The 112799-nt window shown below is 41.5% G+C and overlaps 4 protein-coding genes and 1 non-coding gene across 12 annotated transcripts; 2 read left to right on the top strand and 3 right to left on the bottom strand.

Moving 5' to 3' along the window:
- GBAS (glioblastoma amplified sequence) lies at positions 1576–28995 on the bottom strand. 2 transcript variants are annotated; one of them, XM_018040517.1, is made up of 10 exons: positions 28822–28992; positions 19381–19520; positions 19253–19298; positions 16322–16416; positions 15917–15987; positions 14977–15117; positions 13819–13850; positions 7945–8039; positions 3872–3955; positions 1576–2727 (listed from the first exon to the last, which is right to left on the bottom strand). In XM_018040517.1, the coding sequence occupies exons 1-10, from the start codon at positions 28911–28913 to the stop codon at positions 2663–2665; spliced, it is 861 nt and encodes a 286-aa protein (XP_017896006.1). In that variant the 5' UTR covers positions 28914–28992; the 3' UTR covers positions 1576–2662. The 2 variants fall into 2 exon arrangements, with proteins under 2 accessions (XP_017896006.1, XP_017896007.1); XM_018040518.1 differs by lacking the exons at positions 15917–15987; positions 19253–19298 and having other exon boundaries at positions 28822–28995.
- Positions 31131–31203, top strand: TRNAA-AGC. Its single transcript has one exon. It is a non-coding gene; the product is annotated as a tRNA-Ala (tRNA).
- LOC102183030 (28S ribosomal protein S17, mitochondrial) lies at positions 33347–70027 on the bottom strand. Of its 7 annotated transcripts, XM_018040515.1 has the most exons (7): positions 69841–70008; positions 66110–66555; positions 64354–64439; positions 57297–57423; positions 56601–56693; positions 36807–36946; positions 33365–33791 (listed from the first exon to the last, which is right to left on the bottom strand). In XM_018040515.1, exons 3-7 carry the CDS (start codon positions 64435–64437, stop codon positions 33522–33524), a joined length of 714 nt encoding a protein of 237 aa, XP_017896004.1. In that variant the 5' UTR covers positions 64438–64439; positions 66110–66555; positions 69841–70008; the 3' UTR covers positions 33365–33521. The 7 variants fall into 7 exon arrangements, with proteins under 7 accessions (XP_005697806.1, XP_005697807.1, XP_017896004.1 ...); XM_018040513.1 differs by lacking the exons at positions 33365–33791; positions 36807–36946 and adding an exon at positions 49034–52855 and having other exon boundaries at positions 69841–70027; XM_018040514.1 differs by lacking the exons at positions 33365–33791; positions 36807–36946; positions 66110–66555 and adding an exon at positions 49034–52855 and having other exon boundaries at positions 69841–70027.
- SEPT14 (septin 14) lies at positions 76060–103812 on the top strand. The gene is made up of 10 exons (XM_005697744.2): positions 76060–76118; positions 77545–77610; positions 87999–88119; positions 88474–88669; positions 92176–92362; positions 93523–93684; positions 97685–97781; positions 100326–100494; positions 101841–101973; positions 103145–103812. Exons 2-10 carry the CDS (start codon positions 77560–77562, stop codon positions 103322–103324), a joined length of 1296 nt encoding a protein of 431 aa, XP_005697801.2. The 5' UTR covers positions 76060–76118; positions 77545–77559; the 3' UTR covers positions 103325–103812.
- Positions 104526–105464, bottom strand: LOC102172961 (olfactory receptor 7A10-like). The gene has a single exon (XM_005698027.1). It carries the CDS (start codon positions 105462–105464, stop codon positions 104526–104528), a length of 939 nt encoding a protein of 312 aa, XP_005698084.1.

Raw genomic sequence — 112799 nt, 5'->3', positions numbered from 1 at the left:
GCAAGACAAAAAGAGAGTAGCAAACTATTTCTAAAAGATCATTTTTTCATAGGCTATTGATATTTAGCACCTAGACATCCAGGTTCTCACTCCGAATGGCCTGTGGACGAGCAGTCAGCTCATGGATGAGGCAGTTTAGGGAGGTTCTCAAGCCCAGTTAGTTTTATATATCAACTTGTCTGGCCTAAGGGATGTCCAGACAAGTGGTAAAACTTTCTTTCTAGGTGTGTCTGTCAGGGTTTTCTTGGAAAGGATTAGCAGGAGATCCCATAGACGGTAAAGCGCACTGCCCTCCCCAGTGTGGGTGGATATCACCCCATCCACTGGGGGCCCAACTGGAACAAAAAGGTGAAAGAAGGGCGAATTCACTCTCTTTGTGAGCTGGATGCCCACCTTCTGCTCTGATACTACAGCTTCTGGTTCTTGGGCCTTTGACCTCGGACTGGGACTTACATCATCCGCTCCCCTTGATTCTCAGGCCTTTGGACTTGGACAGAATCCTACCACTGGGACTCTTGGTTTGCCAGCTGGCACACAGCAAACTATGGAACTTCTTGATTTCCATAATGGCACAAGCCAATTCCTATAATAAGTCTCCTTTTAAATCTTTCAAAAAATTTTTATTGAAGCACAGTTGATTTATAATGTTAATTTCTGCTTACAGCAAAGTGTCTCAGTTATGCACACACACACACACACACACACACACTCTTTTTCATATTCTTTTCCATTATGGTTTGTCACAGGACATTGAATATAGTTCCCTGTGCTATACAGTAGGACCTTGATCTTTGTCCATCCTATACATAACAGTTTGCCCGTACTAATCCCAAACTCCCCATCCTTCTCTCCCCCAAATGCATATATATCTAGATAGCCTATTGGTTCTGTTTCTCTGGAGAAACTGGTGTCATACACCAGTGAATGACAGAAGATTCTTAACTTCTACAGGGTTTGCTTCATTTACAAGTCCACATAATTTTGTAAGTGAAAATCCCCTCTGTCCAGAGCATTTCTTTCAGTTCTGAATAGCTACATTACCTTTACTAGTAAATGTCATTCTACCAGTTTTCATTAAGTAGTTTAGAAAGCAGTTCCATATCAATGATTCTTTCATTCACATCCTGCAAACATGCTCTGAGCATCTAATCAGTAGTGTAGCTGCTGAACTTCAGGTTTGCTATGGCAGAGTTCACTACACCCACTCTCCCCCACTGCTTCCTGTGCCAGCAAGAAGAGCCAGTTACAGAAATTCAGAGCTGAAGAGACCTTAGATGCTATTGAATTCCACCTCCAGATTTCATAGGCTAAGGACCCAAACAAAGAGGGCAAGTACCCCATCAAGGAGCAGAGCCTGTTCTTCCGTCAGCGCCCCAACTCCCAAACACCAGACCATTATGCACTAGTATACAGACACCCACTCCCCAAAATATCTACCACGTGGCCTAAGAAGCAGCTGATGAGTTTATTTTACCCTGTAGACTCACACATGCCCACTGAACTGGGACAAGCCATCTTTCAAGAGTGATGGGCTCACTCTCAGCATCAGTTCATTAAAAAAAGACTGCATACATGTAATATGTGAAAATTAAGAGGATTTTTATTAACTTTTATATGTTCTTGGAGAAAACCATTCACATGTAAAAGCTTGACATTTGATATGAGATTTATTCACACTTTAACATAAATTCTTTGATCTGAGGGTCAGACATAATTTTTCATTTCAACAGGACTTTCACATGATTACAGTCATAAAATTGGCACTATTAAAAAATGAAATCAGAGCTAGACAAAGTATGCAGTTTTATGTCAATTTAAATCTCAACATGCACACCCCCCTCCCCCCATTCATGATCTTGGAAGAATCTGCTGTGAGCTTACTAAAATGCAGGTCACAGATGACTGTTTACAAAATAAAACCTCTTTTCCTAGTGCTACTCGTTTTGTTGTAGAAAAATATTACAAATAAAAATTAGTGCTATTCAAGGTGTTCATTTCAAAGTCACATATGATACACAGGTTCAAGCCATCTTTTCCTCACGTATAAAGACATCACAATACACCAAGTGGAGACTGAATTACTGATCAACCACTTCCCCCTCAGTAACGACAGAGTTTACTATGCTGACATTAAAAATGAGAGTGAAGTAAAACATTTCCAGGTATTGAGTATACTTATAATTTGTTCCTAGTCTGAAACTCAGAAAAAAATGCTACAGAAACATGATGAAATTTATTTCTTCCTGATACAAGAAATTTGTCTAAAAAATCTGTAATTATAAAACAGATTTGCTCTTTATAAAGAAATGGCTAACTTTTTTTTTTTTCCCCATGGTTAAATTCTTACTCAGAGATGACTCCAATTTTCAACTGGGCTCTTTTCCTAGGGGGTAGGGAGAGGTGGCTTGGTGTTAATATTATACGGTACATTCAACAAACTTAGGGATGTTTCAGAGGACTACAGCGCACTGTTACAATCAGCCAAACTGTAATAGTTTCCTGTCTTGTGATTATGTAAATTTTAAAGAAAAGAGGTCTCTTACAAGCTATGTACAGCAGTTTACACTTCAGTGTTTCTCTCTCACTTGTAATACAGTTCAAGTTGATTGATGACAAGCACTTGTCACATAAACTTCTGTAGGCACGTCTCCATTCCATCGCTTCACTGGAGGGGCGAGGTCTTCTGTGGGATCATGATTCTGGATTCCATTTCCTGAATAAGTGGGACTGAAAACAAGGGCCGTAATCACTGGGGCTCACTGTTTTCTAAACAGATGGCAACAAATACATGCTAACAAGTAGGCTGCTGAGGATATTCATTCAGAAGACATGCTGCCTGAAATCAGAGTACTGGAATAATCAGGACTGGTCTCGGGCAGAAATATACAAGCTACTGATAGATCAGCTGACAGCCTATAATGTGTCATTAAAACATTCTGTCACGAGGTGTATTTCATGTGTTGGAAATCAGGAAAGTCTATATTGTGAGAAAAATGGTGCTTTCTTAAAAGGTCCTTTGAACTGAATTAAAATGTATGTAGAACCAAATAATCTGACTGTATCCTGTCTACAGCAACAACACACTGTACCTGTAACCCTGTCAGTGCTGAGGAAACGTCTTTGGGACCTGGTGAAAGTGTAAGAATAAGCAGCAAAGCCACATACAGTTACAGGATTTATGACATATGAACTAGCAGACAAGATAATAGTTATTTGCAAAAACAAATTACTCTTCAATCTTCCTGGCAGGGTACAGGCTTAAGTGCCTGACGTGCAACATGGGTGGTACTTATTACCTGCACTGGTGTCACTGGGTGGTATTCAGTCTGGCTGTTCTAAAAATCAAGCAACTAGGATTTCATAGTGTATGTATTATATATACACATATGAGTATACACAGATGTATAGGCTTACATGTATGTACACAGGCACACACACGTACATATGGAAAGTTTAAATATCAAAGTAATTTCCAAAATTATTTTAATTGCTGTATTAAATTGCAATGCTTTAGGGAATAAACAATTCTGATGAGAAAGCTTAGGAAAAAATTTATTTGTATGATAAATTTTCAGAGAATACAGAAATGTACAAAAATACGTAATGATATAAAATTTACAACACACAAAGATCTGAAAACTGTACTAGACAACATGTATACTTGAAAGAATGAATATTCTCTATTGAAAAAGTCATGCAACTATCAAAGAAAAATATGACTTTCTCTATTCCCTCAACCTTACAATTCACCATCTGACAGCAACACATTTTTATTATTATTTTTTCAAATACACCATGAGCTTCAGGGTGAAAGAACATCAAAACAATGAAATGAGAAGAATGAAAGGCTTTATGCCTATCAAGATATTACCTGTATAATATACTAGTTCTTCCCAGCCATGTTTATGCCATGCTGCATTCCGTATATCTTCCCTGGTCTGAAGATCCTTGTAAGCTTAAAAACAGCCACACAGAAGAATTAACCGGACATAATGCCCTACATTCCACTAGTACAGGGGGGGAATGACTCCAGGACCTGCCACCAACACCAAAACCGGCAGGTGCTCAAGTCCCACCGCTGGCCCTATGTATCCAGGGTTCTGCACCCTCGGATTCAGCCAGCTGTGGGTTGCATAGTACTGTGTGTATCAACTGAAAAAGATCCATGCGGTTCAAACCTGTGCTGTTCAAGGGTCAACTGGATGTCCAGGCAGTGCTGATTCAGCTGCTCATCTTGTTTTCTCAAACAGCCTACATATCTTCCTCGACTTATGATGGGGTTACGTCCCAATAAACCCATCATAAGCTGAAAATATTGTAAATCGAAAATGCATTCAACACATCTAATCCACTAGAACATCCCAGCTGGGTCTTCCTTACCTTGTGTGTGTGACGTGTGTTAGTCGTTCAGTCATGTCCGACTCTCTGTGACCCCGTAGACTGTAGCCCGCCAGGCTTCTTTGTCCATGGGATTCTCCAGGCAAGAATACTGGAGTGATTGCCATTCCCTTTACCAGAGGATGTTCCCAACCCAGGGATCAAACCCCAGTCTCTTGCATTGCAGGCAGATTCTTTACCGTTTGAGCTACAGGGAAGTCCTTCCCTACCTTTAACGTGCTCAGAACACTCATGTTACCCTACAGCTGGGCAAAATCACCTGATGCCAAGCCTATTTCATATCAAGTGTTTAGTGTCTCATGTAACGGAATACTGCACAGAAAGTGAAAACCACAATAGTTCTAAGTGTACTGGCTGTTCACCCTTGTGACTGTGCAGCTGACCGCTGCCACCGCCCAGCATCACGAGAGACCGTACCAAAAGCCTGGGGGAAGAGCACAGTTCACACTTCATGTTTCTCCTGAACATGGATCACTTTGGCACTGTTGTAAAGTTGAACAATTCTAAGCTGAACCATCATAAGCCAGGGCCCATCTGCATTCCGTGAACTTAGTACTCAGCTGGGCTAACTGTGAGCGGGTTATTCTGAGTAGAACTGTCAGGCCATGTGGGAGAAGCAAAACAATCTGCTCTCAAGATTTACAGTCTAGTGGATTCAAGATGTGCCTTTACCAACCAAGTGAACTTCCTCATCAATGGGTTAAATCAATAACCAGAAACTGTCAGGCCACAGACAAGCAATAGGAGATTCAATTTTACTCAGTATTTATAAGGCCCTGCAACGACCTGGGTGAGAGACTGTGTTCATGACAGTGGAGAACAAGGACACTCCACAGGGAGAACACAGCTGACCAGGGAAAGCTCCCTGGAAGGTACGATGTGACCAAGTGGGGTTTCAAGGTTGAAACCGACATTTCATTGTCCACACGCAGGACACACACCAGAGAGAAAAGCCCTCCAGCGGAGGGAAGGGCATGGGCCAAGGGTCAGGGTCCCGGGGATGCAATTCAGATACCTCACTGACTGCTCTGGTTTCTGCTTCCCAGCCCGGCAAGATCCTTCTAACCACTGACCCGGGAGGGCTCCCCACTCAGTTCTAGTCTCTGTTTAGGGCTTCCTTCTCCCTATGAGAAGACCTAACCAGGCAGGCTGAGTAATTTGACCAAAAGTTCCCCACTAGTAAGGGAGTGTAAACTGATTACATAAAATTTTGAAGATACTGAAGAATAGAAGGAAAAGGAAGTCCTCTGCCTCTCACGACCTGGGTGAAAATGGCTAACATCCCTGGGACAAGCAGCAGTCTTCTTCCCAGGGTCAGGTGGGGACACCCCCTTGCAGGGAACACAGGTGGGAGAGGCCTGTGTTCTTTAAAAAAAATTTCTTAATTAAAACCAATTTTGGGGGGTAAAATATACATAACAAAATTTACTATTTTCTTTTTCTAAAATTTTTGGCCACACCATGTGGCATGTAGGATATTAGTTCCCTGACCAGGGGTCAAACCCGTTCCCTCTGCAGTGGAAGTGCAGAGTCTTGACCACTAGGCCACCAGGGAAGTCCCTACTGTAACTGTTTTTAAATGTATAATTCAGAGACAATAAGTTCATTACATTGTGCCACTACCATTATCATCCAGCTCCAAAACTTTTTTATCAGCCCCAGTTAAAACTTTATCCATTATAAACCATCTCTTCCCATTTCCCCTCTCCCCTCAACCCCTGGTACCCTCCATTCTACGTTCAGTTTCTGTGAATTTGCACAAACCACATTTTGTTTATCTGTTAATGGACTTCTGAGTTTGGGGAGGCTTTTAAAGATGGGAGGCACTGAGACTGGTCACATACCGAGAGGAGGAGCCCACAGGTGGGGCGGTGGAGCAGCTGCGGCCGCAGCAAGGCCTCGAGGGAGGAGGGCTGCTGGTGGAGGGGGGCGGAAGGACAGCATCATGTGCGAGGGTAACAGGAAGGGGAGCTCTGCTGGGGGAAGACCTGCTTTGAAGCCAGACCGGCTGACGTCCAAGGCTGGCCCAGCTCCTGCTCAGCTGTGCCTGGGGTGACTTCTTTACCACATGTGAGTCATGGTATCTCATTCATGGTGTGTGGCTATCAGGGTCAAGGGGAATGGTGCATAAATAACCAACACACGGAGGTGCTTGGTTAAGTGTTGGTTCTTTCTCTAAAAAAGATGGATAAGCGAGGCTAAGTTGTAGCCAACTGAGAATGCATCTCTGCACATCTCAGTACCTTTTCCCTATGAGGTAGGAAGTGGGCAGTGGACATTTGGGACACTGGCTGGAGACACAAAGGAAGGTGGAGATGGGCACTGCCTGAAAGTAGACACGTGTCTGACCTTGGCCTGTGCCAGAGTATGGGGTTTGGACCCTCCGGTCCCCATGCTCACTCACCACAGAGGCTGCTCTCAGAGGACCCTCCAGGCTGAGGAAGGAGGGGGTCTGTCTTTTCAGTTCAAATCCTCTGGACAGATTACACACTAAAAAATCACAATAAAAACGACCTCATCCCTACCTCGAGCCTGTAAAGGTTAGTTAAGTTATACTTAATAGGTCTGCTTGCCAGACATCACCCTGTCCCTGAGCCTCCAGCTGCCCCAGCAGGCGCATGCCCCTGCAGCACTCGGTGGGACCAGCGAGGGCAAATCCACACCTCAGTGAATTAATACGGTTTAGGGTTTGGAAATGTCAGGCTTTTCATCTTTTTAACGTTAATAACCATTTACAAGTGTTCCCTGGTAGCTCAGATGGTAAAGGATCTGCCTCCAATGCCAGAGACCTGGGTTGGATCCCTGGGTCGGGAAGGTCCCCTGGAGAAGGGAATGGCTACCCACTCCAGTATCTCTTGCCCAGAGAATTCCATGGTGGGCTACAGTCCACGGGGTCCACAGGGTCACACATGACTGAGTGACACACAGCTATTTACAAATGTGCCCAGAATAAGCCAAGCTGCCACTGCGACCTGCTTCCTGCTCAGCCAGGGAGACGGACACACACAGCCACAACCATGAACACACGTGTGGCACCAGGCTCTGGGGGCTCAAGGACAGTGACATTCCCTGGGGGATGAGGAGGAACATCCGAGTCAGGCCCAGAAAGACACCAAAGGAGGCGTCAAACCAAAGTGGGTAGGGACGGCCAAGGCAAGAGAAGATGCCTCAGGGGACAGCGGATCCAGACCCGAGGGGGGCAGTGGGCCCTCTTCGAGGACACCTCTCCGCGTAGAGTGTGGCACTGTCCCCAAGGGAGCTGGGGGATGTTCAGAGAGGGAGGCCGGGACCACCTTGTGAAAGGCCGCAGCACCTCTCTCAGCCCAGCTCTCACTCTCACCAGCTCACGATGAGCTGCGCTTCTGGGGACCCTTCACTGTGGACCTCTTGTGCTGGGGGCCTAACACCCACCTTCCATCTGGGGCATCTGGTCAGCTGCAGCGTTCCAGGTTCCTGACTTGAGGTATGATTTACAGGCTAGGACAACTTATTTAGAAATGAATTCTGAAATCCCAGGAACGTAAAAATGAAAGGAAAAAAACATACCCCAAAGATGGTGCACCATATAGAGCTGCCCAATCTGGGAGAAGAACCCTCCAACTGCTTCATTACCGTCCTGTCTGAAGCGAATGGCTCGAGCCCTATGAGAAAAGAACAACGTTCAGACACCGCATCAGGCGTGTTAAAAAAGTGTTTCCTCCATTCTCAGCGCAAGTTGTTCAGAACAAAGAATATTTTTAAAATTATTGAGTGTATTCGAAAGCTATTTTAATGTACATCAGATGTCAATCTACCTTTCTGTAGCAATATTAGTCATTTTTGTAAAATGTGTAGAGTAATTCCTAACTATTAAAATAAAAACAGCATGTGATATGTGGTTGCAGTCCTGATTGTTTTTTAAAAAATGGAGATGTCTTTATTTTGTGTGGCATGTTGGATCTTAATCCCCCGACCAGGGATCGAACCTGCACCCTGTGCCTTGGAAGCTCGGAGTCTTTTAATCATGGACGACCAGGAAGTCCCTGATGCTAACTTCTTTAACCTTGCATTTAGGGTTATATGATCATAATCATCACCCAAAATTACAAACCTGATTAGTAAATTATTAAAATTAGGCAAATCACTATAGTGTGCATTTTAACCCAAAGAGGGGAAAACCCTCCATATTCATCAATAGTGATAAATGTTCAGGATTGTTCACTTCATTCGGAATTTTTCTCATCCATTTTCTCAGTAGGCAAAGAAAACATACTTGCCTTGGCCTGGAAATAATCAGAAGCATGTACTGAAGAGGAGATCACCATCTTAAATAGTTACCTATGTGCCAAAATATAAATTGCATGCGGAACTGGGCTTTGTAAATAATCTTTTTAAAATAACTGAAGAATAAACTCAGTACTTCTCTGTGGATTCCACACTGGATATGTCTCAATTAGTAACATGGAAAAATAGAAATGAGTGATTCTATCCTGTGGGCAACTAAATTAGTACACTTTGGGGGATCACTCACCAATTCCTTAATGAAATCATGTCTATAATCAAAGTGTTAGGTAGTTAGAACAGGAAAAAGGAATCCAAAATGATGGTGGTTGAAGGACAAAGAAAGGAAAAGCCCATGCAAATGAAACAAAAGAAAATCTGAAGACTGCAGTGAGAATGTCAGGTCAAACAAACAGCCCTCCTCTCTAGCCCAATTTGCATAGGGCAGGCTCAGGGGGGAAGAGACAAAACGTATAAATGGAGGAAGCCAAGACAGACTGGGGCCTCTCCTTTGGCGGGGGCAGATACCTATTCAGGACTACAAATGAGTGCCATTCTAATGAACACCCCCCAAATTAAGTTTCTGGGGATAAGATTTCTCAGGATAGCTCTGAAGAGCCAACACAGCTTGAAGGAGTCTTTTGGGCCTAGAAAAAAACCCAACAGTTTCAAAGGCCCTTGCTGAATCATCTAACTTTGGAGAAAACAAAACAGAACTTTAGGTCCCACCCTGATGCTCCAGGCCAGTTGCATCTATCTTGGACTTATCACCCCCTGTCCAGAAACCTTCCACCCCCTACACCTGCACAGAAGACTTATCACCCCCTGCCCAACTACAAATGCCATCTCAACTAAAGAATACCCAAAACATCCCGCCAGATTAATGTTTCCCTTATCGCTTCCACAAACCTCTCTATAAATATGGAGCCTCCCTGATCCCTCTCCACGCTCAGCCTGGTCTATAGGCCGACTGTTGCCCCGCCTTGCCTGAATAAAGGTAAGCTACTTCTGTTGAGGTTGTCTTTCCTCTCTCTGCCTCGGCCGAACTATACCTTATGGTGCTAGGAAGGGGCGAGGCACTCATTTCACTCTCTCTCACTCTCCCTTCTTCTCATTGTTTTCCCTTTTCCCAGAGTCTGGGAGCATGAACATCCTCCTAGCTCACTTTTCTGCCAGGGCTCAAGTTCCCCTCGGTGCGGGGGGGGGGCCCAGTGCCTTCGTGAGCGGTGCAAGCCTTGGGCTAAGGTTTTATTGATGCTTTGCGTACCCCCAGGCCTCGGCTCTACCCCCTTTCCCTTTCTCTGACGACCTCCGGAATGGGGAACTCTTGCCATTCGACTGCTCTACGTGCAACACTCCACTCAAGCCGGCCCCTAGATTAAGGCAAAATCCGGACGGTGTTCTAGAGGCGCCCTAGAGCTCAGTCCTCTCCGGGTCCCAGGGACCCCCGGCCCAGGGCCACTCTGTAGGCGACGGTGGGGGACGCTCTACCTCGACACAGAGCTCTCTTCTCATAACTCCTATTGCGACTCCGGGTGACGACCCGAGCTCTCAATAGGAGCCTCTGCTTGCCTTTCAATTATGGGGTCTGGCCAATCTGTCCCAAAAGACTCCTTCACAGCTTGTCAGGAATTGTACTCCAAATAGACAGGAGACAGATCACCTGATCCCTGAACAAGGAGGGACTTGAGCCATCATGAATGAGGCGTGTTTTTTCTGGGAAATACCTCCAGCTAAGCTGAAGAAAGTTTCACAGTCCTCAAGAAAAATATTCATATCCTATAGGATCTCAAAGAATGAGCTGGAGAGTTCTCAGGGTGGCTACAATCTCTCTTTGGGGGAGCCTTCTCCTGGCCAGGGGGGATTTGGTTGGCTAATGCCCCTACTAATCCCTGTTATCACCATCTTGATGCTGCACACTATTTCTCCATGGATTATCAACTGTCTAACCTGTTTTCTCTCTGCCCAGGTCAACAAGCTACAACATGCAGTGCCAGTTCAACAAAGACTTTATAGTCTTTTTAGTTTTATATAAAACTACACCTGACCATGGAAAATATCACTCACTCTTAGATAGATGCCGCTATAAGGACTCTGAGGCTTAGATTACCAAGAGGGGGAGACCCAATGCCCCTCACCATCCCAGCTCAGCAGGAAGTAGCCAGAGAAACCTCAACACCCCTATTCCCAAAGAATTGGGTCTCCCATCTCTGGAGGGGGGAATGTTAGGCAGCTGGAATAGGAAAAAGGAGTCCAAAATAGCAGCGGCTAAAAGACAAAGAAAGGAAAAGCTCACAAAAAGAAAACCTACAGACGGGAATGAGAACATCAGGTGAAACAAACACGCCCCCTTCTTGGCTAGCCCAGTTTGCATAGGGCAGGCTCAGCGGGGAGGAGACAAACGGATAAAAGGAGGAAGCCAAGAGAAAGCCAAACGAGGAAGGCCTCTCCTTTGGGGTTGGCCCGCCCTCACACCTTGAGGGTGTATTATCCTTTGCTTGCCAAATAAAACTGAGTTGTAACCAAGCTGTAACACTGGTCCACCATTTCAAATCTTTGCTGCGGCAAGACAAAACAGAGGAAATTACATACTCCCCCAACAATAACATACAATCAAATATGTTTTTCTTAGTTTTCAAATGAAAGGGAATTCTCTCTTGTATTAGTTAGCCTTGATGACCTAAGAAGAAAAGACTCACTAGAAAGAAAGGTCCCAGAACTGTTTTCTGGAGGTAAAAAGATCTTAGAAATTATCAAGCCCAAAACAATAAATTTCAAAACTGAAGTAAAGAGAACATATATAAACTGAAAATAAAAAGTCACAGCTCTCCTGTTCCAAAGCGGCTGTGCCATTTTACATTCTCACCAAGAATGTATAAAGGCATCAATTCATTAACAACCTCATCAACACTTGTTATCCTTTTTTAATTACAGCCATCCTAGGAGGTATGAACTGCTATCTCAATGCGGTTTACTTTGCATTTCCCCAATGACTAAGGACATTGAGCAGCTTTCCACATGTTTATCAGGCATTCATAGAGCTCCTTTGAGGAAATGTCTATTTAAATGCTTTGCCTATTAACTTTTTTTTCAAATTTATTTTACAGTTTTATTTTTTATTGTGGTAGAAAGCACCTGACATTAAATTGACCTCAACCGTTTCCTACTGTACAGGCCAGTGGGGCCAAGTCTATTCACACATTGTTGTGCAACACATCTCTCCAACTTTTCATCTTGCAAAACTGAAACTACCCACTAAGCACCAGCTCCCCTCTGCTCACCCAGACCCTGGCAGCCACCATTCTGTTTTCTGTTTCTTTGGTGTTGACCACTTTAGAAACTTTGTATTAGTACTTGTCATTTTATAATGGGCTTACTTTGCTTAACACAATGTTCTCAAGGTTAACCGTGCATGTGGCAAGATTTCCTTCTTTTTAAAGGCTGTATAAAATTCCACTATATGTACATGCCACATATGTATCCATTCATCTGTTGATGGAAATTTACCCTCCTTCCACCTCTTACCTCTGTGAATGCTGTGATGAACAGCGCTGTGCAAATATCTCTCTGAGATGCTGCTTTGAATTCTTTTGAAGTAGCACTGTTACATCAGATATAATGCTATTTTTAATGTTTTTAAGAAGCACTGTATGAAAAAACATTTTCCATAATGGCTGCCCCATTTTATATTCCTATCTACATTACGCAAGGGTCCCAACCTCTCTGTATCTTTGCTAACACTTGATATTTTCTGTTATTTTGATAATGGCCCTTCTAAAGGGTATGAGATGGTTGGCATATATTTGTGGTTTTGAATTGAGTTTCTCTTATGATCAGTGATGCTGACCATCTTTTCATCTCCTTTTTGGCTATTTGTCTATCTTGGGAGAACTGTTTTTACAAGTCTATTGCCCATTTTTAAATTGGGTCATCTTCTCATTATTGAGTTGTATGATTTCCTTATACATTTGGGATATAAGTCTTTTATCAGATATGTGATTTGTAAAATTTTCACTCAGTCTGTGACCTCTCTTTTAATTTTTAAAACTGTATCCTTTGAATTACACACAAGTTTTTAGTTTTGGTGAATTATAATCAATTTTTTTCTTTTGTAGATTGTGATTTTGGTGTTTATCTAAGAACTCTTTGCCTAATCTTATGTTACAAAGATTTTCCCTTATGTTTTCTTCTGAAAATGTTATATTTTAGCTGTTACATCTAGGTCTACAATTCATTTTCAGTTAATTTTTATATATAATATGAGATAGGGATCTAAATTCATATTTTTGCAAGGATATCCAACGTCTCAGAACCCTTTGATGAAAAGTCTATCTGTCCCCATTGAATTGCCTTTGTATATTTGTCAAAAACTAATTGTTCACATACGTGAAAATTTGTTTCTTGTCCTTCAGTTCTATTCCATTGATCTAAATGCCTGTCTGTATGTCAGTACCATACTGTCTTGATTACTCTAGCTTTGTAGTCAGTTTTGAAGTTGAGCAGTGAGTCCCCCAGCTTTGTTCCTCTTTTTCAAGACTGTTTTAGCTAGTTTGGGGTCCTCTGCATTTTTAGAGTCTGCTGAGATTTTGACTGGGATTCTGTTGAACCTGTAGATCTACAGGGTAGAAAAACTGGTATTTCGCTAATTAAATGAAGAAGAAGAAATGGAAGCAGTTATATCATTGTGGTGTTCTGTTTATGTGACAAAAGCAACATTTCAGAAAAGATAATGTCCAAGAAGAATAGGAAATAACCTCATGTACCACTGGGGTTTTGTTTTTATAAAAAGTCCTTATCTCTTGGGAGATATATGCCCACTCAAATACCCAGAGATGCAGTGTTATGTTGTTTGGGATTTACTTTCAGATACTCTGGGTAGGGGCATTTAGACTTCAACAAGACTGGCCATGTGTTGATAATTACTGAAGCTAAGCAATGGGGGGAAGGAAAGGGGGGACTGGTGGTATTATTCTCTCTAGTTTTGTACTTGTTTGAAAAATCTCATAATACAAATATGTCAAACAAAACAACAGTCTAATATCAAACTGTGACATGAATCCCAGATTTTATTTCTAGAATTAATGCTCCGGTGTAAAAGACTCTAAGACTTAGAAATCTAAGTCTAAGACTTACAAACTCATCATTTGGTAATATACTCACCAGTAATTGCCCCATTCAATCATAGTTCCTGGCTGAAAAGAGATTTGGATTTTGTTAGTCCTTCTGTGAAGAAATACGGAAATAGCAGCATGAAAAATACCAAATGACAAGACTAACTAAGAAATTAACTTTTAATAATGGGAGATCTAACAAGTAAAAAAATGCAACAAAACAACATTATGCACTCTGTTCATACCTAGCCTATGGTGGGAGTAATAATTCTACAGCTTCATCTAAGGAGACAACATATACACAAGGTTAAGAGTTAAGGTCATCCAGTTATAGCTATGAAAATCACAGTTAAGCCATTTGTGATTAAATTGTTGGTACCTACTCAGGCTTTATTGAGAAACTTCAGTTTTTTATGTATTAATTTTTTTGCTGTGCAGCATGTGGGATCTTGCTTCCCCCACCAGGCATTGAACCCATGCCTTGTGTAGTGGAAACACAGAGTCCTAACCAGGGAAGTCCCTACTGTGAAATTTTAAAATAATTCAATTTAAGTAAACCTGACAAAGACATTCCTTGATTCTTCTCCCCCAAGTATAATACTGAATGTTAGACCACTGAGATCTACTGATATGTTTTCACTTTAACTATGCTGTTATCTGGGCTTTTTTTTCCAGTCGTGTCCTAGCAGGGAAACATCTAGAAAGTCGTAGAAATATTATTCCCCTTTTCTCTTACAGTGCTGTATAATGTATTCAGTAATCACACGCTTATTAGTTGCTCTAGTTCAATGACAACAGATGTATATAATGTACCTGGGCCTGCATTTTAGGTCTTTTCTCTTATGTCTAAGGCTATAAAACACAAATATCCTTAAAAGAAGAGAAAGAATGAGAAAGAAAGAAGATTAAAAAAAGAAAAGAAACAAGGGACTTCCCTGGTGGTCCAGTGGAACCTGCTTCCAATGAAGAGGGGCAGGGGTTTGATCCCTGGTCAGGGAACTAAGATCCAACATGCTGCACAGCAAAAAACAAAAAAAGACAAAAACAAACCAAAAAAAGGAAATGAGGAGAAGAACTGGACGGGGAGAAAATGAGCCAAGCACACATCACAGAACATATGCCCAGCGACTGCTCTCGACACCAGGGGTGTGCGTCCAGCTGCACAGAAGAACGAGGGGACATGGTGAACTCCTATTCCAGGACTTACTCGGAGCTGGTAGGATCTGAGTTCATATATGTTCGGTCCTGACCGTGGGATGGGTTCGTTCCAGAAACTGAACTCCAACAGCAGCTGATTCTTTCTTGAGAGAAGCATGTTGCTTCTTGCCTTACGGAATTCCGAAAATTCCTTTGAGTGAAAAAGGTGCTCATGAGACTTGCTAATATTTACAAACAATATAAACCCACTTGAGTAACATGTACATTCCCCCTCTAGTAGAATACTATATAAACAGGGTCCCTTGGCCTGAGACAGTCCCAGCTCACATCTTGTTGAGTCAGCATAATGGCTGTTAGCATTCTCTTTCGCTTTCAAAAGTGTCCAGGTTTAGATAATAAACTTCACTGTCATCTTGATTATTTAAATGACAATGGAAACGAATTTAATTTCCTATGCTTTTAGGTCCTCCTGACAGTGTTTGACAGTACTGCAAGACAGATGACATGGACACCTCAAAATATCAGATAATCCAAAAGCCATTTATACAGGGACAGGGAAGCTACACAAAACATTTTCTTCTCTAATAATGTTAAGCTGGTAGAATTTTTCCAGGAACACTTTTCTGTTAGTGAAGGGAGGGGAGGACAGCAAAGTCAGCCCAAGGTGAACAGTGTGGTTGGCAGTTCCTAAAGCAGGTATGCGTTAGGTAACTCAGGCTGACTGTGGTGACTAGGCTGACTTACTGGCTGCAAAGTACCAGCTTATCAGTCTCAAAGTACAAGTGACTTTTCCAATAAGAATTGTTATTTTAATAGTATTACTGATGACTATTCAAATACAACCTCAGGAAACCAAATAATTAAATCTTTACTACTGAAAACTAATAGTTTGCTTACAAAAACTGGTATTAGAAAAGAGTCATTTAATTCTGTACTAACATCTACTGTATCAATAGTTTGAATAAGCAAACATTTGTCAAAATCATTACCTGATTTTCTCTGAGTTTATTCATCACTTCTGTGAGGGCTGGATAGCCTCCTTCATACCTCCATAGGTGAACTGAAACATATTTTAAAAGATAACATACATTTAGACCTTTATGATACTCTGACCTTGAAAATATTCCAGATATGCTTAGTGTTGACACAGTATAAAACTGTAATGCGTGTTGGCCTGAGTTACACCGTAAAGTTTCAATAACAGATTCAAATGTGAAAAATGGTCAAAAAGGAGTTTTTGCAGTGATTTACTGAGAAACTACTTCAACCCTAAGACTAGATCAAGATTCGGAAAGCTTTGATTATAAAAACAAGCACTAAGTTGAAAATCATTTAAGTGATGACAGTAAAGGCTTAAGGAACAAGTGTTTATTCCAAAGACTTCTGCTTCCTACCAGCTTGATCCTGTTCGCCATACCACGTGTTCCAAGTCCCCACCAAAGTACAAGGGTAATGTTTATCTTCATGAATCCTTGGCAACACCTCTTGACTTAAAGAGAAGAAAGAGCAACACTAATTAAACAAGCAACAAAATTACATCAGGTGATAACACATGATCAATAATAGGAAAAGGTCACCTACTCTTGTCTTCTGACAACTGACCTCAGAATACGTTTATGATGAAACAAACTACAGAATTAGCCTTTTAGCTGAATTCTGTTTTAAAACTCTAATGGCCCAGTTATCAAATGCTTAGGTGACTGATAACCCAGCTATCTAGAACAGTGGTTAAGTAACTCAAGTATATTGATAAAAATGATAAAGAAGAGTCAAAGGCCCCCAAATTCCACAACTATGAGTTTATTATTCACCATTTCAGGGGAAAAAAAGCACTTAGGAATGGTGATATGTATAAAAGCTAAGTTCTGGTGGTTCCAAAGATAGGACGGATGAGAGTAATGGGAAAAGAATGTGCGAGAAGAGAAAGAGAAGAAAGGAATGTTGAGGATGGGGGATATGACAGAAGCAGCCCGAGAGGCAGAGGAAGCAGGGTCAGAGAGGGTGGCCTTTAAGGAAGACGACGAAGTTGAAACACAACAAAGTCTGGAAGCAACCTCCACCCCACTGATCCCAAAGGGCATCCATGGTGCAGGAGAATCCAAATGAAAGACACAACATGAAGTATAAATTGGTTTCTACCCAATTCAACCAGCTAAGGGGATGTGAAAGGTATCGCAGAATCCCACCCTGGACCCAGCGCCCGGGTTGTTGCTGTCCATCAAACGTGGTCATGGCAGGGCCTCGTTCCACAGAAACCCTCCTACAGTACAGATTCTAATGGACAGGGAAAGACAAAGGGAAGAGGCATAGCTGAATCACACCGAGAGGAAAGCTAAAACCTGCACGCTTTTTTGAGTAGAAAAATTATGACGAAAAAGTACAATACAGATCCAACAACGGGTGCAAAAAGATATCAAGGGTCAGAAATGGAACCTGTTCAGATTACTTGCTGACATCAGGTGATATTAAGTAGTGATCATCACCCAATGTTGGGGCCCTAAGACAGGGTGGATATGACTAGTTAATGGAGAAAAGCTCTGAATGGTCTTATGTCTAACTAACTGAAAACTCAAATGTCTTTCTGACCAAGTACAGTGAGCAAACCACGTATTATTTTTTGAAGGGTAGCATTTACTTTTAAAATTAAGATCAGACATTAAATCTATTTGATATATGACACATGAATGTTCAGAAGTAACATGGGGTTGATGGAAATTGGGAAAGATGGATTGTGTTAGGGAAATGGAAGTGGGTTTTCTTTTTGCCACATGACATGAGCAGAAAGTAAAGAACCCAGGGCTGGAGCAAGTGCGGCTGATGGAAGCCTGCACAGATGACCGAGGTGAATCGGGGCTATTAGGTAGGTCAGTCACCCTAGTACCCAGAACTGGATGGGTTGGGCAGAACCTCATTACTGCAGCCCCTAAAAACCAGGCAGGTGTTAAGTCTCTATGTACTGGAAATAGGTTGCTGCTGAAAGTTCCAGAGAAAAGGAAAACAAACAGGATGAAGGAGAAAATAGAACTCAAGCAGACCAACTTGACAAACTTTCAGGTAATGGATTGCAGTGGGTTGGGGGTGGGGGTGCAGCTTCAAGCCCAGGAAGGCAGTCAGAAGGGCTACTTGGAAATGGGCCTCAACCAGCCTGGAGAGGGAAACAAGCAAAGAGAAGCAAAATGCACGTCAAATGAAGATGCCCAGCCCTTAGTGACGGACTGGCCACAGAAAGCTAAGGCAAGAGTCAAATAAAACCGCGGCGAGTGTCACACATGAGGAGGCGGGAGGAGCAGAGCGATTCTACATTTTGAGTTTGAAGTGAGAACAAGACTTTCAAATAGAAACATGAGTAGATGGCCAGGAATCTGAGACAGACAGGAGATGAACTGATAAAAAAACAGGACAGGGAAGATAATCCAGGGAAATAGAAGCATAAAGAAAATTTTCATCTTATGAAGAGAGGTTTAGAGAAAAACTACCTGATTTGCTTTAGGTCATTTTTTAATAAAGAGAAGGGTGCCGAGGTGAGCAAGAAACTACGCTACTAATGTTACCTTTTGCGACCCACCTCCAAAAATAAAACAACAAAAGATTTTTTCGCTTCTGAAAGTTAGGCTGATTCAGGTAACAAAATCATTTGCTTTCTCACGAAAGCAGTAGATATGCACGGTTTTTAAAAAGTGCTTTTAAATCATGTTTGCAGACAACTGATCATTGAACTGCTATTTCTATTAACTTAAGAACTGGTGCACTTAATTCTCTTTGGTCTTAAAGTTTACAAATTCTGTAAGAGTATACGGATTTCACATCACTCTAAGAATCTGCTGAATGGATTTGAACCCAGGCAGATGGAAGACTTCGAAAGAAACGGCAGCTCTACTGAAATCATACAGGGCTCTTACATTGCAGGGGTACTCAGGTGTAATACTGGAAATAGGGGCAGTCCCCGGGACGTGCACTCTAACTCTTAATGTTCAGAGCTGTCCAGAGATGGAGCATATGAATGTATTTAAGAACAGTGTCAGGAAGGGCTCCAGAAAGGACTCAAGCACTGGATGAGTGGCTGGACTGACAGACTGGCAAGGCTCCTTCCAACCTGAAAGGCTGGTAACATTCCAAAGTCTGGCAGTCTACGCAGACTTCGGTGAATAAGTGCTTAAAATCAGAATGCCCCGGTAACCCCACACAGAGCTCAACTTAAGAGCCTCTCAATGTTCGGCTTTAAGAAGAGGCATGAAAGATCTCGTTCTGCTATCAAGGGTTAGCGCAACCAACAAATATTAAAATCATTACTTTTCCCCAAGTAAAGGATAGTTTGGTATACACACCAAATTTTGTTGTATGCTTCTAGGCATTCCGGTTTAACATTGTGAACTGAAACAAAAGAAAATTCAACGATAAACTTATGAACCAAGGGAAAAACGTTAACTATGAAGATAGCAAACCTAGGACTCACACTGTAATTTGTACAGACTGCTGGTTTCCTTTTTGGCTAGGAGGTTAGAGTGAGCATCTTTCCTTGGGTCAACTTTCCGCACAAACAAGGATTTTAACCAGCTGTCCTCTCGAGGTCTGTTATCGGAAGATGTCAATTTCCTACGGGATCACAAACGCAAAAATTTGAGTTTAATCAGAGGTACAAAGATGTCAGGGTCTTTGGGTGGTAGCGCGTGGCCCACTGTTTTCATAAACTCATCAATCCGTTCAGCAAACACTCCTTGGGCACACATTCAAAGCACTGTTCTAGAACTTGAGATGTCATGTGTCCACTTTCCAAGCCAACAGTGTGCACTCTGAACGTAGCAGCAAAGTGTGAGAGAAGGAGCTTCGGCAACCTTCGGAGAGTCCTCACGTGCGTCTCCGTGAGTCCTGCTGCGCTCTTCCCGTCTCCAAGGAAAAATTTCAACATAGGAGAAACATACACGGAAACCGAGAAGAGTCAAATTCACAGAGAGAGAAAGTACACCAGTACGTTCCAGGGGCAGAGAAGAGAACGGGGAGATATTATTGATGGGTGAGGAAGATGACAAGGTTCTGCAGGTACACAGTGGGGATGATTATACAACAATGTGAATATACTTCATGCCCCTGAACTGTACTCTTAAAAATGGCAAAAGTTTTATGCACTTTACCACAATAAAAAATGTAAAAAGGACTATACGGAGAAAGTGACATGAATTCCTTCCTTAAAAAATTATTTTATCCCTAGAGTCAAGATTTTTAACTCACAAAAACCTAAGAATATAAACCTCATTAACATATAAATGACCTGCTAATTCTCATCTTGTAACTGAACTTCTACTGTACACACTGTCAGAGCGATGATAAATCTGACTGAACTAGCAAGCAACACTTTACCAGTGCAATTTTAGCTGAGTGTTTACCTCCCATATGCTTGCTAGTGGGATCACAAATTTGTGTGAATTCCCTAGAGGGCAGTGTGGCATTTATCCACAGCAAAATGCAAACTGCGTAGGCCTTTTGACCTAAGGGCTGCACTTGTAGTTCTGTCCGAAGGGCAGCTATATTTAGACAAGCGCACACAGTTGAATGCAGGAGAGCATTCCTTACTGCCTTCCAGTTTGGTCCTGGTAACGGCAATCTGGACTCCATTAATGGGGACTGGGCAGATAAAACAAGGCAGATCCAAAATCAGGACAGAATGCAGTCATTAAAAAGAGGGAGTAGACCTACACGCACTGACATGTTGATATCTGAGATGAGTTCCATGAGAAAGCAGGCCCAGAACAGTGCCATAAATACACGTACAAAGTGAAATGCTAACAGTGAGGACATCCGGGCTATGTGACTGGGCTTGGGGTGTGAGGAGTGAGTTTTCCTTTTCACTGTATAACCTTCTGCACTCTGTGAATTTTCCATATACATATATTATTTTTATACTTAACATTAGCTAAAATACCTAAAAGTGCACGTTTAAAAACTCCTTTATGGGTAAGCTAGATAGCTATATATAACCTGAGAAAAGATTTTAAAAATTAAAGCCTGGTAGGGACTTCCCTTGTGGTCCAGTGGTTAAGACTCTGTTGCACCTCAAATGCAGGGGCTGCAGGTTCAATCCCTGGTCAGGGAACTAAGACCCCACATGTTGCATGGCATGACAAAAAAAAAAAGAATGAATGAATTACAATTCACACACCACATAGATGATTCTCACAAACGTTGAGTGGAAGAGCCAGACACATAAGCTCAAAACCAGACAAAATTAACCTAAGGTGTTAGAAGTCAGGGCAGTGTTACCCTTGACGGAGCTCACTGAAAGGGACACAAGAACGGCTCTGAGGGCTTGTGATGTCCTGCATCTTGATGTGGGTGCTGCTTACACGGTTGTATTTATATTGGAAAAATTCATCAAGCTATAAATCTAGAATTTGTGTACTTTCTAAAATGTATGCTATACTTCAGTAACAATTTTTAAGTTAAAAGGGCTGCTGCTGCTGCTAAGTCACTTCAGTCGTGTCCAACTCTGTGCGACCCCATAGACGGCAGCCCATCACGATCCCCCGTCCCTCGGATTCTCCAGGCAAGAACACTGGAGTTAAAAGGGCAAGTATTTTAAGTAAAATAATGCATGTAGGATCTTAGTTCCCTCACCAGGAATTGAACCCGCGCCCCCTGCGCTGGGAGGGGAAGTCTCAACCACTGAGCCAGGGAAGTAGCTTTCTCGTTTATTTTTAAGTACACGTTTAACCCCGAGTAAACACACTTAAAACATGTAGGACAGCACCTGATTAATGGTGAGAGATTTAAAAATTATTTTTTAAATGACTTTAAAAAACTAAAAAAAAAAAGTTATATATAAAAACTATTAGATCTTTGAAAGTCGCTCAGTCGTGTGACTCCTTGCAACCCCATGGGCTCCAGCCCGTGGAATTCTCCTGGCCAGAACAGTGCAGTGGGTAGCCTTTCCCTTCTCCAGAGGATCTTTCCAACCCAGGGATCGAACCCAGGTCTCCCATGTTGCGGGTGGATTCTTTACCAGCTGAGCCACAACGGAAGCCCAAGAATACTGAGTGGGTAGCCTATCCCTTCTCCAGCAGATCTTCCCGACCTAGGAATTGAACCCGGGTCTCCAGCACTTCGGATTCTCAACCAATTGAGCTATCAGGGAAGCCCTTAAGTATTAGCCCTTCAGCAAAAATCAAAATCACACGGTATTTATCTCTGTTTTCAATTCACTCTTTAATTATATAAACTAATTCTGAAGATGGCAGTTCTCCAAATGAATCATGGTAAAATTCATTTCAATAAAAATAAAAACATTTTGTCAATTTGTTTCAAGTATTTTCCTTTTTTTTTTGGTCCTACCCCATGGCTTGTGGGATCTTAGTTCCCCAACCAGGGAGTGAGGCCAGGTCCTCTGCAGTGATAGCGCCAAGTCCTAACCACTATTCTACCAGAGAAGTCCCGTGTTTAAAGTATTTTAAACACACCACATTTTTGGATACTGGGTTAAATAATATCACGAGGCAAAATGGCAAGCATATAAAATTAGTGATATGCAAAGCAGAAAGTTTTAAGATTTGTGAGCAGGACTTTGTATAGTTCCTAGAGTTTTTAGATTTCAAATTTACTAAACAGAAATTGTGTTTAAAAATATGTGTTGGTTAAATAAATTTTAAGACTTTAGGAATAACAATTATGAACAACTAGGAAAGAGATACAATGGAAGTTTCTAAAAATATCAGTACTAAGGAACTTCATTAAGAAGTAACTCACCAAGGTAAGCACTACGCACAGTTCTTAATGAATCCTTCCAGAAGTACATAGACAAGCATATGACATGCGCAAACATATAGCTATTTAACTCTTAGTGTATTTAATGCTTTATGAAATAAGAGCATAACAAAGAATTATTGACAGGCTAAATCTGGAGGGAAAAAAATTCTGAAGTAATTCTTTCCTTCCTCTTTAGAATTTAAGGGGATTACAAGTTAATAACCACATACTTCCTGTCAAGCTCTGGACAATTTGTCTATGTCTTCTCATTTAATTCCCAGAACAATCTAGCAAGGCAGGTTACTATTGCATTTTAAGGACTGGACCCCAGAAGTCCAACCTGAGCTAAGAAGCGGCAAGATAAAAAATATGAACCCAGATCTAACTATAAAGTTCAAACTATTTTCACTGATAAGGGACACCTCACCCACACGGATCTCCCCAAGTAAGCATTTGTTCCAGATTTTTAACACCAAAGGGGTTTACTTTAGGATGGGTAAGATGAAGTAAGGGTTATGACAACACTTTGTAAACTAAGATTAACGTAAGAAACAGTCAACATCACGGGACACACATAAGAAACCACGTGCTGTTTACTTGTCAAAGTTGGGTAGCAATTGTCTTGACGAATGAAAGGCAGTGTGACTCAGCATCAGCGCCAAGTGACTCTTGACCTCTGAAATCTTTCGAGTGGCAGGTGACTGAAGCTGCCCCATGTGCCCAGTCCACCTCACTGAACCATGGCAGTGGGCTGAAGTAGCCATGCCAACAGCCAGCAGGATTCTAAGGCCTGGGTTGGGCTGGGTCTTTACTGAGAGCAACAAACACAGGGATCGGCTGTTTTTACATCATCATATGCACGTCAGGTGGTACCTCACGGGGTGCCACCTACGGGGCAGCATATTCAACAAAACACGCTTCTTTTATTAATTCACCATTATTACTTCTTTTGGCTAAGTCACAGGACTTGTGGAATTTTTTTGACCCCGGACCAGAGATTGGAACCTGGGCCCTTGGCAGTGCGAGATCAGAGTCCTAACCACTGGATTGCTAGGGAATTCCCCCAAACACTAGATTTTAAACAGAACAAGCATTGAGTGCCTGATTCAGCGGGTACAAAGATGACCAGATGCTGCGTCTGCCCAGTCTCAGGGAAAAACCTATCAGTGAACAGCCAGAGCGGTCACGGACACTGTGGACTCGCAGGCACTGTGGGAACTCGAGGGAGTGAACTGTCTTGGCCTTGGCCGGCAAGGAGCCAGAGGAACTTCAGGGCAGAGACTCCTGCTCCGTCTTGGAGGACAGGCAAGACAGGTGCACGAAGCCTGTGATAATTCCAGTCACAGGAACAACGTGTCCAGGGGTATGGAGTCGTGAAGCTACGTGGCTTATTTCTGGAACAGCAAAGTGTTCAGGAAAGCAAGAGAACACGGCGTGGGAGGACACGGAGGGGGACAATGGGAGGGCAAAGCGGGGGGCGGAGAGGGCTGCACTCTATCCTATACGTGGGGCAATGCCAGCAAGTTTCAGAAAAGATCTAGGTGTAAAAAGCAGCCTGGCAGTGGTGAGCCAGGTGGACAGTAGTAAGAAAGGCACGGGGCATGGCTCCTGGCTGGGTATGCAGCCCCGCAGTACCAGGCACAGCTGAGGCATTCGATACTCGCTGGACAGACCAAGGGATGATCCTGGGTTCAGACGATGACAGGAGGGATGAAGGGGAAAGAATACATTCAAAAGATACTCCTAGGAATTCCCTGGCGGGCTGGTGGTTTGGATTCTGTTCACTGCTAAGGGCCTGGGTTCAATCCCTTTTCAGGAACTAAGATCCCACAAGCTGCATGGCATGGCAAATTTTTTTTAAAAAAACCCAACCAAACAAAAGGAAAAACTCCTGAAGTGAAGGGGAGGAGACTCGGGTCCTGATTAGGTATGGAAGATGGTTTGGGGTTCAGTTGGAGCAAATTACAGAAGGGAAATATATTTAACGTGGAGACCCTGGGACGAGACAGTAGTAGTGCAAAGGGCTTTGGTCGCCTCATCACCAGATATATCTACTGATTGTGCACTGCACGTGCCAGACTGAGGAATAAACCCGGCCCTGACTTCACAGAGCTTGCTGTGCTGTGGAAGCAGGCGGGCAGAAGTAATCACAGTGCAAAGCAGTAGGAAGGAGCCCCTACTGGACATGGAGGTGGTGGGTGTAGCGGGGGTGGGGCAGAGGACACGGAGGCCAGCCTCACAGAGACATGGGCCAACTCTCCGGGGAGACACTTGTTGAGCTTCGGACTTGAAAGATGGGGGGCAGTCTGTCAGGTTGCTGCTGGTGGGAGGAAGGACATTCTCAGAAGCAGAACTCTACCTGCCCGCAAAGCCAGGAGTGTGTGACTATGGCAGGGGTGAGGGGCAGAGGGGAGGCCGAAGGACTGGATCCAGAGAAGAGTCCTGCCTTAAAGCAGGAGTTGTCGGACTCCCCTGCCCACCACCCAACACCCCCAGAATCCCAGTGAATCTGTCTTCACCATGGCTGCTAGAGACAGCAGTCCCCAACATTTCATTTTGAAAAACTTCAAACACAGAAATGAAAGAACAGTATAATAAAGACCTCTATTTTCTCATCTAGATGGAAAAATGATGACTATTTTATCCTGAGTCTTTATATGTATTTTGTTTTGTTTATTTTTACCAAACCATACGAAACCAGACTGAAGACATTATGCTACTCCATCCTTCAATACTTGGGCACACAGCTCCTGAGATCAAAGACAAACTGAATCTCTAATAATATTACATTTAAGGAAAACAGTAATCCTATAACATCTAATACCTACTTCATATTAAAATATCCCCAATGGTTCCTAAAATGTTGTCTACAGCTTTTCTTGGTGGAGGTGGGGTGGAAGGGAAGAGGGATGAAGACCTGGTCAAGCTTCACGCCATAGAGGCCTTTCTAGCAAGAGACGGTCCTGCTCAGAGTTCTCCAGTTGCCCCCTCACCAATGGCTTCAAGTCCACACTCTTCACAGGAACCTAGCCAAGAGCTGCCCAGAACTGAGCTAGGGGAGTGTTCCTGCACAGGCAGAGTCAAGACATGCTGGAGGCTGAATGAACAGGTCTAGCACCTGACCAGATGGGCAGGAGCAGGGGGGAATGGTCTTCTGGTTCCTAGCCTGGGGCACTCAGTGGAAGATGTTCCCTTAGTAGGGAGAGCGAGCCCAGGAGGAGCAGGCAGGCTTAGCAGGAGGAAGATGAGTTACGTTTCCATACATGGTCATTTCCAGGGCCTGGGGGAAAGTTCAGTAAGCAGCTGAGCGGGGCGCCTGGCACTGGGCAGAGCTAAGATGTGTGCGGCAAATAGGCCTCCCAGGAACACTTCTGCCTTCCCCTGCAACCACTCTTGCAAGGTCAACCACAACACCCCTGCTGGTAAGTGGTTTTCTTCTGTCATCTTAACCTTTTACCAGCATCTGGCACAGCTGACCCACTCTCTCTTTGAAATACCTCCTGCCCGGGCACTGACCCATAACAGTGACCTCACAGCTGCCCCTTCTGGCTCCCTCGCTGCCTCTCCTTCCTGTGTCCGGCCTGTAAATGACCAGATGTCCCAGGGTCTGTTTCTCAGCTCTTTTCTGTCCACACTCCTCAAGCAATTGCACCCATTCCCATAGTTTAAAAAAGCACTTTATTATGAAAAATGTCAATCAAATAGACTACACTGAAACCCATGGATCTATTAACATTTTGGATTCCTACATGCTCACAACTCTCAAATGCGGTTCAGACATCTCGTGGAGGAGTCATACAGCTCCAGAAGGCCAATTGCCTACTGGGCCTTTCTGTCTGAATAGCTCACAGCCATCTCTAGCTTCACCAGGTTCAGAACTGCCCTGGATCCACCCCCTCCCCTCCCTGTACCTGTTCCTCCTTCTCTGAATGACCAGCAGTCTCCCAGATGGCAAGTACCTGTGTGCCTTATTCACTGATGTCTCCCTGGCATGCAGTGGGCACGCTCACCTTTGGAACAGCTGACTCTTGGTGAATGGCACCAAGATCTGCCCAGTTGACCATCCTGATGTGGTCCCCTTTTCAAAGTCAGACTGATCTTCTAAACACATAGATCAGATGAAGTCACACTCGAGTGTACACCTTTAAGTGTTTTCCATGGCTTTCAGGATAAAATCCAAGCTTTCAAAATGGCTTGTAAGGCCTGGAATTATTCAACACCGCTCCTGGCCACCTGTTCTCTGTCTTCACTTCTGTTTCTAGATTTTTCTGGGGTTTCCTAGCATGCCTGACTGTTTCCACTTGGGACCTTCATGGCCCCTGATCCTTCAGGTCTCAGCCTAATGTCACCTTCTCAAAGAGGCCTTCCATGACCTTGGGTGGGAGGCTCCCTGAGTTTCCCCCATGGCACCTACCTCATTCTCTAAGTCTACGAGGGTTTTCACTATGGCTTCCTGGGGAAAGCGACCTGCGCTATTATGTTCAAGTCAACAGAGCCTCAGTGACATTGTATCCATTCAGTATTTCAGAGAATCAATGAGTTCACTGGGTCTAGGCTGAGTCCTTTCCAATGAAGGAAAAAGTCCTGATGCTGGGAAAGACTAAAGGCCAAAACAGAAGGGGCAGCAAAGGATGAGATGGTTATATAGCATCACCAACTCAATGGACATGAATCTGAGCAAACCCCAGGAGACACTGAAGGAGGGGTGTGTGGTGTGCCACGGCATTGCAAAGAGCTGGATGGAACTGAACAAGACTGAGTCCTAAAGAACACCTACAGTTAAGGCAGACTAGAGCCCAGGAAAGAGTCAGAAGGTACTGGGGACCCTGGATAAAGAAAGACTCCAGTGTCAAGAGCACTGGTCCCACCAGGAAGTGGGGGTACCAGGCACACCAACTGCAGTTCTCGTTTACAAGCTTCAAGCGATCTTGGGCACTTTAGGTGAACACTGTCATGTCAGCTGTCTTTTTTTGTCAAGAATAAAATATCAATTTCATGGGCTTTTATCACTTGTGTGAAAAAAAGCAACAGGAGATACTAAATAACAGAATCAAGATAAAAGGAGGCTGACTTGGTGATCAACTTGGAAACAATATCAAATTGTGAAACATAACTTGAACATGAGTCCCAGGAAGGGTACTGGGCCTGAAGCCTGCCAAACTTGGGTTCAAATGCCTTTTCCAGCAATGTGTCTCAAGTTCTCCGAGGTGCCTTCTCTCTAAAATGCAGATCCTATTACTTCTTAAGATTGTTACACGATAACGTTAAATAAACCATATCGGAATCAAGCTGGCCCGCATTAACATTTAACAGGTAGTTCCGTCCCTCCTTCACTTTTAAGTGTCAACTGTATTTTCTCCGGGCTCATTGTTTAATTAACAAACAAAAACATAAACGTTCAAAGTACCTAACAGACACCAATTCAACAAACTGACGCGCAACTTAGTGTGGGCTTTGCTTTTTCGATTTGGGAAAAAGGGGAATGGTAACGTCAGGGATGGATTCAGAAAACGGAACATTTAATCCAATAAGATTAGAAAAAAAAAAGTTTACATGAACCCTATGCCGACTCAGTGCTGATCACTGTCCATACTTTTTGGTCAGCTACCTACTTTTAAATACACCTCTTCACTACCACTCCCCTGACCTCCACGGAGGGCTCAGCCGGGACGATGCGTTATTTTATTTTCTTCCTCCCAACAACCCAGGACCTGAGGGTGTCTCTACTGCCATGTGCGGATGCTGACGCTGAGGCTTCGCGCGGGCGAGCAGCGTTCTCGGCGGGTCCGGCCGGAGCCCCGCGGGCCAAGTTCAAGGCCTGCGGCCTCAGCCACGCGCCCGCCGCTCGGCCACCGCTCTGGGTCGTGGCGGGTCAAGGTCCCGCAGGCCGGGCCGGCTCGGCGCGCGGACGTGGCTTCGGCGCCGAGCGTCGTTCTCGCCATGACCTTGAGCCCGGCCGACCGGACAGGCGCTCGGACCCGCCGAGGCTCCAGCTCGCCCCGCCGCGCCGACCGCGGCCCCGGTCCCGCCGCCCCGCAACCCGGGCGGCCCGGCCCCGTGGGGAACGCGGCCGGGGCGGGGACCCGCGCCGGGGACCCCGCGCCCTCCGCCCTGCAGCGGCCCCTCCCCGGCCGCTCCCGGAAAGGGCGGCGCTGCTCACCGGAGCCCGGGCAGGAGGCTGCCGGGGCTGGCCCGCCGCAGAAAGCCGCTGGCTAAGGCCGCTCCGCCAGCGCGCAGCACTCGCGCCGCCATCTTGCTCCGGCGCCTCGGTTCCCACCGCCCGGGCCGCCGCTGACGCCGCCGCCGCCGCCGCCACCGCCACGGCCGCCGCGACCCCTCCCCCGGCAGGGCCCGCCGAGGCGGGGGCGGGGCAGGGCGGGGCGGGGCAGGGCGGGGCGGGGCGCGCGACCGCTGCCGTGCCGGGGCGCGGCCGCCAGGGGGCGCTGTGCGGCCGCAGTGGGTCACAGCGCCGAGGTCCCGCGACTGCGAGAAAGGAGCGGGAAACCGGGGAGGAACCGATTTTGAGACTTTAAGCGCCAGCGATAGGAGTTCGGTGCGCAGCACAGGGTGCGCCAAAGGAACAAGAGCCAGGCTTGTACGTACGTGGAGTGATCCACAAGGAAAGAGTCACACGGTTCCTAGAGGAATCCAGGGCCTGGGGTGCGAAGCTGGGAGGCGGGCTTCTCCCCAAATACCTTGTTTTGGACTTCGCACCATGTAAATATATTGACTTTCAAAAATAAATTACGCTTTAGTAGAAGCATCCTGGGTGGAAGCATAATGAGGTTCTCTTGCGGTCTCAGAACTCCGATGTTCCTGTTGATCTCAGCACCGGTGGCCCCATCCTCGCCCGCAAGCAGTCCCAGTCGAGTGAGGCAGGGTGTGAGTGTGAGATGGAGAGAGGGGAACTGGGACGGGAAAGCATGTAACCAGCTCTGGTGCCTGGGAAGGGGAACATAGACCCTGGTGTGCTGGCAGGATAGCTCAGTCCCAAGGGAAAGAGGTGACCTGTGCAAGCATGTAGGACAACTCCGCCTGGCCACGGACACAACTTAAAGGCATGGGCCAGGATGGCACTCTATGAGGAAAACGGATCCTGCGGAAAGATAAGAGCCACAGGTATACTCATGAAACTGCAGCCAAGACAAGGTGGGCAGAGAGCGAGCTAGATGGCTCTTCCCTGGTGGTCCAGTGGCTAAGACTCCCAATGTAGGGGGCCCAGGTTCCATCCCTGGTCAGGGGACTAGATTCCCACCTGCAGCACTGAAGATGCATGAAGCCAAATAAATATGTAAATATGTAAAGGAGGGGAGCCAGACAGTTAGAAAGGGGGAGAAACAGGGAGGAGCTCCCCAGCTGCCAAGGGGAGCATTTGGAGGCCAGCTCGAAAAAGGCAAGTGCCCTCAGGATTGGGTGGGGCTGGGAGGTCTCTGCTAACTTCTGGTCTCTGCATAGCAGTGATGGGGTCAGTAACTGGGCTTGTGGGACTGGGGTTGGGAGGTGAAGGCAGGAGGAAGAGGCTCTGACTGGGGCAATGTTCTAATATGTTAAGGCAAGGAGCCGCCAGGGACAGAAATGGGTCCTGTGGACAGAGAAGTGACCACACCAGGGAAAGGCAAAGGTGGGAAGGAGGCCCAGGTACTCAGGGACAGGAGGCTGGAGGCTGAGTTCCTCATTTGGCTGACACTTCATGAGACTGTAGAGGATGCAGAGACCCAACAGGGAGGCTGGGGTGAGCTCTCCCCAGGGCGGAAAGGACACGTCCCATCAGCACTGTGGGAGGCAGGGCCTCTTCAAGCCAGTGGTGTCCATGTGACTTTCTCACACCTTCCCCTGATTTCTCAGTGCTATTTCTGGAGACAGCATCTTTCAGATTATTTTCCTGACATGTAAACTTGGTAGGCATGTCTTTACTGACCTGGCTTTTGTGTTTAGTGTTAGGTCCCTCGTTCTGCACTTTTTTCCCCACCATCATTTTGCTCTGAAGTTGCATTAACCCGATGCTTTCTCCTGAGGGGAGGGAGGTACTCTTATTTCACAGGTGTGTGGCTTAGGTTAAAATATCATGGGATCAACAGAGGGCATGTTCCTGGAGCAGAATTTTATGCGATTGTCAGGAAAAATATCTATGTTAAGATAAAAATGACGTATGTGTGTACATGTAAACATTTAAAATATTTGAGCTTTTCGAGATAACTTGGACAGGCGTCCGGTTCCCTCCACGGTAACTGGTACCACAGAGCCCCACTTAGATAAAACATTGAGGTGCCTCCCTTCGGCTCACCCTCCCTGGTGCCAAGTCCTGGGAGCCTGGCACATCATCTACCCAATCTCTATTCACTTCCCTGCCCAACTTAGTTCAGGTCTTAGGACCAGGTCACTGCCTCCCTCTCATCTTTCTCATTCCTGACACTGATGCTGTTATTCTTACTGACTCTTATTTACTCTTTAAAAATGTTTCATGGGACTTCCCTGGTGGTCCAGTAGCTAGGACTCTGCACTAGCAATGCAGGGGGCCCGGGTTCGATCCCTGGTCAGGGAACTAGATTCCCACATGCCCCAACTAAGAGTTCACAAGATCCAAATAAGGATCCCTCATGCTACAATGAAGGTAAAAGATCCTGAAAGCTGCAACTAAGACCTGGCACAGTCAAATAAAAATTTTTTTAAGTTACATAACCCAGACTTCCCTGGTAGTCCAGTAGTTGACTTTCCACTTCCATTTCAGGGGGTGTGGGTTTGATTCCTGGTCAACGAACCAAGACCCCACACGCCTGCATGCTGTGCAGTATGCACCGCCCGCAAATGCTGAATAACCCACTACCTCTTATAGTATGAAAGTGAAAATATGAGGTGCTCAGTCATGTCTGACTCTTCGTGACCCCATGGACTTAAGCCCAACAGGCGCCTCTGTCCATGGATTTCTTCAGGCAAAAATACTAGAGTGCGTTGCTATTCCCTTCTTCAGGGGATCTTCCCAACTTAGGGATTGAACTCGGGTAGCCTGTATTCCGCGCAGTTTCTTTACTGAGCCACGTCTAACTCCTGCCTACTTCTCTACCTGAAGTGCTCATCACTTCCAGAACCCCATAGTTACACTCGTCTCTTATCCTTTGAGGACTTTATACTCCCTTCCCTCTGCCTGGAATGTTCTTTCCGCATGCCTCACACACGAAGCTGGAGACTCTTCCTTTAAGACTCAATTCTAGCATTCTCTCACTTTTTCTGGAAAGTCACCTAACTTCTCCCACATTCATGTGCTTCTGTGTTTGCCATGAAGGCACCTGTGCATACCTGTCTGGAGATTATAAGCCTGGGGCAGGGTGGGAGAGGGAGGGGGTGGGGGGAGGGCAGGGCCTGCGGTTATTACTGGAAGCCAGTGCTTGCACAATACACTTATTAGCTGAGGTTGAAATATGCTCCAAGGCCCTTCTGGGACCTAGAATACTGAAATGTGCAGCTCAATGTTTCATCAGGTCAAAATCTAAGTTATCATGGCTTATCAATGAACGGCAGTAAAACTCTGAAACTCTCCAACAATGCATGTGTGAAGGACTTCCCTGGAAGTCCAGTGGTTAAGACTCCATGCTCCCGGGAATCTGGGGGAGAATAGATATGTGCATATGTATGGCTGAGTTCCTTCACTGTTCACCTGAAACTGTCACAACATGGTTAATCAGCTATACATCAATACAAAAGGAAAATTAAAAAAAAAAAAAAAAAAGACTCCAGGCTCTCAGGAATTAGGGGGGAGAATGGATACATGTATATGTATGGCTGAGTCTTTTCGCTGTTCACCTGAAACTGTCACAACATTGTTAATTGTTAATTTCTATAGCTGTATACACCAATACAAAAGGAAAGGTTTTAAAAAAACAGACTCTGAGCTCCCAGTGCAGTAGGCAGGGGTTCAATCACTGGTTGGGGAAATAAGATCCCAGTGCTGAAAGATGCAGCTGAGGGGAAAAAAAATGATGCACGGATGAGAAATTCCACTACTTCATCAATGTACTGGATTTTAAGAACTCAGTCCTATTTAATCCAGCCTAGGATACAGGATAAAAGAAAAATGACAGAATTTTTGTTTTACTTTCTACATGCCAACATTCTAATTGGCATATTAATTGTTTCTGTCTGTGGTTAAATCAGAGAAAAACTTGAATTTTGAATATATATGATCAAAACTAAATATTCAGGAAATCAGTCCTGAATGTTCATTGGAAGGACTGATGCTGAAGCTGAAACTCCAATACTTTGGCCACCTGATGCAAAGAACTGACTCATTGGAAAAGACCCTGATGCTGGGAAAGATTGAAGGTGGGAGGAGAAGGGGATGACAGAGGATGAGATGGTTGGATGGCATCACTGACTCTATGGACATGAGTTGAGTAGGCTTTGGGAGTTGATGATGGACAGGGAAGCCTGGCATGCTGCAGTTCATGGGGTTGCAAAGAGTAGGAAACGACTGAGCAACTGAACTGAAATATTCACTTAATGTGGTCTTATGTGTTTATGATCTCAAAAGGTTTTTTCCTCCCAAAATAAAGGTTTTAAGATAAATTCAAGATTCCTTTGAATGAGAAAAAAATATATACCTTCTAAAACAGTGAGCTTACAGAACAATGTAGTGGATGGCTAGGCATACTCTGTGTAGCAGAAAAGTACGTCCCACCAAGAAGGAAATCTGAAACATGACCATAAACTTTTATGAAAAATTATAACAAAGACTTTACTTCATTTACTTTTAGTGATTTCATAAATACCAGACGAGAAACTGGACGGTTTGTGAGGAAACTGAGAAAAATTTTTCCATAGAGTAAACTCAGAAATTCCCTTTTGGCTCTGTGTTCCAATCCTCCTTCACTGTGTTGTGGAGAGACTGAGTTCTTCCAGGTTTTTGGCTAGCGGGGTGGCCTCCAGATCAACGGGGCTCTCCAGGTAGGTGGTTCCTGCACAGCGCTTTCCGGTCACTGGATCTACGACCTGTCCAACTTTGAAAACAATCTCAGCCAGTTCGTGCTTCACATGCTTTGTTCTTGGGACAGGGAGCGCTTTGAGAAGCACAATATCCCCAACGGTGCACTGCTGGAGAGCATCGTGGGCAAAGTAGGTCTTTCGCTTATTAAAATACTGTTGAGAGAAGGAGGAAACACATCAGTAGTTCCCACTCATGACCTGGCAAGGTAGTAGACAGTCTGAAAAAGGAATGTCCAGAAAACAAGCTGGGACTTGGGGGAAAGAAACAGGTAATACACTTATGGAATCCACCTTCCAAATCCACCCTGATGCTGGGAAAGACTGAAGGCAAAAGGAGAAGAGGGCGGCAGATGAAGAGATGGTTAGACTGAAACGGCATCACCAACTCAATGGACATGAATTTGAGCAAATTCCAAGAGATAGTGGAGGACAGGGAAGACTGGTGGGCTGCAGTCCATGGGATCACAAAGAGTCGGACATGACTTAGCGAATGAGCAACAATATATTTATGGAGGCTTCCAAAGCAAAAATTGGCTGCTTAGTTTCTGGCAAACAACAATGACTTTTCCAGAGCTGATCTTGTCCCAGAGTTCTCCAGTCCACTGCTTGCGGTATCCTTGCTCTAAATTATCATCCTTTTCTACACTATTTAAACTTCCTGGGACTTCCCTGGTAATCCAGTGATTAAGAATCCACCTTCCAATGGAGGGGATGGGGGTTCATTCCCTGGTCAGGGAACTAGGATTCCACATAGTTGCCTCAGGGCAATATGCCTGAGCACCACAACTACTGAGTTCCAGTGCTGCAAACAAGAGGCTGGAGAGCCTCAACAAAGACCCAAAATAAAAATAAATAGACAAACCCTTCCAGGTAGAGTCTTCTCTCCAGCCAAAAAACACCCGAAGTTATCAAGAGAACAAAACATTATAATGTATGTAAAGCACTTAGCTCCAGGCCTCGCTCAAAGTATTGCAAACAAGCCACAGATGAGAACCAGAGTCATCTCTTCCTCTAGACAACCCCGCCACAGCAGGTCGTTCCATTTAACAGATAAGAAAAACAAGCTCAGGGAGGGTGCACAGCTAGCAACCAATAGCCAGGGGACTTCCCTGGTGGTCTTGTGGTTAAGAATACGCCTTCCAACGCAGAGGGCATGGGTTTGATTCCTGGTTGGGGAAACTAAGATCCCATATTCCACGGGGCAACTAAGCCCGCATGCCCAACTCCAGAGCCGACCTGGTCTGGAGCCCGAGTGCTGTAACTAGAGAGAAGCCCACGTAATGCAACTATTAGTAAGACTCGAGGTAGCCAAAAATAAATAAATAGACATTAAAAATAACAAAAAACAGCCAGTACACAAACTAAGGTCTTCTAAGACCAATGACCATGCTGTCACTCTTCAGCTTGCTTCTGTGGCTTTATTTTTGTTTTTGCTTTGGGATCAAGCCATTTTATGGAGCAGCTTCGAGGCAGTCAAAGGGCTGGGAGGATGATGAGATTGGCTGTTCTTCTCCTGGCTGGGATCTATCCAGCTTCACAAGACCCTGAAAGGGCCCCTGTATTTTCGATCCTAGATAACAAACAGCACTTGTGCCTACCAGGGTGCCTAACCTTGCATGCAGAAACATCCCCGGCACTTGCCCCTCCCTCCCTAACACACCTACGTAATTAAGGACTCTGTACCTTCCTGCCCAGAAACCTACCTTTTCCACTCCATCCTCTGCTCCAAGGACTGTTTGGTCTCTACCATTTCCAGTCTACACATTTGCAATAGCCTCCTCACCTATTTCCTTACCTCCCATCTCCTTTTCTCATAGGCTGAAATCAAAACTACAACACAGGAGACTCTTCCCACTCCGATTCCAATCATTCTCACGTTCATTCAAAGACAAGGCCTACTTAGTGCCAAGCTCTGAGCTCAACCCCGCCAAAGCACTCGCTGCTCCAGTACAATGTCATGCCTTTTCATGTGTAAGAAATTAATAAACAGAAACTTCAATTACACAGAGTTAAGGGACTTCCCTGGTGATCTTGAAGTTAAGAATCCACCTGCCAGGGCAGGGGAGATGGGCTCAATCCCTGGTTGGGGAACTAAGATTTCACATGCCTCAGGGCAACTAAGCCGGTGCATCACAACTAATGAGCCCACGGACAGCAATGAAGACCCAGCATGGTCAAAAATAAATAAATTACTAAAACACAAAAACAAAAAACTCAGAATTGGGAGACCAGAAGGGGAAGCTCTCATACCGTCATGACAGCAGAGCTCAACAGGAAGAAAGATCTCCTTCTCTTCTTTCCCAGCAACAATTCAGCCAACAAAATGCCACAGACTCTTTGTTTACCATCCCCTCCCAACTTTCTGTTCCCTCTGTAAAAGCACGCTCCTCTATGGTCACCTCCGCTTTTGTGGGAGACCGGCACATGGCTCATCATGGTTGCAGACCCCAATCTGTGATCCCAAGTAAACCTGTTTCTGCTGTATAAATAACTGGCAGTGTATTTGTTTTAGGTGAACACATGGCTAAAGAACTTTCACAAACTATTCACCATGACTGGAATGACTTCCCTCACTCCTGCCCCCAACCTGGTCTTCTGGATAAAATCTTTTTTTTGGCTGCACTGCATGGCATGTAGGGTCTTAATTCCTGATCGAACCCCTATTGGAAGGCAGAGTCTTGACACTGGACCTCCAAAGAAGTTCCTGGATAAAGTCCTTTTGGAGATTCAGCTTGATCTTATATAATCAAGAATGCTCTTGGGACTTCCCTGGTGGTCTAGTGGTGAGGACTTTGTGCTTCCAATGCAGGGGGCATGTGTTCAGTCCCTAGTTGGGGAATGAAGACCCCACATGTGGCCTGGAATGGCCGGAAAAAAAAAAATGCTCTCCTTTAACAACCAGGGAAGGAAGAATGAGTCTTACCTTCTGCAGTACTCTACACATAGAATGTCTATAGCAGTGTCATCAGATTGAATTGAAATGAACTCTGCGCAGTCTCTAAAATGTGAGGTGAACCAGGAATCATGCATTGTTACACCCACCCACCAGCCCAATGCCTGATGGGCAGCACTGGCTCAGCCCATCTTCCCTGACAGTGTGTTTCTGCTCAGAACCCTGAACATGTTGGTGATTCATCAATGCCATCTACAAACAGCTATGTTCCTTACCTTTAATAAATAGGGATCCAGAACAAGTCTGGTCACTCTCACTTTAGCAGTTTTTTGCATTGCTGTCCCAATTACCTTACCCACGATCCATTTGGCATGGACGGATGAACGAACCACGGACATGATGTGGCTTTGGTCACCTGAAAATAAATTTCAAAGTTTAGCCTGACGATTGTGACTCACCAAAAGAATTTTGTCACCAGACCCGCCCAAATGCAGAAACAGCTTTGTTGGCCTTCTGGAATCACCACTTTATAGAGGTGTTTTATACACGTTTCACTATTGTAATTTTAACCTCAAGCCTCAGTTTTCCCCTCTACCAAATGGGAATAACAACTGGGCTTACTCACAGAAGTGCTTCGATGACTTAACCCGTAAGGCGCTCAACAGGGCGAATAAACGCTGACCTTCCCTTGCGTCCCTATTTCTTTCCATCCTCCTGGGCTGCCCCTCCCTATAGGCTCAGAGCCGGGCTACTTGGAGCGTGCGAGGCTGAGGCGAGGCGGCCCGGGATTCCACCACACCGGAGACCTTGACTTGGCATTCCTTTCGAGATCAATTAATACTGAGTTCATGTCGCCCAGCCTGGGGAAGGTTTGGGGTGATTGCTCCCTTCGCCCCTGAAACCCAAGGTCATGTAACTCGACTCGCCTCGCCTTGAGGGCTCCCACGCTGCGGCGCTTGGGGACTCGCAAACAACCCACCACAGAACTCCACAGTTTCGGCGTACGCCCGGCAGAGGACCGGAGCGTGATGGCGTCACGTCGTACGCAGGTCGCTCCGCCCCAGGCCGCCCACTCATTGGCTCCGAGTCCTCTCAGTCGTGGGCGGGGTTAAAGACAGGGCTCCACCCACTCCCCCTTAATTGCAGCCGCGGGCTGTGGCTCCGCTGAAGACTTTGATCTCTGGTTTATGCACCAGTACCTAGTCCGGTGCGTCGGGAAGTTGGCCTTTACCTATTCCACTTAGTTTCTCTCTGCTTTTGTTGAGCTCCCAGACATTGGACAAGGCCTTCCAAATAAAAGGAGCTTCATTCATCAAACACTGAAACATTGGAGGCTGCCAAACGCTGAGACTGAAATGCTTAAGCATTTCCACCCCCCAGCAGTTGCATTTAAGATAAACTTCTGTAGATCTTTATGTCTGGTATGACTTTAGGTGTTAATTCTCAATATTGTGAGACGGAGAGAAGTCTGGGTACATATATATATGTGCCAGTTAGGAAGATCTTAGATGGGCCATGAGCAGGCTGCTGCTGATGCCTGCTCAGACAGAAGGAAGTCTGGGAATATACGAGGCTTTTGTTAGGAAATTGCTAGATTAGAGGAGACCTAATGGCTAGATCATGGAAAAAGCAAGAGAGTTCCAGAAAGACATTTCTGCTTTATTGACTATGCCGAAGCCTTTGACTGTGTGGATCACAAAAAACTGTGGAATATTCTGAAAGATATGGGAATACCAGACCACCTAACCTGCCTCTTGAGAAACCTATATGCAGGTCAGGAAGCAACAGTTAGAACTGGGCATGGAACAACAGACTGGTTCCAAATAGGAAAAGGAGTACGTCAAGGCTGTATATTGTCACCCTGCTTATTTAACTTATATGCAGAGTACATCATGAGAAACGCCGGGCTGGAAGGAGCACAAGCTGGAATCAAGATTGTTGGGAGAAATATCAATAACCTCAGATATGCAGATGACATCACCCTTATGGCAGAAAGTGAAGAGGAACTAAAAAGCCCCTTGATGAAAATGAAAGAGGAGAGGGAAAAAGTTGGTTTAAAGCTCAACATTCAGAAAACGAATATCATGACATCTGGTCCCATCACTTCATGGGAAATAGATGGGGAAACAGTGGAAACAGTGTCAGACTTTATCTTTTTGGGCTCCAAAATCACTGCAGATGGTGATTGCAGCCATGAAATTAAAAGATACTTACTCCTTGGAAGAAAAGTTATGACCAACCTAGATAGCATATTGAAAAGCAGAGACATTACTTTGCCAACAAAGGTCCATCTAGTCAAGGCTATGGTTTTTCCAGTGGTCATGTATGTATGGATGTGAGAGTTGGACTGTGAAGAAGGCTGAGCGCCGAAGAACTGATGCTTTTGAACTATGGTGTTGGAGAAGACTCTTGAGAGTCCCTTGGACTGCAAGGAGATCCAACCAGTCCATTCTGAAGATCAGCCCTGGGATTTCTTTGGAGGGAATGATGCTGAAGCTGAAACTCCAATACTTTGGCCGTCTCATGCGAAGTGTTGACTCACTGGAAAAGACTCTGATGCTGGGAGGGATTGGGGGCAGGAGGAGAAGGGGACGACAGAGGATGAGATGGCTGGATGGCATCACCAACTCAATGGACGCGAGTCTGAGTGAACTCTGGGAGTTGGTGATGGACAGGGAGGCCTGGCGTGCTGCAATTCATGGGGTCGCAAAGAGTCGGACACGACTGACTGACTGAACTGAACTGAATGGATGTAAAAACAACAACAGCGATCTTATCCTTAGATTGAAGTGTGTTTTCAGATAAAGAATTAAGGGCAAGGGCACACTTAGCACATAGATTTAAAAAGAGAGATGGTGATGGGGTTAGTGTAAGATGTTTGAAATTTCAGAACTGGAAGCTGATTTTCTATAGAAGTGGTAATTATTTTAAATGCAGCGTTGCAGGAGGACTCTTTACCCACTGAACCATCAGGGAAACCCTATAACTTTATGTACATTATTTCATATAAACAAAAACTTTCCCAAGATAATATATTTCCCTCTAGCTATGAACTTAAATCCCTTTCTTTTACAAGCAAGCTTAAAACCTCTCTTGCTAATGACACCAATAACATACCCAAAGTGATTTTTTTAATGCAAATCAAATCATTTCACACCATCAAAGGTAGAATAAACATCTGTTGATTTTTTTCCAACCCTCATTGGGAGGAAAACTTTCCCTCTACTAATTTAAGTTTGTGTTGGTGGTGGGACTGTGAATGAACTGATAATAGCTCACCAGGCAAAAAGACAAGGTTTATTCACAAATGCACTCAAGAGCAGATGAAGAGACTCTTGAAAAACTAGATGTAGGGGATATATACCAAAACTAGAAGTGGGAGATTGAGATCAGGAGGAGAAGGGGGCGACAGAGGAAGAGATGGATGGATGGCATCACTAACTCAATGGATGTGAGTTTGAGCAAGCAAACTCCGGGAGACAGTGAAAGACACAAAAAGTTTGGCATGCTGCAGTCCATGGGGTCGCAAAGAGTTGGACACGACTTAGCCACTGAACAACATATACTAACTTAACAGGGGAAAGGAAGGAGGGAGAAAGGGCCTCTGGGAAGACAAATGGACTTTTAGACAAGGCAAATGGGCTTTTATGAGAACCATGGAAAGTTCAACACTTTGTGATAGTGTTTGTTTATGCAATTTCTCATCCTGGTGTCAGTGGTTGGTTGATCTCCTTCTTAGCTGGAATCTCCCCTGAGAGGGAATTAACAACAGCTTGAAATCTTCCCTGGTGGCTCAGATCGTAAAGAGTCTGCCTACAATGCGGGAGACCCGGGTTCAATCCGGGTTGGGAAGATCTCCTGGCGAAGGAAATGGCAACCCACTCCAGTATTCTTGCCTGGAAAATCCCATGGACAGAGGAGCCTGGTGGACTATACAGTCCATGGGGTCCCAAAGAGTCAGACAGGGCTGAGCGACTTCACTTTCACTTTCACTCTTAGAAAGCTCTGCCTGTAGTCAGATAAGGAACACTCTGAAAAGGTTTTTTGTTTTTTATTTCCCTGCATCTGCTATATCTTCAGTGTCCTCAGTTTAAGAGAATCTTTGTACCATTTTGGTGGATTTGGTACAGTGCCATCACCCCTTAGTGTCCTGTCTTCTGGGGTGAGAGCACTTTGTGAATTCCTTATCTGTACCTGTTAGGATTCACAAGGGGCTCATAGCATACAGCTACAATATGGCCCATCGTGGTGACCTGACAAACAAGGGATGAAGTCACAGTGGCCACATTGTCCTGATGGGCATCTTGTTTTTTCCTTAAGGCGATACCCTGTTTTTCCCTGCTGGTGCCAGTTTCTCAAGACTACGTAACCACCCAACCACGAGACACTATGTAAGCACAAGATCCCAGCTGTGGGCTAAAGATAAACTGAGGCCCCCTCCCTGCGGGGCACAATTTCCCATCAATAGGGTATAAGAAGGGTTGGCTGTGAAGGGAGGGCACTGGTTTCTCTCTAAAGCCAGCCTCTTTCTTCCTATAATAAATCTTACTCTCCCTGAATGCCCAGCTTGCTTTCTTTTTCTCCACGCTCACCTTACATTTCTGGTGCCAAAACCTGGGAGGGAAGACCCACCACGGCTAGGTTGACTCCTCTCCTGAGCCCACCTTCGGTGGTTCCCTCCCTTGGACCTCCCAGAGAAACTGGGACGAGTCCCCAAGATGGGACTCTCCACTTACCTTGCTGGACTGACATCCACACACCGGCTCTCATTTCATTGCCTGCAGGGGTGCGTGAATTCCTGCTCTCTCAGATTCTCTGTCTCTTGTCTGGTTTTTGAAGCCCTAGTGCTAGGCGGCAGAGAAGACAATGGCACCCCACTCCAGTACTCTTGCCTGGAAAACCCCATGGACGGAGGAGCCTGGTAGGCTGCAGTCCATGGGTTCGCTGAGCGTCGGACACGACTGAGTGACTTCACATTCACTTTTCACTTTCATGCATTGGAGAAGGAAATGGCAACCCATTCCAGTATTCTTGCCTGGAAAACCCCATGGACGGAGGAGCCTGGTAGGCTGCCATCTATGGGGTCACACAGAGTTGGACACGACTGAAGCGACTTAGCAGCAGCAGTGCTAGGTGGAGGATCCCACGGCCCTTGGGCCCTGGTCTTACTTTGAAATAGGGGATGCCCATTTCATGGGAGACCCTATCGCTGACCGAGAAGGCCGTGAGAACGGGGACACCTTTTCTTTTGGACCTTTCTCCTCCCTTTTTTCACTCGCCCTTGTTTGCCCTACCTCCCCTATTCGACTATAATGGGAAATTCTCAGTCCCAAAAAAGTGAAAGTGAAGTCGCTCAGCCGTGTCTGACTCATTGTGACCCCATGGACTGTAGTCTACCAGGCTTGTCTGTCCATGGGATTTTCCAGGCAAGAGTACTGGAGTGGGGTGCCATTTCCTTCTCCAGAGGATCTTCCTGACTCAGGGATCGAACCCAGGTCTCCTGCATTGCAGGCAGACACTTTACCCTCTGAGCCATTAGCCTGCCTTCTCCAAAACCTAAAAAACTCAGGGTTTTCAAGGAGAAAGAGGGCCAAAGCAACTCACTTATTACTGTCACACTGTATGGCGACTGGATAATAGGGCCCAGTGGCCAGAAAACAGAACTCTCGATTACACTACTTTAAGGGACCTCGATAACTTCTGCGGCGGCAATGGCAAGTGGTCAGAGATCCCTTCTGTTCAGGCTTTCTTTGTTCTCCCCTCTTGGCCCTCTCTCTGTACTTCCTCTTCTACTTCTCAAATACTTTTAGCCCATTCTGGGCCACATCCCCCCAATACTATATCCCCTGATCCCTGTTTGGATTTTTCCTCTTCTTTTGACCGTTCTGACCACAGTGCACCTCCAGTCACCTCTAATCCTGTCGTAGCAGAGCTGGTCCGACAACCTCCACCTTACATCCCCCTGGCTCCTCTCTCCTCTCAGGCGTAGGCCACCGCTGCTTCCGACCCTCCCTCAAGGCCTGTTTCGGGCTTTGGCTCCACCTCCTACTACCGGAGTCTCAAGTCCCTATCCCAACCTCCCTAAATCCCCTCCTTTTACCCAGCTGTGAACGGCCTTAAAGAGACAGGACCCTGAATCCCTTCCCGCTCCCTTCCTTCCCTTATGAGAGCTGGGTGGTACAGAAGGCATTGTTCGGGTGCACATCCCATTCTTACTTTCCGATTTATCTCAAATCGAAAAACGTCTTGGCTCTTTTTCCTCTGACCCTGACACTTATTTCAGTTCAGTCGCTCAGTTGTATCTGACTCTTTTCGACCCCATGAACTGCAGCATGCCAGGCCTCCCTGTCTATCACCAAATCCCGGAGTTCACCCAAACTCATGTCCATCTACTTCACCCAGTCTTATGACTTGACCTGGCATGATATTTACATTATACTCTCCTCTACCCTCCTCCCTTGGACTGCAAGGAGATCCAACTAGTCCATTCTAAAGGAGATCAGTCCTGGGTGTTCTTTGGAAGGACTGATGCTAAAGCTGAAACTCCAATACTTTGGCCACCTGATGCAAAGAGTTGACTCATTGGAAAAGACTCTGATGCTGGGAGGGATTGGGGGCAGGAGGGATTGGGGGCAGGAGGATAAGGGGATGACAGAGGATGAGATGGCTGGATGGCATCACTGACTCGATGGACATGAGTTTGAGTGAACTCCGGAAGTTGGTGATGGACAAGGAGGCCTGGCGTGCTGCAATTCATGGGGTCGAAAAGAGTCTGACACGACTGAGCGACTGAACTGAACTGAACCCGCCTCCCAGAAGAAAAAGAACAAGTCTGTCAAACCACTGAGGCTCATGCCAATGAAATACATCAAACTGATGATACTAAGCTTGTAGGCTCAGCTGCCAATTCCAGGGACAACCCTAACTGTGACTACCAGGCAGGGTGTCCTGAGCGAACAGCTTGTAATCACATGGTGACTTGCCTTATTGCAGGCCTCCAAGAAACAGGACATAAAGCTGTTAACTTTGATAAACTCAGAGAAATAACTCAAAGGCCAGATGAAAATCCAGCACAATTTCTAGCTAGATTAACAGAAGCCCTACAAAAATATACAAAATTAGATCCAACTTCAATATAAGGTACTATTGTCCTTAATATCCATTTTATTTTCCAATAGTCTTCAGACATTCCAAAGAAGCTAAAAAAGGCAGAGGAAGGCCCTCAAACCTCTCAACAAGATCTTTTAAATTTGGCTTTAAAAATTTTCAATAACCAGGAAGAACAGGCAAAACCAGAAAAGGCCCAGAGAGATCAGGCTAAATATCATTTCTTAGCCACTGCCCTACATGGCTCCAAACCTCAATCCTCTGACAGAGAAAATAAATCATCTAGGCCCTCTTACAAGTGCGGTAAAGAAGGGCACTGGGCTGGCTCATGCCTAAAGCCCAAGCCCCCTCCGGGTCCATGTAGTAATTGTGGCATAAAGGGACATTGGAAGGTAGACTGCCCTAACCTTCCTTTAGGGATCTGGACATTTCCTCGCAGTCCTGAGCAGGAGCCCTCGGACCCATCTCTGCCCAGACTCCTCGGACTCGCCACTGAAGACTGAAGGTGCCCAGGGCCCCAGACCCCAAGCCCTATCCTCCAATACGTAGATGATCTTCTTCTCCTTTGTAGCCCCTCACTCATACACTCTCAACGACATACAATACAACGCCTCAACATCCTAGCCGATTAGACTTTCCCTTCCTGAGGTCACCTATCTTATAAGAGTTCTCCTGACATCAACAGACATATAACTACTGATAGAAAGTCCCTTATATCTGCCCTACCACTTCCTACATCAAAAACAAAAATTCTGTCCTTTTTGGGCTTGGCTGGGTATCTACGCCTCTGGATCCCCAATTTTGCCCTCCTAGCACAACCTCTATACCCAGCTACCGGGGAAGGTGGGGGTGGGGAGGGGTGGCACAATCTTTCGGAGCCTCTTGAGCCAAATGCTTTTAAGTCAAATGTCTGTTCGGGCCTTAATGCTCTAAAACAAGCTATTTTCTTGGCCCCAGCTTTAACACTGCCTGATCTTTCTCGCCCTTTTATACTCTACACACTGAGAGACATAAAATTGTCCTAGGAGTCTTAGGACAGATGCAGGGCCCTTCCTTTGTCCCCATTGCTTCTCTGTCAAAACAACTGGATACCACCATACAGGGATGGCCAGCCTGCCTGCGTGTTCCGGCTGCAGCTACACTTCTCACTCAAGAAGCAAAAAACTTACTTTTGGGACACCCACGGTCATTTGCTCACCACATGACCTTAAGGACTTACTCTCACACAAGGCCATGGCTCTTCTATCACCTTCTTGTATCCAACTAATTCATATCAACCTCCTAGAATCTCCCGAGTTCTCTTTTGAACACTGCCCTACTGTTAACCCCACCACCCTCATCCCTAATTCTTCTAAGCCTCCAATTCACACTTGCAATGAGACATTAGAAGACTTGATACCTCACTTCTCCCATATCTCCTCAGCCCCTTTAAGTAACCCTGATCTTACTTGGTATATCACTATTGCTCCTAACAATCAAACCCTCCTATCCCACTAATCCACAACAGACCCAAAGAAGCAATTCAATTCATTCCCTTATTGATAAGCATAGGAATAGCAGCAGGGATTGGAACAGGAACTGCAGGGCTCATGACCTCTTTAAACTACTATCAGTCTCTCTAAGGATCTCACTGAAAGCCTAAAAGAAGTAGCCGCTGGCCTCATCAGTCTCCAGGGCCAACTAGATTCCCTGGCAGCTGTGGTCCTTCAAAACAGAAGAGGGTTAGACCTTCTCACAGCAGATAAAGGAGGCCTATGTTTTTTTCTAGATAAAGCCTGCTATTTAAAGTCTGCCACTGTTTCCCCATCTATTTGCCATGAAGTGATGGGACCAGATGCCATGATCTTCGTTTTCTGAATGTTGGGCTTTAAGCCAACTTTTTCATTCTCTATTTTCACTTTCATCAAAAGGCTTTTTAGTTCCTCTTCACTTTCTGCCATAAGGGTGGTGTCATCTGCATATCTGAAGTTATTGATATTTCTCCCAACAATCTTGATTCCAGCTTGTGCTCCTTCCAGCCCAGCGTTTCTCATGATGTACTCTGCATATAAGTTAAATAAGCAGGGTGACAATATACAGCCTTGACATACTCCTTTTCCTATTTGGAACTAGTCTGTTGTTCCATGTCCAGTTCTAACTGTTGCTTCCTGACCTGCAGATAGGTTTCTCAAGTGGCAGGTCAAGTGGTCTGGTATTCCCATCTCTTTCAGAATTTTCCACAGTTTTTTGTGATCCACACAGTCAAAGGATTCGGCATAGTCAATAAAGCAGAAATAGATGTTTTCTGGAACTCTCTTGCTTTATCCATGATCCAGCAGATGTTGGCAATTTGATCTCTGGTTCCTCTGCCTTTTCTAAATCCAGCTTGAACATCTGGAAGTTCACGGTTCACGTATTGCTGAGGCCTGGCTTGGAGAATTTTGAGCATTACTTTACTAGCGTGTGAGATGAGTGCAATTGTGCTGTAGTTTGAGCATTCTTTGGCATTGCCTTTCTTTGGGATTAGAATGAAAACTGACCTTTTCCTGTCCTGTGGCCACTGCTGAGTTTCCAAATTTCCTGGCATATTGAGTGCAGCACTTTCACAGCATCATCTTTCAGGATTTGAAATAGCTCAACTGGAATTCCATCACCTCCACTAGCTTTGTTTGTAGTGATGCTTTCTAAGGCCCGCCTGACTTCACATTCCAGGATGTCTGGCTCTAGGTGAGTGATCACACCGTTATTATCTGGGTCGTGAAGATCTTTTTTGTACAGTTCTTCTGTGTATTCTTGCCACCTCTTCTTAATATCTTCTGCTTCTGTTAGGTCCATACCATTTCTGTCCTTTATCGAGCCCATCTTTGCATGAAATGTTCCCTTGGTATCTCTAATTTTCTTGAAGGGACTTTGGCCCATATCCTATATCAAAAAGGCTGGAATGTTAGGGTTCACAAGGGGCTCATAGCGTATAGTTAAATTATGGCCCATCGTGGTGACCTGACAAACAAGGGATGAAGTCACAGTGGCCACATTGCCCTGGTGGGCATCCTGTTTTTCCCTTAAGGTGATACCCTGTTTTTCCCTGCTGGTGCCAGTTTCTCAAGGTTACGTGACCCCCTGACCATGAGACCCTTTCGACTACATGACCATCCGATCGACCATGAGATCCCTTCACTACATGACCACAAGACCCCAGCTGTGGGCTAAATATAAACTGAGGCCCCCTCCCTGTGGGGCACAATTTCCCATTGATAGGGTATAAGAAGGGTTGGCTGTAAAGGGAGGGTACTGGTTTCTCTCTAAAGCCCCAGTCACTTTCTTTCTTTCTTCCTATAATAGGTCTTTCTCTGCCTGAATGCCCGGCTCACTCTCTTTTTCTCTGCTTACCTTACATCACCCTCAGTGGGTCTGCCAATCAATATGCTCTGTCTTCATTTAGCACAAGGCCCAAGCTGGACCAATCAGATTACCTTCCAGGAATATGAATCTTGAGTGCTCTGATGGGAGAATGGGAGGTGACTGGGGATAATGGATCCTGGTGGAGGTGTTCTGAAGAGTCAATTCTGCTGCTTGCACCAACAGAAAATTAACCTATAAAGAAGTTGGCACTTGGAAAACAACATGCAATCATTCGTGGGGTAAGACACAAATTAAATGCTTTTTCGAAAAGACTAAAAGGTACCCATATTTGATAAACTTCTCAGCCATCAGCCCCCAACCCAGCATTCATTCTCATATTCAATCTTCCTCTCTCTTCCCTCTGCTCTCCCCCAGCCCATTTTTCTCATCTATTTCTCTTCATGGTCACTATTATGTTTGTATCCTTCCAGGATTCTTATTTTGGATCCTGACCCCCATGGTGAAGATATTAGGAGAGGGGCTTTGAGGAAGTGATTAGGTTTTGCCCTCATGAATGGGATTCAATCTCTTTTATGAAAGGACTCCAAGAAAACTTCCTTCCACTGTGAGGGCACCAGGGAATGGGTCCCTACTAACACAGATCTTTGGCACCTTGATCTTGGATTTCCCAGACTCCAGAACTGTATGCAATTAATTTCTGCTTTTGTAAATCACTCAGTCTATGGTCCCAGGTGGCACTGCTGCTGCTGCTGCTAAGTCGCTTCAGTCATGTCCGACTCTGTGCGACCCCACAGACAGCAGCCCAGCAGGCTCCCCGGTCCCTGGGATTCTCCAGGCAAGAACACTGGAGTGGGTTGCCATTTCCTTCTCCAATGCAGGAAAGTGAAAAGTGAAAGTGAAGTCGCTCAGTGGTAAATAACCCACCTGCCAATGCAGGTGACTGAAGAGACACAGTTTGATCCCTGGGTCAGGAAGATCCCTGGGAGAAGGGCATGGCAACCCACTCCAGTAGTCTTGCCTGAAGAATCCCATGGACAGAGGAGCCTGGTAGGCTACAGTCCATGGGGCCACAAGGAGTCAGACACTTAGCAGTCTATGGTATTTTGTATATGTTGTTGATGTTGTTTAGTTGCTAAGTTGTGTCCAGCTCTTTGCGACCCCATGGACTGTAGACTACCAGGCTCCACTGTCCGTGGGATTTCCCAGGCAAGAATACTGGAGTGGTTTGCCATTTCCTTCTCCAGGGGATCTTCCCAGATCAGGGATCAAACCTGCCTCTCCTGTGTTGGCAGGCAGATTCTTTATCACTGAACCACCAGGGAAGCCTCATTTTGTATATAGAAAGTGATGGAATTTGTATTTACATATACACACATACATCTATAATGTAAATATATATATATATATATATATATATAGTATTTTGTGTATATATATATGACTTTTCCATTCATCGGATACTACTAAGGTTGTTTCCTTTAAAAATTTTTTATGATTAAAAAAATATTATTTAGCATTCATTGCTGGGTCTTAGCTGTGGCATGTGAACTCTTTAGTTGTGGCATATGGGATCTAGTTCCCTGACCAGGGATGGAACCCGGGTCCCCTGCATTGGGAGCTCAGAGTCTTAACCACTGAACTATCAGGAAAGTCTGACATTTTTATAACCAGTTTTGGTATAATTATTTTTTATATTCTGGGTACTTCTTAGCTGTTTCTTAATGTGTTTAAGACACTTAATAACATTTGAAATTTTAGGTCTGCAACTTTAATGAAATGTTTAGATATATTTAAATCTGATCAGTGTTTACAAGAGAAAGGATATCTCATTTTAGAAATTCTTAAGTATTTATTATTTGCACATCTATGAATAATTAGAGGAATGTTGGCTACTTAAGGAATGTTGTTTGATTTCTTAAATTAATAAATTGAAAATTAATCAAAATCCAAATGAGTATTTTTCTCCCAGCCCTTAAGCCCTTTGGACATAAGAGAATCTATCAACACAATAATCTTTTTTACTCTGAGATTCTGAGAAAGAGAGTCATACAAATTTTGGTATTGAGCAGCAATTCATTTTATTAAATTTAATACATTTATCAAATGTTTTCAGAGTGCTATAAAACACTGTTCCAGGCACTGTTTTTATCCACTGGATTAGGAGTAAGATGATCCATGTTCTAGTGACATTCCAGTCTGAGAAACTGAGAAATTATCACTTATTATCATGTCTAAGCTTCAGTATCTCTTTTCATATAAGAAAGGCAACATCACCTGGTTGGAGGAACCAAATGAATTAACATATGTAAAAGGGTAATATCTTGCCCTCCTAGACAGAAATAAGTCATAACGTTAGGTTTCTGAGTGAGTAAACCACTCCTATAACTCCCTAGAATTTTGATGTAATAAATACATTTAGGATTCACTTAAATTAGAACATGTTGAAGATAACAAAGGACGAGAATGAATTCACACCAGAATGACATAGTTTACTGTACGGTTAACATAAGCACAATCATTTATGACCCTAAGGATAGATAATAGATTCTAATTTTATGAAGAATTGGTGAAAATCCATGGCCGACTGGTCTCCTTCAGTTCAGACTTCTGAAATTGTCCAAATTCTGCTTATCTTCTTCTGAAAATCCTGTACTGCTCTCCTTTCCCTGTGTGAGATACACTGCCTTCTGTTCAAGCCTTTAGCACTCTTTGTGGATTATTCAGGTTTTTTTTTTCTTGGTTGCATACTTTGATCAAAGGCTTCACCAACTGTAATTAATCATTACTTCTTTTAACCTATACCTCTGCTGTCTGAGACTTCATCTTGCCTCACCGTCTCTTCCCAAAACCTGAGAGCTCTATATTCTGCCTCTTTAGGGCAAATAAATCTTACATGTTAGTCCCTTTGGTGAAGAGACACTTTCAGAACTTATCTGTCTTAAAAATTGATCTCCATTACACAGGTATTTAAACATGATATTACTGGAAATCCTCCCTCACTCCAGTATCTCAGGGTTTTATTAACTATTTCATCCACTGATGTGTGGGACAAAAATGTACCTGAAAAGTTTAACTTCCACAATGAAATGATTTCATTATTTTCTTGGTTTTTAGTGTTTTAATTTTTTTTTTTTTTAAATTTACATCATTCCAGCTTTGACTTAAGGCCTATGATATCTAGTCTCTCACAGGGATAAAGAAATGGGGAAGTCTTTAGCTAGGAGATATGTCAGAAGAAAGGTGAGAAAGCAAGGGGACTGGGGAAGGAAAAAAAAAAAAAAAAGGCAAGGGGACTGGATTCCAACTTGGTCTCATGGCTTCTTCAGTCAAGATTGAGAAGACCAAGAGAAAAACAAAAAGCCCAGAAACAAGCAGCTCCCTAGATGTAGCTATTCATGGTTTATGACGGTTTATATTTACAATGCTTTGTAACATCAAACTGCGATTTCTGTCAAACAAGGCAGTGATCATAAAATTTAACCACCTTAAATTCCTTTTGGAAAACGGTGGTACATAAATATACTTCAATAAATAAAGTGAATTATTAAACAAACTAGTAACACTTACTTGCATGTGTGCTCAATCATCTCTGACTCTTTGCAACCCTATGAACTGTAGCCCACCAGGCTCCTCTCTCCATGGAATTCTCCAGGCAAGAATACTGGAGTGGGTTCCCTTCTCCAGGGGATCTTCCCAACCCAGGGATCGAACCCACAGCTCCTGCACTGGCACGTGGATTCTTTTCCACTGAGCCCACCTGGAAGGCCCTATGCTTCCTTAGTTGTTTATATAAACCAATAAGGCTCTTTCCTGGTTCTTTGCCTCAGCGTGGCACCACCACTTACCCTCTGGTCCAGCCCCTACTTCTGACTTCCACAGTGATACAGACAGGTGAAGGGATTCTTATAAAGTCCCTGTCAGTATAAAATAAAACCTCCTCTCTATTAAAACCTGCAAATGTAACAGAAATAACAATTTTGATTCAAAAATATACATTTGCCATAGGGAAATTTAAAACTACAGGATAGAAAAGTAGATTTCTCTGAATCACTTTTCAAAGTTCACCAATATGACCCTCAGTCTCCTCTAAGACTCATCTTAGAGATCCCAGGACCTGTTTGATGAAAATAATGGGAGGATTCCTAAAAAACAATATTATTATTGCCATATCCTACCACATGGCTTCTCAAATGATGGTACAGAAGACTTAGATGGTACACCAATGAATATTTTCAACTTCAAAATTATATATTTATTTTGATGGAAATTAGAATATAATTTAGCATATAAAACTCACAATCTCCATAAATAATATTTCCTAGGACAAGGCTAAAAACCCTGAGTCCTATTAAAAATATTAAGTAAACATTAAGTATGATAAAATTGGTAAAGGATACACACAAATGACTTTGAGAAATATTGCTTTTTTCTATTTATTTCAAATTTATGTGACTGGTTATACTACACAATAGCCTCAATTAATTAATGTTTATATAATTTAAAAATTGTATGCTATAAAAATCACAAGGGAATAATGATAGGTCATTGCCTACAGGATATCTGGTCATTAAAAAAAGTTTGGAACATGTCTCCTAATATAATCTTGTTTATAAAATATTTTCATTATGTATAACTTCTCTTGGGAATATAATATGCTAAATTTAAGGTCTAAATTTATTTGCCTTCTATGCATTAAAAGTTTATTTATAAGCTTTCTCCCCACTATGAATAATCTGATATTGAACAGGATGAAAAGGTCTAACCCCAATTTTCCTATATTTATATATTCATATGATTCCCTTACCACCCCCACCACCCCCATCAGGACAAAGCTAAAAATTCTGAGTTATGTGCTGTGGAGTAAGGGAAGGACTGTGGCTTAAGGTTTTCTCACATTTATTATATTCACACAATTTCTCCCGAGTGTGGATTTTCCTATGTTGATTAAGGTGTGCACTCTGGCTGAAGGCTTTTTCACATTCATTACATTTATAAGGTTTCTCTCCTGTGTGAGTTCTCTCATGCTGATTAAGATGTGTCCTCTGGCTGAAGGCTTTCCCACAAAAACTACATTCATAAGGTTTTTCTCCAGTGTGAAGTCTATGATGTTCAGTAAGGGATGTGATCCGGCTAAAGGCTTTACCACACTGATTACATTTATAGGGCTTCTCTCCAGTATGAATTCTCAGATGCTGAGTAAAGGATGAATGTTGACGGAAGGCTTTCCCACATTCATTGCATATAAAAGGTTTTTCTCCCGTGTGAATTCTCTGATGTTGAATAAGGTGTATTCTCTGGCTGAATCTTTTCCCACATTCATCACACTTATAGGGTTTCTCTCCTGTGAGGACCATCTGAGGTTGAGCAAGAGATGAGTTCTGGCTGAAGGCCTTCCTGCATTCACTGTGTTTCCCTTCAGTATGAATATGACCAGTAAGAAGAAGATGTTGATTGAAGATTTTTCCACACTCGTTATATTCATAAGGATTTTCTCTTATGTAGTTTCCCTGATAGTAAATCAGGTCTGAATTATGTTTGATGCTATTTCCTTGTATGTCAGAATTAAGGGGTATTTTCATTGAAGGAATTCTCTGTTGCATAAGAAGGTTTGAGTTTAGATTATAGTTTTCCCCAAATCTACTACATTCAAGGCCTCTCTCCTGTGTGATCTTTTTGTGGGTGAAAGATACTTGTCCTAAGTATCTCTGCTGGTTTTCTTGGTTGAATTCTAACTGGTAATCAAACTCCCAGAGTCCACCTAAGATGGAGTACCAGAAACTGTCTCCTGTTAGTCTCTCCATTATCATGTCATGGGTTTGATTTTCATCAGAAATATTATGGTTTGATTTTTTAATTTCTGGTCTATTCTCCCCATCTAAAAGAAATTCAGAACATATAAACACTTCAGTATTCTCTGTATGAAAAAGAAACTGTGGCATAGTATATAACCAAATGAAACTGACTGTAGTGCAGACAATGAAAATGTGGCATTGAAAGTTTTGAAATAAAGCCATGTAACAAAGGGAAAGACTATAAGAGGATGACAAGAAGCAGTGAGCAGGGAGAGATTTTAAAATATGAGTGGTAATCACAAAAAGAAAAGATCCATCAGGAATATACATAATTGGGAGAAAACGGAAAGGAGAATAAGAAATATCATAAGAAAGTCTGTGCTCAGAGGTGAGAGACAGAAAAGACTGTGCTTAGGGAACACAGGGCCAAGTCCAGGACCTTCTCAATCTCACCTGTGGATTATTCTATTGTAGTGCCCACTATCTGCTTATTTCAAAAGTATTTCTTCCTATTTTAAACTTTTGTTTAAAATGATAAAACTATTACTAAATTTTCAGCTGTGCTGGGTCTTCATTGCTGCATGTGGGCTTTTTCTAGCTGTGCTAAGTAATGTATTAGTTGCTGAGTTGTGTTCAACTCCTTTCAACCCCACGAACTGTAGCTCATGTAGCAAGTGGAGGTTACCCTAATTTCCTTGTCTCTAATCCCACTCCCATTTTTTTAGAACCTTGCCCCATCTTTTCTATTTTCTACTTACACTCTCCCTGATCCCTTCCATTCAGCACTTTAAACAGGCTGGAATCATTCCTTCTTAGAATGATCCTGTTTTGACACTACCTTCTAGTCTAGCTACCTGGTTCATCTGGTAAATAATCTTCCTGCAATGTGGGAGACCTGGGTTCAATCCCTGGGTTGGGAAGATCCCCTAGAGAAGGGAATGGCTACCCACTCCAGTATTCAGGCTTGGCAAATTTCATGGACTGTATAGTCCATGGGGTCGCAAAGAGTTGGATACAACTGAGCCACTTTCACTTCTTTCTAGTCTAGCAGTCACCCTCTTTGTTTGCTTCACCTTCTCATTTGAGCTTCTTGTAAGAAGTACCATATATGTACTAGCTATACTGTTTTTTAGTTTTTGGCTGTACCAGCAGCATGTGGGACCTTAGTTCCCTGACCAGGGATCAAACCCACACCCCCTGGACTAGAAGCGTGGAATCTTAACCACTGGACTGTTAGGGAAGTCCAACTACAAGCTCTACTTTTTTTTTTTTTAAACCTCCTGTTTACTCAGCAGTGTATAAACTGATTGTTTTGCTAATTACTCCCCTGTCACTTCTCTCATTAATATCATTCCTAACCTTTTCATTGCTAGATCCATCAGACATTTTCCATGTCTCACCTTAGCTAGGAAGAGAATTTCTAGATATTAAATAGACATCAGCTAATGTCGAAGACAATGAGACAAGCAATACCCCAGAGGGCACATCAGAATGAGGTTGCACAAGCCAGATCATTCTATCTCAGTTCCTCCATCAACAGAAACATTCTACCACATCCTTGTAAGAGAAACAATTGATTGTGTCTCAGGAGAAAATGCAAAAATGCAAGCAGTCTCCTTGGAGGACACTGCTAGGCTGCCTGCCCTGACAAGGAGGATACAAAGAAACCACTTATACAACCTCATTTGGTCAAGGACCAAAAGCCTTGACCACCCAGGTACAGCTGATAATGAAGTCTAGAAATTTCTTTTCCACTCTGGCCATGTTGCACAGCTTGCAGGATCTTAAATTCCAAACCAGGGACTGAACCTGGGCCCTGTCAGTGAAAGCACCAAGTCCTAACCACTGAACTGCCAGGGAATTACCTGGAAATTTTCTTGAGTGTAGTAATTATTTTCTCGAGTTGGGAGTCTCTGGGCAGGGACATAATGGGAGACAGTATGGCTCCTTCACATGGCAGCATATGTACCTGTGGGAAAGAACAGCTCAGGTTTCTGTGTGGGCACCTACATTGGCAATTTGCCTGAAAAGGGAGTTTTTCATTTTCCTTCTTTAGTTTCCTATTTTCCAGGTTCCAGGATAGGAAGCTTTGTGAAAATAATGTTACTCATCATTGTCAGGAAAGGTGCTTAGGGGTTCTTGACAAACCGTTTTAATTATCAGCCTCTAAACAGGGTTTAGAGCACTGGGGTGCAGCACCTGTCAGGCTAAAAATTTAGGTCCAATGAGGCTGAAAAAGGAATAAGTTTTCCTACCTAAGATAACCAAGAGCACTATAGGAAAGACAACCGAATCAGAGTCAGCTTCAGAAAGCTGAAGTTTGAATGACAGAAAACCAAGCCCAAATGATGAAACAAGGTGTCTGAGCAAAGAATCAAGATGGGGTACATTAACCTGGCTTAATGACTTGGTATCTGGCACACACCCATCAGTCCACTGTTTCCTAATATAACCAGGCAGTATGCCCACAAAAAGGAGCTAAGATTTAGGAGTTTTGGGTTTTTTTTTGGTCAAGAAGTCTCACTTAGTAGGATGTTTTAAAGGAGTAGAGAGTCAATAGGTCCAAGGTTTGAAATACTTGATTAAAATGACAGTATGACATTCATAAACAAAAATACAATCTAAACTCTGGGAAGAGAATGTACATGAACTACTGAGGCTAGAAATGTAGAAATGGAAAAATGACATAGAAAAGCTACTTAAAAGCACAGTACTGAAGAATGAACACCAAGTCCATAAGAAATATGTGCCTTCAGAAGAATAAAGAGTGAGAGAAGGTATTTAAAAGAGCAGGTAGGATAGCTATGACAGATTCATGGTGATGTATGGCAGAAACAAACACAGTGTTGTAAAGCAATTACCCTTGCTTTATTAAATTACCCTTGCTTTATTAAAGCAATTACCCTTGCTTTACCCTTGCTAATTTATTAAAAATAAATAAATTTTTAAAAAGAACAGGCTGGGAGACAAGAGAGAGGCTACAAGAGGCAAGAATGGTGTGAAAGCCAAGGTGTGAGACGATTTTCAAGAGTCGAGTCAACACAGTCAAATGCAACATGATCATACAACATGATAATGGTGGTTTGTTTTAGCCACTGGACTTGACTGGAAGGAAGTTAGTGGTAATCTCCAAGAAAAAAATTTTAGCAACGTAGGTATGACAGGGATCCTATCACAAAGGTGAACAAGAGACTGAGAACGAAGGCTACGGATTTTAGACAACTTTAACATGTTTGATAATAAAAAGAAAAAAAATAATGAAAAATAGGTTAAAATGGTAGAGGGTTTTTGGTATGGAAAAGAAAAAGATTTAAAGAATCCTGAAAGGATTATAAACAAAAAAATAGTAAGAAAGTGCTTTGTGGAGATTTGTAATATCAAGGTATTTATGAACAAACTAAAACTTTCAAAATAATTTTTGTGTTGTGCAAATTTTTTAAATAGTAAGTATATATATATATTTTGTCTGTTTAATCAGAAAAAAATAGTCATTTCTACTTTGGAAAAATGTCAAATATGAACTGAAATTTTTAAAAGGCCTCTGCTGCAGCTGCTGTTTAGTTGCTAAGTCATGTCCAACTCTTTTGGACCCCATGGACTGTAGCCCGCCAGGCTCCCCAGTCCATGAAATTTCCCAGGCAAGAATACTGGAGTGGGTTTCCATTTCCTTCTCCAGGGGATCGTCCCAACCCAGGACCAAACCCATCAAAAATGCCTTGATATCCTTTAAATCCCAGAGGGAGATGTTCAGAGCACACTCCATTAAGTATTTCAAAAGTGACTATTTTCTTTCACTGAGTCACAAATACTCAAATGTTCTCTTCTCACCTGGATGAGTGTCTGGTGGGCTGACTCTTCCCATCATCCACTGTTCCTCCTGCTCCAACTGAGTGATCACCTCTGGCTTATACAGTTGATGCCCTGTTCAAGAGGAAAATGTGTATCTTAGAATTTTACACAGGGAACAAAAATCTCAGAACTCATTTCCAAACTTTTTTATCTTTAGGGTCTTTGGATTTGGAAAAGGGAGGCTTCTGAGGCAGCAAAATAAAGCTACCCATCTCAAAGTCAACACATTTCACCAGAGGAGAAAGCAGGAAACAGAGGTCTCTTGTCTCCAACTGATTGGCTTTCTTCTATCCTGGCCTCATGCTTTCTAACTGTGGTGCTGAAGAAGACTCTTTAGAATCTCTTGGACTGCAAGGAGATCAAACCAGTCAATCCTAAAGGAAATCAACCCAGAATATTCCCTGGAAGGACTGCTACTGCTGAAGCTGAAGCTCCAATACTATAGGCACTTGATGAGAAGAGCTGATTCACTGGAAAAGACCCTGATGTTGGGAAAGACTGAAAAGAAAGGGAGAAGGGGGCAACAGAGGATGAGATGGTTAGACAGCATCAACGACTCAATGGACATGAATTTGAGAAAACTCTGGGAGATAGTAGAGGACAGAGGACCCTGGTGTGCCGAAGTCCATGGGGTCCCAAAGAATCAGACACAACTTACAGAGATGCCCTCCTTACCCAGTGCAACCAGATTCCTATAGTTTTCCAGCATCACATCTCGGTAGAGGTTCTTCTGAGCAGGGTACAGCTGGTCCCACTCTTCTCTGGTGAAGTCCACAGCCACGTCCTGGAATGTCAGTGATTCCTGAAACATCAAGTATATCCCTGCTCAGCCAGAAACTTTTTTGTTTTTCGTTCACAGGGGCCCTTAAGGGAAGAGTCAAAGGTGGTGCAGTAGACAAAGGAGCCCTGATTCCTTCTAGTGGTAAAATACTGAGCTGCTCTACTTCCCCAGCTGATACAGGGAGGCAGTCTGTCATGTTCTGCTCTGTTGGTCAAATCCTTAAGTGCTATGCCTGGTTCCCTTTAATGAAAAACGGCACTTAGACCCCAAGATCTGGGCACTAGCTGCATCCAGTGCTACTGGAGTACCATTTCTTCTAGGCCCTCTCAGGGGTCATATCTAGGAAAGAGGGGAATATATACAGTGATGTACGTATACACACACAACTCCATATCTAACCCTATATTTACTGATATTTAATAAAACCCATAGGTCAAGAGAGTGACTGGTTAAAAAAAAAAAAAACACCAGGGGTCCATACTGATATCTCTAAATCTAATCCAACATAGCAGGGTTCATTCTATCCTCTCTTCTCATATCTGTAATTCCCTTCTCTGACCCATATCTCTCTGATCTTATAATTCCCTTCAAGAGAATGCCAGAAAAACATCTACTTTTGCTTCATTGACTATGCGAAAGCCTTTGACTCTGTGGATCACAATAAACTGGAAAATTCTTCAAGAGATGGGAATACCAGACCACCTTACTTGCCTCCTGAGAAATCTGTATGCAGGTCAAGAAGCAACAGTGAGAACTGGACATGGAACAATGAACTGGTTCCAAATTGGGAAAGGAGTACGTCAAGGGTGTATATGGTCACCCTGTTTATTTAACTTATAAATAAACAGAGCAGAGCAGAGCAGGTCATATGAAATGCCAGGCTGGATGAAGCACAAGCTGGAATCAAGACTGCTGGGAAAAATATCAATAATCTCAGATATGCAGATACCACCACCCTAATGGCAGAAAGCGAACAGGAACTAAAGAGCCTCTTGATGAAAGTGAAAGAGGAGAGTGAAAAAGCTGGCTTAAAACTTAACATTTAAAAAACTAAGATCATGGCATCCAGTTCCATCACTTCATGGCAAATAGATGGGGAAATAATGGAGACAGTGAGAGACTTTATTTTCTTGGGCTCCAAAATCACTGCAGATGGTGACTGCAGCCATGAAATTAAAAGATGCTTGCTCCTTGGAAGAAAAGCTATGAAAAAACACATTACTTTGCTGACAAACGCCCATCTAGTCAAACTGAAAAGTGAAAGTCACTCAGTCGTATCCAACTCTTTGCAACCCCATGAACTATACAGTCCATGGAATTCTCCAGACAAGAATACTGGAGTGAGTGGCCATTCCCTTTAGCGGATATTCTCAATGCAGGAGTTGAACTGGGGTTTCCTGCACTGCAGGCAGATTCTTTACCAACTAAGCGATCAGGGAAGCCCCCATCTAATCAAAGCTATGGTTTTTCCAGTAGTCATGTATGGATGTGAGAGCTGGACCATAAAGAAAGCTGAGCACTGAAGAACTGATGCTTTTGAACTATGGTGTTGGAGAAGACTCTTGAGAGTCCCTTGGACTGCAAGGAGATCCAACCAGTCAATCCTAAAGGAAATCAGTCCTGAATATTCATTGGAAGGACTGATGCTGAAGCTGAAACTCCAATACTTTGGCTACCTGATGCGAAGAACTGACTCAATGGAAAAGACCCTGATGCTGGAAAAGACTGAAGGCAGGAGAGGAAGGGGATGACAAAGGATGAGATGGTTGGATGGCATCACCAATTTGATGGACATGAATTTGAGCAAGCTCTGGAAGTTGGTGATGGACAGGGAAGTCTGGTGTGCTGCAGTCCATGGGGTCGCAAAGAGTCAGATACAACTGAACTGAACTGAGTGACTAAACAATAACAACAAAATTATGGACAATGTGTTTATTTATTTGCTCAATCCTAGATTGTAAAGAACGTGGTTTTGGTATTGCTAACACATGTGCTGTGCTTAGTTGCTCAGTCGTGTCTGACTCTTTGCAACTCCAAGGACTGTAGCCCATCAGGCTGCTCTGTTCATGGGGATTCTCGAGGCAAGAATACTGGAGTGGGTTGCCTTGCCCTCTTCCAGGGGATCTTCCCAACCCAGAGACTGAACCCAGGTCTCCAGCACAGCAGGCAGATTCTTCACAGTCTGAGCCACCAGGGAAGCCCAAGAATACTGGAGTGGTAGCCTATCCCTTCTCCAGGGGATCTTCCTGACCCAAGAATTGAACTGGTGTCTCCTGCATTGCTGGCAGATTCTTCACCAGCTGAGCTACCAGGGAACATGCCTCTGCACAGAACAAGCCTACAAATGAGAGTTCAGTATCGAGAATTGTTTTGCTTTTAGCCTGAGGACATAGAGTACAAGTAATGATTTAGTTTCAAAAGTTAACGCATTTTCAGTGTGGTTATATCAGTAATTTGAAATACAGTTGGGCTCACTTATTTCTGTTTATTTTCAATTTTAAGCCCTCCTTGCATACTGCCCACCTCCATTCCCTCTTTTTCACCGCTTTTCCATCTAAGTCTTACAAGTAACCAATCTCATTAGATGCAAGTTTATCCTTTCAATGTCTCTTTTCCCTCAAACAAGCATTGGATTCATTTATATATTTTTGTTTCCCCTTCTTTCTTGTACAAAGTAGCATATTATGGTAATCTTTTGCGTCTGATTTTTTTCACTGAACACTTTATACTGGAAATCCCTCCACATCAGTTCATAGATTTCTTCCTCCTCCTTTTTTTTTTTTTTATAGCTGTGTGGTATTGTGTGACTGTCCCACAATTTATGTAACCAGTTTACTAACAGACATTTTAGATATTTTCTACTCTCTTGTTACTATAAATCATGCTGCAATGAAATATCTTAAAAGTATATTATTTTGCTATTGTATGTAAGTCTGTCTCTAGAATCCATTCCCCATGAGATGTCTGGCAAAAGAGTATATGAATCTGCAATTTTGACACATATTGTCAAGCTGACTTCAGTAGGGGTGGTATCAATTGTGTCATTATCTACTGCTGTATAACAAACCACCTCCAAATTTAGTGGCTCATAACAATAACAATCATTTATTTTATTCACAGAATCTGTAACATGGGCAATATTCAGCAGGAGCAGCTCATCTTTGTTCCATTTTGTTTCAGCTGGGAGGCTCAACTTTGGGCTGTAAGATTCACTTTTTAAGAGGCTCATTCACGTGGCTGGCAAGTCGGTGCTGGCTGAAAGTTGGGAGCTCAGCCAGGTGCCTTCGGTCCTCTCCATACAAGCCTGTCCACAGGCTGCCTGGGCTTCCTCATGGCATGGTAGCTGGATGCCAAATGCAAAATTCCCAAGAGAACCACCTTTCTTTATCCAGCCTCAAGAGTCACATGGTTTCAGTTCCACCACAGTCACAAGCCAAATCCAAGGGGAAGGAACACAATCGCTCCTCTCCTGATAGAGTAGTTAAATCAGTATAAGAGGAGCCTATGGAATGGGAGAAATTGTGCCATTTTCAGGAAATACAACCTGCTACTGTTTACCCTCTGAAGGTAAATATTCACATCCCTTCCTCATGTAAATTTCACTCATCTTCCTCAAGACCCCTACGTTTGATGCCACTATGGCATCAATTTGAAGTCTGGGATCTTATAATCTACACCAGGTCCACAGGCAGATGAGGCTCTTGGAGCATAGTTCCTCAGGTACAGTTCCTTGAAAGCTTTCTCTCTATTTTTCTTTCTGTGAGCTGAAGAAATAGGCATTTGGCCCCACCCTTTATCCTTCACAAACTCAAAGTAGTAGGAAACTCATAGAAATAACTGCCACACACACTCCCATTCAAGTAAACAGCAATTCACAGCAATTCTATAATGGAGCTGAGCTGAGCACATGTTGAGAGGTGTGAATGAGAAAGTTTTATTTTAAAACTCAATAATTTCTGGCTCCTTTATATATATATTTTTGATGTTTTAAAAAATTGAAATACTGTTGATGTACAATATTATTTAAGTTACAGGTGTTCAATATAGTGATTCACAAATTTTAAAGGTTATATTCCATTTGTAGTTATTACAAAATATTGGCTATATTCCCTGTGTTGTAGAATCTTATAGCTTATTTTATACATAATAGTTTGTACCTCTTAATCCCCTACTTCTTGTATTGCCCCTCCTCTATTCTCTCTCCCCACTGGTTCTCACTAGTTTGCTCTCTATATCTGCAAGTCAGCTTCTTTCCTGTTTTATTAACTAGTTTGTTGTATTTTTCAGATTTCACATAAAAGTGGTATCATACAGTATTTGTCTTTCTCTGACTTATGTCACTTAGCATAATGCCCTCTAAGTTCATCCATGTCGCTGCAAATAGCAAAATTTCATTCTTTTTTATGACTGAGGAATAATCTCATTGTATACATACACCACATCCTTATCCATTCATCTCTTCATGGACACTGATGTTGCTTCCATGTCTTGACAATTGTAAATAATGCCTCTTTGAACACTGGGGTTCATGTACCTTTCTGAATTTGTGCTTTAGTTTTTTTGGGGGGTATATACCCAGGAGTAGAACTGCTGGGTCATGTGATAGTTCTATTCTTAGTGTTTTGAGAAACCTCCATACTGTTCACCATAGTGGCTGCACCAATTTACATTGCAACCAACAGTGTATGAGGGTTCTACATCCTCGCCAAAATTTGTTATTTCTGTTCTTTTTGATGGCAGCCATTCTGACAGGTGTGAGGAGACAGCGCACTGTGGTTTTGATTTGCATTTCCCTGATGATTAGCGAGGTTGGGCATATTTTCATGTCCGTTTCCTTTATATGTAACGGTTTTTTATCTAGTTTATCTTTTCCTCTCACATTTTACTTTAACCAGCCAGAAGCTGACAGCTGGCACTTTTAATCTTCTACCTGAAAATCTCCTTAAATATATCATTGAGTCCATTAAGTATAGTTGATATTTTTCTTGTTACTGAAGGTGACAATGTTGACCAAAATTCCTTCTTCAAGTGTCCCCTTTGGTTCACGACAAGATTTTCCTTATTATCCTTTAAGTCCTGTGAAAGGTCCTTTAGGACCCCACTAACTCTCCTGGAGGCCCTTTATGATTCCGAAAATAATCTTTTCCTTTCTGTCTTCTGCCCTTTGCTCAGCTGGCTCTCTCTCTCTCCTGTCCCTCTCTCTTTCTCATCAATCTTTTCTTTTACAGCTTCTAGATTCTCAAAGGAATATAGAGGAATAAAGGAATAAAGGTTATAAAGGAATTCCCAAATTATTTTCTTGTGTAACTTTTGTGGCTTAGTTTTTCATATTTAAATATATGATCAATTTGAAGACTGTTCTGATGTAAAGTATGAGGTATGGATTCAACTTTACCTTTTTCCACATGGCTCCACAGAAATATCATTGATTATTAAATAAACCATCTTTTCACCACTGGTTTGAGATGTGACCTTTATCATATGCAAAATTCCTATTTGTTCAACAAATATTTATTCAGTGCTTCCTATGTGTCACCTATAGGGCTTGAGATATACTAGTGAACAAGAGAGACTAAAATTCTCTTCCTTTATGAAACTTTAGCAGGGGAAAGTAGACAATAAAGATGATGACTGGGTAAATTATAGAGTATGCTATTAAACAACGCTTGTTCTTTGGAAGAAAAGCTATGACAAACCTAGACACCATACTAAAAAGTAAAGACATCACTTCACTGACTAAGGTCGACAGAGTTAAAGCTATGGTTTTTCCAATAGTCATGTATGGATGTGAGAGTTGGACCATAAAGAATGTTAAGTGCTGAAGAACTGATGCCTTCTAACTGTGGTGCTTGAGAAGACTTTCCTGAGAGTCCCTTGGACAACCAGGAGATCAACTCAGTCAATCCTAAAAGAAATCAGTCCTGAACATTCACTGGAAGGACTGATGCTGAGGCAGGCTTAATTTGTGGCATTAATTTGCCACATTAAATTGTGGCAGCAGAGGTCCTCAGGTATATTAATAATTCCATTACCTCCAAGTGGTCAGTGACATGGGCATCATTCATTGTTTGAAGACTAAATGGCAAGTGTTTAAATGCTAGTGAGCTATTTAAGGGAAGGGTGATTTAAAGAATCCGCCTGCCAATACAGAAAATGCAGAGATGTGGGTTTGCTGTCTGGGTTGGGAAGATCCCCTGGAGTAGGAAATGGCAACCCACTCTAGTATTCTTGCCTGGAAAATTCCATGGACAGAGGAGCCTGGTGGGCTACAGTCCATGGGGTCACAATGAGTCAGACACAACTGAGCACGCACACATGCACTATTAAAAGACAGTCTATGGCTTCTTGTGTTGCCTTTACAACATCCAGGACAGACATGAATCTACAGGCTGATAAAAATGCTGAAGGAGAGAAGAGCTATAAAGAGGTATGGAAGGTGCGTGGGAAATGCCACATACAGTTATGTCACCTCTGTCACAAGAATCTCAAGGGCCCTGGACTTGGGGAGCTTAGTTCTGAGAATTGAAAAATAAAAGTACCTACATTCTGCAAACCACCATGGCATTTCAGAGGAGAGGAAAACAACCTACCTGGGGCTTCCCTGGTGGCTCCGTGGTAAAGAACCTGTCTGCCAATGCTGGAGACATGGCTTTGATTCCTGATCTGGGAAGATCCCACATGCCTCGGAACAACTAAGTCTGTGCACCGCAACTATTGAGCCTGTGCTCTAGAGCCTGGGAGCTGCAACTATGGAGCCCATGTTCCCTAGAGCCCATGCTCTGTGACAAGAGAAGCCATCGCAATGAGCAGCCTGCACACTGCAACTAGAGTAGCTCCCACTTGCCACAACTGGAGAAGAGCCCCTACAGCAACAAAGACCTAACACAGCCAAAAAAAAAAAAAACAAAAACAAAATAAAGTTTTTAAAAAAACAAACAAAACTGAACTTACCTGAGACATGACTGTCTGTGATCCAACATTCATTTCCTTCTCTGTGTTTCCTTCTTGGGAAAGTGTGGCATCCTGAGAGGGCATTCCTGAGAAAAGAAGAGAAGAATCTTGTCAAGGAATGATATTAAAGCTCCACCTAAATCTTGCACCCTTTGTCTTATATCAGGATGGCAGATGGTTTAGAGAGAAGCCCTGTAAGACATAAGCCTAAAGGCTGGGTGACGTAACTCTGACACTCCTATTCCTCTATTACACTGAGGAATTTAAGGTATGGCTGTCTCTCTTCTGTGGTGACATATGGGAAGCTCAGGGGTGCTCACTGGTTTTTAGCACTAGCTACTCACTTGGGGGGGGGCGATTTTAAAAAGATGCCAGTGCTAAGCCCCTCTTCCCTGAGATTTGGATTTAACAATCTCAGGTGAACCTGGGCAACAGCATTTTAAATTCTGAAGTCTCCAAATGATTCCAAGTGGCAGATGAGAACCACTGAGATGATGCGATCCAGAGAACTTATGTTGAGGAGTTATTCTTACTCTTTAAGGGTATAAACTCATCCCTAAACTCAAAATCCAGGCATCTCCTCTACTCTCTTTAAGATGATCCTTCTATTCCACTCCTAGGCATATACCATGAGGAAACAAATATTGAAAAAGACATGTACATGTACAATGAACATGTACCCCAATGTTCATTGCAGCACTGTTTACAATAGCTAGAACATGGAAGCAACCTAGATGTCCACTGACAGATGAATGGATAAAGAAGTATATGTGGTGCATATACAAATGGAATATTACTCAGTCATAAAAAGAAATGCATTTGAGTCAGTTCTAATGAGGTGGATGAACCTAGAACCTATTATACAGAGTGAAGTAAGTCAGAAACAGAAAGATAAATATCATATACTAACACATATATATGGAATCTAGAAAGATGGTACTGATGAATTTGTTTGCAAGGCAGCAGTGGAGAAACAGACATAGAGAATAGACTTATGGACATGGGGAGAGGGGAGGAGAGGGAGAGACGTATGGAGAGAGTACCATGGAAACATATTACCATATGTAAAATAGATAGGCAATGAGAATTTGCTCTAAGTCTCAGGGAACTCAAACATTGGCTCTGTATCAACCTAGAGGGGTGGGATGGGGAGGGAGATGGGAGGGAGGTCCAAGAGGGAAGGGACATATGTACATCTATGGCTGATTCATGTTGATGTCTGAGAGGAAACAACAAAATTCTGTAAAGCAATTATCCTTCAATTAAAAAATCAATTAATTTAAAAAAAGATTAAAAAAATAAAAAAAGATGATCCTTCTACGGCTTCCGTGCTGGCTCATTGGTAAAGAATCCCCCTGTTAATGCAAGAGACACAGGTTCAATCCCCGATCCAGGAAGATCCCACATGCTGTGGGGCAGCTAAGCCCGTGCAGCACAATTACTGAGCCTGTGCTCTAGAGCCCATGAGCTGCAACTACTGAGCCCACATGCCGCAACTACTGAGGCCTGTGCACTACAGAGCCTCTGCTCTACAACAACAGAAGCCACCGCAATGAGAAGCCCACGCACTGCAACTACAAAGTAGCCCCTGCTCGCTGCAACTAGAGAAAGCCTGCACACAGCAAAGAAGACCCAGCACAGCCAAAAATAAATAAATAAAAAACATTGAAAATTATTAAAAAGATGACACTTCCAATACAGAAAGGAGGTTTCACTCTTTTCATTTTTCAGAATGTTCACCCTCCTTTTTGAGTACCTGGATTCAGTCCTCCACGAGGATGGCTGCACCTCTTCGCAGTCCTTCAGTTGTAATGTCACCAAAGGCTTATTCTCTTCGGGCACGACAGTCAGGAGACATCCCAGTTCTAACAGCTTCAGCAGCCCTGTCAGTCCCTGAAGGCTGATTTTCCAGTGCCTTAAAGGCAACAGCCAGTCGCAGGTATTAAAGGTGCCTGATCTCAGGAGAGGGTCAGGAGCCAGTGGATATCCATGAGAGTGATTTCTGCTTCCCAGGGCAGCCACTCTCAGGATTTTGCCTTGTTCATGTAGAGTTGAGATGTGGAGGTTCCTGAAGTTGGCTATTACACTGTTGTTGTTGTTTTTTTCACTAAAGGCATCAATCCTACATGTACATACGTCACTATGATATTCGAATCTGCCCCCAGGCAGAGATTCTGAGAGACACAATTTCAGGCTGAGCACCTGTAATGAGATGCATCAGAGTCAGCAGAAGAACTCCAGCAGTGTTGGTCTCCTAGAGACCTATGGAGTCTAAAAAGAGACATACACACTGTTCATTGATAAAGACAGAGCACTGCAGGAGGTGGAATTCATTAAAACAATCAAAAAAGCAGTTTTAGAATGTCTCAAAGAGCAGAGAGATACAGAAGCAGCAACTACAACAAATTTAGCCTTAGTCCTCTCCCACTCTCCTCTCGGAACAGAAAACATGTGGTCCTTTCCCACAGAAAGACTTTCAAATAGAGTGGCTTTCTCCTCAGAAAGAAGAAAAAAACAGGCATTTCACCAGTACCAATAACAGAATGAAATGTATTGATCTGTTAATAATCATGAGAATATATTTGTTCTCTGTTCACAAAAGTTGACCTGAAAAACTCCTCTCAAAACCTACTGATAGAAACAAAGAATAAAACCATTTCTGAGAAATAATAGGAAGAAAGAAAGGAAACTATGGTTCCAATGGAATGGCCCTGTTAGAGAAAGAAGCCACTCAAGCCAAGACATGCCAGGAATCTAACATTTTACAACCAGTTTTCACTAATAGGAAGATCTTTCAAGACTAACTTAAAAGCACTTTAAGGATCAGGTCCTTATTTTATCAAGCAAAAACTCTAAGAAGGTCCCATGGTCTGAAGAGCCAGGTTGAATTTACAAGAATGTCTTGGGGTTTCAAACCCAATCACCTGAAAACCATATATTCACAACAACAAAAACTGTATTAACCATGTTAGGAAGACAGGTTTCTCCTCCTATGAACCCAAGGCAATGAGGAATATTTCAAGTATATTATACCCTGTATACAAATACAGCTAGTTTGAGAATACTTTTTATGGCATCTGATGGGAATAGGGTTCCATAAAACACACCTTTGGAAATGCTGATCTTAGCGCTTTCCTTTTATTAATTTCATAACAAACTACCTTATTCTACTTTTATAACAGCACAATATTACACTGTACAGATCTACCACAATATGTTTAACCACACTCATAGTTAGCATTTAAGTGGTATCGCTTTCTCAAATTACAAACAATATTGTAATGAACATCTTTGTACACACATCCCTGTGCACCTGTGCAAGTATTTCAGCAGGACAGATCTTAGAATAGAATTTCTGAGCCACACAATGAACTCACTTTACATTTTACTAACTGTAGTCATACTGCCACTCAAAATACTTCCTCAATGGTACAACCGGGGCCCTGCCCCTCTGCATTTGCCTCAACACTTTGTTAGCACCAATACTGATATACTTGCCCAGTCTAAAGGGTGAAAAGTATCTTTGTCTTCATTTGCATTCTATAATTACTTATGAGGTTAAGCACTTTTTTCTGTTTATTGGTTTCCTGTAATTCATCTGTAAATTGCCTGTGCATATCCTTTGTCCACTTTTTTTTTTAAGTTAGGATTTTCACCTTTATTATTATTATTTATTTGGCTGTGCTGGGTCTTAGTTGCGACATGTGGGGTCTTTAGCTGTGGCATGTGGGATCTAATTCCCTGATCAGGGGTTGAACTAGGGCCCCCTGCATTCGGAGAGCAGACTCAGCCACTGGAACACCAGAGAAGTCCTACACTTTTCTTTTTTCAAAAAGTCTCTTTACATATTAAGGATACTTTCTCTAACACATGTTGCAAGAATTTTATGTCTCTAATTTAAAGCCCTTTGCTCTTTTCAAATACAGGAAGCATTTTTCAAAATATGTGGCACGTGGGCTTTTCTGATATAATTTTGATATAATTTAATTAACGCATTTTCCCCAGAGGGTTTTGGGTCCTGTCCTGGAAGTCTGGTATGCCTACAACATAAAGTGCAAGGATGGAAGGCAAAGCAGTACACAATATTAAGGTCATAAAGGGCTTTGTTGTTGTTCAGTCGCTCAGTCATGGCCAACTCTGCAACCCCTTGGACTGTAGCATGCTAGGTTTCCCTGTCCTTCACCAACTCCCGGAGTTTGCTCAAACTCAAGTCCATCAAATTGGGGACGCCATCTAACCATTCTGTCCTCTATAGTCTCCTTCTCCTCCTGCCTTCAATCTTTCCCAGCATCAGGATATTTTCCAATGAGTTGGCTCTTTGTATCAGGTGGCCAAAATATTGGAGTTTCAGCTTCAGCATCAGTCCTTCCAATGAATATTCAGGGTTGATTTCCTTTAGGATTGACTGGTTTGATTTCCTTGCATTCCAAGGGACTCTCAAGAGTCTTCTCCAACACCACAGTTCAAAAGCATCAAATCTTCAGCGCTCAGCTTTCTTTATAGTCCACCTCTTACATCCATAGATGACTACTGGAAAACCACAGCTTTGACTACACCGACCTTTGTTGGCAAAGTAATGTCTCTGCTTTTTAATATGCTGTATAGGTTTGTTATAGTTTTTCTTCTAAGTAGCAAGCAAAATCACTGCAGATGGTGATTGCAGCCATGAATTTAAAATATGCCTTCCCCTTGGAAGCAAAGGGCTTTGAGGTCATTGCTAAGAAACTAAAACATTATCCTGATGGCATCAGGGAAGTATACAAGTTTTCAGAAACAGAGTGACTTTCAATATTCTCCATTTAATAAGAGCACCTACTAAGTGTCATGATCAATTCTGTCTCTTGGAAAATGGTAATTTTTGTACCTTTAATATTTCCCACAATTCAAAGTAAGTAAAAGAAACAGAAAGTTCATTAAATCAAAAGACACAATTACAGGATCTGCTCTGCCACATATTAAAATTTATTTTATATTAAAACAAAGTGCTATCAGAGCAGAAACTGTGAGAGCAGTGTAACAGGCTAGAAACAGATGTGAGTATACAAACGTCTGTAGAATAGATAAGTGTCATTTCAATTCAGTGGGAAAGAGATGACGGCAAGATCACCGGGGAGAAAGGCATTTTTCTATCTTACAGGTTATCACAAAATTAATATCCAATAGGTTAAAATGTAAAAAAAAATTTTTTTTAATCCTTTAAAAGTATTAGACGAAAATAAAGGTGATTCTTTTAATACTCTTGAGATGGGAAAAACTTTCCAAAAATGATACCCGCCCACGCCTATACAGAAATAAATTGCAGAAAATATTAGAGGAAAATAGGTTTGTAATCTTGGGAATGGGGAGGCCTTCCCTTGAAAGGGGAACAGGGGGCCCGAGAAGCCGGAGGGCGCCGCCTGGGGGGCTCGGAGTCGAGGGCTCCCCGCCCCGTGACCCCCGCCCGCCCAGCACCCTCGCCCGCCACCCGCCCGCGGGCGCCGCACTCACCCGCCTGCACAGACAAAGGGCGCCGCGGGCGGCTCCGCCCCCTGACGCCGCAGCCGCCGCCGCCCGTCCCGACCGAGGCGGGAGAAGGTGATGAGGGCCCGGATGCCTGAGCCAATGACGCCCAGTGACGGGGCCCCTGGGGCTGGACCTGCCGCCGGGGCCAGCCAGGCTCTGACGAAAGCCTCCCAGCAATGGCGGCCGCGCCGCGCTGGCTCCGGCTCGGCGATACGCATGCGCCGGCGGTGCCGGGGCCCGACCTCTTCCCACAGGCCGGGCTGGGAACTCCCACCCGCTTCCCTCGTCGGCTTCTCACCAGAGCCGCGCTGACTACCCGGTCCCCGGCCTCCGCTCCCGGCCTCGCAGAACTGCGCCTTCAGAGTGGACCCAGGACCCTCCCGCAGCCCGTGACCATCAGAAGCTCCAGCGGGGGGCGCCGCGCGGTCCCCTAGGCGACCACACAAGTCGTCGCTCTCCTCAGTCCTGAAATACCGCCCCTTCCCCAATTTTATATTGACGAAACTAAAGACACAGTAATAACGATTGAATATATAATACAAGTATACTGATGAGAAGAATGGAATTCTTTTAACGGAGATAAAATTGGAATTCGCCAAAAGCGAATGCAAATGCTTATCTGTTAATGCAGGCATTCAACGGGGAAGGGAAAGACTTCAACAGTGCTGGGAAAATGCAAAAGAATAAAATTGGACCTTAGACTTAACAGCACATACATAAATTAATTCAGAACGGATCAAAAAGCCTAAATGTGAGAGGTAAAATTATAAAACTCTTCGAAGAAAACATAGGAGTGAAGCTTCATGATTTTTTTCCGGCAGTTATTAATATTTCTTTTAGATGGCATCGAAAGCACAGGCAACGAAAGAGAAAAAAAGTGGATAAATTGGACTTCAGTATTTAACACTTCCTTCCATCAAAGAACAGTAATAATGGAGTGAAAAGACAATCCACAAAATATTTGCAAATCATTTGTCTGATAAGGGATTAAGGTCCAGAATAAACAAAAAATTCCTGTAAGTCAACGACAAACAGGCATCCAGATTTTGAAATGAGCAAAGGGGTACTTCTCTGGTAGTCCAGTGGTTAAGATTCCATGCTCCCATTCCACCAGTGTCTGGGGAACTAGATCCCACATGCTACAGCTAAAGATTCACCATGCCCCAACTGAGATCTGACACAGCCAAATAAATAAATAAAAATGAATATTTTAAAAAAAATAGGCAAAGGAATTCAACTGGCATTTCTTCAAGCGAGGTATACAAATGACCAATACGCATACGAAAAGATGTTCCCTATCACTCATCATTAGGGAAATGCAAGTTAAACTGCAATGGGGTACCAAGTCACAGACACTAGGATGACTACTATTCAAAAAACAGAGTGTAAGTGTTGGCAATGATGTGGAGTAATCGGAACTCCTATGTGTTATTGATGGGAATGTAAAATGATACAGTTGCTGTGGAAAACAGTTTGGCGATTTTTCAAAACATCCAAAGTCACTGCAGATGGTGATTGCAGCCATGAAATTAAAAGACGCTTGCTCCTTGGAAGGAAAGTTATGACCAACCTAGACAGCAGATGACACCACCCTTATGGCAGAAAGTGAAGACGAACTAAAAAGCCTCTTGATGAAAGTGAAAGAGGAGAGTGAAAAAGTTGGCTTAAATCTCAACGTTCAGAAAATGCAGATCATGGCATCTGGTCCCATCACTTCATGGCAAATAGATGGGGAAACAGTGGAAACAGTGTCAGACTTTATTTTGGGGGGCTCCAAAATCACTGCAGATGGTGACTTCAGCCATGAAATTAAAAGATGCTTACTCTTTGGAAGAAGTTATGACCAACCTAGATAGCATATTGAAAAGCAGAGACATTACTTTGCCAACAAAGGTCCGTCTAGTCAAGGCTATGGTTTTTCCAGTGGCCATGTATGGATGTGAGAGTTGGACTATAAAGAAAGCTGAGTGCTGAAGAATTGATGCTTTTGAACTGTGGTGTTGGAGAAGACTCTTGAGAGTCCCTTGGACTGCAAGGAGATCCAACCAGTCCATCCTAAAGGAAATCAGTCCTGAATATTCATTGGAAGGACTGATGCTGAAGTTGAAACTCCAATACTTTGGCCACCTCATGCGAAGAGCTGACTCATTGGAAAAGACCCTGATGCTGGAAAAGAGTGAGGGCAGGAGGAGAAGGGGACAACAGAGGAGGAGATGGTTGGATGGCATCACCGACTCAATGGACAGGGGTTTGGGTGAACTCCGGGAGTTGGTGATGGACAGGGAGGCCTGGCGTGCTGTGATTCATGGGTTCGCAAAGAGTTGGACACGACTGAGCGACTGAACTGAACTGAAACATAGCCTTAAACATAGCCATAGTCTTTTCCAATGAGTCAGCTCTTCGCATGAGGTGGCCAAAATACTGGAGTTTCAACTTTAGCATCATTCCTTCCAAAGAACACCCAGGACTGATCTCCTTTAGAATGAACTGGTTGGATCTCCTTGCAGTCCAAGGGACTCTCAAGAGTCTTCTCCAACACCACAGTTCAAAAGCATGAATTCTTCGGTGCTCAGCTTTCTTCACAGTCCAACTCTCACATCCATACATGGCCACTGGAGAAACCATAGCCTTAAAATATGATCCAGGAATTCCATTTTGGGGTAGATAACCAAAAGAATTAAAAGCAGGATCTCAAAAGAGATATTTGCATCTCCATGTTTGTTGCAGTAGCCAAGAAGTGAAAGAAATCCAGTATTCATCCACAGATGAATGAATAAACAAAATGTGGTATTTATATGCGTACTATGAAATATCATTCAACCTTAGAGAGGAAATTCTGAAACTTACTACAACATGGATTAACCTTGAAGACATTCAAAGTGAGATAATTCAGTCACAAAAGGACAAATACTGTTTGATTCCACTTATAAGCGATACCTAGAGTAGTTAAACACAGACACTGACAGAAATTACAATTGTTGCCAGGGGCAGGAAGTGGGATGAAGATGGCTGGTTACTGTTTAATGAGTACAAACTATCAATTTGAGAATATGAAAAGAATTCTGGAGATGGAGGAAGCTGATGGTTGCACAGAAATGTGAATTACTGAATGCCACTGAACTTGAATTGGTAAATTTTATATTATGTATTTTTAATACCATAAGATGAGAAAAAAGACAGCTGGATCCTTATATCTGTTTCTACATTGAATCTTCTGAAATATGTTGTTTTGGTTGATGTTTCTGAAGAAAATCTGGCTTCATATAGATACTTAGTTGGAAAAAAAGAATCCTTTAATAAGTCTTCTCACATAATTGTGACTATTTTTCTTTGATACGCTACCAAAGGCCATTCCTTTCTCCAGGGGATCATTTCAACCCAGGGATCAAACCCAGGTCTGATGCATCACAGGCAGATTCTTTACGGTCTGAGCCACCAAAATCTATTTGTCTGTCTCATTCCCCCAGTGGATCTTGAACTCATGTATGACTTTGTAATGTCACACATTGGCCATTTGGAAAATAACTATTTACTGAGTCACCTAACTCAGTAGATCCTACCTGGGTATGATTTTATCCTCCAGGAAATATTTGGCAATGTTTAGAGATTTGGTTGTCAAACTCTGGGGCTGTTACTGACATCTACTGGATAGAAGCTAGAGATACCGTGAAACATTTTACAGTGCACAACAAAGGATTATAGAGCTCCAAAAGTCTACAGTGCTGAGATTGGAAAACCTTAGTTTATTTAGGGCTGACATACTTCACTATAAAATATAAAAATGTATATTTGTTAATGTCATCACTAATTTTTTTGAGAAAATTTGTTAAGTATTTAGAAGCTGTCAAGATGGTAGATACAAGTTCTCTGAAAACCTAAAGCTCAAATTTTATCATTTACAACATATATTTTCAGTTCATTTCCTTCGTGTTACAAAGCACACTTCATTTATTTTCAAGAACCTGTCTTAGAAATAACCAAGCCTAAACAACTAGTATTTGTCAGTTGTTTTTACAGCTGAAATTGACATTCCATAAAATAAGGAGTTGGTATTTCTCATGGCCACATAACTTGTTTTACTCAAGAGTGCCATCACACATGGTATAAATATTGTATGGATACTCACTGTCTTGATTGAGCTTCCCTGGGGGCTCAGTCAGTAAAGAATCTCCCTGCAATGCATGAGACCAGAGTTTGATCCCTTGGTCAGGAAGATCCCCTGGAGCAGGAAATGGCAACCCACTCCAGTATCCTTGCTTGGAAAATCCCATGGACAAAGGAGCCAGGTGGATTACAGTCCATGATGTAGCAAGAGTTGGACATTACTGAGTGACTAAACCACCACCACTACTACCTTGATTAAAGTAGCAGCAGATTTATCTACCATTGCTCTAGAACCATCAATGCAAATGCTAACCCAGTGGAAGAAGCAAATTAACCTTAGTATTATTAGAAAAAAGTTGACTTTATGGGCTCCCTGAAAAAGATTCAGGGATCCTCAGGGGCCCAGGGACTATACTTTAAAACTTCTGTTCTAGATTTATGTGAGAGAAGTAAAGCCCTGCTTGTTTAAGGTACCATTAATTAGGTTTTAAAGAACAAGTTAACTTGTACTTCTAGTTTTCAAATTTTCTTCTGCAGACTTGCCAAAGAGTCGGCAGTAACACAAGAGATACTCTTATTTTTTAAAAATCCTCTCCTTTTTCCAGAGTTATTGAGATATAATTGAAAATTATAAAACTTTAAATAGAGATAAAATTGAAAATATAGGTAGAAATTGTATATATTTAAGGTGTATAATGTGGTGTTTTGATACACACACACACACACACACACACATTGTGAAATGGTAACCACAATGAAGCTAAAATACCCATCACCTCACGTAGTTACCGTTTTGTGTGTGTGTGTGTGTGTCTTGGGGAGAGAAGAACACTTAAGATCTATTCTTTGAGAAAAATTTCAAGTATACAATACAGTATTATTAATTACACTCACCATGCTGTACCTTAGATCTCTAGACCTTTTTCCTTTCCTTCCTTTTTTGCCATTTCCTCTTCCGAGGGATCTTCCTGACCCAGGGATTGAACCCGGGTTTCATGCATTGCAGATGGTATTCCACACTGCAGGGGGATTCTTTACTGACTGAAACATGAGAATTTTAAAATTATACTGCTGCTGCTGCTGCTAAGTCGCTTCAGTCGTGTCCGACTCTGTGCGACTCCATAGACGGCAGCCCACTAGGCTCCCCCGTCTCTGGGATTCTCCAGGCAAGAACACTGGAGTGGGTTGCCATTTCCTTCTCCAATGTATGAAAGTGGAAAGTGAAAGTGAAGTCGTGTCTGACTCTTAGCGACCCCATGGACTGCAGCCTACCAGGCTCCTCCGTCCATAGGATTTTCCAGGCAAGAGTACTGGAGTGGGGTGCCATAAATTTATACTAGTTGACTTCAAATTCTGAGATAGGATAAGTATTAGAAGTTAGGAAACAACCAGTTTTCAGTGGCTTAAGTGTTTGCTGTTAATTAAGACCCAGAAGTCACTTCTCTACCCACCATTGCTGCTCTGTTAAATAATATAGAACCTTGATATGTACTAGACTAGAGGAAACCATGGGCTTCCCCAGTGCTCAGTGGTAAAGAATCCGCCTGCAATGCAGGAGCTATAGGAGATGCAGGTTTGATCCCTGGGTCAGCAAGATCCCCTGGAGAAGGGCATGGCAACCCATGCCAGTATTCTTGCCTGGAGAATCCCATGGACAGAAGAGCCTGGCAGGCTACAGTCCATAGGTTTGCAGAGTTTTACATGACTGAGAATACATGCACAGAGTAAACCATATCACAGAACACAACCCCATCTGTAATAGAAACCACTATTTACCATTAGGAGGAAAAAATGAGGTAAATTTATGTATGAAAGTGGAATCATCCTCAGGATATACCAAGTGAAAAGACCATGGTACAGAGCCATTCTTTAATTCTGCTTGCTTTTCTCTTTGCTATACCCATATATAATATTTCCTTTTAAAACATGCCTCATAGTCTCAGTACCTTCGTGTTGTGCTCAAAAATAGGGTAGCATGTCCTTCTCAGGCAATGTTGCTTAGAAATCAGCACAATGTGCTCTCCTGTACCTCTCCTCCCTCATTCCAAATTGTTGCAAAGACAGAGACTATTAAGTCCACGAGTGGGGACAGTGGAGAGAACACCAGCTTCAGAGTCAGTTCAGACCTGTGTCTGCAACAGAGCTGCAATCTTGAGCAAGTAAGTCCCTTAATTTTCCTGATTCTGAATTTTCTCTTTTGGCATATGGCGATGAAAAAATATATATCTCATATTTACGCTGGGGATTAAAATAAAGGCATATAAGCATCCAGCACCATGCTAGGTGCATAATAAGTGCTTCGTAAATGAGAGCTATCATTAATTTAGTTCCATGTCCATGGGACTCATTTAGGTTTTTAGAAGATCTGCTTTCCCAGTTTTCCTTCAATAAGTACTCTCTTAACACCTCAGCCTCTGCTGATAAGATGCTATGGAAAGTTAAGTAATTAAGAGTGTCCTTCTGGTTCTTTTAGCACTTTTTAAGAGGAATGGGAGGGTGGGTGAGATAGGGATATAGGCTTAAGAGACAGAACATAGTATGTATAAGTTGCTCAGTCGTGTCAGAGTCTTTGAGACCCCGTGAACTATACAGTCCATGGAATTCTCTAGGCCAGAATATTGGTAGCCTTTCCCTTCTCCAGGGGATCTTCCAACACAGTATGTATAAAATAAATAAGCGACAAGGATATATTGTACAGCACAGGAAAATATAGCCATTATTTTGCAATAAGTTTAAATGGGGTAGAGTCTATAAAAATACTGAATCACTATCGTATACTTGAAAATATATAATACTGTAAATTAACTGTGGGCTTCCCTGATAGTTCAGATGATAAAGAATCTGCCTGCAATGTAGGAGACCCTGAGTTGGGAAGATCTTCTGGAGAAGAGAATGGCTACCCACTCCTGTACTCTTGTCTGGAGAATCCCATGGACAGAGGAGGCTGGCGGGTTACAGTCCATGGTGACTACACTAAAAAAAAAAAAAGGAGAAAGAAAAGCAAAATTCCCTATTTCCATTTTTCATGACTAGAGAGTCGTTTAAAAAAGAATGAACTGTGTCCTTTTGGTTTCAAAATGGAGTTTACCTTTCTTTAGATGCTTTTTGTGTGTTCAAGATTAAATGTATTACTGTATAAGTTGAATGTTATATATAATATTCTTTATTATATAGAAGCCTAACTAGAAAAATAACCATAATTTAAAACAGTTCAATAGTATGGACTGAAAGCCGAAATCTGGGATAATGTCTATATTGGATTCTCTTCAGTTCAATTCAGTTCAGTCAGTCGTGTCCCACTCTGCAACCCCATGAATTGCAGCACGCCAGGCCTCCCTGTCCATCACCAACTCCCAGAGTTCACTCAGACTCATGTCTATCGAGTCAGTGATGCCATCCAGCCATCTCATCCTCTGTCGTCCCCTTCTCCTCCTGCCCCCAATCCCTCCCAGCATCAGTCTTTTCCAGTGAGTCAGCTCTTCTCATGAGGTGGCCAAAGTACTAGAGATTATCTTATTGATGTAAATTATATTGTAGGAATGTAGCCTTTTCATCTTTTTAAGGTTTTTGTTTCTTTGTTTTCAGCTCCTTCAGTCTGACATGGCAGAAAAACCATGTCCCTCCACACAAATATCTGATGAAGAAGATACAGTTGAGTATATCTTTCAAAGAGAACTGTTCGTTGTGTACTTTAACAAGATTGTGTATTTTCAAAATATTGATTCAGTAAACTAATAGAGACCTAGCTGATAAAGGCTTATCTTTCTTATTTTGGGGCATGAATTAACTTTCATGCTGATTGGACGTAATCATTCCTCTATCAGTGGACATTTAGGTTGCTTCCATGTCCTGGCTATTGTAAATAGTGCAATGAACATTGGGGTGCGTTATCCTTTCAGATCATGTTTTTCTCTGGATATAGGCCCAGGAGTGGGATTGCCGGGTCATATGGTGTTCTATTTCTAGTTTTTTAAGGAGCCTGCACACTGTTCTCCGTAATAGCCATATTGATGTACATTCCCACCAGCAGTACTGGAGGGTTCCCTTCCCTCCACACCCTCTCCAGCATTTATCGTTTGTGGATTTTTTGATGATAGTCATTCTGGCTGGCATGAGGTGATATTGTATTTTTGATTTGCATTTCTCTAATAATTAGCACTGTTGAACATCTTTTCGTGTGCCTCTTGGCCATCTGTATGTCTTCCTTGGAGAAATGTCTGTTTAGATCTGCCTGTTTTTGGATTGGGTTGTTTGTTTTGATTCTGTTAGACATCACAAACTCTTTGTAAATTTTGGAGACTAATCCATTGTCAGTCATATCATTTGCAAATATTTTCTTCCAATCTGCGAGTTGTCTTTTTGTTTTGTTTATTGTTTCCTTTGCTGTGTAAAAGTACTTGAGTTTAGGTAGGTCCCTTTTTTTTTTTTTTTTGCTTTTATTTCCATTATTCTGGGAGAGCAATCAAAAAAGATATTGCTGTAATTGATGTAAGAGAATGTTCTGCCTATGTTTTCCTCTAAGAGTTTTACAGTGTCCAGTCTCACATTTAAAGCCTTTAATCCCTTTTGAGCTTACTTTTGTGTATGGTGTTGAAGAATGATAAAAATTCATTTTTTTACATGTAGCTGTCCAGTTTTCCCAGCACCACTTATCGAAGAGACTGTCTTTCCTACATTGTGTAGTATTGCCTCTTTTGTCATAGATTGTGAAGCTGTGAAAGTCGCTGAACTATGTCCGACTCTTTGAGACCCAGGAATTTTCCAGGCTAGAATACTGAAGTGGGTGGCCTTTCCCTTCTCCAGGCGATCTTCCCAACCCAGGGATTTAATCCAGGTCTCCCGCATTGCAGGAGGATTCTTTATCAGCTGAGCCGCAAGGAAAGCCCAAGAATATTGGAGTGGGTAGCCTATCCCTTCTCCAGAGGATCTTCCCAACCCAGGAATAAAACCAGGGTCTCCTGCATTGCAGGCGGATTCTTAACCAACTGAACTCTCAGGGAAGCCTTGTCACAGATTAATTGACCATTAATCTATGACCAGGTGCATGGGTTTATTTCTGGGTTCTGATTGGAGTTAAATATCAATGAAGGTTTAAATAATTGTTGTATACTCTTGCATCTGCAGACTTTTAATGTATTTATTTAATTTATTTATTTGGCTGCAGTGGGTCTTAGCTGCAGCAGGCAGGATCTTTAGTTGCAGCATGTGGGATCTAGTTCCCCAACCAGGGATTAAACCCAGGCCCCCTGCATTGGGAGCATGCAGTCTTAGCCACTGGACACCCAGGGAAGTCTTGCAGACATTTTTAGTAGTTCAAAAGACTATTCCAGTTCTTTTAGGGGGGAGGGCTCTTTTTTAAAATTTATTTTTCAGTGCAGTTCAATTCAGTCATTCAGTTGTGTCCGACTCTGCGACCCCATGAATCACAGCACGCCAGGCCTCCTTGTCCATCACCAACTCCCGGAGTTCACTCAGACTCACGTCCATCGAGTCAGTGATGCCATCCAGCCATCTCATCCTCTGTCATCCCCTTCTCCTCCTGCCCCCAATCCCTCCCAGCATCAGAGTCTTTTCCAGTGAGTCAACTCTTCTCATGAGGTGGCCAAAGTACTGGAGTTTCAGCTTTAGCATCATTCCTTCCAAAGAACACCCAGGATTGATCTCCTTTAGAATGGACTGGTTGGATCTCCTTTGCAGTCCAAGGGACTCTCAAGAGTCTTCTCCAACACCATAGTTCAAAAGCATGAATTCTTCGGTGCTCAGCTTTCTTCACAGTCCAACTCTCACATCCATACATGACCACTTGAAAATCCATAGACTTGACTATGGACATTTGTTGGCAAAGTAATATCTCTGCTTTTCAATATGCTATCTAGATTGGTCATAACTTTTCTTCCAAGGAGTAAGCGTCTTTTAATTTCATGGCTGCAAACACCATCTGCAGTGATTCTGGAGCCCCCCAAAATAAAGTCTGACACTGTTTCCACTGTTTCCCCATCTATTTCCATGAAGTGATGGGACCAGATGCCATGATCTTCTGAGTGTTGAGCTTTAAGCCAGTTTTTTAACTCTCTTCTTTCACTTTCATCAAGAGGCTTTTTAGCTCCTCTTCACTTTCTGCCATAAGGGTGGTGTCATCTGCATATCTGAGGTTATTGATATTTCTCCCAACAATCTTGATTCCAGCTTGTGCTTCTTCCAGCCCAGCATTTCTCATGATGTACTCTGCTTATAAGTTAAATAAGCAGGGTGACAGTATACAGCCTTGATGTACTCCTTTTCCTATTTGGAACCAGTTAGGTACTGATAATAAATAATTTTTAAATGAAGTTATTTTAGAAAATGGCATGGTGGCTGCTTTTTAATTACTTTACTGAGTGGGAAATTGAACCAAGTTCAATTTTAAGATGAGCCTCTCTACTAGGGAAAACATAGTACCTCACATAAAAGTTTGCACTAAAAGAGAGTAGCACATCTGAATGAGTGAAAAATGGGTTTTAGAACTGTCTTTGGCAGGAGGAGAAGGGGACGACAGAGGATGAGATGGTTGGATGGCATCACTGACTCAATGGACATGAGTTTGGGTGGATTCCAGGAGTTGGTGATGGACAGGGAGGCCTGGCGTGCTGCAGTTCATGGAGTCAGACGCGACTGAGTGACTGAACTGAACTGAACTTGGTCAAAACATCTAATAGATTCATGAGTACTGAGCTACATTAAGTAGTGGTTGCTTATGTGTGAATAATGGTTCTCTTGATGTTTCCCTCCAAACATGCATGTTTTTCCTAGATCTTAGTTTAAATCAAACTATTATATTTGTTTACACTGTCATCATCTTGGATTGAGGTATGGTGCACAGAGCTTCTCCATACGGTGTACCAGATCGGGGTGTTGGGTGCAGTGGTCTGAGCCAGGAGCTCTAATCCTCTGCATTTGGCCCCCTTAGGCAAGCAAAACTAGACTAAGCACAAAAGAAGAGGACATCTTATTTGATTACCTAGATTCCATCTTACTTTTCCTGGAGACCCTAGTGGGCTTTGCTGGTGTCAAAACTGACTATTGTCAGAGTCCTATCTCAGTGACTAAACCACTGGCTTATGCCCATTCCATTTTATCTTTGGCCTCTCTGAGGCATTAAATCACAGTGAGTGCTCCTTTGTTAACGTGTCATTAAAACAATAACATTTTAGAATAGGCGGATCCCCAAGGTCAATTAGTCAAACTTTAATCTGATATATAAATGTTTGCTACAAACACTTTAACAAGTAACCTTTCGACCTTTTTTTGAACCCCTTACAATTGGCAACTTAGTTTATTCTCCCTTTTGAAATTAAAAATACCATTCTCACATTATTAAAAGAAAAATTCAAACAGTAGGAAAGAGAAAATTCTCTTCTCAATCTAGCTTTTTAAAGGCAATAACTAGTCTAATCTTTTGACAACTTTTTATGTCAGTACGTACAGATCAATCTTATTCTTTTTAACAGCTCTATCCTTGTACTGTTGTAAATACTTTTCTTCAATAACCAGTCCCCTATTGGTAGCTATAAGGTAATTTCTGGTTTTGTTTTTGTTTTGTTATTCTATACAATACTGCTTTGAATATGCGTCTACATACCTTTTTATGTACATGATGAAATATTTTCCTAGAAATAAAATTGTTGCATCAGATAGTATATGCCATTTAAACTGATAGTAATTATCAAAATGCTCTATAAAGTTATGTTTACACTCCAGCCACCAACATATGAAGATGCCTGGTATTTCTCTCTTAAATTGGAATTCAAGGCTCAAGTAGATCCATTTAATTTTTGCATAAATTTAATTATGAGAAAATCTTTCTCATATATTGTATAAAATTAGTCCTTTGGAATTTGTCCCCTTTTGCCATTCCCTTGAATGCCACAAAATAATGTAATCCTTTTTCCATAGGACAGTCTTCATGTGTTTTCAGATCTGTCCCTCTAAAATGCTTCTTTTGCTCACCTTCAAATATTCAGTTTATTACATAATTTTTTAGAAATTGAGATATCATTGACATATACTATTGGATTAGTTTTGAGTGTGCAACATAATGATTTGATGTTGTATATGTTATATACGTTAGTCGCTCAGTCATGTCCGACTCTTTACAACCCCATGGACTGTAGCCCACTAGACTCTGGGATTCTCCAGGCAAGAGTACTGGAGTGGATTGCTGTTCCGTTCTCCAGAGGATCTTCCCGACCCAGGGATTGAACCCTGATCTTCATTGCAGGCAGATTCTTAACCCTTTGAGGTACAGGGAAGTCCTTATTGCAGGACAGCTACCATAATAGGTTAGTTAGCATCCATTACCACATGCTGTTCCATCTCTTCTCTTCTCACATAATGTTTTGAATTCTGTTATTCACCTAGTCAGTCTCCTTTGGATTCCTGTCTTCATTTCCCTCTCTCTCCTCTCTTTCCCCTTTTCTTCCTCTCATTCTCGCTTCCTCTTTTCCTTCTTTCTTCTCGCCCCTTTCCTTCCAGGCTGTTTACAATGAGCACCAAAAATGCACCAGAAACTATGCAAAATGTGAGATGATGTGCAGTGCTCTAGTGTCCTGCTTAGATAGAAGATGAATTTCCAAAGACAGTTCCGGCAGAGATAAGTTCACTGCCCATCCTTTATCTGGATACGCTGGCCACCCTAGGGTTTTTTTCTCTACAGTTATATTACAATGTTAAATTTTTACCGTTATAATCATCTGAGTTTCTTGCTTCTTCTTCCTCTTTATGCTTGTATCAAACTTCACTTGCCATTAAGCCATGGATTGTAAATGCAACATGATGTGTTTAATTCTTTTGGATTTTCCCATAGTTTTCTCATCTGTCACAATATTTTTATAGTTTGACTCTATATTGATTCTTTTTTCTGTTTTCCTGTCTGGTCATTCTTCATCTTCTTTTTAGGCTTCTCTTTTCACCTTCTGAAAGTGGGCATTTTCCCATGTCTCATTCTTGTTCTTTTTAATCTTTTTTCAAGCCTCCATTGTGCTCAAATATATATAATCGCCTTCAGGGTATTTCTATATTTTCTTTAGAATTAAAATTTCAAAATTCAAACTTACCTTGTTCTCACACAAAAATGTACTAACTTCGCTTTCTGATTTTCCTATTACTGGTCATAGTATCGGAGAAGGCAATGGCAACCCACTCCAGTACTCTTATTGGTCAAGTTCTTTTGATTTTTTTTTCCCCAGCAAGCCTCTTCGTTTTCTATATTTTTCATTCACACTAGTAATTTTATTACCATTCACTTTAGAAAAATGGATTTATTTCTGGCTGCATTGCTGTCTTCATCACTACACGTGGGCTTTCTCTAGCTGCGGGGAGCTGGGGCTGCTCTCCAGCTGTGGTGCATGAGCTTCTCATTGTGGTGGTTTCTCTTGTTGTGGAGCACAGGCTCTAGGCACAGGGCTTCGGTAGATACAATGCACAGGCTCAGTGGTTTAAAAGCATAAAGAGGAAGAAATAGTTTAAAAGCATGAACAGGAAGAAGCAAGTGGCATACGGGCTTAGCTGCCCTGAGGCATGCGGGATATTCCTTGACCAGGGATCGATCCTGTGTCCCCTGCATTGGTGGGTGGATTCTGAATCACCAGACCACAAGGGAAGCCCTACCACTCACTTTTACGAGGGAAGGTCTTCCCAACCCATGGCTCTAGTTTCCTCTCCAGCCCACTTTGCGTGCTAGTGCCTCGCTCATCTTTTTGAAATGTTTCTTCCTTCTTTTATTCTCTGACTCCAACCTCCAGCCACTGCCCATTACTAATTCGATAAAATCCATATTCCTTAGCCGCATATCCAAAGACTCCCTATTGTTAGGGCCCTTTTTATATTTTAAGTCTTCCAATTTAAGTCTTTTTCTTCAGTTTTCCCAATTTAAGTCTTTTCCTTAAGGTAGGCAAGTTCTTTACAACACAAGGACAAATAGTACATTGTTCATTTGCCATATTTCTCTCCTGCTCATAATATCTACTTCCTCTGTACAAATCTTATCCTATTTTCAAGAGTCAACCTGTCAACTTTTAAAATTATTTTTAACTACTCCACGTTAACAGTCATCTGTCGCAGAGTCGGACACGACTGAAGCGACTTAGCAGCAGCAGCAGCATCCTTCTTCCAATTCCTATATTTTTAAATTGACTTTTCTAAAATTTTGGTACTTAGTATGATATTGATAAATATTTTAATTTTTTCTGCATGGCTTTTATTCTCCTTGAAATTATCTGCTCTTCATAAATAAAACTCTCTGACTTATAGAACATTAGAGTGTGAAAGAATTTTAAGCTCACCTGGTCAAATGTTCTCATTGTATAGAACAGAAAACAGGCATCAGTGACTGTCCCAAAGGCTCACAATGACTAATGACTTTTTATTCAGCTACCTTTCCCCATATGACTGGGGAAAAAGCTCATTGATTACAGGGTAAACATCAGGGCTTCTCAGAGCTTGTAGAGTCCTTTGTAATTTACAGACTTTGCACGCAGTATCCCATTTTCTAGATGTAGTCTGTATGTCCTTGCTATCATGAGAGATTAAAATAATGTATGGTTAGCATTTCAGCTTCACTTGAATGCATATGAAATAATCCTTTTCATGGTAGGTTAAACCTTATATTTTCATATACTTACCTTATGTATACCTTATATACCTTCTTAATTTGCTTTACTGTGGATGATGCAAAGGTGAAATCAGGAAAGAGATTTGCATGATCATAAATGCCAAATTAGTAGAACCTGAAGTATTGAAGTTTTCTATATAAATTATATCGAATTTTATAAAAATATATATTATAAAAAAGAACTTTCAGCCTAACAGAAGACATTTTGTTAAGTAATTATGATGATTCAGAACTTTGCGTGTTCTGTTTGTTCTGTGAGTAAAACCTCAGTGCTAATAAGGCCAAGGTTTCTGTCTTTTCCTGATAAGAAAATGGGCTATATTTTGTTCTATGGACATTTTGATCTGGTACCTCCCTGAGTTGCAGTTTTTAAAATGAGTGAAGCCTATCACAAGGGAGTCTAGGACGGAGAGGACAATAGAGCATCCAAATCTGTTATTGTTTCATATCACCTTCAGATTTTATGGGTCAGAATGTTCTCTTTGAATAGAGAACTCAGAATTTGCCACTTATATTAAACCCCACTAAGAGCACAAATAGTAACAAATTAAAATTTTTTTCTTATTTGATCGTATTTTCAGTTTAGTATTGCTCAATATGCTGGCTTTAAATATAAAAATCCCTATGGAATTTTTATTAATTAATCCTTGGTTGATTGGAACTGGGTCCTATCCATACCCTTCATTGTTCATTTAGCATCCCATGGACGGAGGAGCCTGGTAGGCTGCAGTCCATGGGGTCGCTAAGAGTCGAACACGACTGAGCGACTTCACTTTCAGTTTTCACTTTCCACTTTCATGCATTGGAGAAGGAAATGGCAACCCACTCCAGCGTTCTTGCCTGGAGAATCCCAGGGATGGAGGAGCCTGCTGGGCTGCCGTCTATGGGGTTGCACAGAGTTGGACACGACTGAAGTGATGCAGCAGCAGCAATTCAACTAAAGCTGAGTGCTGAAGTATTGTTACTTTTGAACTATGGTGTTGGAGAAGACTCTTGAGAGTCCCTTAGACTGCAAGGAGATCCAACCAGTCCATCCTAAAGAAAATCAGTCCTAAATATTCATTGGAAGGACTGATGCTGAAGCTGAAACTCCAATATTTTGACTACTGATGTGAAGAACTGGCTCATTGGAAAAGACCCTGGTGTTGGGAAAGATTGAAAGCAGGAGGAGAAGGAGACATTAGAGGATGAGATGGTTGGATGGCATCACTGATGCAATTAACATGAGTTTGAGTAGGCTCCGGGAGTTGATTTTGGACAGGGAAAGCCTAGTATGCTGCAGTCCATGGGGTCACAAAGAGTCGGACATGGCTGAACGACTGAACTGAACTGAATTGAATTCAGCTAATAACTTTTGTGTATCATCATCTTTTGTGTATTCTAAAATTACCTATTGGGAATTCCCTGGTGGTCCAGTAGTTAAGAATCCACACTTCCAATGCAAGGGGTATGGGTCCAATCCCTGGTCAGGAAATGAGATCCCACATGCCAAGTGATGTGGCCAAAAATAAAATAAAATAGCCCATCACTTAATCCGTTATATCCATCTTTTTCTGTAGATTCTTAAACATGTTCATCATAGTTATAGTGTTTATCTGCCAATTCCTCATTGTGTGGGTGTTTCTATTGATTGTGTTTGTCCTTGGTTGTGAGAGAGATTCTTTTCTGCTTCTTCATATCTAGTAATTTTGATTATACATTGTAGAAAGTCTAAATTCTATTATTATATTTCTCTAAAGAGTAGTGAATTTGTTTTAGCAGTTAGATTACTAGCAAGTCATTTGGACCCTGTTGAGTCACAGTATTCTTTGTAAAGGTGGGTTTATCTTCGCTGTACCCTTCGGCTTGGGAGTAACTGTTTAACTTAGAACATAATCCTTGATCCTATAGCAAGTCCTTTTACAAATTTAAATTAAAAATTCAAAGTGTTTATCTAAAGTGTTGATCAAACTTGTCTAACTGGAAAGAAGCTTAAACTCCAAACTCTGTCCCCTTGTGTCTTCCCAGTACCACTGCTAAGATAGAAGCTCAGCATTTTTAGAATACCACTTCCTCTCTCAGTTTCTACTGGGCTCTTTACAGTCACGCCTGCACGTATGGAGTGAGACTCAGCCAAGTGTTCTAAAGTCTGCAAATTTGGGTCTCCCCATGCTGTGGCTTGCTCTTCCAAGATTTCTTTCTCTGTATCCTGGTATTTTGGCAGCCCCAAATTCGAGATTTCCCAGCTCAAAATTGTTGCTCTCTGCTTGACCGCTACGTTTCAAGTTTCTCATTTACTGGGGAGTTGCTTCATGGGAGTACGTGGATAAATCTAGTTTCACCTATTATGCTAACTTGTTTCCACAATTTGATTTATTCTTGTTTCTGCCTCCTTTTCTTTCTGTTCCGGTGCCTTGAAACAGTTATTCTTGTTGTTAATGCAAGGAAAGCTAAAATGCTGTTAAGTTACTCTGCTATCACCAAAAGTTAGGCATGTACACACAATTTTATATTTTACTCTTTAAAGAGTTTCATATATTTTTCAATTTATTAAAGCATTTTTATAAATATCTGTAATGACTGAAGAATGCCCCAGTGTGTATGTGAATAAATATATTATCATTTACTTGGATATTCTATTACAAGGAGTCATATATTTAGATGTTAGAGAGCTACAGCAAACACTTTTCTGCATAAAGCATTTGTGAAAATTTCTAGTTGTTTGGGAGAGAGATTTCCAGGGCTGAGACTAGTATAGATTAATAAGCCTTCTTTGAATTATTTTCCACTTTTAAAAATAATCAATTGGTAAATTTATGTATAATAAATTATAATAAATACATTATTAATGGATTTCTGGGTTTCTAGGTTTGTGGATTCCTTTAACAACATGATACAACACAAGTTCTCAGAGGCATATCACAAATATGAAGTCAAAGTTTTTAGTTACTTTTTAAAAAATTCAAATAAAGTTTGATTTCCTTGCATGTATTAACATATACTGGATCTTCTGAATATATTACCAAACTGAAATAGAATGAAACAATGTTGTTTTCTTTTTTCCACAAAAATAATTTATTATTGTAGAGTAACATACTGGGCTTTCTTGTGGTATGTCTTTAATTTCCTACTTTTAAACTTAGAAACATAGTCTATTTGTGTGTGAACAGAGATAGTCATTATTTATAAAAATAATGACAAAAATCTATATTTCTGGTTGTGATCTCTCCTTGTAAATTTACTTCATTTGCATTTTGTCTGAAGTATGATAATCAAAAGATATTTAATCATTTGAATGATCATATGAAATGATATCATTTCTCAAATAATCATTTCCATTTCTTTGACATATTAATATAGTCATTGTCAAGTGATATCTTCTACTAATCAAAATATTGTTTTTTTCTTTAAGCAAAAAGAAGATAATATACGTTGCTTAAATATGCTTGGCCATTTTGGTTTCGATTGTTTGGCTCATCAGCTGGTGGACAGATCTGTTCAACAAGGATTCGTTTTTAATATTCTTTGTGTGGGTAAGTGCCAAACCCCTCCCATGAATTATTTCTTAATTGTTCATTTCAAATTATTTTAAGCGGCATAACACTGGTGCTGTTTCTTTAAGACTATGTCTTTGTGTTTGTATTGGTTTGCATTTTCTTAGCAGTGTTAGTTCGACATTTTTTCTCTGTTTCAGTGCTCTTCAAAATCTGACACACCTTTGTGTATTTTATGTTTCCATATTATGTTAATGATGGATGGAGTCAGAAGTATCATATATATTTCAAGGATATTCTAGTCTTTGAAGTATTTGGGACCATTCTAGGGAGGGGACAGGGTGTCACTTCACAGATATCTTATGCCCCTATGATGTATCTGTTTCCATACAGGGGAAACTGGAATTGGAAAATCAACCTTGATTGACACACTGTTCAATACTAATTTGAAAGACAAAAAATCTTCACATTTTTACTCAAGTGTTGGACTTAAAATTCAGACATATGAACTCCAGGAAAACAATGTTCAGTTGAAATTAACTGTTGTGAAAACAGTGGGCTATGGTGATCAAATAAACAAGGAAGCCAGGTGGGTGTTTTCTTATTTTAATTTTAAAAGTTATTGTTATTTCAAGGAATTTGCTTTTTTTCTCCATATATTAAAAAGTAATATTCTTCTAGAATATATGTAAAATTGAATCACTTTGCTGTATAGTGGTAATTAGAACAACACTATAAATCAACTATACTTCAATTAAAAAGTAATAAAGTGGGTTTATTATAGATGGCATGTAGTTGGATTTTTTTTTTAATCCATTCAGCCACTCTTTGTCTTTTGATTGGGGAGTTTACTCCTTTCAAATGGGCTTCCCTGGTAGCTCAGCTGTTAAAAAATCTGCCTATAATACAGGAGACCTCAGTTTGATTCCTGGGTTGGGAAGATCCCCTGGAGAAGGGAAAGGCAACTCACGTCAGTATTCCAGCCTGGAGAATTCAGGGTCTCAAAGAGTCAGATGCGACTTTCACTTTTCATTCTTTTCAAATAATTATATATAGTATATACTCTATAGTATATAGAAATACATGTGAGTAATTATTCACAAGGAATGACTTACTATTATTATTTTGCTATATGTTTTCTGTCTATCTTGTAGTTCCCTTGTTCCTCATCTCCTCTTTTTAGTTTCTTTGTATTTTGTTGATTTTTGTAGTGATGTCTTTTCTTCCTTTCTCTTTTTCTTTTATGTATCTTTTATAGGTACTTTCTTTGTGGTTATCATGAGGTTTATAGAAAGCATTTTATAACAGTTTATTTAAGCTTATAACAACTTCAATCACTTGCACAATTTTACAGTTTTACGTGTTCTTCACTTTTGATATCAAACTTCATATTTTTATGTTATTCATCCATTAAAAGATTTTATTTATACTTTTTTCTTTTTACTTCTATGTTACAGGTAAAAGTGATTAACATACCTTTTTCATTATAGTGTTACAATATTCCCTATTTGTCTGTATTTACCTTTATTGACCTCTACCATTGAGTTTTATACTCCTGTGTGCTTTTGTGTTACTATAACGAGTCCACTTGCTTCAACTTGAATAACTCCCCTTAGCGTTTCTTTTCAGGTAGATCTAGTAGCATTTCTTTTAAGGCAAATTTAGTGGTGATGAACTTCCTCAGTATTGATTTGTCTGGGAAGCATTTTTTTTTTCTTTCATTTCTAAAAGGCAGTTGGTAGGTTTTTTTCTTTTTATCACTTTGACTGTATTATCCCGTTCTTTTCTAGCCTACAAATTTTATGCTGAGAAATTGGCTCATTGTCTTATGGGGGCTCCCTTATATGTGATGAGTTGCTTTTCTGTTGCTGCTGGCAAAATTTGCTTTTTGTCCTTGACTTTTTAAAAAGAAATTTTATTGGAGTGTAGCTGTTTTACAACGATGCCTTTGGGTCTATTGTGCAGCAAAGTGAATCAGCCACACACATCCATGTGCTGTGTGCTCATTTGCTCAGTCATGTCTCACTCTTTCCGACCCATGGACTGCAGCCCACCAGGTTCCTCTGTTCATGGAATTTTCCAGGCAAGAATACTGGAGTGGATTGCCATTTCCTACTCCAGCGCATATATACACCCCCTCTTTTCTGGATTTCCTTCCTATTTAGGTCACCACAGAGCACTGAAGAGGGTTCCCTGTGCTAGACAGTAGATTCTCATTAGTTATCCATTTTATACATAGTAGTGTATATATGTCCATCTCAATCTCCCAGTTCATCCCACCCCTCCATTTCCCCCCTTGGTGTCCATATATTTGTTCTCTACGTCTGTGTCTCTATTTCTGATTTGCAAATAAATTCATCTGTACCATTTTTCTAGATTCCAAATATATGTGTTAATACACAATATTTGTTTTTCTCTTTCTGACTTACTTCACTGTATGACAGTCTCTAGGTCCATCCACTCCTCTGCAAATGGCACAATTTGTTTTTTTTTATGGCTGAGTAATGTTCCATTATATATATATATGGCACATCTTTGCCCGTTCCTCTGTTGATGAACATTTAGGTGGCTTCCATGTCTTGGCTATTGTATATAGTGCTGCAGTGAACACTGGGGTGCGTGTATCTTTTGGAATTATGGTTTTCTCTGGGTATATGCCCAGGAGTGGGATTGTTGGGTCGTATGGTAGTTCTATTTTTAGATTTTTAAAGCAACCTCCATACTATTCTCCATACTGGCTGTATCAGTTTACATTCCCTCCAACAGTATAAGAGGATTCCCTTTTTTCCACACCCTATCCAGAATTCATTGCTTGTAGATTTCTAAATGATGGCCATTCTGACCGGTGTAAGGTGATACCTCATTGATTTGCATTTCTCTAATAATTAGTGATGCTGAGCATCTTTTCATGTGTTTTTGATCATCTGTATGTATTCTTTGGAGAAATGTTTACTTAGTTCTTCTACCCATTTTTTGATTGGGTTGTTTGTTGTTTTGATATTGAGCTACATGAGCTGTTTGCATATTTTGGAGATTGACCCCTTGTCAGATGCTTCATTTGCAAATATTTTCTCCCATTCTGAGAGTTGTCTTTTTTTGTCTTGTTTATGGTTTCCTTCGCTGTGCAAAAGTTTTTAAGTTTAATTAGGTCCTCTTTGTTTATTTTCATTACTTTAGTTGGTGGGTCTAAAAAGATCTTGCTGCAATTTCTGTCAAAGAGTGTTCTGCCTATGTTTTCCTCTGAGAGTTTTATAGTGTCTGACTTACACTTAAGAATGCATTGAGCTGTATACCCACCACCTCAGCTGGGACCTTGAACAGTTGTATCACATCCAAAAATTGTCTTGTGCTTTAGTCAGTTTATCTTTGTGCTGATACCATGCTGTAGTAATTAGTTTAGCTTCACAGTAAGTCCTAATATAGGAAGAATATATCTTCTTCATTTTTTTTTCCAGTATGTCTTGAGCATTCTTGGTTCTTTGCACTTATATATACGTATACATACAAAACACTTGGATTCTAATTGGGACTGCATTGAACTGAGAGAGCATTTTGCCTTTTCTGTAAACAGTGGGTCCTTACAAAAATTATTCATTTTTGACTGTGCAGTATCTTCCTTGCTGCTCATGGGCTTTCACTAGTTGTGACAAGTGGGGGTTACTCTTCCTTGCAGGTCACAGGCTTCTTGTGGTGGTGGCTTCTCTTGTGGTGGAGCATGGGCTCTAGGCATGTGGGCTCAGTAGTCACAACACTCGGACTCAATAGTTGCAGAACCCTGGCCCTAGAGTGTGGGCTCACCAGTGCACAAGGTTAGCTGACCCTCAGCGTGTGGAATCTCCCTTGATCAGGAATCTAACCCGTGTCTCCCGCATTGGTAAGCAGATTCTTCACCACTGTACCACCAGTCAAGTCCAATAATGGGCCTTCTTATTGGTTTATAATTGTTATCTTTGTAAGGACGTGTTATGAACATTTTAATTGCTGGGGCAAGCTAGTGAGTGCACATATTCACTATATAGTAAATGATAAAATCACAGATGTCAGATTATATTAATCTGTTATGTTAAATGTTTGAATAATCTTTTTTTTTTCCAGCTACCAGCCAATTGTTGACTACCTAGATGCTCAGTTTGAGTCCTATCTTCAAGAAGAATTGAAAATTAAACGTTCCTTAGGTGACTACCATGATTCCCGCGTCCATGTGTGCCTTTACTTCATTTCACCTACAGGACATTCTCTGAAGTCTCTTGATATATTAACCATGAAGAACATTGACAGCAAGGTGCGTTTGGTAAATCCATCAGCCTATCAAGATTTGATACTTATTTTGAAACAATACAAATCTTGAACTTCCCTAGTGGTCCAGTAGTTAAGAATCCATCTGTGGGTGCAGAGGGCATGGATTTGATTTCTAGTCCGGGAAGATCCCATATGCCATGGGGTAACTAAGCCCGTGTGCCACAACTACTGAACCTAAGAAACAGTGCAGATCTTGAAAGCATTTGCACTCAAGAACTTGACTTCCCCAGTGGCTCAGATGGTAAAGAGTCTGCCTTCAGTGCGGAAGACCAGCTTCGATTCCTGGGTTGGGAAGATCCCCTGGAGCAGGAAATGACAACCCACTCTAGTATCCTTGCCTGGAAAATTCCATGGATGGAGGAGCCTAGCAGGCTACAGTCCATGGGGTCACAAAGAGTCAGACACAACTGAGTGACTTCACATATATATCATTTTTTCTGTTAATCTTTAAAGCATTTGTGTTAGTTTTCTACAGATACCATTACAAAATGGTGATGTTAAATCACTTAGTGATTTAACAATAGAAAGTGGTTTAAGCAATAGACATTTATTTTCTTACAGTTCCAGAAAGTGTCACCAAGTTTTTTTTTTTCTGAAAACTCTCAGTTCAGGAAGTAGATGGCCACTTTCTCACTGTCACCTCACATGATCTTTTGTTTGTACACACATGTGATGTCTCTGTGTGTCCAAGTTTCCTGTTTTTATGAGGACACTGGTGGAACTGGGTTAATGCTATTTTAATGGCCTTAGATGATGCAAATGAATGATAAGTAGAAGGAAAAAGTTGATCTGTTCTACAATGTTGATGAAAAGTCTCTTCTGACATTTAATACTCAATTGAATAAGAAATTAAATTGATCATACTTCATTTTGCTACTTACATTTTACCAAACCCAGATGCATTGGAAGTGTAAGAAAATTTGAGAAGAGAAAAAACTGAGCCTTCTAAACTTGATTTCTGATTAAAGTTTAATCTTCAAAAATACTGATGATTTTGGAAAGCAATTTTATGAAGAAGTCATGAAGCTAGGGGTTATTTGGTTACAAAAACGTGTTGTCAGATATTGTGAGGTTTTCACTGTAAAAACAACATTTAATAATTAATTCTCAATGGTGAGTTTTTCTTTTTTTCTTTCTTAATAGGTGAACATTATACCAGTGATTGCCAAAGCAGATGCAATTTCTAAAAGTGATTTACAGACATTTAAGTGTAAGATAATGAATGAATTGATTAGTAATGGCATCCAGATATATCAGTTCCAAACAGATGATGAAACTAGCACTCACATGAACTCCTCGATGAATGTAAGCTTCTAACTATTGAATCTCAATTCTATTTGACGGGGGGAATGAAAATATAATTTATAAGTAACCTTATTAGCAATACAGAAAAAACTGGAAAACACCCTGATGGTGGGAAAGATTGAGGGCAAGAGGAGAAGGGGGCGACTGAGGATGAGATGATTGGATGGCATCACTGACTCAGTGGACATGAGTTTGAGCAAACTCCAGGAGATAGTGAAGGGAAAGAGTCGGACATGACTTAGCAGCTGAACAACAATGTTAGTGATATAGTGTCACTTTTATCTGGCAAAGAGACTATAAATAAGGTATATTTCCCCAAAATCCAGTGTGGGAAAATGGTTCTTTTTCTTGATTTTGAAAAATATTTGCTGAGAATCAATTATTTTAAGAAGCATTTTATTCTTTAAGAAATCCTTTTAGAAAGATATAGTTCACATACCATATGACTCACCCATGAAAGTATACAATTTAATGATTTTTAGTCTGTTCACAATGTGTGCAACCACCTCCGCAACCAAACTGAGAACATTTTTATTATATAATAGAAATAGAAATATTATCTCAAAAAGAAGCCCCATACTCTTTAGCTTTTCTCCCCTACTGCCTGTCGGCCTTCCTCTCCACCAGCCCTAGGAAACCGCTAATCAACATCTTTCTCTTCAGATTCTTCTGTTCTGGATATCATATGAATGGAATTATGTAGTATTTGGTCTTTTCATGCTTTAATTGGCTATTAGTATGTCTTCTCAGGGGAAAAATTTACTCAGATCCTTTGTGCATTTTTAAATGAGCTCTTTTTTTTTTTTTTTAATTGAGTTGTTAGAGCTCTTTATGTATTCTAGATACCGGTTGCTTATGAGATATATGATTTGCAATTATTTCCCCCTAATCTATTAGTCATTTTTTCATTTTATTTCTGGTGTCCTTTGAAACATGAGCTTTTAAAAAATATTGATGAAGTCCAATTTATTTATTTTAGTTGTTACTTGTGCTTTTGATGTCATATCTAAGACTGTTTTGTCAAATCCAAGGTAATAAAGATTTTCTTATGTTTCCTTCTTAGAGGTTTTAAAATTGTGGTAAAATATACATCGAATGAAGTTTACCAACTTAAACTTTTAATTTTTTTTAATTAAAAAAGTTTTTAATGTTTTTGATGTGGACCATTTAAAAAGTCTTTACTGAATTTGTTATGGTTCTGTTTTATGTTTTGGTTTTTTTGGGCTGTGAGGCATGTGGGATCTTAGCTCCATGACCTGGGGTCAAACTTGCAACCCCTGCTTTCGAAGGCAAAGTCTTAACCACTGGAATGCCAGGGAAGTCCCCAACCTAAATCGTTTCGAAGTTCACAGTTGAGTGGCATTATCTGTTCATAGTATAGCTGCTATCATCGCCACCAACTATATCCACAGAACTTTTTTCATCTTGAAAAACTGAGGCTCTGCAATAAATAATAATTCCCTGTCATTCCTTCCATCAACTTTATGAATTTGACTACTCAAAGTTCTTCTAGTAGATAGAATTATATAATATTTGTCCTTTCCTACCTGTACAAATATTTCTTTGAGTCTCTGCTTTCAATTCCCTTGGGCCAATTCTTGTCTGTGCCAAGAAGTGGAGTTGCTGGCTTGTATGATACTTGTAGGTTTAATTTCTTGAGGAACCGCCATACTTTTTTCCATAGTGGCTTCACTTATTTTTGCATTCCCACAAAAAGTGCACAAGGTTTCCAGTTTATCCACATTCATACCAACACTTGTTATTTTCTATTCTTTTTTAAATGATAGCTTATCTTAATGGATATGAGTTGCTATTGCACTGTGGTGTTTTTTTTGTGTGTGTGTAGTCATCTTTATTATAGTTTGTGAGTACTGACATGGATTTCTTTATTAAGACATGTAGATTGTTATGGGCAGCTGCTTTCTGCTTTTACTTGAGAATGGTAAAGAAGCCAATATTAGTGTCATTACATCAAGTTTTCACCTGATAGGAAACCTGAGCAGGTCTCTTGGGTCTTCTAGGTCACTGTTATACTGTCCCCAGACCTGCCTGCACCCAAGTGTCTCTGGAATTCCCTATACATTTTGAAAGGCACTTGGGCAACAGAGCACTATTTCTCTGCTTGTTTTTAAGGTGCAATTCCTGGGTTAAATATTGTGCATATACATCTCATAACTGCCCAGGCTTATCTTCTAAATGATGCATTGCTCATTTCACAAATCTCCCTGCCAAACAAAGGACCCCAGAACATTGTGTTAATCTCAAAGAAGTCAGGTGAGGCTCTTCTCTCCTCAAATCAAGTTATTTGAAATCCCAAATGAAAAGCTAGTGCCAAAGCGCAAAACAGTAGCCTTTCCTGAAAAGCTGCATTGTGATTAAAAAAAAAAAAATTTATTTATATATTTCTCTGTTGGCCGTGCTGGATCTTCCTGTTGCAGCACATGAGCTCGAGGTGCTTCAGTAGTTGTGGCAAAAGGGGCTTTGTTGCTCCGCGGCATGTGGGGTCTTCCTTGACCAGGAGTCAACCCTATCCCTTGCATTGGCAGGAAGATTCTTTACCACTGGACCACCAGGGAAGACCTGCCCTTTTTTAAAAATGGGTTGTTTGCTTTGATAGTGAGTTGTATGAGCTGTTCATATATTTTAGGTAGTAGCTCCTAATTAGATATGTCATTTCCAAATATTTTCTTCCATTCCGTAGGTTGGCTTTTCATTTTTTGACAGTTTCTTTTACTGTGCAAAAGGTTTTGAGTTAAATTAGGTCCCATTTGTTTAGTTTTGCTTTTGTATCTTTTGCCTGAGAAGAAAGATCTAAAAACTATTGTGACCACTTATGTCAGTGTTCTGCCTAGAGTTTCCTTTTAGGAGTTTCATGGTTTCTGGTCTTACATTTAGGTCTTTAACTCATTTTGTATTTATCTTTGTATATCTTATGAGAAAAATTCAAACTTCATTCCTTTACATATTAACTGGGTAGTTGTCATGTAGTTATCCCAGCACCACTTATTGAAGAGAGACTGTCTTTTCCCATCGTATATTTTCCCCTCTGTTGTCGTAGATTAATTGGCCATGTGTGTGTAATTTTATTTCTGGGTTCTCTGTTCTGTTCCACTGATCTGTGTGTCTCTTTGTGCTAGCACCATACTATTTTGATACTGTAGTTTTATAGTATAGTCTGAAGTTAAAAAGTGTGATACTTACAGTTTTATTCTTTTTTCCTCAAGATTGCTTTGGCTATCTGAGCTCTTTTGCAATACCATACAATTTTATTATGCATTATGTAACAATTCCATTAGTTTTGTGGAAAATGTCATGTGTATTTTGATAGGGATTACATTAAATCTGTAGATTACTCTGAATAGTATGAACATTTTAACTTTATTAATTCTTCCAATCCATGAACATGGTATGTTTTTTCACTAATTTGTGTCATCTTCATATCCTTCATCAGTGTCTGATATTTTTCAGAATATTGGTTTTTCATCTTGTCTTTTAAGCCAAATTCTAGGTATTTTATTCATTTTGATGCAATTTTAAATGGATTGTTTTCTTGATTTCTCTTTTTGATAGTTTGTTATTAGTAAATAGAAAAGCAACATGTAGAAATTTGTGTGTTAACCTTTATTCTTCAACTTTATTGAATTCATTTTTCATTTTTAGTGATTTTTTTGGTAGAGACTTAAAGTTTTCTGTATATAGTATCATATCATCTGCAAATACTGACAGTTTTACTTTTTCCCTTCCAACTTGGATACCTTTTGTTTATTTTTGTTGTCTGACTGCTGTGGCTTAGACTTCTAATATTATGTTAAATAGAAGTGGGATCTCACAAAATCTGCACGTATTTAATGCTAAGTCATAAAATCTGAGGCAGGATAAATCACTTGTTTGAATAAACTTATGTATTCTTGTCTCTGTTATTTCCATAACAGAAATAAGAGTAACAGAGTAAGTCATATTGGTATAAGAAAATATGATGAAATTCATTTTTACTTTCTAGAGCCTCTTACCTTTTGCTGTAGTAGGAAGTACGGATGAAGTGAAAGTTGGAAAAAGGACAGTCAGAGGACGTCAGTACCCCTGGGGAATTTTACAAGGTAAGCATAACAAACCTCCATGAGAAGGCTTGCTCTGGAGTGATTATGCTTAAATACATATGATTATAAAATTATGTAAAATATAACTATAAATATATAAAACAAAATATTTTAACTTGAATCAATATTGGTAACTCTCATTAAACAGCAAATTAACAGTTACTGATAAGGAGCACAGATTCTGTTTCATTTGAGATAGTGATTATTTTGACTATAATTTATTCCATGGGGATTTTAAATTAAGAAACTGAGCAGAACCTTCTCATTTACCTCAGTCTGCCATATGCAGATTATCTCTGTGGTGCTAAACCATCATATTCAGAATGCTGAAAAGTTCTGTGAACAAAAGAACTTTGAACAATATGGAAGCATAAATATTGGTACTTGAAACATGTTATAAAAGTTCATTGCTACCCAATTTATAAAGCACTTTTAAGTGGTTACTAGTAAAAGGGATGGTAAACTATTTCAAAAATAAAGTAATATAATTTATTTTTGGATAAATTATACCTAGACATTTATATTCAGAGAAGGCAATGGCATCCCACTCCAGTACTCTTGCCTGGAAAATCTCATGGACGGAGGAGCCTGGAAGGCTGCAGTCCATGGGGTCGCTGAGGGTTAGACATAACTGAGAGACTTCACTTTCACTTTTTACTTTCATGCATTGGAGAAGGAAATGGCAACCCACTCCAATGTTCTTGCCTGGAGAATCCCAGGGACGGGGGAGCCTAGTGGGCTGCCGTCTATGGGGTCACACAGAGTCGGATATGACTGAAGTGACTTAGCAGCAGTAGCAGACATTTATATTAGTTATCTAGCATCATGATAAATTAGAATATTGTCATAACAGTCATTTATTATCTGATTCATATACTTGTGATACTAATTATTGAGGACTGGATTATCTCTATCTGTAGAGATAATGTTCCAAATGTTATTTTCAATTAATGTATTATAAAATTTTCAATTTATTAAATGTACATAAAGACAACATATTTTAATGAATATTATATTTGGTTACAATATCATACCCAATACCCAAAATATTGTGATCAGTCTTTTGGATATGACATGCACAGGAGAGAGCCATGTGAATTTATTGAGTGATTTTGAAAAGTGACTAATTCATTCTCATACATATGGTATACAAATATGATTTAATAACTACATTATGTACAATTGTTAAGGCCTTTACGTTAGCAGGATTTAATTAAATTACTTAGTTTAGTGAAATTATCTTCTTTAAAAGAAGATCATTTATAGTTTATTTATAGACCAGGAAATTTGCTTTAAGTTTGTTAACCAGAGACTAAATAGGAAACAGTGAAATAATATGTTACATTATATTAGTATATAGCATCAGTTCATCAGTTCATTTGAAAAATACTAAATTATTAAAGAAAACTTATGCTATATAAGGAGAAGGCAATGGCAACCCACTCCAGTACTCTTACCTGGAAAATCCCATGGACGGAGGATTCTGGTGGGCTGCAGTCCATGGGGTCCCTAGGAGTCGGACACGACTGAGCGACTTCACTTTCACTTTTCACTTTCATGCATTGGAGAAGGAAATGGCAACCCACTCCAGTGTTCTTGCCTGGAGAATCCCAGGGACAGGGGAGCCTGGTGGCCTGCCGTCTATGGGGTCGCACAGAGTCGGACACCACTGAAGTGACTTAGCAGCAGCATGCTATATGAGTTTCAAAACCACAAAATTAAAAGACTCTTGCTCCTTGGAAGAAAAGCTATGACCAACCTAGACAGCATATTAAAAAGCAGAGATATCACTTTGCTGACAAAAGTCCATATAGTCAAAGCTATGTATACATTCTATACATTCCATTAGTCATGTATGGATGTGAGAGTTGGGCCATAAAGAAGACTGAGTGCCAAAGAATTGATGCTTTCAAATTGTGGTGTTGGAGAGAACTCTCGAGAGTTCCTTGGACTACAAGGAGATCAAATCAGTTAATTCTAAAGGAAATCAGTCCTGAATATTCATTGGAAGGACTAATGCTGAGGCTGAAGCTCCAATATTTTGGCTACGTGATGAGAAGAGCCAACTCATTGAGAAGAGTCTTTTCCTCATTGGAAAAGACCTTGATGTTGGGAAAGATTGAAAGCAGGAGGACAGGGGACAACAGAGGATGAGATGGTTGTATGGCATCACCAATTCAATGGACGTGAGTTTGAGCAAGTTCCGGGAGACAGTGAAGGACAGAGAGGCCTGGTATGCTGCAATCCATGGGGTCCCAAAGAGTCAGACACAACTGAGCGGCTGAACTGAACTGATGCTATATGCTAATATAATGTAACATAGTATTTCACTGTTTCCTATTTAGTCTCTGGCTAATAAGTTTAAAGCAAATTTCCTGGTCTATAAGTAAACTATACCTATAATTGACATGTACCATATAAGCATAGTTACATGGTTAAAAGATTTATAGCTATTATTCAGAATGCTCTAAGCTCATTCAAGAATACTTATTGAGTGATAAGGATTGATAATAAGCTTTGTGGCTTTATTATTTTTCTGCCTAGTGGAAAATGAAAACCACTGTGACTTTGTTAAGCTCCGGGATATCCTTCTTTGTACAAATATGGAAGACTTGAAAGAACAGACTCACGCTTGGCACTATGAACGTTACAGGCGCAACAGACTTCACATAATGGGATTTACTGATATGGGTCCAAATAACCAGCCAGTTAGGTGAGTGGAGATTTCTCTTGAACAAGATGATAGGTGACTTGGAAATCCCCTACAACCGTGAGATGTGATTATTTTGCAATGAGAATAGCTCTGCTTCTCATGTTCTGGGCCGACTGAATCTTGTGGTTTTTCATTATCTTCAGACCTCAATGGAGGGTTAGTAGGAGCAACATAATGCAAGGGCTCATTTATATGCCTCCAATATGTACATGTCCCTGGAGGAGGGCATGGCAACCTACTTCATTATTCTTGCCTGGAGAGTCCCATGGACGGACATGACTGAGCAATTAAGCACACACAATATGTACTTGTACTGAAACCCTCCATGTCAGTCCCAAAGAGAGAATTTTTTATAGGCAAAATTTGGGAGGGAGGACTGTAGGGTGTGTACTCTCCCCTTATTCGTTGGTGGTGAGGTAACAAGATGGTGTTCAATCATCAGCCTTCTGGTTACAGCCAGTCTGGGGTCCATATGCTTGTGCTCAGCCTGAAGTTATCATCCTCCACCTGGGTAGGCGCCGTGGTTCCTGTAGAACTCAGAGATCTGTTCTGGTGTCTTGGCTGTTGTGAATAGCGCTGCTATGAGCACAGGGGTCCAGGTATCTTTTTAAATTATAGTTTTGTTCTGGCATATGCCCAAGAATGGGATTGCTGGATCATATAGCAACACTATTTTCAGTTTTTAGGGGGAGTGTCTATACTGTTTTCCACAGTGGCTCTTCCACTGTACATTTCCACCAGCAGTGAAGTTGTTTTTTTTTTTTTTCTCACACCCTCTCCAGCATTTGTTATTTGTATATTTTTTCATAATGGCCTTTCTGACTGATGTGAGGTGGCACCCCATTATAGTTTTGATTTGCATTTCTCTAATAATTAGAAATGAAAGTGAAAGTGAAGTTGCTCAGTCATGTTCGACTCTTTGCGACCCCATGGACTAACCTATCAGGCTCCTCTGTCCATGGGATGTTCCAGGCAATAGTACTGGAGTGAATTGCCATTTCCTTCTCCAGTGGATCTTCCCGACCCAGGGATCGAACCCAGGTCTCCCGCATTGTAGACAGACACTTTACCGTCTGAGCCACCAAATGCTGAGCATCTTTTCATGTGCCTAATGGCTATCTGTATATCTTTTTTGGAGAAATGTTTATTTAGGTCTTCTGCTTGTATTTCATTTGGGTTGTTTGGTATTTCCTTTTCAAGTTATAGGAGTTGTTTATATTGGGTTGGCCAAAAAGTTCATTTGGGTTTTTCCATACAATGTTACATATTATTAATATACAATATATATTTTTATATGTTTATTTATATTAACATTTTAATATAAGAGCACACACATCTCTTTTTAGTTTTCAAGAGATCTATGAAGCCAAAAGGCAGGAGCTCTTGGAGCAATGTCAGAGGGAAGAAGAAGAGCTGAAACAGAAGTTTATGCAGCGAGTAAAGGAGAAAGAAACAGCATTTAAAGAAGCTGAAAAAGAGGCAAGTCCTGCTAGTTTGATATAATCCATATTCGAGTTTAGGTGTCCTATTAAATTGAGGGTTTTCATCTCAAGAGTTTAGATGATTTTGTTGAAGGATACTTTCTATTCTTCAAAAAGTAGCTATTTACCATGTAAGTTTTGGATGCAGCCTTTAAAAAAATGATTGCCTGTAATCTTATTTTTCCTAGAGCATTTAGACAATCAGCTTTTTTGAATTTTTTTAAACTGAAGTATAAATTGACTTACAATATTATATCAGTTTTGGGTATACAACATTGAGTCAATATTGTTATACATTAAATACCATCTGTCGATGAGGAGGGCATGGCATCCCACTCAATATTCTTGCCTGGAGAATCCCATGGACAGAGGAGCCTGGCGGGCTATAGTTCAGAGGGTTACACAGAATCAGACACGGCTGAAGCGACTTAGCATGCATGCATGCACCATTTATCAGCAGAGAAAGTTATTACAATATTATTCACTGTATTCTGCATGCCATACATTACATCCCCATGACTTATTATTTTATAACTGGAAGTTTGTATCCTTTAATCTTCTTCACCTGTTTCATTCATCCCTCTCCTCTGGCAACCAACAGTTTGTTCTCTGTATCTATGAGTGTGTTTCTGTTTCCTTATGTTTATTCATTTGAATTGTTTTCTTTAGATTCTCTGTATAAGTGAAATCATATGGTGTTTATCCTTCTCTTTCTTATCTATTATCTACCTCTGACTTATTTTACTTAGCATAATACCCTCCAGGTCCTTTCATGTTGTCTCAAAAGGCAAGGTCTCTCTCTCTCTCTTTTTTTTTTTTTTAAATGGGTAATGTTCCATCGTATGTATGTATATGTATACATATAGCATATTTAAGTAAAAAGTTTTCTCAGTGATTTTGGTATCATTTATAAATACCACAGTCTCACATCCCCAGCCTTTCCAGTCATTCTTCTTGCCCTTGTATGTAGATGCTCATTTGCCCTTGGGTCTGAAAATGTATTTACCAGTGATATGACTCCAGCAGAGATACTTATTGAGACTACTATTAAGATCAAGTGCTATTCTAATGATTAGGGTAGGTTTGATAATCAGAAGGAAAAGAAACATGTTCCTGGGGATGTGCCCCCATAGGGTGCTCTAAGTCACAACTGCGGGTTTGTTTCACAGCTACAGGACAAGTTTGAACATCTTAAGAAGATGCAACAAGAGGAGACAACGAGACTTGAAGAGGAGAGGAGACAATTGGAAGAAGAAATCCTAGCATTTTATAAAATGAAGGCCTCCTCTGGAACCTTGCAGAGTCAGGTGTGTACCAGTATAAAGAAGGACAAAGAGCGTAAGAAATAATCCTTTACCATTCTGTGTGTGGTAGAGCCCTTTCACTCTCTCGCTCATCCTTCTGTGAGATTTTCCTCATAGCACTTAATTCTGATTGAAATTATGCTGTTTTAAAATTTGTTTACTTGCTGTGTATTTCCTCTCCCTAGAAGGTGAGCTCCTTGAGAACACATACCTTGATCATCTTGTTAGATGCTCTATCATCAGGGTTTAGAACTAGAGTAGCCCAGAATTCGTGCTCAATAAATATTTGCTAAAATGAAAGAAGATCAAAGATGTATGTAGCACAGTGTAAAAGTGTTGATTTGTGGAAATTCTCTTACCATAGCCCTACCTGTGACTCTGGTGACCAAGTATATGTATTATTTCATATCTAATAGAAGTAGGGGATTTGTTGGCATGCAGTATTACAAAAAGCGAATCCTTATGCTCATATTCCTTATAAAATTCTACTGATAAGAATTTCTTGATAGTTTTTATTAAATAAAATGCTGTTTCTGATTATAACTCTTATACTTTTATGTTAGACCTTGTAAAACTAATATTGGAATAAAACTTGAGAAGTGAAAGAGAGTCAGAGAATAATGGGAAACCAAGAGTAACATTTGGATGATAATATTATGCCTTACATACTAACATTTACTTAAAACTAAAGTTATCAAAGTTTTAGAAAATAAAGTAGATTTTTAAAACCATTTCCAGAGTTTCCTTCTGACTATATATCCTGAATTTTCTGCATTTACAATGTCAGTCCATCTGTTTGTGTGGCTGAACTTCACCGTGACTTATTCAGCAAAAGTACTACCCTTGAGGGTCTGTGTATATTTACTCCGAAATTTTTCTCATATTCCTGAAAGAATAAAAAATTTTTCTGTTGTAATTTTTTTTTGCTGCTTTCATTTCAAAGGCAGCATTTTTTTTCAGGGCATCAGGATATTGTGATTTAGGTTGGAAAGGGAAAACCTGAAATATTGAAAAAGTTGAGAAACCATGAAGAAAGAAATATCAATACATCAAAGCAATGTTAAAAAAAAAAGCAATGTTAGAAAATAAACAAAACGTGGTATCATTGATTTAAGGGACATGGGGTAAAGAAAAAGGAAAAAAAAAAAAGACATCTGAACACAGCAAAAATATCAGGCTTTTTGGATGCCCATCTTGTTCTTGGCTACTTATGGGAACTTCTCCAGCCCCAAGGTAAACACTCCTGTCACTCATTGAAAGTGAGAGTGCTGACAAGACTTTTCAGAGCCCCTTTTATGTCCTTGTTCCTCAGAGAGTAAATAAATGGATTCAGCATTGGCGTGACCACAGTGTACATCACAGAGGCTATTGCGCTGGTTCTGGAATTTTGGGTAGTGGCAGAACTGAGGTACACCCCAAGACCTGTGCCATAAAACAAGCAAACAACTGAAAGATGAGACCCACAGGTGGAAAATGCCTTATACTTCCCCCTTACTGATGTAATCCTCAGCATGGAGGAGATAATCCGAGAATAAGAAACAACAATGCCAGAGAGGGGAATAATGCCCATGAGCACAGTGGCAAAATACATCTCTATGACACTGAGAAGATTGTCAGAACAGGCAAGTTGGATAACCTGATTGATTTCACAGAAGAAATGGGGGATCTCCAAGTCAGCACAAAAGGACAGCCGCAACACCAGCAAACCACGTAGCAAAGAGTCCAGGACACTCAATATCCAAGATGCCAGCAATAGCCAGCCACAGAGCTGGGGGCTCATCTTGATTGTGTAGCGCAGTGGATGGCAGATGGCTACGAACCGGTCATAGGCCATCGCAGAGAGGAGGAAAATGTCCAGTTCTGCAAAAAGGATGAAAAAATACAGCTGAGTGAGGCAGCCTTCATAGGTGATGCCTTTGTTCTGGATGTAGAGGTTCAGCAGCATCTTTGGGATGGTGGTAGAGGTGAAACAGATGTCTGAAAAAGACAAATTGGAGAGGAAGAAGTACATGGGTGTGTGGAGGTGGGAGTCATAGATGGTGGTCAGAATGATGAGCAGGTTTCCAGCAATAGTTATCAGGTACATGGAGAGGAAAAGCCAAAAGAGGAGAGGCTGCAACTCTGCCTCAACTGACAGTCCAAGGAGAAGAAATCCTGAAAACTGTGTGTGATTTTCCTGTTCCATATAGCAGGTGTGACTGTCTTGAAAGAGGCAATAAAAAAATACAAACAAATAAACATTATCAACCAATTGAACTACTACTGATTATATTTCTCATATCATATGCTGCTGCTGCTGCTGCTAAGTAGCTTCAGTCGTGTGCGACTCTGCGCAACCCCATAGATGGCAGCCCACCAGGCTCCCCCGTCCCTGGGATTCTCCAGGCAAGAAGACTAGAGTGGGTTGCCATTTCCTTCTCCAGTGCATGAAAGTGAAAAGTGAAAGTGAAGTCGCTCAGTCAGGTCCGACTCTCTGCGACCCCATGGACTGCAGCCCACCAGGCTCCTCCGTCCATGGGATTTTCCAGGCAAGAGTACTGGAGTGGGGTGCCATTGCCTTCTCCGCTCATATCATATAAATACAGTTAATATTACAGTTTACACATAATATAAATACATTCCTATATTTTGTTAATGGATCAGAGTCAGTATAGCCCAAAAGTTCAGAGGATTAAAAATGTAGCCAATCTCCTTCTGCCACTGTCCCCACTTCAGCATGCAAACTAGCCGTTCAACGAACGGCTATATTCCTCAAAGCCAGTGTTATTTCTACCATTTCTCTGAGATAGAATTATGTAGCTCCTTGCTCTTCATTGTCACTCATGTACTCACAGCATTAGCATCATCTGGAAAGCTTGTTAGAAATGCAGAATTATATAAGAAAACTTAGGGATTTCCCTGATGGACCAGGGGCTAAAACTCTGTGCTCCCAGTGCAGGAAGCCCAGGTTTGATCCCTAGTCAAGCAACTAGATTCCACATGCTGCAGCTAAGACCTGGCACAGCCAAAATTAAAAAAAAAAAAAATCTTTTTTTTTTTTTTAAGAAAACTTTTATGAAACTTATGGCTAATAAGAATGCAGCCATGGTTCTAACCAACTTGTTCGTCAATTCATTTGATCCTCATAGTGCTACGAGGTAGGCAAATTGCCGCTTACTGGCTGCTTAAAGCAACAGTGGCTCATCAGGAAAGAATCTGCCTGCAAAGCAAGAGACCCGGGTTCAACCTGTGAGTTGGGAAGAGCCCCCGGAGGAGGGCATGGCAACCCACTCCAGTATTCTTGCCTGGAAAATCCCATGTTCAGAGGAGCCTGGGGGGCTACAGTCCATGGGGTTGCAAAGAGTCAGACATGACTGAGGTGGCTAACACAAAGCAACACCAGTGTATTTTCTTACAGTTCCAGAGTCTATACTTTTGAAATCAGTTTCACTGAGCTGAAGTCAAGGTGTTGGCATGGTTGGCTCCTTCTGGAGGCTTTATCGTGGAGTCTGTCTTTTCCAGATTCTGGAGGCTGTCTGGATTCTTTGATCCTTTTGTTCACATTACTCCAACCTCTTGTTTCCATCATCTCATGGTCTTCTGTCTCTTTGAGCTTCTGCCTCCTTTATAAGGAACGCTATGATTAAAATAAGTCCACCCAGACGAGCCTAACCCTAACCCTGCCTCTCGGACCTCCCTCCCACTCCCCTTATTCCACCCCTCTAGGTCATCACGGAGAAGCCAGCCGAGCTTCCTGTGCTTTATACCAGGTTCCCACTAGCTGTCTATTTTACACATGGCAGTGTATATACGTCAATCCTAATCTCCCAGTTCGTCCCACCCTCCCCTTCTGCCCCTGTGTCTACATGTCTGTTCTCGACATCTGTGTCTCTATTCCTGCCTTGGAAATAAATTCATCTGTACCATTTTTCCAGATTCCACATATATGCGTTGATACACTGTGTTTGTTTCTCTCTTTCTGACTTACTTCACTCTGTATGAGACTGTAGGTCCATCCACGTCTCTACTGATGGTCCTATTTCATTCCTTTTAGGGGCTGAGTAATATTCCATTGTGTATACACACCACATCTTCTTTATCCATTCATCTGTCGATGGACATTTAGGTTGTTTCCGTGTTCTGGCTCTTGTAAACAGTGCTGCAATGAAACAGCCAAGACATGGAAACATCCCTGGTTCTAAAGTCTGGTTTCCCCACCATGAACAAATATTCAGAAAGAACTGGCTTATTCTTATGCACTGTGTCTCTCAGATATTTCAATTACTTCCCCACTACTTCTGTCCCATCTCTGTGGTCCCTCTATCATCTCTTCCTCTGAAATGTCAGGAGACTAGCATGTCTCCAGCACAATTATTGCATTGGCCCCAGAGAGATCTTTCTACAATGTAAACCTACTCATGTATCATAGTTTCCTTTCTCCAGATATTGGACCTGTTTTGTATTAAATTTAGAAATACCCTAATTGTATAACAGGGCACTTACTGATTTTTGTCTTGCCAAGCCAATTTCATCTTTTATTGTTCTTTATCTCCCCCACATTGTTCTCCAAGCATTTAGGATTATTTTTCATATCGTAAGTATGCAATGCACTTCTTAAAAATTGTGATAAAACTCACATAACATGAAATTCACGACTGTGATCATTTGAAAGTATACAATTTTATGGCACTTAGTATAATCACAGTGTTGTATGAATATCACCAGTATTTAGTTCCAGAAATTTTTTGCTATCCTAAAAGAAAACCTTGTACCCATCAAGCAGTCACTCACCGTTTACCTTTCCTCTAATCTCTGGCAACCACTAATCTACCTTCTGTCTCTACATATTTGTCTATCCTGGATATTTCATGTAAATAAAACCACACAATATGCAGCCTTTTGTGTCTGGCTTCTTTCACTTATTATTACTCCACATTTTTACACCCCAATTTCTTCTGCCAGGAGAGCTCATACCTTGAAAATTCCAATTCCTCCATCAAGACTCATTCCAACATTTTTCTCAGGGTGCATACTCTGATTTACCCTAGGTCTTTATTGCCTCCCCCCCATCCCTGACAGAGCTGAACAGTTTTTATTGCACTCTGTCAACACTGTTTTGCCTACTGTGAGATTAAAAAAAAAAATTTATTTATCTGGTTGTACCGGGTATTAGGGGTGACATGCAGGATCTTTTCTTTTCTTTTCTTTTAGTTGCAGCATGTGAACTCTTAGTGGTGTCATGTGGGATCTAGTTTCTTGACCAGGGATTGAACCCAGGCCCCCTGCATTACAAGTGCGGAGTCTTAACCACTGGACCGCCAGGGAAGCCCCATATGCCCCTTTAAAAGGGATGGTAGCTGTCTGGCTCCAGCTATTTTTTGCCCAGTGGGAATATGGTCCTCCAGGTGTCTAATCTTTCAAACTGTCAAGAGAAACCATAAATCTAGGCTGTATATGAACCTTACCCCAATTTGGTAGGAAAGTCCTTATCATGGGATATTACTTTTAGTTTTTTGGTCTTAGTCCCCTCTTTGATGGAAGGAGTAACATCTTATCCCTTCCTTTATTCCAGAACACAGTTAAATGTTCAATTTAGAGTAATCCTTGCTAATTATTTCCTGAATGAAAGAGTTTGAATAGAAATTGTTGATAGTGGAAGATAAGAGAAACAGAAACAAAAGGGAAAGCTGAAGTGGATATGGAAGATAAACAGGAGAAAATGCAGGAGAGGAGGGAAGGGGCAGCCCATGCAACTGAACGAAAAGCCAAAGCCGATAAACCATATTAAGAAACAATAGGCCACAGTTGATGCTAAAACTGTTTCCAGGTTCTTAAAACTGGAAAGTCTTGGTTTTGCTGAACTTTTATTTCTTTATCTCTGTTGAAATATTGTTGTTACCATTAATAGGGATCCTCCCTCCATAGCTCATTTATCTCATTTTTTTCTGCACTTACAAGGATTCTCTGGCTTCCCAAGTTGTATCACTAGAGTCAACTTACATTGACTCCTTTTCCGTTTATCCTGTGAACAATTGTTAAAAGATGGAAGCTCTGCCCCCAGGAAGGGCAGGGAGACAAAACCACTCATGAGATCTCTGGAAGATACAGTTGTGCTTCCTCTATCACTGATTAAGTCAAATTGCCAAAGATGTACCAAAAAAAAAAGGCATTACAGCTTCAGAAGTTTCCAGGATCAAAGTCTCATTGTGCCTCATTAAATAAATTGTTACATTGTTACTCTGTTCTCTGAGGACTAGAATTATCTAGAGGCTAAGGAGCTAAATAAAAGTTGATTTTGTTTTGGCAGTCATGCCTCTTGGGACTAGCTATGGGTCTCAATGTGTGTCTTCTAATCAAGGTTAGGATTATTCCCTTAGATGTGATCTGTAGGGAGCAGGGTATAAGGATGGTCCCCTTTATATCTCAGTGTAGTTAACTCATTATAGACCTAAAGCAAAGGGTTGGAGAAAGTCTGCTGAGCTCCCTAGGCTTTGACCAAGAAATTTGAAAATGATCAAAAAATGTAAAAATTACAAAGCTTCATTGTTTCTCTGCACAAAACATTATTGTTGTTATTTCTAAACAGTTATCTGGACCTTTGCTGCTCCTTCAACTAAAAGATTTTATAACCATTGTTATCAGTAATCCTTGTTTTTACTTCATTTATCTTATTATTTTACTTACATAAATTTAATAAAAATGGAATTTCTTGTTACAGTCTAAATATAGACTCTCTTCAGTGTCTAATGTACATTTTTTCATGTAAATGTCTAATGTATTAATACATTTCCCAACATCAATCATTCTCAGCAAATCAAAATAGTCCACCAAACGGAAATGGGTCTTTAAATACTTGCCCATTTAGGGACATTTATTTGCTTTCTAAGTTTTCTTTATGACAATATTGATTGATTTTAAGTATGTCATTTTAGAACTATGGTAACTCTATCTTTAGAGCTATATCTTGCTCAGTTTTTAAAGATATTTCCTTGATCATATTATAAATGATCATCTATTCCACGATATTCAGTTCAATTCAGTTCAGTTCAGTCACTCAGTCGTGTCTGACTCTTTGCAACCCATGGACTGCAGCACGCCAGGCTTCTCTGTCCATCACCAACTCCCAGAGTTTACTCAAACTCATGTCCATTGAGTCAGTGATGCCATCCAACCATCCCATCCTCTGTCGTCCCCTTCTCCTCCCACCTTCAATCTTTCCCAGCATCAGGGTCTTTTCCAATGAGTCAGCTCTTCGCATCAGGTAGCCAGAGTATTGGAGTTTCAGCTTCAGCATCAGTCCTTCCAATGAATATTCAGGACTGATTTCCTTTAGGATTGACTGGTTGGATCTCCTTGCAGTCCAAGGGACTCTCAAGAGACTTCTCCAACACCACAGTTCAAAAGCTCAAAATTTTTATGCTGTCAAATTTTTATTTTTTGTGCCGTATTTTTATATATCTATCTGCATAAAATGCTTAAATAATGAGTAGAAAAATGTTATTTCTGTCTGCAATAGTTTTATGTCAGGTGCCAGGTTACTCTTTCAAACAAACTTCAGAATCATCTAGCCTTGTTGCAAGAAAAATATTATGGGTTTATCCAATACTTGATTAAACTTCAAATTCAATTTGCAAACAATCAACATATTTATTGTATTCAGAATTCCATTCCAATAACAAGAATTTGCCTTTAGGTATTTCAGCCTCTTTTGGGATAAGCTTTCCTCTAGTTTGTAGATTATGCTAATTTACTGATAATAGTATTTTAATATATTTCAGGTTTACTTTCATTAAGGTATTTCCCTTATTATCTGATATATTAGGAAAACTTCTGATATTTCTGTATTTTTGAAGTATCATGTTAGTTTTCAGGATTATTTTTCTTAATTTTAAGATTATTTGCAAAATTCAACTTTATACTAATAATGTGTGTTAGTAGTTCAGTCTTGTCTGCCTCTTTGCAGCCCCATGGACTGTAGCTTGCCAGGCTCTTCTGCTCATGGCATTCTCCAAGCAAGAATACTGGAGTAGGTTGCCATCTCCTTCTCCAGGGGATCCTCCCAGCCCAGGAATCAAACCTGGGCCTCCCACATTGCATGCAGATTCTTTACCGTCTGAACCACCAGACTTTTATAAAACCTATTTCACTTTTAGGTCTTATTGCATTGATTTGACATTCCAGTGTACTATGAAAATTTATGGCAGGAGTTGGGAATTCTTGATGGTAAATTGAAGATGGTGATGTTTAAAGACCCTGACCTCATCTCCTTCCATGGGTATGCCAAAACTGCAACTATTTACAAAGCAACTAACTATGAGAACAATCTCCATGATAACAAGAACAACAATATTCCTTTAGACTAGTAGAAAAGATCTTCTACAGCTAAAGATATAAAGAAAGAACTACAGTGAGTCAAGTAGGCAGAACAGAGATGGAGCCCCACCCACCAGAGGCCAGCTGCTGTAGGACCCTCCTGAGCTCTGGTCACCCAAGACCTGGCCCCACTCACCAAAAACCCAGGACCAGCCACACCCACCAACAGGCTGACAGTAGCTTTGGGACCAGAGTGGCCCTGCAGCCATCATGTCAAGACTTGGCTTACCCATTAGCAGGCAGGAATGAGACTACCCTGAGGCATAGCCCCACCAACCAGTGGCTGGCAGCCTTGGCACAAGACAGCCTGACAACTAACTAGACCTGCCATGCCCACAATAGACAGCTCACTACAACAGGAGGACTCATGCAGCCCACACAGAGGGCATCTCTAAACCATGTAGCTCTGGTGACCTGAAGGGAGTGGACTACTGGACACCATAGGATATTTCCTACATAAGGCCACTTCTCCAAGATCAGGAAATATAACTAACCTACCAAATACATAGGAATAAAAACAACAAATTATGCAAAATGAGGTAATGGAGACATATGCTCCAAATGAAGAAACAAGATTAAACCCCAGAAGAACTAAACTAATTGAAGTGGAAACAAGTGATCTACCCAATAAAGAATTTAAGGTAATGATCACAAAGATACTCAAAGAACTTGATGATGGGATGAATAGATTGAGAAGTTAGCAGTTTTTAATAAAGAGTTAGAAAATATAAAGAAACAAGGAGAACTGAAGAATACAATAACTGAAATAAAAATACACTAGAAAGAATCAACAGTAGATTAGATGATATGAAGAACAGACGCACAAACTGGAAGACAGAATAGTGGAAATCACTATAGCTAAACAGAAAAAGAAATTTAATGAGAAGAGTCCAAGAGACCTCTGAAACAACAGTAAGTGTACTAACATGTTCTTATCATAGGGATTCCAGAAGAGGAGAGAAAAGGCAGAGGACATATTTGAAGACATAATAGCAGTAAACTATACTAACCTGGGAAAGGAAACAGATGAATAGGTCTAGGAAGTACAAAGAGTCCCAGACAGAATCATCACAAAGAGGGCCACACCAAGACATCCTGTAATTGAAATAGCAAAAATTAAATATAAAGACAAAATATTAAAAGCAGCAAAGGGTAAGAAACGAATCAC

This window comes from Capra hircus, chromosome 25, assembly GCF_001704415.2.
Source record: "Capra hircus breed San Clemente chromosome 25, ASM170441v1, whole genome shotgun sequence".
Lineage (NCBI taxonomy): Eukaryota > Metazoa > Chordata > Mammalia > Artiodactyla > Bovidae > Capra > Capra hircus.
Note: the sequence above shows the minus strand (reverse complement) of the source record. Positions and strands in the feature narration are given on the sequence as shown.

Bases quoted from the DNA above. Each gene is read 5' to 3' on its own strand.
- GBAS (XM_018040517.1), bottom strand. From the start codon at position 28,913: ATGGCGGCGCGAGTGCTGCGCGCTGGCGGAGCGGCCTTAGCCAGCGGC. The intron at 13,851-14,976 runs GTAAGTCCTGGA...ATCTCTTTTCAG, and splicing joins TCAGATCCTACCAGCTCCGA to CCAGGAACTATGATTGAATG. The intron at 2,728-3,871 runs GTAATATCTTGA...CCTTGTTTTCAG, and splicing joins AGAACTAGTATATTATACAG to TCCCACTTATTCAGGAAATG.
- SEPT14 (XM_005697744.2), top strand. From the start codon at position 77,560: ATGGCAGAAAAACCATGTCCCTCCACACAAATATCTGATGAAGAAGAT. The intron at 88,120-88,473 runs GTAAGTGCCAAA...GTTTCCATACAG, and splicing joins TTTTAATATTCTTTGTGTGG to GGGAAACTGGAATTGGAAAA. The intron at 93,685-97,684 runs GTAAGCTTCTAA...TTTACTTTCTAG, and splicing joins ACATGAACTCCTCGATGAAT to AGCCTCTTACCTTTTGCTGT.
- LOC102172961 (XM_005698027.1), bottom strand. From the start codon at position 105,464: ATGGAACAGGAAAATCACACACAGTTTTCAGGATTTCTTCTCCTTGGA.
- LOC102183030 (XM_018040513.1), bottom strand. From the start codon at position 64,437: ATGCCCTCTCAGGATGCCACACTTTCCCAAGAAGGAAACACAGAGAAG. The intron at 57,424-64,353 runs GTAAGTTCAGTT...TTGATGTTTCAG, and splicing joins CACAGACAGTCATGTCTCAG to GAATCACTGACATTCCAGGA. The intron at 56,694-57,296 runs GTAAGGAGGGCA...CCTCTTGAACAG, and splicing joins TAGGAATCTGGTTGCACTGG to GGCATCAACTGTATAAGCCA.